General features: G+C 33.2%; 8 protein-coding genes and 2 pseudogenes across 10 annotated transcripts; 1 reads left to right on the plus strand and 9 right to left on the minus strand.

Annotated features, from left to right (window-relative positions):
• Positions 1-23,981: 23,981 nt before the first annotated feature.
• LOC120576884 (probable terpene synthase 2) lies at positions 23,982-27,381 on the minus strand. The gene is made up of 7 exons (XM_039827484.1): positions 27,228-27,381; positions 26,725-27,004; positions 25,972-26,344; positions 25,647-25,865; positions 25,410-25,548; positions 24,614-24,862; positions 23,982-24,517 (listed from the first exon to the last, which is right to left on the minus strand). Exons 1-7 carry the CDS (start codon positions 27,333-27,335, stop codon positions 24,224-24,226), a joined length of 1,662 nt encoding a protein of 553 aa, XP_039683418.1. The 5' UTR covers positions 27,336-27,381; the 3' UTR covers positions 23,982-24,223.
• Positions 27,382-32,453: 5,072 nt separating this feature from the next.
• Positions 32,454-35,891, minus strand: LOC120576874 (probable terpene synthase 2). Its single transcript, XM_039827469.1, has 7 exons — positions 35,722-35,891; positions 35,223-35,502; positions 34,470-34,842; positions 34,145-34,363; positions 33,908-34,046; positions 33,111-33,359; positions 32,454-33,014 (listed from the first exon to the last, which is right to left on the minus strand). Exons 1-7 carry the CDS (start codon positions 35,827-35,829, stop codon positions 32,721-32,723), a joined length of 1,662 nt encoding a protein of 553 aa, XP_039683403.1. The 5' UTR covers positions 35,830-35,891; the 3' UTR covers positions 32,454-32,720.
• Positions 35,892-40,659: 4,768 nt separating this feature from the next.
• LOC120576881 (probable terpene synthase 2) lies at positions 40,660-44,090 on the minus strand. Its single transcript, XM_039827475.1, has 7 exons — positions 43,930-44,090; positions 43,429-43,708; positions 42,676-43,048; positions 42,351-42,569; positions 42,114-42,252; positions 41,315-41,563; positions 40,660-41,218 (listed from the first exon to the last, which is right to left on the minus strand). The coding sequence occupies exons 1-7, from the start codon at positions 44,035-44,037 to the stop codon at positions 40,925-40,927; spliced, it is 1,662 nt and encodes a 553-aa protein (XP_039683409.1). The 5' UTR covers positions 44,038-44,090; the 3' UTR covers positions 40,660-40,924.
• A 5,074-nt stretch (positions 44,091-49,164) lies between these two features.
• LOC120576880 (probable terpene synthase 2) lies at positions 49,165-52,539 on the minus strand (annotated as a pseudogene). Its single transcript, XR_005642960.1, has 7 exons — positions 52,433-52,539; positions 51,935-52,214; positions 51,183-51,555; positions 50,858-51,076; positions 50,621-50,759; positions 49,824-50,072; positions 49,165-49,727 (listed from the first exon to the last, which is right to left on the minus strand). The product of XR_005642960.1 is annotated as a probable terpene synthase 2 (transcript).
• A 5,123-nt stretch (positions 52,540-57,662) lies between these two features.
• On the minus strand, positions 57,663-61,046 carry LOC120576877 (probable terpene synthase 2; annotated as a pseudogene). The gene is made up of 7 exons (XR_005642958.1): positions 60,940-61,046; positions 60,435-60,714; positions 59,682-60,054; positions 59,357-59,575; positions 59,120-59,258; positions 58,322-58,570; positions 57,663-58,225 (listed from the first exon to the last, which is right to left on the minus strand). The product of XR_005642958.1 is annotated as a probable terpene synthase 2 (transcript).
• Positions 61,047-66,171: 5,125 nt separating this feature from the next.
• LOC120576871 (probable terpene synthase 2) lies at positions 66,172-69,609 on the minus strand. The gene is made up of 7 exons (XM_039827466.1): positions 69,449-69,609; positions 68,944-69,223; positions 68,191-68,563; positions 67,866-68,084; positions 67,629-67,767; positions 66,831-67,079; positions 66,172-66,734 (listed from the first exon to the last, which is right to left on the minus strand). Exons 1-7 carry the CDS (start codon positions 69,554-69,556, stop codon positions 66,441-66,443), a joined length of 1,662 nt encoding a protein of 553 aa, XP_039683400.1. The 5' UTR covers positions 69,557-69,609; the 3' UTR covers positions 66,172-66,440.
• A 5,072-nt stretch (positions 69,610-74,681) lies between these two features.
• On the minus strand, positions 74,682-78,114 carry LOC120576878 (probable terpene synthase 2). The gene is made up of 7 exons (XM_039827471.1): positions 77,954-78,114; positions 77,447-77,726; positions 76,696-77,068; positions 76,371-76,589; positions 76,134-76,272; positions 75,339-75,587; positions 74,682-75,242 (listed from the first exon to the last, which is right to left on the minus strand). The coding sequence occupies exons 1-7, from the start codon at positions 78,059-78,061 to the stop codon at positions 74,949-74,951; spliced, it is 1,662 nt and encodes a 553-aa protein (XP_039683405.1). The 5' UTR covers positions 78,062-78,114; the 3' UTR covers positions 74,682-74,948.
• Positions 78,115-83,281: 5,167 nt separating this feature from the next.
• On the minus strand, positions 83,282-86,599 carry LOC25498399 (probable terpene synthase 2). The gene is given in 10 exon segments (XM_039827495.1): positions 83,282-83,643; positions 83,646-83,736; positions 83,833-84,081; positions 84,627-84,765; positions 84,863-85,013; positions 85,016-85,079; positions 85,182-85,558; positions 85,934-86,213; positions 86,440-86,471; positions 86,474-86,599. Coding segments are annotated over 10 exon segments (1,656 nt in total). The 5' UTR covers positions 86,547-86,599; the 3' UTR covers positions 83,282-83,443.
• A 5,066-nt stretch (positions 86,600-91,665) lies between these two features.
• LOC120576876 (probable terpene synthase 2) lies at positions 91,666-95,099 on the minus strand. The gene is made up of 7 exons (XM_039827470.1): positions 94,939-95,099; positions 94,433-94,712; positions 93,680-94,052; positions 93,355-93,573; positions 93,118-93,256; positions 92,322-92,570; positions 91,666-92,225 (listed from the first exon to the last, which is right to left on the minus strand). The coding sequence occupies exons 1-7, from the start codon at positions 95,044-95,046 to the stop codon at positions 91,932-91,934; spliced, it is 1,662 nt and encodes a 553-aa protein (XP_039683404.1). The 5' UTR covers positions 95,047-95,099; the 3' UTR covers positions 91,666-91,931.
• A 43,691-nt stretch (positions 95,100-138,790) lies between these two features.
• Positions 138,791-143,897, plus strand: LOC112416632 (uncharacterized). The gene is made up of 3 exons (XM_024770913.1): positions 138,791-139,583; positions 141,794-142,663; positions 142,771-143,897. The coding sequence occupies exons 1-3, from the start codon at positions 138,791-138,793 to the stop codon at positions 143,895-143,897; spliced, it is 2,790 nt and encodes a 929-aa protein (XP_024626681.1).
• Positions 143,898-144,179: the final 282 nt, after the last annotated feature.

The following is a 144,179-nucleotide window of genomic DNA, read 5'->3' on the forward strand; positions in this document are numbered from 1 at the left end:
GTGATTGACAGGTTACCAGTGGTGTGTGAATTTCCTGAAGTTTTTCCAGATGAGATTCCTGATGTGCCTCCAGAGAGAGAAGTTGAGTTTTCTATTGATCTTGTTCCTGGAACGAAGCCGGTCTCGATGGCACCTTATCGTATGTCTGCTTCTGAGTTATCTGAGTTGAAGAAACAGTTGGAAGACTTGCTTGAGAAGAAGTTTGTTAGACCAAGTGTTTCACCTTGGGGAGCGCCGGTTTTGTTAGTAAAGAAGAAAGATGGTAGTATGCGGTTGTGTATTGATTATCGACAGTTGAACAAGGTAACTATCAAGAATAGGTATCCACTTCCGAGAATTGATGATTTGATGGATCAGCTAGTGGGTGCACGTGTTTTTAGCAAGATTGATTTGAGGTCAGGATATCACCAGATTAAAGTAAAGGATGAAGATATGCAGAAGACAGCTTTCAGAACGCGTTATGGTCACTATGAATATAAAGTTATGCCTTTTGGTGTTACCAATGCACCCGGAGTGTTTATGGAATATATGAATCGCATCTTCCATGCATTTTTGGATCGGTTTGTGGTTGTGTTTATCGACGATATCTTGATTTACTCCAAGACTGAAGAAGAACATGCCGAGCATCTGAAGATTGTTTTGCAAGTGTTGAAAGAAAAGAAGCTTTATGCTAAATTGTCTAAGTGTGAATTCTGGTTGAAAGAAGTGAGTTTTCTAGGCCATGTTATTTCTGGTGATGGAATTGCAGTGGATCCGTCTAAAGTTGAAGCGGTATCACAGTGGGAGACTCCTAAGTCAGTTACTGAGATTAGAAGTTTCTTGGGTTTAGCTGGTTACTATAGAAGGTTTATTGAAGGGTTTTCTAAGTTAGCTCTTCCGCTAACGCAGTTGACTTGTAAAGGTAAAACTTTTGTGTGGGACGTCCAGTATGAGAAAAGTTTCGGTGAATTGAAGAAGCGTTTGACGACTGCTCCAGTGTTAATTTTGCCGAAGTCAGATGAACCTTTTGTGGTTTATTGTGATGCGTCCAAGTTGGGTTTAGGAGGTGTACTTATGCAAGAAGGTAAAGTGGTAGCTTATGCTTCAAGACAGTTGAGAATTCATGAGAAGAATTATCCTACGCATGATCTCGAGTTGGCGGCCGTAGTCTTTGTATTGAAGATATGGAGACATTACTTGTATGGTTCGAGATTTGAAGTGTTTAGTGATCACAAGAGTTTGAAGTATTTGTTCGATCAGAAGGAATTGAATATGAGACAGCGAAGATGGCTCGAATTGTTGAAGGATTATGACTTTGGTTTGAATTATCATCCAGGTAAAGCTAATGTTGTTGCAGATGCCTTGAGTAGGAAGACAATGCATATGTCCGCCATGATGGTCAGAGAGTTCGAATTGCTTGAACAGTTTAGAGATATGAGTTTGGTTTGCGAATGGTCACCTCAGAGTGTGAAACTGGGTATGCTGAAGATTGATAGTGAATTTCTGAAAAATATCAAGGAAGCACAGAAAGTTGATGTAAAGTTTGTGGACTTGTTGGTTGCTAGAGATCAGACTGAAGACAGTGATATTAAAATCGATGATCAAGGTGTGTTGAGATTCCGAGGAAGAATTTGTATCCCAGACAATGAAGAGATTAAGAAGATGATTCTTGAAGAGAGTCATAGAAGTAGCTTGAGTATTCATCCCGGAGCTACGAAGATGTATCATGATTTAAAGAAGATTTTCTGGTGGTCTGGTTTGAAACGAGATGTGGCACAGTTTGTGTATTCCTGTTTAGTTTGTCAGAAGTCGAAAGTTGAGCATCAGAAACCTGCTGGGATGATGGTACCTTTAGACGTGCCAGAACGGAAATGGGATAGTATATCGATGGATTTTGTGACGAGTTTGCCGAATACTCCGAGAGGGAACGACGCAATTTGGGTTATTGTTGATAGGTTGACGAAGTCAACTCATTTTCTACCCATTAATATTAGTTTTCCCGTTGCCCAGTTGGCAGAGATTTATATCAAGGAGATAGTGAAGTTGCATGGTGTTCCTTCGAGCATCGTGTCAGATAGAGATCCAAGATTTACTTCTAGATTTTGGAAAAGTTTGCAAGAGGCCTTGGGTTCGAAGTTGAGATTGAGTTCGGCGTATCATCCACAGACAGATGGTCAGTCGGAGAGGACAATTCAGTCGCTAGAGGATTTGTTGAGAATTTGTGTTCTTGAGCAAGGAGGAACTTGGGATAGTCATCTTCCGTTGATCGAGTTCACTTATAATAATAGTTATCATTCTAGTATTGGAATGACACCGTTCGAGGCTTTGTATGGTCGGAGATGCAGAACTCCGTTGTGTTGGTTTGAATCAGGAGAAAGAGCGGTCGTAGGACCAGAGATTGTTCAGCAAACTACTGAGAAAGTTCAGATGATCCAAGAGAAAATGAAGGCGTCGCAGAGTCGACAAAAGAGTTATCATGATAAGCATAGAAAAGATCTTGAATTTCAGGAAGGAGACCACGTGTTTTTGAGAGTCACTCCTATGACTGGTGTAGGACGTGCTTTGAAGTCAAAGAAGTTGACCCCGAAGTTCATTGGTCCGTATCAGATATTGGAAAGAGTTGGAACGGTGGCTTACCGAGTGGGTTTACCGCCGCATCTTGCGAATTTGCACAACGTTTTCCATGTGTCGCAACTTCGGAAGTATGTTCCGGATCCATCTCATGTAATCCAAAGTGACGATGTGCAAGTTAGAGACAACCTTACGGTAGAGACTTTACCGGTGAGGATTGATGATCGTAAAGTGAAGACGTTGAGAGGCAAGGAGATACCTCTCGTGAGAGTCGTTTGGACGGGAGCGACTAGTGAAAGCTTGACGTGGGAACTTGAGAGTAAGATGCTGGAGTCTTATCCAGAGTTGTTTGCTTAAGGTAAATTTTCGAGGACGAAAATCTTTAAAGTGGGGGAGAGTTGTGTTATCATGGTTTTTGGGTGCCAAGCCATTAATTGGACTTGAACCTTTTGACCGTTGATATTCTCTATTTTTTTTTGGGAAGGGCAAAATTGAGAAAAAAACCCTTAGATTCTAAGTTCGGGGGTCGTTTTCGCTACGGGAAGGTGTTAGGCACCCGGAGCGATTATGGTACTCCATAAGAGCCGCTCTCCTAAGTTTATTTCTACGCTTTAGTTTTATTGCTTATTTTTGTAAAAAGGAAGGTATGATTAGTGAAGAATGGGGGTGAGAAGAAGTAGAATTTGATTTTTTGTTTCGGCTTGGATGAGTTTTGACTCATTGCCTACGTACCGTTTTACGGGATCAAAACCGATCGTAGTTCATTCTCAAAAAAATGGTTTTTGTTTTTGTTGGTTGATTTTAAGTTTGAAAAGAGATTTTGAAGAATAGAGATGAGAGGCCTCAAGGGCATTAGATTTAGCAAAAAAAAGTGAGGTTTGATTAGTGATTAAAAAGAAAGTCTAAATGATTAAGATGAATTGAATTTTTCTTAAGAAAAAAGAAAGAAGAAAAATGAAGTGTTGACTTCATATTTATTATGAAAATTTTTGAAGTGAAGTTCAATTGTTTTTTTTTTTTTGAAAAAAGATGGATTTTCTCTAAGTGTTTAAAACCTAAATGCTTATTTAACAATACAATCCTATGCATACATCTAAAGTGAGTGTGTGCGTGTCGGTGCGCCATAGTGTCCATAGTCCATATTACAACATTGCCTAAATACATTCTATGGCCCCTTTGCCAAGCTACAAACCAAATGGTAAAATATTACATCACCGAATGAATTACAATTTGTAAAAAGGGAAAACTAAACTAACGGATACAATAGTGAAGATAATGAAGTGCTATGAAGTGATCAACATGAAAGGAAACGTTAGTAGCAAAATAGTAAAAAAGAATATGGCATGAAGCGATAGAAGAAAGTATGGCATAAGACGGTAAAGTGACGATGAAAATAAGCCGGAAACATGTGATGAATAATGCGCATGAAGCTAAAATAAGACCCAACACATCAAAACAGTGACATACACATAGCAAACAGTAGCAAAGTTCACATGGAATGGTATGCAAATCAAACATGACGAACACGAACATTATGCACATGAAGTAACGGGTAGAAATGCGAGAAAAATGACTTAAAGTGGTAAAAACCCTAACAAAACAACACATATGTTTTTACCAGTCTTTTCCAAGCGAAATACCACTAAAAATTATCAAGAAAGTAGTAAAAATTACGTGGTAATTTCCTCGGATTTCATGGTAAAAATTTGGAGCAAGCAGGGGTGCAGGAAGCACAGTGAAGTGGTGCAAGTAGCAGATAACACACAGAAACGTAAAGAAACAAAAGCCCAAACCAAAGCCCAATCACTAAGAGATCCGGATGCACAGGGAGCGTTGGATTGATCCAGGGAAGGAAACCCTAGATCCAACGCTCAGGATCGAAGGGATTGGACCGGTCTTGAACCGGTCCGGTTTAGTTGTCTATAAAAGGGAACTAGCACCGGTTTAATTCATTTTCACTCCCCTTTCTCTCTCTACACTCAGAGCTTCTCTCTCATCTCTCACCTCTCATCAGACTTCCTCACCGGAGTTGATGAAGCCACGGCGGAAACCTAGGTGGTTCGCCGGAAGCTTCATCTTCTCCGGTGAACCAGCGCCCAGAAACCAACCAAACTTGCACCAAATCCTTCGCCTCCTTCTTCTAAACACGAATCCGTAATCTGTTTTCATATTTGAAACGTGAATCAACGCAGATCTGATATTTTCTTTTACGGTTTCAGAAAGTTGAGTTTTCGTTTTTTTTTGATAAGATTCTATGGATTTGGCACAGATCTTCGTTGATTCACTTGGATTGATGTTTTTCGAAAGAGATGAAGTGAACAAAGGCTTTAAGCGATGTGGATCTAGAACTTTGACGCGACGTGAAACTGTTTTGAGGTTTTTTATCTTTTTTGAATTGAAACATTTTGATTCGTACAGATCCACATCACGTTGGTCTCGCCACTGTTCTTGATGAAGAAAAACTGAGAGGAAACGTTTTTTGTTTACGATGTAGATCTTATTGATTTCAGTTTCGGTTTCAAAGGTGTTTTTTGGTTTTCGAATTTTCTTAAACCAAAACGTTTTTTATCACTAAGTTCTACATCGTTTTCCAGTGATTGAACTTCTTTATGAGAAAAACGAGGTGTTTGAAGTTATACCTGAGGTTTTAATGGAGATTCTGGTTGATTTTCTTCAGAAAACCGTGATCTGCTTGCTGCGTTTTTGATGATTTTGTTATTGAGCTACTGAAAATAAATCAGTATTTTTGTACGTGAATCTTCATCTTCATCACCGGTTTAAACCTAGCTTCTTCCCTCTTCTTTCTCTTCACTGTTTCCTCGTGATCAGTGCTTGAGTTCGTCGCGTTTCAGTGATGAACTCGCACTTTGAATTGCGAGGAAATTGATTCTGTGATGATGATTCCGTGTTGAATCTCTGAGAACCAACGAGTAATCAAAGAAACTTTGTTGAATTCTGTTGAATTTGGTGTTTTTGTGTTGATTTGGTGGAAATCAATGGTGGATTGAGGTGGTTAGGGTTTCTGCCATTGATGAATCTTTGAAGCTTTTTGTTGATTCTGTTTTGATCTAACAGAAAAGAGAGAGAAAGTTGAATTCTGTTTTGGTGAGTTGGCGTGTGATCATTGCTTCTGATTCTGACTCAATGCTTTTATAGCTGACATGTGTGCATCTGAGCCAATGAGAACAGGACACCTGGATTTGGAGAAGAAAATGGCACGGCTTTGTAATTTTGGACTTTGAGGACCTCCCTGCAATTTTGTAAAATATGGGACTGGACTGCAATTTTAAAAACAAGACTAAAAAAAACAAAAAAAATGGACAGTTTGGACTTAAATGCAATTTTAACAAAATCAAGGGACTAAAGTGCAAAAAATAAAAATAAAATGAATTAAAATTTGTAATTTTGACCAAACGTAAAGCGAAACAATAAAATTGACAAAACGGACTAAAACGAACCAATGACCTAAATGAGGTACTTCAAAGTAACCTCCCTATGCCAAAATTTCGTGTGAAATGACCAAAATGCCCCTAGGGCTAAAATTGACCTAAACAGATTCAAATTGACTCGACACTGACTCAGACGCAAGTTTGAAATGAATTTTAACAAGGTTTACTGACGAAATGTTAAAAAACAATCTGAAAAAGACTCAGAGATAGTCACAAGGATGAAAATGGGTCCCACTGCAGGAAATGACCAAAATACCCTTCTGTATGACTTTTTTGCAAATTTTGAAATAAACTGTAGAAAAAGCAATGTAATGATTCAGAGACACTTTTGAATGACTTACAAGACAAGTAAAGACATTTCGAAAGGTTTTATGCAAGAAAAACATAGGTAAAATTGTGATTGAAAATACTGCGAGGCAGAGACAATTTGAACTGTGCAGTTGAAATTTGATAATTGACAAAGTTTGAAATGAAATTGGGCCCAGTATTTTTAGGTCCAAAAACAGGGTATAACAGCTGCCCCTATTTAAGTTTCTTTGTCTGGAGAGTCAAGAGACGGAGTCTTTGGCTTGACAGGACGAAGATACTTAAATATTAGCATTTGCACTGTGTTTGGACGTAAAAATACGCCTACCCATTTTCAAATAATATGCATGCCGTGCATCATTTGGATTATGAATGCAAGACCTCATGGGGATTGGAATTAACAAAATATGTCGTATCCATTGCGGGATTGGTAGACATTGACAAAGATAGTGAATAGCAGAGTAACGGGAAACTAGAAACAAGTTGGACAGGTACAAGCTGTTCTTGGATTCAAACTAGCCACTTGACCGGGAATGAAACAAACAGACAACTGCGAGTTGTTCTTATGGATTCGAACTGGTAACTTCACAGGGGATAGAGGTTACTGGACAAACATGAGTTGTTCTTACGGATTCGAACTGGTAACTCACTTGGGGATATTGGAAAGTGCGAGTTGTTCTTATGGATTCGAACTGGTGACCCGACTGGGAAAAAGAGAAAATTGGCAAGTACGAGTTGTTCTTACGGATTCGAACTGGTGACTCGACTGGAAAAAGAGAAAATTGACAAGTACGAGTTGTTCTTATGGATTCGAACTGGTGACTCGACTGAAAACATGTAAAATTGGCAGGTACGAGTTGTTCTTAAGGATTCGAACTGGTTACTCGACTGAAAGCAAGGCAAATAGACAGGTGCGAGCTTGTTCTTGGATGCGAACTGGTTACTCCACCGGACAGAAACAGATAGACAGGTACAAGCTGCTCTTGGATCGAGCTAGCCACTTGACCAAACGGAAACATATTGACAGGTACGAGCTGCTCTTGGATTGAGCTGGGCACTCGACCGATAACATAAGCAAATTGATAGGTACAAGCTGTTCTTGGACTTGAACTAGCCACTTGACCAAACAGAAACATATTCACTGGGGATTGGTTTGTTGGCAAAATGTAGATTGAGATTGACTTGACGTCGATTTGATTTGAAAGGTAGAAATTGACCGATATTATTGGCTCACAAGGTTTTGACAGAGAACCTGACATGAGTATTGAATTGAGACTGATGTTGACATTGGAAATGCAATATGCATGGATGATATAACAGATTCATTAATATGCATGGGTACGTAATATGCATGATTATACATGTATGAATGCTTGTAATGCATGATTGTTGGCATTTTGTAGGCACGACTTCACGGGGAAGACAAGACATCAGATCATTGGGCACGTAGTGGCTCGTGCTATATTACACATTCTTGGAAATCCTCTTTGGAGATGACGTCGTTGGGAGACGTATCGGAGCCAAGGCTGAGGGCAGGCAGGTATGCAACTTGCTGGAGATAGAATCTTGGAAGACTTTACTGGGGAAAACGCCGTTGTGCTGGGCATTTCAGTGCTGGGTACGTTGTAGACATTGCATCTGTGGTCAATGCTTTTTGCATGTTATTTTCTCAATTTCATTCATTCATTTTTTGCATCCCATTTTTGCCTGGATCGCCCTTTCGGGTTTTCGATCCACCGGGGAAATAAATTCTTTTCAATGCCCCATTTTTGCCTGAACTGCCCTTTCGGGTTGTCAATCCAGCGGGGTGCTCATTTTTGCCTAAGCCGCCCTTTCGGGTTTTCAACTTAGCGAGCCTATTCAATTTCATGCATTTTCATTCTGTTTTTTCATTCTTGCCATTGACCACAGACTATCCTGGAGGAGAACCTGCTTGTAACATATATTGAAATAGACACCAACACACACTCGCGCATGCATGTTTCATTTGAATGTACCCTGTTGCTCAGGTTTGCTTTTCAAAATAGACAAAAAGTTTTCAATTTTCAAAAATGTTTGTTTCAGGCATTGTCATTATCAAAATAGAAAGAAAATGTTTTGTATATAGCTTTGAAAGTAGAAGAAAAAAATAGAGTTTCAAACAAAAGCACAAGCTCAAATTGATGTATAAGAGTGGTGGTCAGCCGAAGGCATGACTCCACGGATTCACAAAGCTTGGAAAATGGTAATTTTATTGGTTGGTGGTACATTGAACACGGTAACCACTACAGTTCTTAGAAACTTTGAATTCGCAAGTACAGAAGCTTTTGATGAAGATAGGCATTAACAGCTGCAGATGCCCCAAGGGGGGCGGTGGTTGGCCAGATATAGTTACTTGCCTTTTGTTTCAATCTCATTTTTGCATGAACCGCCCTTCCGGGTTTTCGGCTCATCGAGACGCTCATTCTTGCCTGAGTTGCGTACAATCTCAGCGAGCTTTTCATATTTGTTTTTTTTTGTCCCTTATTTTTGCCTGGACCGCCCTTTCGGGTTTTCGATCCACCGGGAAGCGCATTTTTGCCTAGGCCGCCCTTTCGGGTTTTCGACCTACCACGCTGTTCTTTTCATATTTCTAGGCAAAGTATTTCTTGACTATATCGGCATTCACTGGATTTGGAAGTTCTACACCATCCATATGTGTAAGGATTAAAGCACCACCGGAGAAGGCCTTCTTGACAACATAAGGACCTTCATAATTAGGCGTCCACTTGCCCCTTGGGTCAGGTTGTTGGCTTATCCTCCTTTTCAATACAAGTTCCCCTACCTTGAATTCTCGAGGATGGACTTTCTTGTCAAAGGCAGTCTTCATTCTTGCTTGATATGACTGTCCACGAGCCATGGCATCCATACGTTTTTCCTCAATCAAATTCAACTGATCATACCGGCTTTGGCACCATTCAGCCTCGGATAACTTTGCTTCCATGATCACACGGAGAGATGGGATCTCCACTTCCAAAGGAAGAACTGCTTCCATACCATATACAAGAGAGAAAGGGGTTGCCCCGGTTGAACTGCGCACAGTAGTACGGTAGCCATGCAGAGCATAGGGTAACATCTCATGCCAGTCCTTGTAAGTGGTTACCATCTTCTGGACAATTCTCTTGATATTCTTGTTGGCGGCCTCAACTGCACCATTCATCTGAGGTCTATAAGGAGAAGAGTTATGATGCTCGATTTTGAATTCTTCACAAAGAGCTTGCACTACATTGTTATTCAGGTTGGTACCATTGTCGGTAATAATCTTGCTGGGAACACCATATCGACAGATGATGTTGTTCTTGATAAACTTAGCTACCACTTGCTTGGTCACATTGGTATAAGATGCTGCTTCAACCCATTTGGTAAAGTAGTCAATTGCCACTAAGATGAAACGATGACCATTTGAAGCTTTCGGTTCAATTCTTCCAATCATGTCGATGCCCCACATTGAGAACGGCCATGGGGATGACATAACATTGAGAGCGTGCGGAGGCACATGAATCTTATCAGCATAGATTTGACATTTGTGGCATTTTCTGGCATATTGGTAGCAATCATGCTCCATGGCCATCCAGTAGTAACCTGCTCGTAACAACTTCCTTGACATAGTATGCCCTGTAGCATGGGTCCCGAAGGTACCATCATGTACATCATGCATTAACTGCTCTGCTTCATGTTCATCAACACACCTTAACAATACCATGTCATAGTTCCTCTTGTACAGAATATCTCCATCTAACAGGAATCTACCGGCCAATCTTCTCAAGGTCCTCTTGTCTTGTTTGGAAGCACCTGGCGGATACTCACGGCTCAGCAAGAACTGCTTGATGTCATAGTACCAGGGTCTATAGTCAACCACATTTTCACCAGCCTGATCGATCACATCCCCAATAGCAAACACATGCGAAGGTCTTTCAAGGCGTTGCACTTTAATTATTGGCACATCATTCCAATGGTTTACTTGAAACATGGAGGATAGAGTAGCAAGAGCATCAGCCATTTGGTTCTCATCACGAGGAATATGGTGCAGCTCAACCTTTGTAAAATATGTCAGAAGACGTCTCGCATAATCACGATAAGGAATCAACTTAGCATGGTGGGTCTCCCATTCACCCTTTATCTGATTGATGACGAGCGCAGAATCTCCATAGATGTCGAGGTGTTTGATTCTCATGTCAATTGCTTCCTCGATCCCGAAGATACATGCTTCATACTCAGCCATATTGTTGGTACATTCGAACAAAATTCTGGCGGTAAAAGGAATGTGATGCCCCTGCGGGGATACAATGACTGCCCCAATTCCTTTACCATAAGCACTGACGGCACCATCAAAGACTAAACCCCACTTGCTATTGGGATCTGGACCTTCATCAATCAACGGTTCTTCGCAGTCTTTGGATTTCAAATACATGATTTCTTCATCGGGGAAGTCGAATTCAATTGGTTGGTAATCATCAAGAGGTTGGTAAGCAAGGTGATCGGCAAGAATGCTACCTTTGATTGCCTTTTGAGTTTTGAACACAATATCATATTCAGACAACAACATCTGCCAGCGTGCAATCTTCCCAGTAACGGCCGCTTTCTCAAAGATATACTTGATCGGGTCCATTCTGGATATCAACCAAGTTGTATGATTCACCAAATAATGACGCAGGCGTTTGGCGGCCCAAGCTAGAGCACAACAAGTCTTCTCAAGCATTGTATACCGAGTTTCACAGTCGGTGAACTTCTTGCTCAGATAGTAGATAGCATGTTCTTTCTTTCCAGTTTCATCTTGTTGACCAAGTACACATCCCATGGATTCATCAAACACTGACAAATACAAAATCAAAGGCCTTCCTTCCACGGGAGGGACAAGGATAGGTGGTTCCAGCAGGTAATTCTTGATGCTATCAAAAGCTTCCCGGCATTCATCGTTCCATACAATAGGCTGATTCTTGCTCAAGCAGTCGAGTGATCTCATATGGTATATCATCATCCTCTTCATCTTCGGCTTCATACACAGGGAATTCAAAATTTGGAGGAACCGTAGGATTACTGTGTTCAACGGGTTTATTATGGTTCAAACTGCATAGAATGGTTGAATGATTTTAGAAAATGGGTTTTTTTTTTTTCTTTTTATGCAGTTCTTTGAAATTGATAAGAAAAATAAAGATGTTTTGGTTTTTTCTGGTATTACCATTATTTCCAAGAAAAAAAAAATCACTAAAAAATAAAAGTCGTGAAAGAAACGACGATTTTTGTTAATAACGGCGATGCCGAAACAAACACGCCCTTCCAGAAATATCACTTTCGCTTCGGGCAGAGCGAGAGGATGGTTATTTTGAAAAACAAAACACTTAAGCAACAAGACACATTATTCGGAAACATGCATGATTGAATGAATGTTGATGGCATCACAATTTCTCGCAATGCCTCCTGGTATAACAAACATAGGCCTAGGACTACATCCAGTCGCCTCTTCAGTAATTGCATTGATAAACTCAGCACTGTAGAAGATTCATGTGGCATTGTACTTGTAAGGAATAGCCTTTGTAGAAGTGTAAGGTACTGGTCCGGACAGCCTTATCACTAGAGGCTCAACATTCTCTTTTGAAGGCACGCTCTTGACGGGCGGATCATGAAAGACTGGCACAATCACACAGACGTCGCTGACAGTCAAATGATTGTTGTTCATCAAGCTCTGGATGTCATTTTGAACAACGCAGCAACCCAAAGGATTACAGAATCATTCTTGGCAATTGGCATGATCATGGTTGAACAGAGAAGCTTTGCACAGCTTGATGTGTAGAGGTACCAGAGGAGTGGCAACATTGTGGACATCAAGTCTAGGAGCTTCCTCACACACTTCGATCACATTCACAGCGGCATGATTTGGTAACGGATTGTCGAGGACATGTGGAACATTATTCTCAAAAGTCAGCTTCCCTTGATCAATGGGTTTCTTCACGATATACTTCAAAGCATAACACCCCTCGACATCATGACCTAAGGCACCTTGATGAAAGTCACATTTGAGATCAGACCTGAACCTTGGAGGCAACGGATCAGGTGGTGGCTTGCCCTGTCTAGTTGTACAATGCCCTCTCTGGAGTAGAGTTGGAAGAAGTTCTGCATACAACATTGGTATAGGAGGAAAGGTTGGTCTAGCATATTGCTGCTGCTGCTGTTGTTGTTGTTGTTGAACCGGCAACTGTTGTTTCATCTGTTGGGCAATTGCATTGACGGGCACTTGAGGCTGGCCCGGTGACAAAGGGTACTGATGATAAAACGGCGGGAAGAACGGATGCTGAGAATGCGGCATATATGGGTATGACGGAGGCATTTGAGCTGCATTGATAGGAGCAACGGTAGCCATTGATTGACCGGCTCCAGCTGACACCATCCCCACTTCCGTTTCTTTCTTCTTGTGGTGTCCATTACCATATCTCTTCGATGCACTCACAGAGGATTCAGCTTTCTCAAACACAATGATTCCATCCCTGACGGCTTCCTCAAGACGGGTTCCCATAGTGACCATCTCCGAAAAGTTGTTCGGGGCAGCGATGATCATCCTCTCAACATAATCTTTCTTCAAGGTCTTTAAGAATGTCTGGGTCATTTCTTCTTCATCTAAAGCAGGAGTAATACGGGCAGCTGCCCCTCTCCACCTTTGCGCATATTCACGGAAACTTTCCTCCTTTTTCTGAGATAAGGACCTGAGAAACTCCCTATTCGGCTTCAATCGAGTGTTAAACCCGTAGTGGCTCCTGAAAGCGGTGGCTAGCTCATCAAAAGTATGGACATCGTCTTTGCTCAGACTAGTATACCACTCTGCAGCATCCTCCATCAGACTGTCTTGGAAGTAATGGATCATAAGGGAATCATTGTCCTTGTAATTGCCCATCTTCCGGACATATTTGACAATATGATTTTGAGGACAAGTCAGCCCGTTATACTTGTCGAACTCCGGGACTTTGAACTTTTTAGGAACATCTACCTTCGATACTAAGCAGAGATCCTGGGTTTTAATGGAGTCTCCATTTCCCCTGTTGGCCTTGGGATTGGGCCATTGTTGGTAGTACCAGAGGTCCCTGCCCCTGTATTAGTAGTATAGTACAGCGGAAGTCCGTAAGGATACCCGGATGGCATGATAGAGCGGGGATCAGTTGTTACGGTAGGAGTCACATTTGCAGCTGTAGAAACTACAGGGACTGGTTGTTCCTGAGCAGCCAACAGAGCAGTCATAGCATCATGAGCTTTGGCCAATTCCTCCCTTAAAGATGCCAATTCAGTACGAAGCTGCGTGTTCTCTTCTTCCATAGCCCTTTTCTTTCTTCTGTATTCTCTGGTTCGATCGGTTCTATCAGGTTCGTAAACTCTCTGAGCACGAGCCACTTTTCACACTGCGGCAGAGAAACCAGGAGCTAGTGAGCACTTGGAAGCCTTTGTGACCAATGCATGATGCATATGATGCATGATGTGCAAATGCAAATGCAAAAGACTTGTTTTTTCATCGAAGGATTTTTAAACAAATTAGAAATCTTGCAAATAAACAAAACTACATAGTATTCTCAACAGAGAGACTTTGAAATAAACACATGAAGCCCTCAAGCATAGGAAGTAGTCGGAAGATCATCGGACTCGGAATCTGAATCACAGTATCTGGCAAAGAAGTCTCGTCGTCTTCTGGCTCTCTTGGAATCCCTCATAAGCAGCTCGTCTTTCTCTTCCAATTCCTTCCGGGCCTTAGCTAGTTCTTTCTTCAACATTAGATTCTCATGAGTCTTCTGCTCATCTCTACCATCCAAAGTCATGATTAGATTCTCGGCTTGATTGTACCGAGCTTTCCACACTTGCTTCTCACGACTCTCCATAGCTAGATGCTCCTGATACATATCTTGAGTCGCGGGGAGTAGAGGTAGAGGCATAGATGGAGTAGACGAAGACACGTATCTCATAGCTGGATAAGGCATACCAATCTCCTCAGCTCGATCTATCACCCACTGAGTATAGGCCTCATGAGCAACACCGGATCTCACACCTAGATGCTTCACACTCTTCCTTCGAACCTTGGACCAAGCATCCATGAAAGCTTTCCTTTGTCCGGTAGGAGCATTCGTGTAGAAGAAGAACTCTGGAGATGTAGCAAGATTGATGGGCTTCGACTTCATAGGAAAACCAAACTGTCTCATAGCAAGCTCGGGGTTGTAGTTAATTCCTCCACGAGTACCAAGAAGAGGTACATTGAGAAAGTCTCCACAACCCATAATGATTTCCTTCACCTGAGCGGCCGGAGTGAGCCAGACGACCTCATTAGGAGTGAGGGCCATAATCCGCTGCGAGTAGGACCAGTTTTCCGAGTTGTCATGGAAGGAACTCGGAAGGTGCGAAATAAACCACCTATACAAAAGAAATATGCAGCAAAGAATATACCCACGGCCCTTGAGAGTCCTGTCATGAATGGCGTGGTAGGTATCCGCTAGCAAAGTAGGAACCGGGTTCTTGGAATGGAAGACCTCGATAGCATTCATGTCCACGAAGTTGTCGAGGTTCGGAAAGAGAAGGAGCCCGTAGATAAGCAAAGCAAGAATAGCCTCGAGTGTATCCTGACGAGTAGTACCAAGATTAGCCTGATCAAGAAGATACTTTGAAGTGAACCCCCGGATGTGAGACTTGGTAATAAGATGGTTGGAGACGTCGGAAGTCTTGAGGTAGAGATCCTTTGCAATAACCAGAGGAGTAAGAGCAGTCCCGGGACCGGTGAAAGGCGTCTTCTCGGCTATAGGTAAACCCACTAGATTGGAGTAAGCCTCGAGAGTAGGAACCAACTGGAAGTCCGGGAAAGTGAAGCAACGGAAGCTCGGATCATAAAACTGCACTAGAGTGTGCACTAGCTTCTCTTCCACATCGGTTCGGAGCAAAGTAAGCAATCCCCCATATCGGAGTCGGAACCCTGTTTGACTCTTGACCTTGAGTGCCAACTCTCTCAAACTAACCAAATCCACTTCCTTGAACTTGTAGCACTTAGTCTTCTTCATACCTGTGATTATTTACAAAAATTTCCATTTGTTTAAACCCTTCGATGAATGCATGAAAAATGTTTATGCATGAATGTATGTATGCATGATTGTGTTGTTTAGTTTACAAAGGACAAGGTGGGTTGAGATTCAAAGTAACGGATGGACACGGCGTCCGGTGAACTAAGGCTTTGGATAGTAGTAACCAAGGTTCTAACTCAGTTCCCAAACCGCAACCTCTCTCACATATATCATGGTAGTACAGGACGACACCCGTTCCATGATTATTTGTGAGAAGGTCTAGTTTGAGTGTAGTATCGCGTGACGACTAAAGTTTGAGACAACACTCAATTTAGCCACCGCACTACGTCCTAAAAAGGCTAGGATGGGTTTGGTAACTATGGTTCATAGCTTCGTCGAACAATTGAAAGTGAAGTGCCTAAGCATGACAACACACGCCGACAATATCACCTTCAAAATGCCTCAGCTATGTGAGATTGATCGCATAATCCAATACACGAGGCAACCCCCGGATCGAATTGTCGATTATATCTCTACCTAAACATAAGTTCACTCAGCCCGGGTTAGGACTTTTGATATTCTCACCCCACACGTTAAATGAAAGTAAACAAGTATTCACATATAAGTAATAAAACAAAGCGTAAATATAAACTAAAGAAAACTAGGCGTGACCCGCTAAAAAGAGTCCCCAGTGAAGTCGCCATTTCTGTTATCATGGTTTTTGGGTGCCAAGCCATTAATTGGACTTGAACCTTTTGACCGTTGATATTCTCTATTTTTTTTTGGGAAGGGCAAAATTGAGAAAAAAACCCTTAGATTCTAAGTTCGGGGGTCGTTTTCGCTACGGGAAGGTGTTAGGCACCCGGAGCGATTATGGTACTCCATAAGAGCCGCTCTCCTAAGTTTATTTCTACGCTTTAGTTTTATTGCTTATTTTTGTAAAAAGGAAGGTATGATTAGTGAAGAATGGGGGTGAGAAGAAGTAGAATTTGATTTTTTGTTTCGGCTTGGATGAGTTTTGACTCATTGCCTACGTACCGTTTTACGGGATCAAAACCGATCGTAGTTCATTCTCAAAAAAATGGTTTTTGTTTTTGTTGGTTGATTTTAAGTTTGAAAAGAGATTTTGAAGAATAGAGATGAGAGGCCTCAAGGGCATTAGATTTAGCAAAAAAAAGTGAGGTTTGATTAGTGATTAAAAAGAAAGTCTAAATGATTAAGATGAATTGAATTTTTCTTAAGAAAAAAGAAAGAAGAAAAATGAAGTGTTGACTTCATATTTATTATGAAAATTTTTGAAGTGAAGTTCAATTGTTTTTTTTTTTTTTGAAAAAAGATGGATTTTCTCTAAGTGTTTAAAACCTAAACGCTTATTTAACAATACAATCCTATGCATACATCTAAAGTGAGTGTGTGCGTGTCGGTGCGCCATAGTGTCCATAGTCCATATTACAACATTGCCTAAATACATTCTATGGCCCCTTTGCCAAGCTACAAACCAAATGGTAAAATATTACATCACCGAATGAATTACAATTTGTAAAAAGGGAAAACTAAACTAACGGATACAATAGTGAAGATAATGAAGTGCTATGAAGTGATCAACATGAAAGGAAACGTTAGTAGCAAAATAGTAAAAAAGAATATGGCATGAAGCGATAGAAGAAAGTATGGCATAAGACGGTAAAGTGACGATGAAAATAAGCCGGAAACATGTGATGAATAATGCGCATGAAGCTAAAATAAGACCCAACACATCAAAACAGTGACATACACATAGCAAACAGTAGCAAAGTTCACATGGAATGGTATGCAAATCAAACATGACGAACACGAACATTATGCACATGAAGTAACGGGTAGAAATGCGAGAAAAATGACTTAAAGTGGTAAAAACCCTAACAAAACAACACATATGTTTTTACCAGTCTTTTCCAAGCGAAATACCACTAAAAATTATCAAGAAAGTAGTAAAAATTACGTGGTAATTTCCTCGGATTTCATGGTAAAAATTTGGAGCAAGCAGGGGTGCAGGAAGCACAGTGAAGTGGTGCAAGTAGCAGATAACACACAGAAACGTAAAGAAACAAAAGCCCAAACCAAAGCCCAATCACTAAGAGATCCGGATGCACAGGGAGCGTTGGATTGATCCAGGGAAGGAAACCCTAGATCCAACGCTCAGGATCGAAGGGATTGGACCGGTCTTGAACCGGTCCGGTTTAGTTGTCTATAAAAGGGAACTAGCACCGGTTTAATTCATTTTCACTCCCCTTTCTCTCTCTACACTCAGAGCTTCTCTCTCATCTCTCACCTCTCATCAGACTTCCTCACCGGAGTTGATGAAGCCACGGCGGAAACCTAGGTGGTTCGCCGGAAGCTTCATCTTCTCCGGTGAACCAGCGCCCAGAAACCAACCAAACTTGCACCAAATCCTTCGCCTCCTTCTTCTAAACACGAATCCGTAATCTGTTTTCATATTTGAAACGTGAATCAACGCAGATCTGATATTTTCTTTTACGGTTTCAGAAAGTTGAGTTTTCGTTTTTTTTTTATAAGATTCTATGGATTTGGCACAGATCTTCGTTGATTCACTTGGATTGATGTTTTTCGAAAGAGATGAAGTGAACAAAGGCTTTAAGCGATGTGGATCTAGAACTTTGACGCGACGTGAAACTGTTTTGAGGTTTTTTATCTTTTTTGAATTGAAACATTTTGATTCGTACAGATCCACATCACGTTGGTCTCGCCACTGTTCTTGATGAAGAAAAACTGAGAGGAAACGTTTTTTGTTTACGATGTAGATCTTATTGATTTCAGTTTCGGTTTCAAAGGTGTTTTTTGGTTTTCGAATTTTCTTAAACCAAAACGTTTTTTATCACTAAGTTCTACATCGTTTTCCAGTGATTGAACTTCTTTATGAGAAAAACGAGGTGTTTGAAGTTATACCTGAGGTTTTAATGGAGATTCTGGTTGATTTTCTTCAGAAAACCGTGATCTGCTTGCTGCGTTTTTGATGATTTTGTTATTGAGCTACTGAAAATAAATCAGTATTTTTGTACGTGAATCTTCATCTTCATCACCGGTTTAAACCTAGCTTCTTCCCTCTTCTTTCTCTTCACTGTTTCCTCGTGATCAGTGCTTGAGTTCGTCGCGTTTCAGTGATGAACTCGCACTTTGAATTGCGAGGAAATTGATTCTGTGATGATGATTCCGTGTTGAATCTCTGAGAACCAACGAGTAATCAAAGAAACTTTGTTGAATTCTGTTGAATTTGGTGTTTTTGTGTTGATTTGGTGGAAATCAATGGTGGATTGAGGTGGTTAGGGTTTCTGCCATTGATGAATCTTTGAAGCTTTTTGTTGATTCTGTTTTGATCTAACAGAAAAGAGAGAGAAAGTTGAATTCTGTTTTGGTGAGTTGGCGTGTGATCATTGCTTCTGATTCTGACTCAATGCTTTTATAGCTGACATGTGTGCATCTGAGCCAATGAGAACAGGACACCTGGATTTGGAGAAGAAAATGGCACGGCTTTGTAATTTTGGACTTTGAGGACCTCCCTGCAATTTTGTAAAATATGGGACTGGACTGCAATTTTAAAAACAAGACTAAAAAAAACAAAAAAAATGGACAGTTTGGACTTAAATGCAATTTTAACAAAATCAAGGGACTAAAGTGCAAAAAATAAAAATAAAATGAATTAAAATTTGTAATTTTGACCAAACGTAAAGCGAAACAATAAAATTGACAAAACGGACTAAAACGAACCAATGACCTAAATGAGGTACTTCAAAGTAACCTCCCTATGCCAAAATTTCGTGGGAAATGACCAAAATGCCCCTAGGGCTAAAATTGACCTAAACAGATTCAAATTGACTCGACACTGACTCAGACGCAAGTTTGAAATGAATTTTAACAAGGTTTACTGACGAAATGTTAAAAAACAATCTGAAAAAGACTCAGAGATAGTCACAAGGATGAAAATGGGTCCCACTGCAGGAAATGACCAAAATATCCTTCTGTATGACTTTTTTGCAAATTTTGAAATAAACTGTAGAAAAAGCAATGTAATGATTCAGAGACACTTTTGAATGACTTACAAGACAAGTAAAGACATTTCGAAAGGTTTTATGCAAGAAAAACATAGGTAAAATTGTGATTGAAAATACTGCGAGGCAGAGACAATTTGAACTGTGCAGTTGAAATTTGATAATTGACAAAGTTTGAAATGAAATTGGGCCCAGTATTTTTAGGTCCAAAAACAGGGTATAACAAGTTGTAACGCCCACTTTCGTTTAATCGTTATTTAATCGAGTTTAGGCCATTATATTATAATTATATAGTATATGCATGACTTTGATATGTTTTGATGATTTGTGATGAATTTAGTGATTTGATTGATGACGTGATAAGTTATAAGTTTTGGAGGATTTGATTATGATATGAGATTTATTTTATTGTTAAATAGAATAAAGATTTGAAAATAATATAAAATATTTAGTTGAGGGCTGTTTTGTGTTTTAGATAGTTTTGGGGGAGAAAGTGAGATAAGATAAGTATTTTAAGAGGAGATATAAAAGAATAGACCTAGGTTTAGAAAAAAACACTTTGTAAGTGAAAACTTTTGGAAAAGGGAGAAAAAGCCAAGTCTAGAGGAACCAAGGTAGAGTGCTGCGATTTTCTTCATAAAAGGTAAGGGTGAGACTAATAATTCAATAATGTTATTTACTGTAATTCTGATGGTTAGTTGACAAAGTTAGGATTGATTTAGAGAAGTTTTGGAATTAGGTCAAAACCCTAAAAATTGATGATCAAACGGTAAAACTTGTTAGATTGATGAAAGAACCGTCCTTTAACCTTAGAATATGTTTAGGATGAATTCTGGAATCAAAACCACGCCTTGAACCATGTTGTGTGATGAATTTTTGAGAAAAACCCTAGTCTGCCCGTGCTTCTGTTCATCGCTCGCCACGCGAGCCCCTTCCCTTCGCCTCGCGAGTTGTTTGGTACAACTCGCCATGGCGAGCAACCCTTCCTCGCCTCGCGAGCTTAGGCAGAGTGCATGTCATATTTCGTGTTTCGACCTTTTTAGTTGAATCTTGTATGCCTTTGAGTACCTGAACATACCTAGTATTGATTAGGAATGAATGTAGGATCAGAGGGAACCCAGAACAACCTTAGTTTGGGAGTTGAGTGGTACTCGCCATGGCGAGTAAGTACTCTCGCCTCGCGAGTACAACCAGGATGAACTTGTTTATGAGTTTATGCGATCTGTGTCGCACTTGTTGATCAAGAGTGAACCCCTAACTGGTAATGAGACCTAGTGATGTCGCTTAATGTATACTGTAGAGTTGTTTAAGTTATATTAATATTAATTGAATATGAACTATTGTATTGTATATTCATGCAAGATAAGAAAATGTGATAATGATACAAATTATGTGCTTTGATATAATGATATCATCTTGTTATGTGACCTGTTTATGCTGCTTCCGTTATTTAACTAAGTGCATAATTACATGATGAAGTTTAGCTCCAAATTATTGGATGCATGTTGATAAGTTGATTACGATGTTTTGTTCATATGTGTCCATGCATAGCATATCGTTGAGCTTAGTCCTCACCACGAATATTAGGAGCTTTGTCCTCCGCACGTTTTATAGGAGCTTTGTCCTCCGCACGATTAAAGTATATTAATACTTATGATGACGATTGGTACCACATGCATATAAGGAGTCTAGGAGCATTGTCACATTGTCATGTTCATAATGCTATGTTGTTGATGACGATTGAATAAGTGAATACGTGATACTTGTTTATTGAATATGTGAATACGTGATACTTGTTATTTGAATATGCAAAGTTATCCAAGAATGATTATGATGTTAATGCTAATTATGATTCGAATTACTTTGATTAGCATTATTTTGTTATGAAATCTCACCCCTTCTGCTTGAAAATGTTGCCCTTCGTATGGGTAACTTGCAGGTGATCGTGCTTAGTGTGCAGTTGCTTCGTGAGTTGGCCTTGCCTTCACTGTGTCGTCTAGGTCGCTCTGATACGTAACGGGATGGGGTTATATGCTATAACATGCTTCATTCTTTTACGTGAACTGCTATGACAATTTCTGTTTTGTTTAACTCTTTTAAGATCTTTATTTGGGGCCTGCGTGCCAAACTGATTTATGGTTTACGAACTAATATTCCGCTGCTACGTCAAGATATTATGTGGGAGTTAAATTATTATTTAACTGTTTTTGGATTACGTTTTAGGTGATATCCCGTTTATGGTTTTTACTCTGATAAATGTTTAAGAAATTTGTATATTGGGAAAACGGGGTGTTACAAAAGACACATTGTAATGATTGCGATAAAATAATATCTTTAAAAACTACATTTTTCGTAAAGTCTCCATCTTCCGCTTCTATTTTCCCTTCTTTAATGAGAACTTTTGTTGAATTTTGAGAAACTCCTCTTGAAAAGGCTACATATAATTGACCATGGCTGAAAACATGCCGTGGAAAATAGATTCCGACATTGAAAATGGTCTGCCTTTGTGACTTATTTATGGTAATAGAAAAACTTAGTCTAATGGGAAACTGTTTTCTACTAAGCACAAAGGGAAGTCATGAACTCACATTTGTTTTTCATTTAATTCTGGACAAAAATGCTCTTTTTCCAGCATTGCTTCCTGTTAGGATTTCCGCATTCAACATATTCTTAAATAAACCACGACATAAAATCGCGTTCCATTACACAGGCCATATCTAGGGTCTATGTTTCGCAACAACATCAAAGGTGCACCTTTTTTTACCTTTAAAATATGTGATGGGAATCTTCCTTTAGCAGTTGAGTTTAAAAATTCATGTTGATATAAGTTATGAGTATTCCCTTCAACCTCGTTAAATGACAACAAATTATGTTATTCTCCTGGAAATTAATTGATAATTATGTCATTCAATTTTTGAACATCATCATTTGTAGGTGTAATTATGGCTCTTTCAACCATATATAAATTATGATATTACTCCTCGCCTATGAATCACATACATTCGTCATATTAGATGTGTCTGAACACGTGTTGCATCTGTATCCACTAATATAATTACCCTAAATTATATGATTCTTTCAAATTATCAACGTTATTGGCGTGTCAGTATCCGTGTTGTATCTGGTGTCGGTGTTCGTATCCATACTCTTAGCGGTCTTCTCTTTTTATGGTCTTTCAAATGGTGGCTTGAAAGTAACTAATAACAAAAGATGGTGGTTTGAAGCTTTCTAGTGTTTCTGTTTTTAGTTGCTGGTAAAATGAGTGTAATTATCGTCTAACAATTTTGAATATAGTTTAAATGGTTTTAACACTTTGATTTCACTATATTTTGTTGGATATTGGACGGGGGGCATGGGAGCAGTTTATCAATTGTATACATGCAACGTTTCGAATCACAAAGAAAACAACAATGCTTTTATTCCTTTAAACGGCAATGGGAAGAGCTTAACGGCAGGTGATGTTATTACTTATTTTCCTTTTATTTAATAATTAAAAAAAAAAAAACCACAGTTCTCTTTATATATAAAAAAAAGTCACGCTATCATAGTTTGCATAAACAATTATAAACCAGTAAAGTCAAATAATTCTTAAAATTAATCGTAAACAATTTGAATCATAATCGCTTATAAACCAGCAAAGTCAAATATATTATCCATAAAATTAATCGACTTTGATTAGTTTTAACATGAAAGAAAAAGAAAAAAAAACTAAAAAGGTTAATTCTGAATTCCAATGCAGGGGGTTGAGAAAAACTAAACAATATGGGAACGGACTATTAACTGTGAGAACCCAACTTATTAATATTTATTATAGTGCTAACAAAATTTTTTCTAAAATATTTTGAGTCCTATAATATTTTTTTAGAGGATTTAAAGTCCAATCTTCAACATTAATTTTTGCTCACGTTTGTTTCAATTGTTCAAAGGCTAAGGAAGAGTAAATTATATTATTAAAACAATAAATAATATGGAAATACTGTTTTTTGTGGAAGTAATAAAATAATATGGAAATATTATTTTTTATGGAAGGGATATGAAAATACTTGGCAATCTTTGTGGGTTGTATTGAGGCGAACAACACAGATGTATAACATAAAATCGACTGATAAAAAGGTAACTTGAGTTTTTGTTTTGTGCTAGTAATTTAGTTGATTTGTGGTTAACGGAGGTAAAAGAGAGTTAACGGGAACGATTAGTGATATGGATTAGTCATTTAGTTGTTATTTTATAATTGACTAACATTAAGAAGAATTCATAAGGAATTGTGTGTAAGTTTTCTTTTAAATTAAATTTATTCTTATATATTTGTTACATGTGTTATTTGTATTTAAAATTAAAATAAAAAATTAAGGGTATTTTTGAAAAGAAAAGTCCAACCCAAAAGGGTGCTGAAAGGGGTAGTTTTCTTTATATATAGTATAGATATATTTGTTACATGTATTATTTGTATTTAAAATTAAAATAAAAACTTAAGGGTATTTTTGGAAAGAAAAGTCAAACCGAAAAGCGTGCTGAAAGGGGTAGTTTTCTATAGATATAGTATAGATATATAGTATAGATAACACATTACCATACAACTCACCCGCACGACGCATGGATGTACGATCTAGTTTGTTTTTATTCATGAAAGTGAAATCCCACACACGAAATACAAAAATTGAATGCTTATTCAAAGTAGAAATATAAAGAACATTAAGAAAATCCACTTTATAATATCAAGGCGTGTCATATACTTGTTGGCAATTACTCCACTTTTGAACTTTAAGAAAATCCATGTGCCACTTGGATTTTTCAAACTTAATGTGAATCCAAACATCCACTAAAACCTCGGTGCTCAAATTGGAACAGGATCAACCAACACTTCTTTAATACATGTCTTCATTAGTCCGTCAGAATCCGTGTAGTTATCTTTGTTTTTGTAAATAACATCCATAAAACGCGAAAGATTAAGAACACGAGTCATAAAAGGCATCGGAACTTCGGTTGGCCTAAGACATTCTTCATTTATATCTTTCCAAACAATTGTCATTCTATTTTTGCATTCTTGAATAGCAGCTTCTCTCGACATATCAAATTGCTTCATATAACAATCTAACAATGAGCAAACATGTCCTCTTTTCTGTTCAAACTGTACAATAGAAAATAAATAATGCAAGTGGTCATTTCGAGTGAAAGAAAACAATAATATGTTAGTGAGTAGTTAATTTTGTTATTTTATAAATACCTCGCTGGAAACAATTTCATCCATTAGCCTGCAAAGAGTTGCAGCGGCGTTAACAATTCTTGGCTCATTTGATACCCAATTGAAGATCTCCTTTGTGGCTATGTCACCCATACCAATGTAAGAGGTTAATATCAGCAAAGGGTAAGCACCTGATTTTTTTGATATGCGCATGTACTCTTCTGTTGTTGGTATATGGTTTTCATTCAGCCATCTCGCCTCTGTCATAAATGCTTGCACTGACTTTTTGAACTGCCATCATTAACATACAAAAAAATTAAATACGAGGATACTCATGTGTCTTATGTTGACTAAAAGGTGTGTTTTTTTTTTTGTTGTCGTAGGGACTAGAAGCGAAAATTTTAATATTTGTAGGGACGTTTTACCTAACTAGTCCAAAAAAAAGTTAGCGGTTTTTTGGTCTATCCTTTTCTTATTTTAAAAATCAAGATATGATATAGAGACTAACTAATCTAAGGGGTCCCATCCAACAATTCACTTGTATGGATTTGCCCACCGAAATGGACATAGGGAAATTGAAAGTGGATAGTTGAAAGGAGCACACACCAAAAACTGAAACCAAAAACACTCAACCAACACAAATGGTTTTTTAGTTTATCCTTACCTAACTATAGCTAATTTTATAAAACAAATACATATTTATATTGTTTTACTTACTAAAGTGAACCACAAAGAAGTGAACAGTAGAAATTTTCAAAAAATAGTTAAAAGTACATAAAAAAAATTGTGGCCAATACTCAAGTACTAGTGGGTAATTAGAAAAAGCAGAAAGTCATACTTCAATTTTGTAGTAGTCAAGGGTATATATCCTTCCTTCTTTTCTCATTTCTTTCTCTATTTCTTCGTAAATTGTTAAGAATGATCTATAGATAGGTTTCATGTAGTCTGGAAGTTCGTCCAAGCTGCTAATATCCCACCTGAAAAAAATTATAGATGGAAAATGAACTACTTTTAATTAGCAACCGAAAAATAAATTTGATGAAAATATTAATCTGTATATGATATCTTATTCAACCTTTCAACTGCCTTGGTAAAAAGTTCCAGTTCATCAATTGTTCCATATGCATCGTATGTATCATCAATGATTGAAAGTAGGGTGATTACTTTAATCATCATTTTTCTTGCTTGAGAATATTGGGGTTCAAAAAATGCAGTCAAAACCCAAAAGCTACATTCCGCGATCCTATCTCTTGCATAAGGTAGTTTGGTAGAGAAGTCCAACTCCTTCCACCATCTTTAAAGATGAAAAACAATATAGTTATTACAAGGTTTAATATTTCCATGATATTCCTAATATTATCTTAATACAAAAGATTGGAGTGTGTAATCTAAGTACTTACTTGGAAATGTTTCCAAACTCTTTTTGATGTAGGGATTGGAGTAAATTGAAATCCAATTTTGCGAAAGTGAGTAGAACTTCATCACAGGTAGGATCTTTCTCATAGATAGAAATGTAGTGTCGTGCCTCTAGCCTTGGTATGTTTTTGTGGAGAGCCTGCTTTAAGGTATATTCGATTTGTGCAGCAAGTGAAGGGCTCGATTGAGAGGCAATGGACTCGAGGTGAGTTGAACTGAAATTTAATGCTTCTTCTAAAATGTCATCTTCATGAACCATCATATGTGATGCTTCATACAAGCTTAACATCCCCTCAACATCCGTGCTAAGATTTTCATTAAAGTTTCCTTGCTTGTCTTTAAATTTGTTGAACACATCTAGTATAATTATTAAAAACAACCATTTGAGTCAATGAAATAACAAAACAATACTAATAAAAAAAAATATGCAAGTAATATAAAATACGTATCAAATTTTGCCACTAAGCGTTACAGGAAACGCTAAGACCTGTATTAGACGCCACTGAAAATAAGAACCTTTCTTAGAGATTATAAAGAAAGTAACAAAAAAATTTCTCACCAAAACATTGAAACATTAAAATAAGAACTTTTTCTTTTGTAAGTACAATTTTTTTATGGACTAAGCGTTGTTCTAATTTTTTGAATTAATTATTGATGCAATGTAAGACAACAAAATAGTTAATTAAACAGAAATCAATATATAAATGCAAATAAAGTTGAGGCATGCATATATATACTTGGTGAAACGTGAAGTCCTTGTTGCCGGAACACCCTGAATAGCATGGCAAGAGAGCACATGCTGTCTTCAAGCGTTATTTCTCCATTTTCAACATAACTTTTGTGAATATGTTGCAAAACTTCATCAATCTCTTTTTCAAAATGATAACCAACACCCAAACGACATATTGAATCAATCAATTTGACTTTTGTCAAGGGCATCTCAGTCTTTGAGACAAGCATGTTTCTCACTTCATCTTTCAACGTATCAATTTGTGATGCAAGATTCTGATCAAGTTCCTGTGAGGTGTTTGAGAAAAAAAAATTAATTATTAACAAAATTCACTTGATTATAAATAAATTTAACAAAATTCACTTGAGTTTCTTAATTATATATATATATATATTGACATCCCAAAAGAAAATACTAGTAATAATCGTTGTTAACTACATAAATGAATGGAGAACATATAATATTAATATATAGAATAATAGAAAACAACTAGTGGCAATATATATGTACCATGGTTTCTGAAGCATACTGAAGGAAGAAACCCCCCCAAACGCTTGGGTGATAATCTGCAAGATTTCTTTGCTTGGCGTCATGATCAGAGTAAGCTACAGTAGACATCCCAATTAATTTAATTTATTTATACCTTTCCCTAATTCTTCAACTCTAATGTTTTGTTTTGTGAAAGAAGAAGGTGTCTATATAGATATTTATAGTAAACTTTAAAGAATTATACTAATTCCCATTGTACGCATGTTGAACTAAAACTTTTTTAATATATTCTCAAGTTCCTGCATGTGTTAAAAACCTTTAAAATATATTCTCAAGTTTCGGCATGTGTTAATTTGAGCATTTATTTTTGAACATTGTTGACCTAATTGCCTGTCTTATTTTAACTCTAGCTACTGGATCTAGATTTGTTTTTCTATATATTTATTTCATTAATTTGGCCTGTACATCATATACTATAAGTTTAATATTTATTTCAACCTCTAATTTTTAAGGCAAAGCTGTTGGTGTGCGCACGCAACAGTTGACATGCATATAGTATATGCATTCTAAGAAACGTGTGATAATTTGATTATCTTCATAATTATAAATAAATAAGTTCCCCTTTGTGCTTGTTATCTTTTCATCATATTCCTCTCAACAAAATAAAAAATATTCTTTTCAACTTTTCGTTTTTTTCTTATAAACTAAAGGATTAATTGTTTGAATTGACCATGCAAAATACGCAATGTTGAAAAATGACTCTGTAAAATAAAAAAGAGAGATTCTTTTATTTTTTTTACCTTCTAATATACGCGTGGTCCAAAAAAATGATCTAGAGAGATTGAATTTTTTCATGGTTTTTTTCGGATATCTTTAATTAGGATGTTAAAACATGGTTTTACACACAAAAGTTAGATTTTTCCGACTAGGGACAGATTTATCATGAAATTTTATTACCCATAATTATGAATTTCTTAAACAATTCATAATTAATTTGTATCTCATTTAAAAACTTCAAAATTTCATGGTGAAGGTTCTTATCATGTTCTAACCATGCCTACAGAATTATATAACGAAATTTGATCCGTGAATATACGCTTACTCGGAACAAAATTGCAATTTCGCACGTTTTTGTTGAAAAATAATAATCGATCGAAACATCTTTGAAAACCTACGAAATTTTGCGGATTCTTTTTTTGTATTTCTATAAATGTCTCTGCAAACAATCAGCTCAAAATTAGTTTTTAGGTTAGTGTTTTCAATTTTTTGTTTTTTGTGTTTTTGATGCTTTAAAAATTCATAATTAATTCAACCTTAGTTGAAAAATTATAAATTTTTGTGTAAAGTCATATTTTAATGTCCTAAACATGCTTGAAAATATTCAACCTCTAAGAAGATTTTTTGGACTTCAACTATATTACAAGGTCAAAAGCCTATACTTGATGCTTATTAGGCCAAAAACCACTATCGAATAGTGCCCCGATTAACATATGATTCAAAAGGTAGTGTATGATGTATCGTCAACAAAATACAAAACTATCTGTACGCCCACCAATGAGAAGCTTTAGATTCCTGATAATCTTTAATGTCTCCGACCATCATTACTCTACGATGGTTGATGGATATAAAAATTGCTGTACAAAACAGTTTTCTACCGACTCTTTAGGAGTTGTTCCATAAGTTCTATGGAAGGATCCTTAGACCACCACTCAAGTACGCAATTATTATCCTTTCAATACATCTCACTCTTGCTGTCTTACCTAAATAAGTGTCGCCGTGTTTGCAAGTGTCTCCCGAATTGCAAAGCCATGGTTGCTGCTCGACAAATGTCAACATTATGATCACTTCAGGTCATTAGTGAAAATTAAATTCTTAATAAGGATGAACGAAAAAATAGTCTGCACGAAACTTTAGCAACATACAAGGATATTTAATTTTAATAAAGAAACAAAGACTAGTCTTAAAGCAACCAAACAATGGCATTTTTTTTTAAAACATCAATTATTTATTAAAAATTATATATTTAATATTTATTAAATGTACAAATTCTAATATAAACTTACTATTTACAACTTCTTAAACATGTGAAATTTTACACATTATGCAAAAATCCTTAGTTTATTAATATTTTGTTGAGGGAAAGGTTTCAAATGAAAAAATACTTAATTTATTGATATTTTGTTGAGGAACAGTTTCACAATATCTATAATTAAATTTATTGCATATGTACATCCAACAAATAGAAATATTCATCCAATAATTTGTTAGTGTAGGCTTCCGGTGTGCGCATGCCGTAGTTTATCACATATGCACATTCTAAAAAACATATTCATATTCGAAATCCTTAAACAAATAAGTTTCCCTCTTAACATATTTGTGTTTGTTAAGTTGGTGCTGGGAAAACATGGAATGAATAATACATTTCATCGTTTAAATATTTGTCTTTTGTTTTATTAGGGATAACATGCATGTCTCATGTTATTTTTACGTATTCGTTACAATATCTGTCTTGCGTTTTTTCTTCTTCTTCATCAAAGACAAATATTTAATTTATTCACTAATTTTAACTGATTATTTAATGACAATCATTTTAACTAATTATTTTCCATTACTTACAACTAGAGGAAAGACGTGCACCATCGTGCCCGTTTATCCGCTCTTTCTACTGCAATAACGCATGTGATTATTTTATTATGATTGTTTGTATAGTTTTGATTAAAAATTTTAAATTTTTAAATATTATGAAAATTATTGATATATTGATTTATAAACAAAATATTGTCAAGGCATATAACAAAATTATTTTTGAACAAAACATATTTTAGTTTGCCTGCATATAAAATTAAGGTAAAATAATGATCATTTATTGTTTATTCTAATAGTAATTAGTAACATCATAACATAAGTGTGTTGTGTAAAAGAAACATCATAAATAAATGTATAAATGACATGTTATGTAAAAGACACATTGTAATGATTGCGATAAAATAATATCTTTAAAAACTACATTTTTCGTAAAGTCTCCATCTTCCGCTTCTATTTTCCCTTCTTTAATGAGAACTTTTGTTGAATTTTGAGAAACTCCTCTAGAAAAGGCTACATATAATTGACCATGGCTGAAAACATGCCGTGGAAAATAGATTCCGACATTGAAAATGGTCTGCCTTTGTGACTTATTTATGGTAATAGAAAAACTTAGTCTAATGGGAAACTGTTTTCTACTAAGTACAAAGGGAAGTCATGAACTCACATTTGTTTTTCATTTAATTCTGGACAAAAATGCTCTTTTTCCAGCATTGCTTCCTGTTAGGATTTCCACATTCAACATATTCGTAAATAAACCATGACATAAAATCGCGTTCCATTACACAGGCCATATCTAGGGTCTATGTTTCGCAACAACATCTAAGGTGCACCTTTTTTTACCTGTAAAATATGTGATGGGAATCTTCCTTTAGCAGTTGAGTTTAAAAATTCATGTTGATGTAAGTTATGAGTATTCCCTTCAACCTCGTTAAATGACAACAAATTATGTTATTCTCCTGGAAACTAATTGATAATTATGTCATTCAATTTTTGAACATCATCATTTGTAGGTGTAATTATGGCTCTTTCAACCATATATAAATTATGATATTACTCCTCGCCTATGAATCACATACATTCGTCATATTAGATGTGTCTGAACACGTGTTGCATCCGTATCCACTAATATAATTACCCTAAATTATATGATTCTTTCAAATTATCAACGTTATTGGTGTGTCAGTATCCGTGTTGTATCTGGTGTCGGTGTTCGTATCCATACTCTTAGCAGTCTTCTCTTTTTATGGTCTCTCAAATGGTGGCTTGAAAGTAACTAATAACAAAAGATGGTGGTTTGAAGCTTTCTAGTGTTTCTGTTTTTAGTTGCTGGTAACATGAGTGTAATTATCGTTTAACAATTTTGAATATAGTTTAAATGGTTTTAACACTTTGATTTCACTATATTTTGTTGGATATTGGACGGGGGGCATGGGCGCAGTTTATCAATTGTACACATGCAACGTTTCGAATCACAGAGAAAACAACAATGCTTTTATTCCTTTAAACGGCAGTGGGAAGAGCTTAACGGCAGGTGATGTTATTACTTATTTTCCTTTTATTTAAAATTAAAAAAAAAAACCACAGTTCTCTTTATATATAAAAAAAAGTCACGCTATCATAGTTTGCATAAACAATTATAAACCAGTAAAGTCAAATAATTCTTAAAATTAATCGTAAACAATTTGAATCATAATCGCTTATAAACCAGCAAAGTCAAATATATAATCCATAAAATTAATCGACTTTGATTAGTTTTAACATGAAAGAAAAAGAAAAAAAAACTAAAAAGTTTAATTCTGAATTCCAATGCAGGGGGTTAAGAAAAACTAAACAATACGGGAACGGACTATTAACTGTGAGAACCCTACTTATTAATATTTATTATAGTGCTAACAAAATTTTTTCTAAAATATTTTGAGTCCTATAATATTTTTTTAGAGGATTTAAAGTCCAATCTTCAACATTAATTTTTGCTCACGTTTGTTTCAATTGTTCAAAGGCTAAGGAAGAGTAAATTATATTATTAAAAAATAAATAATATGGAAATACTGTTTTTTGTGGAAGTAATAAAATAATATGGAAATATTATTTTTTTGGAAGGGATATGAAAATACTTGGCAATCTTTGTGGGTTGTATTGAGGCGAACAACACAGATGTACAACATAAAATCGCTGATAAAAAGGTAACTTGAGTTTTTGTTTTGTGCTAGTAATTTAGTTGATTTATGGTTAACGGAGGTAAAAGAGAGTTAACGGGAACGATTAGTGATATGGATTAGTAATTTAGTTGTTATTTTATAATTGACTAACATTAAGAAGAATTCATAAGGAATTGTGTGTAAGTTTTCTTTTAAATTAAATTTATTCTTATATATTTGTTACATGTGTTATTTGTATTTAAAATTAAAATAAAAAATTAAGGGTATTTTTGAAAAGAAAAGTCAACCCAAAAGGGTGCTGAAAGGGGTAGTTTTCTTTATATATAGTATAGATATATTTGTTACATGTATTATTTGTATTTAAAATTAAAATAAAAACTTAAGGGTATTTTTGGAAAGAAAAGTCAAACCCAAAAGCGTGCTGAAAGGGGTAGTTTTCTATAGATATAGTATAGATATATAGTATAGATAACACATTACCATACAACTCACCCGCACGACGCATGGATGTACGATCTAGTTTGTTTTTATTCATGAAAGTGAAATCCCACACACGAAATACAAAAATTGAATGCTTATTCAAAGTAGAAATATAAAGAACATAAAAAAAATAATAATAATTGATTTGAATTATTTTGAGCTTCATAATATCAAGGCGTGTCATATACTTGTTGGCAATTACTCCACTTTTGAACTTTAAGAAAATCCATGTGCCACTTGGATTTTTCAAACTTAATGTGAATCCAAACATCCACTAAAACCTCGGTGCTCAAATTGGAACAGGATCAACCAACACTTCTTTAATACATGTCTTCATTAGTCCGTCAGAATCCGTGTAGTTATCTTTGTTTTTGTAAATAACATCCATAAAACGCGAAAGATTAAGAACACGAGTCATAAAAGGCATCGGAACTTCGGTTGGCCTAAGACATTCTTCATTTATATCTTTCCAAACAATTGTCATTCTATTTTTGCATTCTTGAATAGCAGCTTCTCTCGACATATCAAATTGCTTCATATAACAATCTAACAATGAGCAAACATGTCCTCTTTTCTGTTCAAACTGTACAATAGAAAATAAATATTGCAAGTGGTCATTTCGAGTGAAAGAAAACAATAATATGTTAGTGAGTAGTTAATTTTGTTATTTTATAAATACCTCGCTGGAAACAATTTCATCCATTAGCCTGCAAAGAGTTGCAGCGGCGTTAACAATTCTTGGCTCATTTGATACCCAATTGAAGATCTCCTTTGTGGCTATGTCACCCATACCAATGTAAGAGGTTAATATCAGCAAAGGGTAAGCACCTGATTTTTTTGATATGCGCATGTACTCTTCTGTTGTTGGTATATGGTTTTCATTCAGCCATCTCGCCTCTGTCATAAATGCTTGCACTGACTTTTTGAACTGCCATCATTAACATACAAAAAAATTAAATATGAGGATACTCATGTGTCTTATGTTGACTAAAAGGTGTGTTTTTTTTTTTGTTGTCGTAGGGACTAGAAGCGAAAATTTTAATATTTGTAGGGACGTTTTACCTAACTAGTCCAAAAAAAAGTTAGCGGTTTTTTGGTCTATCCTTTTCTTATTTTAAAAATCAAGATATGATATAGAGACTAATTAATCTAAGGGGTCCCATCCAACAATTCACTTGTATGGATTTGCCCACCGAAATGGACATAGGGAAATTTGAAAGTGGATAGTTGAAAGGAGCACACACCAAAAACCGAAACCAAAAACACTCAACCAACACAAATGGTTTTTTAGTTTATCCTTACCTAACTATAGCTAATTTTATAAAACAAATACATATTTATATTGTTTTACTTACTGAACTGAACCACAAAGAAGTGAACAGTAGAAATTTTCAAAAAATAGTTAAAAGTACATAAAAAAAATTGTGGCCAATACTCAAGTACTAGTGGGTAATTAGAAAAAGCAGAAAGTCATACTTCAATTTTGTAGTAGTCAAGGGTATATATCCTTCCTTCTTTTCTCATTTCTTTCTCTATTTCTTCGTAAATTGTTAAGAATGATCTATAGATAGGTTTCATGTAGTCTGGAAGTTCGTCCAAGCTGCTAATATCCCACCTGAAAAAAATTATAGATGGAAAATGAACTACTTTTAATTAGCAACCGAAAAATAAATTTGATGAAAATATTAATCTGTATATGATATCTTATTCAACCTTTCAACTGCCTTGGTAAAAAGTTCCAGTTCATCAATTGTTCCATATGCATCATATGTATCATCAATGATTGAAAGTAGGGTGATTACTTTAATCATCATTTTTCTTGCTTGAGAATATTGGGGTTCAAAAAATGCAGTCAAAACCCAAAAGCTACATTCCGCGATCCTATCTCTTGCATAAGGTAGTTTGGTAGAGAAGTCCAACTCCTTCCACCATCTTTAAAGATGAAAAACAATATAGTTATTACAAGGTTTAATATTTCCATGATATTCCTAATATTATCTTAATACAAAAGATTGGAGTGTGTAATCTAAGTACTTACTTGGAAATGTTTCCAAACTCTTTTTGATGTAGGGATTGGAGTAAATTGAAATCCAATTTTGCGAAAGTGAGTAGAACTTCATCACAGGTAGGATCTTTCTCATAGATAGAAATGTAGTGTCGTGCCTCTAGCCTTGGTATGTTTTTGTGGAGAGCCTGCTTTAAGGTATATTCGATTTGTGCAGCAAGTGAAGGGCTCGATTGAGAGGCAATGGACTCGAGGTGAGTTGAAGTGAAATTTAATGCTTCTTCTAAAATGTCATCTTCATGAACCATCATATGTGATGCTTCATACAAGCTTAACATCCCCTCAACATCCGTGCTAAGATTTTCATTAAAGTTTCCTTGCTTGTCTTTAAATTTGTTGAACACATCTAGTATAATTATTAAAAACAACCATTTGAGTCAATGAAATAACAAAACAATACTAATAAAAAAAAATATGCAAGTAATATAAAATACGTATCAAATTTTGCCACTAAGCGTTGCAGGAAACGCTAAGACCTGTATTAGACGCCACTGAAAATAAGAACCTTTCTTAGAGATTATAAAGAAAGTAACAAAAAAATTTCTCACCAAAACATTGAAACATTAAAATAAGAACTTTTTCTTTTGTAAGTACAATTTTTTTATGGACTAAGCGTTGTTCTAATTTTTTGAATTAATTATTGATGCAATGTAAGACAACAAAATAGTTAATTAAACAGAAATCAATATATAAATGCAAATAAAGTTGAGGCATGCATATATATACTTGGTGAAACGTGAAGTCCTTGTTGCCTGAACACCCTAAATAGCATGGCAAGAGAGCACAGGTTGTCTTCAAGCGTTATTTCTCCATTTTCAACATAACTTTTGTGAATATGTTGCAAAACTTCATCAATCTCTTTTTCAAAATGATAACCAACACCCAAACGACATATTGAATCAATCAATTTGACTTTTGTCAAGGGCATCTCAGTCTTTGAGACAAGCATGTTTCTCACTTCATCTTTCAACGTATCAATTTGTGATGCAAGATTCTGATCAAGTTCCTGTGAGGTGTTTGAGAAAAAAAAATTAATTATTATCAAAATTCACTTGATTATAAATAAATTTAACAAAATTCACTTGAGTTTCTTAATTATATATATATATTGACATCCCAAAAGAAAATACTAGTAATAATCGTTGTTAACTACATAAATGAATGGAGAACATATAATATTAATATATAGAATAATAGAAAACAACTAGTGGCAATATATATGTACCATGGTTTCTGAAGCATACTGAAGGAAGAAACCCCCCCAAACGCTTGGGTGATAATCTGCAAGATTTCTTTGCTTGGCGTCATGATCAGAGTAAGCTACAGTAGACATCCCAATTACTTTAATTTATTTATACCTTTCCCTAATTCTTCAACTCTAATGTTTTGGTTTGTGAAAGAAGAAGGTGTCTATATAGATATTTATAGTAAACTTTAAAGAATTATACTAATTCCCATTGTACGCATGTTGAACTAAAACTTTTTTAATATATTCTCAAGTTCCTGCATGTGTTAAAAACCTTTAAAATATATTCTCAAGTTTCGGCATGTGTTAATTTGAGCATTTATTTTTGAACATTGTTGACCTAATTGCCTGTCTTATTTTAACTCTAGCTACTGGATCTAGATTTGTTTTTCTATATATTTATTTCATTAATTTGGCATGTACATCATATACATCCTCCGGTCACTAATATAAGCAAAAATTCACTTTTTAGATACATTCAATTAATGATGTATATGGTCTTTATTATATATCACATGCATCATTAATTGAATCTATCTAAAAAGTGAATTTTTGCTTATATTAGTGACCGGAGGGTGTATAAGTTTAATATTTATTTCAACCTCTAATTTTTAAGGCAAAGCTGTTGGTGTGCGCACGCAACAGTTGACATGCATATAGTATATGCATTCTAAGAAACGTGTGATAATTTGATTATCTTCATAATTATAAATAAATAAGTTCCCCTTTGTGCTTGTTATCTTTTCATCATATTCCTCTCAACAAAATAAAAAATATTCTTTTCAACTTTTCGTTTTTTTCTTATAAACTAAAGGATTAATTGTTTGAATTGACCATGCAAAATATGCAATGTTGAAAAATGACTCTGTAAAATAAAAAAGAGAGATTCTTTTATTTTTTTTACCTTCTAATATACGCGTGGTCCAAAAAAATGATCTAGAGAGATTGAATTTTTTCATGGTTTTTTTCGGATATCTTTAATTAGGATGTTAAAACATGGTTTTACACACAAAAGTTAGATTTTTCCGACTAGGGACAGATTTATCATGAAATTTTATTACCCAAAATTATGAATTTCTTAAACAATTCATAATTAATTTGTATCTCATTTAAAAACTTCAAAATTTCATTGTGAAGGTTCTTATCATATTCTAACCATGCCTACAGAATTATATAACGAAATTTGATCCGTGAGTATACGCTTACTCGGAACAAAAATTGCAATTTCGCACGTTTTTGTTGAAAAATAATAATCGATCGAAACATCTTTGAAAACCTACGAAATATTGCAGATTCTTTTTTTGTATTTCTATAAATGTCTCTGCAAACAATCAGCTCAAAATTAGTTTTTAGGTTAGTGTTTTCATTTTTTTGTTTTTTGTGTTTTTGATGCTTTAAAAATTCATAATTAATTCAACCTTAGTTGAAAAATTATAAATTTTTGTGTAAAGTCATATTTTAATGTCCTAAACATGCTTGAAAATATTCAACCTCTAAGAAGATTTTTTGGACTTCAACTATATTACAAGGTCAAAAGCCTATACTTGATGCTTATTAGGCCAAAAACCACTATCGAATAGTGCCCCGATTAACATATGATTCAAAAGGTAGTGTATGATGTATCGTCAACAAAATACAAAACTATCTGTACGCCCACCAATGAGAAGCTTTAGATTCCTGATAATCTTTAATGTCTCCGACCATCATTACTCTACGATGGTTGATGGATATAAAAATTGCTGTACAAAACAGTTTTCTACCGACTCTTTAGGAGTTGTTCCATAAGTTCTATGGAAGGATCCTTAGACCACCACTCAAGTACACAATTATTATCCTTTCAATACATCTCACTCTTGCTGTCTTACCTAAATAAGTGTCGCCGTGTTTGCAAGTGTCTCCCGAATTGCAAAGCCATGGTTGCTGCTCGACAAATGTCAACATTATGATCACTTCAGGTCATTAGTGAAAATTAAATTCTTAATAAGGATGAACGAAAAAATAGTCTGCACGAAACTTTAGCAACATACAAGGATATTTAATTTTAATAAAGAAACAAAGACTAGTCTTAAAGCAACCAAACAATGGCATTTTTTTTTAAACATCAATTATTTATTAAAAATTATATATTTAATATTTATTAAATGTACAAATTCTAATATAATCTTACTATTTACAACTTCTTAAACATGTGAAATTTTACACATTATGCAAAAATCCTTAGTTTATTAATATTTTGTTGAGGGAAAGGTTTCAAATGAAAAAATGCTTAATTTATTGATATTTTGTTGAGGAACAGTTTCACAATATCTATAATTAAATTTATTGCATATGTACATCCAACAAATAGAAATATTCATCCAATAATTTGTTAGTGTAGGCTTCCGGTGTGCGCATGCCGTAGTTTATCACATATGCACATTCTAAAAAACATATTCATATTCGAAATCCTTAAACAAATAAGTTTCCCTCTTAACATATTTGTGTTTGTTAAGTTGGTGCTGGGAAAACATGGAATGAATAATACATTTTATCGTTTAAATATATTGATTTATAAACAAAATATTGTCAAGGCATATAACAAAATTATTTTTGAACTCAACATATTTTAGTTTGCCTGCATATAAAATTAAGGTAAAATAATGATCATTTATTGTTTATTCTAATAGTAATTAGTAACATCATAACATAAGTGTGTTGTGTAAAAGAAACATCATAAATAAATGTATAAATGACATGTTATGTAAAAGACACATTGTAATGATTGCGATAAAATAATATCTTTAAAAACTACATTTTTCGTAAAGTCTCCATCTTCCGCTTCTATTTTCCCTTCTTTAATGAGAACTTTTGTTGAATTTTGAGAAACTCCTCTTGAAAAGGCTACATATAATTGACCATGGCTGAAAACATGCCGTGGAAAATAGATTCCGACATTGAAAATGGTCTGCCTTTGTGACTTAATTATGGTAATAGAAAAACTTAGTCTAATGGGAAACTGTTTTCTACTAAGCACAAAGGGAAGTCATGAACTCACATTTGTTTTTCATTTAATTCTGGACAAAAATGCTCTTTTTCCAGCATTGCTTCCTCTTAGGATTTCCACATTCAACATATTCTTAAATAAACCACGACATAAAATCGCGTTCCATTACACAGGCCATATCTAGGGTCTATGTTTCGCAACAACATCAAAGGTGCACCTTTTTTTACCTTTAAAATATGTGATGGGAATCTTCCTTTAGCAGTTGAGTTTAAAAATTCATGTTGATATAAGTTATGAGTATTCCCTTCAACCTCGTTAAATGACAACAAATTATGTTATTCTCCTGGAAACTAATTGATAATTATGTCATTTAATTTTTGAACATCATCATTTGTAGGTGTAATTATGGCTCTTTCAACCATATATAAATTATGATATTACTCCTCGCCTATGAATCACATACATTCGTCATATTAGATGTGTCTGAACACGTGTTGCATCCGTATCCACTAATATAATTACCCTAAATTATATGATTCTTTCAAATTATCAACGTTATTGGCGTGTCAGTATCCGTGTTGTATCTGGTGTCGGTGTTCGTATCCATACTCTTAGCGGTCTTCTCTTTTTATGGTCTCTCAAATGGTGGCTTGAAAGTAACTAATAACAAAAGATGGTGGTTTGAAGCTTTCTAGTGTTTCTGTTTTTAGTTGCAGGTAACATGAGTGTAATTATCGTTTAACAATTTTGAATATAGTTTAAATGGTTTTAACACTTTGATTTCACTATATTTGGTTGGATATTGGACGGGGGGCATGGGAGCAGTTTATCAATTGTACACATGCAACGTTTCGAATCACAAAGAAAACAACAATGCTTTTATTCCTTTAAACGGCAGTGGGAAGAGCTTAACGGCAGGTGATGTTATTACTTATTTTCCTTTTATTTAATAATTAAAAAAAAAACCACAGTTCTCTTTATATATAAAAAAAAAGTCACGCTATCATAGTTTGCATAAACAATTATAAACCAGTAAAGTCAAATAATTTTTAAAATTAATCGTAAACAATTTGAATCATAATCGCTTATAAACCAGCAAAGTCAAATATATAATCCATAAAATTAATCGACTTTGATTAGTTTTAACATGAAAGAAAAAGAAAAAAAAACTAAAAAGGTTAATTCTGAATTCCAATGCAGGGGGTTGAGAAAAACTAAACAATACGGGAACGGACTATTAACTGTGAGAACCCTACTTATTAATATTTATTATAGTGCTAACAAAAAATTTTCTAAAATATTTTGAGTCCTATAATATTTTTTTAGAGGATTTAAAGTCCAATCTTCAACATTAATTTTTGCTCACGTTTGTTTCAATTGTTCAAAGGCTAAGGAAGAGTAAATTATATTATTAAAATAATAAATAATATGGAAATTAATACTGTTTTTTGTGGAAGTAATAAAATAATATTTAAATATTATTTTTTGTGGATGGGATATGAAAATACTTGGCAATCTTTGTGGGTTGTATTGAGGCGAACAACACAGATGTACAACATAAAATCGGCTGATAAAAAGGTAACTTGAGTTTTTGATTTGTGCGAGTAATTTAGTTGATTTGTGGTTAACGGAGGTAAAAGAGAGTTAACGGGGACGATTAGTGACATGGATTAGTAATTTAGTTGTTATTTTATAATTGACTAACATTAAGAAGAATTCATAAGGAATTGTGTGTAAGTTTTCTTTTAAATTAAATTTATTCTTATATATTTGTTACATGTGTTATTTGTATTTAAAATAAAAATAAAAAATTAAGGGTATTTTTGAAAAGAAAAGTCAAACCCAAAAGCGTGCTGAAAGGGGTAGTTTTCTATATATATAGTATAGATATATAGTATAGATAACACATTACCATACAACTCACCCGCACGACGCATGGATGTACGATCTAGTTTGTTTTTATTCATGAAAGTGAAATCCCACACACGAAATACAAAAATTGAATGCTTATTCAAAGTAGAAATATAAAGAACATAAAAAAAAAAAAATATTGATTTGAATTATTTTGAGCTTCATAATATCAAGGCGTGTCATATACTTGTTGGCAATTACTCCACTTTTGAACTTTAAGAAAATCCATGTGCCACTTGGATTTTTCAAACTTAATGTGAATCCAAACATCCACTAAAACCTCGGTGCTCAAATTGGAACAGGATCAACCAACACTTCTTTAATACATGTCTTCATTAGTCCGTCAGAATCCGTGTAGTTATCTTTGTTTTTGTAAATAACATCCATAAAACGCGAAAGATTAAGAACACGAGTCATAAAAGGCATCGGAACTTCGGTTGGCCTAAGACATTCTTCATTTATATCTTTCCAAACAATTGTCATTCTATTTTTGCATTCTTGAATAGCAGCTTCTCTCGACATATCAAATTGCTTCATATAACAATCTAACAATGAGCAAACATGTCCTCTTTTCTGTTCAAACTGTACAATAGAAAATAAATAATGCAAGTGGTCATTTCGAGTGAAAGAAAACAATAATATGTTAGTGAGTAGTTAATTTTGTTATTTTATAAATACCTCGCTGGAAACAATTTCATCCATTAGCCTGCAAAGAGTTGCAGCGGCGTTAACAATTCTTGGCTCATTTGATACCCAATTGAAGATCTCCTTTGTGGCTATGTCACCCATACCAATGTAAGAGGTTAATATCAGCAAAGGGTAAGCACCTGATTTTTTTGATATGCGCATGTACTCTTCTGTTGTTGGTATATGGTTTTCATTCAGCCATCTCGCCTCTGTCATAAATGCTTGCACTGACTTTTTGAACTGCCATCATTAACATACAAAAAAATTAAATACGAGGATACTCATGTGTCTTATGTTGACTAAAAGGTGTTTTTTTTTTTTTTTGTTGTCGTAGGGACTAGAAACGAAAATTTTAATATTTGTAGGGACGTTTTACTTAACTAGTCCAAAAAAAAGTTAGCGGTTTTTTGGTCTATCCTTTTCTTATTTTAAAAATCAAGATATGATATAGAGACTAACTAATCTAAGGGGTCCCATCCAACAATTCACTTGTATGGATTTGCCCACCGAAATGGACATAGGGAAAATTGAAAGTGGATAGTTGAAAGGAGCACACACCAAAAACCGAAACCAAAAACACTCAACCAACACAAATGGTTTTTTAGTTTATCCTTACCTAACTATAGCTAATTTTATAAAACAAATACATATTTATATTGTTTTACTTACTAAAGTGAACCACAAAGAAGTGAACAGTAGAAATTTTCAAAAAATAGTTAAAAGTACATAAAAAAAATTGTGGCCAATACTCAAGTACTAGTGGGTAATTAGAAAAAGCAGAAAGTCATACTTCAATTTTGTAGTAGTCAAGGGTATATATCCTTCCTTCTTTTCTCATTTCTTTCTCTATTTCTTCATAAATTGTTAAGAATGATCTATAGATAGGTTTCATGTAGTCTGGAAGTTCGTCCAAGCTGCTAATATCCCACCTGAAAAAAATTATAGATGGAAAATGAACAACTTTTAATTAGCAACCGAAAAATAAATTTGATGAAAATATTAATCTGTATATGATATCTTATTCAACCTTTCAACTGCCTTGGTAAAAAGTTCCAGTTCATCAATTGTTCCATATGCATCGTATGTATCATCAATGATTGAAAGTAGGGTGATTACTTTAATCATCATTTTTCTTGCTTGAGAATATTGGGGTTCAAAAAATGCAGTCAAAACCCAAAAGCTACATTCCGCGATCCTATCTCTTGCATAAGGTAGTTTGGTAGAGAAGTCCAACTCCTTCCACCATCTTTAAAGATGAAAAACAATATAGTTATTACAAGGTTTAATATTTCCATGATATTCCTAATATTATCTTAATACAAAAGATTGGAGTGTGTAATCTAAGTACTTACTTGGAAATGTTTCCAAACTCTTTTTGATGTAGGGATTGGAGTAAATTGAAATCCAATTTTGCGAAAGTGAGTAGAACTTCATCACAGGTAGGATCTTTCTCATAGATAGAAATGTAGTGTCGTGCCTCTAGCCTTGGTATGTTTTTGTGGAGAGCCTGCTTTAAGGTATATTCGATTTGTGCAGCAAGTGAAGGGCTCGATTGAGAGGCAATGGACTCGAGGTGAGTTGAAGTGAAATTTAATGCTTCTTCTAAAATGTCATCTTCATGAACCATCATATGTGATGCTTCATACAAGCTTAACATCCCCTCAACATCCGTGCTAAGATTTTCATTAAAGTTTCCTTGCTTGTCTTTAAATTTGTTGAACACATCTAGTATAATTATTAAAAACAACCATTTGAGTCAATGAAATAACAAAACAATACTAATAAAAAAAAATATGCAAGTAATATAAAATACGTATCAAATTTTGCCACTAAGCGTTACAGGAAACGCTAAGACCTGTATTAGACGCCACTGAAAATAAGAACCTTTCTTAGAGATTATAAAGAAAGTAACAAAAAAATTTCTCACCAAAACATTGAAACATTAAAATAAGAACTTTTTCTTTTGTAAGTACAATTTTTTTATGGACTAAGCGTTGTTCTAATTTTTTGAATTAATTATTGATGCAATGTAAGACAACAAAATAGTTAATTAAACAGAAATCAATATATAAATGCAAATAAAGTTGAGGCATGCATATATATACTTGGTGAAACGTGAAGTCCTTGTTGCCTGAACACCCTAAATAGCATGGCAAGAGAGCACAGGCTGTCTTCAAGCGTTATTTCTCCATTTTCAACATAACTTTTGTGAATATGTTGCAAAACTTCATCAATCTCTTTTTCAAAATGATAACCAACACCCAAACGACATATTGAATCAATCAATTTGACTTTTGTCAAGGGCATCTCAGTCTTTGAGACAAGCATGTTTCTCACTTCATCTTTCAACGTATCAATTTGTGATGCAAGATTCTGATCAAGTTCCTGTGAGGTGTTTGAGAAAAAAAAATTAATTATTAACAAAATTCACTTGATTATAAATAAATTTAACAAAATTCACTTGAGTTTCTTAATTATATATATATATATTGACATCCCAAAAGAAAATACTAGTAATAATCGTTGTTAACTACATAAATGAATGGAGAACATATAATATTAATATATAGAATAATAGAAAACAACTAGTGGCAATATATATGTACCATGGTTTCTGAAGCATACTGAAGGAAGAAACCCCCCCAAACGCTTGGGTGATAATCTGCAAGATTTCTTTGCTTGGCGTCATGATCAGAGTAAGCTACAGTAGACATCCCAATTACTTTAATTTATTTATACCTTTCCCTAATTCTTCAACTCTAATGTTTTGGTTTGTGAAAGAAGAAGGTGTCTATATAGATATTTATAGTAAACTTTAAAGAATTATACTAATTCCCATTGTACGCATGTTGAACTAAAACTTTTTTAATATATTCTCAAGTTCCTGCATGTGTTAAAAACCTTTAAAATATATTCTCAAGTTTCGCATTGTGTTAATTTGAGCATTTATTTTTGAACATTGTTGACCTAATTGCCTGTCTTATTTTAACTCTAGCTACTGGATCTAGATTTGTTTTTCTATATATTTATTTCATTAATTTGGCCTGTACATCATATACTATAAGTTTAATATTTATTTCAACCTCTAATTTTTAAGGCAAAGCTGTTGGTGTGCGCACGCAACAGTTGACATGCATATAGTATATGCATTCTAAGAAACGTGTGATAATTTGATTATCTTCATAATTATAAATAAATAAGTTCCCCTTTGTGCTTGTTATCTTTTCATCATATTCCTCTCAACAAAATAAAAAATATTCTTTTCAACTTTTCGTTTTTTTCTTATAAACTAAAGGATTAATTGTTTGAATTGACCATGCAAAATACGCAATGTTGAAAAATGACTCTGTAAAATAAAAAAGAGAGATTCTTTTATTTTTTTTACCTTCTAATATACGCGTGGTCCAAAAAAATGATCTAGAGAGATTGAATTTTTTCATGGTTTTTTTCGGATATCTTTAATTAGGATGTTAAAACATGGTTTTACACACAAAAGTTAGATTTTTCCGACTAGGGACAGATTTATCATGAAATTTTATTACCCATAATTATGAATTTCTTAAACAATTCATAATTAATTTGTATCTCATTTAAAAACTTCAAAATTTCATGGTGAAGGTTCTTATCATGTTCTAACCATGCCTACAGAATTATATAACGAAATTTGATCCGTCAGTATATGCTTACTCGGAACAAAATTGCAATTTCGCACGTTTTTGTTGAAAAATAATAATCGATCGAAACATCTTTGAAAACCTACGAAATTTTGCAGATTCTTTTTTTGTATTTCTATAAATGTCTCTGCAAACAATCAGCTCAAAATTAGTTTTTAGGTTAGTGTTTTCATTTTTTTGTTTTTTGTGTTTTTGATGCTTTAAAAATTCATAATTAATTCAACCTTAGTTGAAAAATTATAAATTTTTGTGTAAAGTCATATTTTAATGTCCTAAACATGCTTGAAAATATTCAACCTCTAAGAAGATTTTTTGGACTTCAACTATATTACAAGGTCAAAAGCCTATACTTGATGCTTATTAGGCCAAAAACCACTATCGAATAGTGCCCCGATTAACATATGATTCAAAAGGTAGTGTATGATGTATCGTCAACAAAATACAAAACTATCTGTACGCCCACCAATGAGAAGCTTTAGATTCCTGATAATCTTTAATGTCTCCGACCATCATTACTCTACGATGGTTGATGGATATAAAAATTGTTGTACAAAACAGTTTTCTACCGACTCTTTAGGAGTTGTTCCATAAGTTCTATGGAAGGATCCTTAGACCACCACTCAAGTACACAATTATTATCCTTTCAATACATCTCACTCTTGCTATCTTACCTAAATAAGTGTCGCCGTGTTTGCAAGTGTCTCCCGAATTGCAAAGCCATGGTTGCTGCTCGACAAATGTCAACATTATGATCACTTCAGGTCATTAGTGAAAATTAAATTCTTAATGAGGATGAACGAAAAAATAGTCTGCACGAAACTTTAGCAACATACAAGGATATTTAATTTTAATAAAGAAACAAAGACTAGTCTTACAGCAACCAAACAATGGCATTTTTTTTTAAAACATCAATTATTTATTAAAAATTATATATTTAATATTTATTAAATGTACAAATTCTAATATAAACTTACTATTTACAACTTCTTAAACATGTGAAATTTTACACATTATGCAAAAATCCTTAGTTTATTAATATTTTGTTGAGGGAAAGGTTTCAAATGAAAAAATGCTTAATTTATTGATATTTTGTTGAGGAACAGTTTCACAATATCTATAATTAAATTTATTGCATATGTACATCCAACAAATAGAAATATTCATCCAATAATTTGTTAGTGTAGGCTTCCGGTGTGCGCATGCCGTAGTTTATCACATATGCACATTCTAAAAAACATATTCATATTCAAAATCCTTAAACAAATAAGTTTCCCTCTTAACATATTTGTGTTTGTTAAGTTGGTGCTGGGAAAACATGGAATGAATAATACATTTTATCGTTTAAATATTTGTCTTTTGTTTTATTAGGGATAACATGCATGTCTCATTTTATTTTTACGTATTCGTTACAATATCTGTCTTGCGTTTTTTCTTCTTCTTCATCAAAGACAAATATTTAATTTATTCACTAATTTTAACTGATTATTCAATGACAATCATTTTAACTGATTATTTTCCATTACTTACAACTAGAGGAAAGACGTGCACCATCGTGCCCGTTTATCCGCTCTTTCTACTGCAATAACGCATGTGATTATTTTATTATGATTGTTTGTATAGTTTTGATTAAAAATTTTAAATTTTTAAATATTATGAAAATTATTGATATATTGATTTATAAACAAAATATTGTCAAGGCATATAACAAAATTATTTTTGAACTCAACATATTTTAGTTTGCCTGCATATAAAATTAAGGTAAAATAATGATCATTTATTGTTTATTCTAATAGTAATTAGTAACATCATAACATAAGTGTGTTGTGTAAAAGAAACATCATAAATAAATGTATAAATGACATGTTATGTAAAAGACACATTGTAATGATTGCGATAAAATAATATCTTTAAAAACTACATTTTTCGTAAAGTCTCCATCTTCCGCTTCTATTTTCCCTTCTTTAATGAGAACTTTTGTTGAATTTTGAGAAACTCCTCTTGAAAAGGCTACATATAATTGACCATGGCTGAAAACATGCCGTGGAAAATAGATTCCGACATTGAAAATGGTCTGCCTTTGTGACTTATTTATGGTAATAGAAAAACTTAGTCTAATGGGAAACTGTTTTCTACTAAGCACAAAGGGAAGTCATGAACTCACATTTGTTTTTCATTTAATTCTGGACAAAAATGCTCTTTTTCCAGCATTGCTTCCTGTTAGGATTTCCATATTCAACATATTCTTAAATAAACCACGACATAAAATCGCGTTCCATTACACAGGTCATATCTAGGGTCTATGTTTCGCAACAACATCAAAGGTGCACCTTTTTTTACCTTTAAAATATGTGATGAGAATCTTCCTTTAGCAGTTGAGTTTAAAAATTCATGTTGATATAAGTTATGAGTATTCCCTTCAACCTCGTTAAATGACAACAAATTATGTTATTCTCCTGGAAACTAATTGATAATTATGTCATTCAATTTTTGAACATCATCATTTGTAGGTGTAATTATGGCTCTTTCAACCATATATAAATTATGATATTACTCCTCGCCTATGAATCACATACATTCGTCATATTAGATGTGTCTGAACACGTGTTGCATCCGTATCCACTAATATAATTACCCTAAATTATATGATTCTTTCAAATTATCAACGTTATTGGCGTGTCAGTATCCGTGTTGTATCTGGTGTCGGTGTTCGTATCCATACTCTTAGCGGTCTTCTCTTTTTATGGTCTCTCAAATGGTGGCTTGAAAGTAACTAATAACAAAAGATGGTGGTTTGAAGCTTTCTAGTGTTTCTGTTTTTAGTTGCAGGTAACATGAGTGTAATTATCGTTTAACAATTTTGAATATAGTTTAAATGGTTTTAACACTTTGATTTCACTATATTTGGTTGGATATTGGACGGGGGGCATGGGAGCAGTTTATCAATTGTACACATGCAACGTTTCGAATCACAAAGAAAACAACAATGCTTTTATTCCTTTAAACGGCAGTGGGAAGAGCTTAACGGCAGGTGATGTTATTACTTATTTTCCTTTTATTTAATAATTAAAAAAAAAACCACAGTTCTCTTTATATATAAAAAAAAAGTCACGCTATCATAGTTTGCATAAACAATTATAAACCAGTAAAGTCAAATAATTTTTAAAATTAATCGTAAACAATTTGAATCATAATCGCTTATAAACCAGCAAAGTCAAATATATAATCCATAAAATTAATCGACTTTGATTAGTTTTAACATGAAAGAAAAAGAAAAAAAAACTAAAAAGGTTAATTCTGAATTCCAATGCAGGGGGTTGAGAAAAACTAAACAATACGGGAACGGACTATTAACTGTGAGAACCCTACTTATTAATATTTATTATAGTGCTAACAAAAAATTTTCTAAAATATTTTGAGTCCTATAATATTTTTTTAGAGGATTTAAAGTCCAATCTTCAACATTAATTTTTGCTCACGTTTGTTTCAATTGTTCAAAGGCTAAGGAAGAGTAAATTATATTATTAAAATAATAAATAATATGGAAATTAATACTGTTTTTTGTGGAAGTAATAAAATAATATTTAAATATTATTTTTTGTGGATGGGATATGAAAATACTTGGCAATCTTTGTGGGTTGTATTGAGGCGAACAACACAGATGTACAACATAAAATCGGCTGATAAAAAGGTAACTTGAGTTTTTGTTTTGTGCTAGTAATTTAGTTGATTTGTGGTTAACGGAGGTAAAAGAGAGTTAACGGGGACGATTAGTGACATGGATTAGTAATTTAGTTGTTATTTTATAATTGACTAACATTAAGAAGAATTCATAAGGAATTGTGTGTAAGTTTTCTTTTAAATTAAATTTATTCTTATATATTTGTTACATGTGTTATTTGTATTTAAAATTAAAATAAAAAATTAAGGGTATTTTTGAAAAGAAAAGTCCAACCCAAAAGGGTGCTGAAAGGGGTAGTTTTCTTTATATATAGTATAGATATATTTGTTACATGTATTATTTGTATTTAAAATTAAAATAAAAACTTAAGGGTATTTTTGGAAAGAAAAGTCAAACCCAAAAGCGTGCTGAAAGGGGTAGTTTTCTATATATATAGTATAGATATATAGTATAGATAACACATTGCCATACAACTCACCCGCACGACGCATGGATGTACGATCTAGTTTGTTTTTATTCATGAAAGTGAAATCCCACACACGAAATACAAAAATTGAATGCTTATTCAAAGTAGAAATATAAAGAACATAAAAAAAAAAAAAAAAAAATTGATTTGAATTATTTTGAGCTTCATAATATCAAGGCGTGTCATATACTTGTTGGCAATTACTCCACTTTTGAACTTTAAGAAAATCCATGTGCCACTTGGATTTTTCAAACTTAATGTGAATCCAAACATCCACTAAAACCTCGGTGCTCAAATTGGAACAGGATCAACCAACACTTCTTTAATACATGTCTTCATTAGTCCGTCAGAATCCGTGTAGTTATCTTTGTTTTTGTAAATAACATCCATAAAACGCGAAAGATTAAGAACACGAGTCATAAAAGGCATCGGAACTTCGGTTGGCCTAAGACATTCTTCATTTATATCTTTCCAAACAATTGTCATTCTATTTTTGCATTCTTGAATAGCAGCTTCTCTCGACATATCAAATTGCTTCATATAACAATCTAACAATGAGCAAACATGTCCTCTTTTCTGTTCAAACTGTACAATAGAAAATAAATATTGCAAGTGGTCATTTCGAGTGAAAGAAAACAATAATATGTTAGTGAGTAGTTAATTTTGTTATTTTATAAATACCTCGCTGGAAACAATTTCATCCATTAGCCTGCAAAGAGTTGCAGCGGCGTTAACAATTCTTGGCTCATTTGATACCCAATTGAAGATCTCCTTTGTGGCTATGTCACCCATACCAATGTAAGAGGTTAATATCAGCAAAGGGTAAGCACCTGATTTTTTTGATATGCGCATGTACTCTTCTGTTGTTGGTATATGGTTTTCATTCAGCCATCTCGCCTCTGTCATAAATGCTTGCACTGACTTTTTGAACTGCCATCATTAACATACAAAAAAATTAAATACGAGGATACTCATGTGTCTTATGTTGATTAAAATGTGTGTTTTTTTTTTTGTTGTCGTAGGGACTAGAAACGAAAATTTTAATATTTGTAGGGACGTTTTACTTAACTAGTCCGAAAAAAAGTTAGCGGTTTTTTGGTCTATCCTTTTCTTATTTTAAAAATCAAGATATGATATAGAGACTAACTAATCTAAGGGGTCCCATCCAACAATTCACTTATATGGATTTGCCCACCGAAATAGACATAGGGAAAATTGAAAGTGGATAGTTGAAAGGAGCACACACCAAAAACCGAAACCAAAAACACTCAACCAACACAAATGGTTTTTTAGTTTATCCTTACCTAACTATAGCTAATTTTATAAAACAAATACATATTTATATTGTTTTACTTACTAAAGTGAACCACAAAGAAGTGAACAGTAGAAATTTTCAAAAAATAGTTAAAAGTACATAAAAAAAATTGTGGCCAATACTCAAGTACTAGTGGGTAATTAGAAAAAGCAGAAAGTCATACTTCAATTTTGTAGTAGTCAAGGGTATATATCCTTCCTTCTTTTCTCATTTCTTTCTCTATTTCTTCGTAAATTGTTAAGAATGATCTATAGATAGGTTTCATGTAGTCTGGAAGTTCGTCCAAGCTGCTAATATCCCACCTGAAAAAAATTATAGATGGAAAATGAACTACTTTTAATTAGCAACCGAAAAATAAATTTGATGAAAATATTAATCTGTATATGATATCTTATTCAACCTTTCAACTGCCTTGGTAAAAAGTTCCAGTTCATCAATTGTTCCATATGCATCATATGTATCATCAATGATTGAAAGTAGGGTGATTACTTTAATCATCATTTTTCTTGCTTGAGAATATTGGGGTTCAAAAAATGCAGTCAAAACCCAAAAGCTACATTCCGCGATCCTATCTCTTGCATAAGGTAGTTTGGTAGAGAAGTCCAACTCCTTCCACCATCTTTAAAGATGAAAAACAATATAGTTATTACAAGGTTTAATATTTCCATGATATTCCTAATATTATCTTAATACAAAAGATTGGAGTGTGTAATCTAAGTACTTACTTGGAAATGTTTCCAAACTCTTTTTGATGTAGGGATTGGAGTAAATTGAAATCCAATTTTGCGAAAGTGAGTAGAACTTCATCACAGGTAGGATCTTTCTCATAGATAGAAATGTAGTGTCGTGCCTCTAGCCTTGGTATGTTTTTGTGGAGAGCCTGCTTTAAGGTATATTCGATTTGTGCAGCAAGTGAAGGGCTCGATTGAGAGGCAATGGACTCGAGGTGAGTTGAAGTGAAATTTAATGCTTCTTCTAAAATGTCATCTTCATGAACCATCATATGTGATGCTTCATACAAGCTTAACATCCCCTCAACATCCGTGCTAAGATTTTCATTAAAGTTTCCTTGCTTGTCTTTAAATTTGTTGAACACATCTAGTATAATTATTAAAAACAACCATTTGAGTCAATGAAATAACAAAACAATACTAATAAAAAAAAATATGCAAGTAATATAAAATACGTATCAAATTTTGCCACTAAGCGTTACAGGAAACGCTAAGACCTGTATTAGACGCCACTGAAAATAAGAACCTTTCTTAAAGATTATAAAGAAAGTAACAAAAAAATTTCTCACCAAAACATTGAAACATTAAAATAAGAACTTTTTCTTTTGTAAGTACAATTTTTTATGGACTAAGCGTTGTTCTAATTTTTTGAATTAATTATTGATGCAATGTAAGACAACAAAATAGTTAATTAAACAGAAATCAATATATAAATGCAAATAAAGTTGAGGCATGCATATATATACTTGGTGAAACGTGAAGTCCTTGTTGCCTGAACACCCTAAATAGCATGGCAAGAGAGCACAGGCTGTCTTCAAGCGTTATTTCTCCATTTTCAACATAACTTTTGTGAATATGTTGCAAAACTTCATCAATCTCTTTTTCAAAATGATAACCAACACCCAAACGACATATTGAATCAATCAATTTGACTTTTGTCAAGGGCATCTCAGTCTTTGAGACAAGCATGTTTCTCACTTCATCTTTCAACGTATCAATTTGTGATGCAAGATTCTGATCAAGTTCCTGTGAGGTGTTTGAGAAAAAAAAATTAATTATTAACAAAATTCACTTGATTATAAATAAATTTAACAAAATTCACTTGAGTTTCTTAATTATATATATATATATATATTGACATCCCAAAAGAAAATACTATCGTTGTTAACTACATAAATGAATGGAGAACATATAATATTAATATATAGAATAATAGAAAACAACTAGTGGCAATATATATGTACCATGGTTTCTGAAGCATACTGAAGGAAGAAACCCCCCAAACGCTTGGGTGATAATCTGCAAGATTTCTTTGCTTGGCGTCATGATCAGAGTAAGCTACAGTAGACATCCCAATTACTTTAATTTATTTATACCTTTCCCTAATTCTTCAACTCTAATGTTTTGGTTTGTGAAAGAAGAAGGTGTCTATATAGATATTTATAGTAAACTTTAAAGAATTATACTAATTCCCATTGTACGCATGTTGAACTAAAACTTTTTTAATATATTCTCAAGTTCCTGCATGTGTTAAAAACCTTTAAAATATATTCTCAAGTTTCGGCATGTGTTAATTTGAGCATTTATTTTTGAACATTGTTGACCTAATTGCCTGTCTTATTTTAACTCTAGCTACTGGATCTAGATTTGTTTTTCTATATATTTATTTCATTAATTTGGCCTGTACATCATATACTATAAGTTTAATATTTATTTCAACCTCTAATTTTTAAGGCAAAGCTGTTGGTGTGCGCACGCAACAGTTGACATGCATATAGTATATGCATTCTAAGAAACGTGTGATAATTTGATTATCTTCATAATTATAAATAAATAAGTTCCCCTTTGTGCTTGTTATCTTTTCATCATATTCCTCTCAACAAAATAAAAAATATTCTTTTCAACTTTTCGTTTTTTTCTTATAAACTAAAGGATTAATTGTTTGAATTGACCATGCAAAATACGCAATGTTGAAAAATGACTCTGTAAAATAAAAAAGAGAGATTCTTTTATTTTTTTTACCTTCTAATATACGCGTGGTCCAAAAAAATGATCTAGAGAGATTGAATTTTTTCATGGTTTTTTTCGGATATCTTTAATTAGGATGTTAAAACATGGTTTTACACACAAAAGTTAGATTTTTCCGACTAGGGACAGATTTATCATGAAATTTTATTACCCATAATTATGAATTTCTTAAACAATTCATAATTAATTTGTATCTCATTTAAAAACTTCAAAATTTCATGGTGAAGGTTCTTATCATGTTCTAACCATGCCTACAGAATTATATAACGAAATTTGATCCGTCAGTATATGCTTACTCGGAACAAAATTGCAATTTCGCACGTTTTTGTTGAAAAATAATAATCGATCGAAACATCTTTGAAAACCTACGAAATTTTGCAGATTCTTTTTTTGTATTTCTATAAATGTCTCTGCAAACAATCAGCTCAAAATTAGTTTTTAGGTTAGTGTTTTCATTTTTTTGTTTTTTGTGTTTTTGATGCTTTAAAAATTCATAATTAATTCAACCTTAGTTGAAAAATTATAAATTTTTGTGTAAAGTCATATTTTAATGTCCTAAACATGCTTGAAAATATTCAACCTCTAAGAAGATTTTTTGGACTTCAACTATATTACAAGGTCAAAAGCCTATACTTGATGCTTATTAGGCCAAAAACCACTATCGAATAGTGCCCCGATTAACATATGATTCAAAAGGTAGTGTATGATGTATCGTCAACAAAATACAAAACTATCTGTACGCCCACCAATGAGAAGCTTTAGATTCCTGATAATCTTTAATGTCTCCGACCATCATTACTCTACGATGGTTGATGGATATAAAAATTGTTGTACAAAACAGTTTTCTACCGACTCTTTAGGAGTTGTTCCATAAGTTCTATGGAAGGATCCTTAGACCACCACTCAAGTACACAATTATTATCCTTTCAATACATCTCACTCTTGCTGTCTTACCTAAATAAGTGTCGCCGTGTTTGCAAGTGTCTCCCGAATTGCAAAGCCATGGTTGCTGCTCGACAAATGTCAACATTATGATCACTTCAGGTCATTAGTGAAAATTAAATTCTTAATGAGGATGAACGAAAAATAGTCTGCACGAAACTTTAGCAACATACAAGGATATTTAATTTTAATAAAGAAACAAAGACTAGTCTTACAGCAACCAAACAATGGCATTTTTTTTTAAAACATCAATTATTTATTAAAAATTATATATTTAATATTTATTAAATGTACAAATTCTAATATAAACTTACTATTTACAACTTCTTAAACATGTGAAATTTTACACATTATGCAAAAATCCTTAGTTTATTAATATTTTGTTGAGGGAAAGGTTTCAAATGAAAAAATGCTTAATTTATTGATATTTTGTTGAGGAACAGTTTCACAATATCTATAATTAAATTTATTGCATATGTACATCCAACAAATAGAAATATTCATCCAATAATTTGTTAGTGTAGGCTTCCGGTGTGCGCATGCCGTAGTTTATCACATATGCACATTCTAAAAAACATATTCATATTCAAAATCCTTAAACAAATAAGTTTCCCTCTTAACATATTTGTGTTTGTTAAGTTGGTGCTGGGAAAACATGGAATGAATAATACATTTTATCGTTTAAATATTTGTCTTTTGTTTTATTAGGGATAACATGCATGTCTCATGTTATTTTTACGTATTCGTTACAATATCTGTCTTGCGTTTTTTCTTCTTCTTCATCAAAGACAAATATTTAATTTATTCACTAATTTTAACTGATTATTCAATGACAATCATTTTAACTGATTATTTTCCATTACTTACAACTAGAGGAAAGACGTGCACCATCGTGCCCGTTTATCCGCTCTTTCTACTGCAATAACGCATGTGATTATTTTATTATGATTGTTTGTATAGTTTTGATTAAAAATTTTAAATTTTTAAATATTATGAAAATTATTGATATATTGATTTATAAACAAAATATTGTCAAGGCATATAACAAAATTATTTTTGAACTCAACATATTTTAGTTTGCCTGCATATAAAATTAAGGTAAAATAATGATCATTTATTGTTTATTCTAATAGTAATTAGTAACATCATAACATAAGTGTGTTGTGTAAAAGAAACATCATAAATAAATGTATAAATGACATGTTATGTAAAAGACACATTGTAATGATTGCGATAAAATAATATCTTTAAAAACTACATTTTTCGTAAAGTCTCCATCTTCCGCTTCTATTTTCCCTTCTTTAATGAGAACTTTTGTTGAATTTTGAGAAACTCCTCTTGAAAAGGCTACATATAATTGACCATGGCTGAAAACATGCCGTGGAAAATAGATTCCGACATTGAAAATGGTCTGCCTTTGTGACTTATTTATGGTAATAGAAAAACTTAGTCTAATGGGAAACTGTTTTCTACTAAGCACAAAGGGAAGTCATGAACTCACATTTGTTTTTCATTTAATTCTGGACAAAAATGCTCTTTTTCCAGCATTGCTTCCTGTTAGGATTTCCATATTCAACATATTCTTAAATAAACCACGACATAAAATCGCGTTCCATTACACAGGCCATATCTAGGGTCTATGTTTCGCAACAACATCAAAGGTGCACCTTTTTTTACCTTTAAAATATGTGATGAGAATCTTCCTTTAGCAGTTGAGTTTAAAAATTCATGTTGATATAAGTTATGAGTATTCCCTTCAACCTCGTTAAATGACAACAAATTATGTTATTCTCCTGGAAACTAATTGATAATTATGTCATTCAATTTTTGAACATCATCATTTGTAGGTGTAATTATGGCTCTTTCAACCATATATAAATTATGATATTACTCCTCGCCTATGAATCACATACATTCGTCATATTAGATGTGTCTGAACACGTGTTGCATCCGTATCCACTAATATAATTACCCTAAATTATATGATTCTTTCAAATTATCAACGTTATTGGCGTGTCAGTATCCGTGTTGTATCTGGTGTCGGTGTTCGTATCCATACTCTTAGCGGTCTTCTCTTTTTATGGTCTCTCAAATGGTGGCTTGAAAGTAACTAATAACAAAAGATGGTGGTTTGAAGCTTTCTAGTGTTTCTGTTTTTAGTTGCAGGTAACATGAGTGTAATTATCGTTTAACAATTTTGAATATAGTTTAAATGGTTTTAACACTTTGATTTCACTATATTTGGTTGGATATTGGACGGGGGGCATGGGAGCAGTTTATCAATTGTACACATGCAACGTTTCGAATCACAAAGAAAACAACAATGCTTTTATTCCTTTAAACGGCAGTGGGAAGAGCTTACGGCAGGTGATGTTATTACTTATTTTCCTTTTATTTAATAATTAAAAAAAAACCACAGTTCTCTTTATATATAAAAAAAAAGTCACGCTATCATAGTTTGCATAAACAATTATAAACCAGTAAAGTCAAATAATTTTTAAAATTAATCGTAAACAATTTGAATCATAATCGCTTATAAACCAGCAAAGTCAAATATATAATCCATAAAATTAATCGACTTTGATTAGTTTTAACATGAAAGAAAAAGAAAAAAAAACTAAAAAGGTTAATTCTGAATTCCAATGCAGGGGGTTGAGAAAACTAAACAATACGGGAACGGACTATTAACTGTGAGAACCCTACTTATTAATATTTATTATAGTGCTAACAAAAAATTTTCTAAAATATTTTGAGTCCTATAATATTTTTTTAGAGGATTTAAAGTCCAATCTTCAACATTAATTTTTGCTCACGTTTGTTTCAATTGTTCAAAGGCTAAGGAAGAGTAAATTATATTATTAAAATAATAAATAATATGGAAATTAATACTGTTTTTTGTGGAAGTAATAAAATAATATTTAAATATTATTTTTTGTGGATGGGATATGAAAATACTTGGCAATCTTTGTGGGTTGTATTGAGGCGAACAACACAGATGTACAACATAAAATCGGCTGATAAAAAGGTAACTTGAGTTTTTGTTTTGTGCTAGTAATTTAGTTGATTTGTGGTTAACGGAGGTAAAAGAGAGTTAACGGGGACGATTAGTGACATGGATTAGTAATTTAGTTGTTATTTTATAATTGACTAACATTAAGAAGAATTCATAAGGAATTGTGTGTAAGTTTTCTTTTAAATTAAATTTATTCTTATATATTTGTTACATGTGTTATTTGTATTTAAAATTAAAATAAAAAATTAAGGGTATTTTTGAAAAGAAAAGTCCAACCCAAAAGGGTGCTGAAAGGGGTAGTTTTCTTTATATATAGTATAGATATATTTGTTACATGTATTATTTGTATTTAAAATTAAAATAAAAACTTAAGGGTATTTTTGGAAAGAAAAGTCAAACCCAAAAGCGTGCTGAAAGGGGTAGTTTTCTATATATATAGTATAGATATATAGTATAGATAACACATTACCATACAACTCACCCGCACGACGCATGGATGTACGATCTAGTTTGTTTTTATTCATGAAAGTGAAATCCCACACACGAAATACAAAAATTGAATGCTTATTCAAAGTAGAAATATAAAGAACATAAAAAAAAAAAAAAAAAAATTGATTTGAATTATTTTGAGCTTCATAATATCAAGGCGTGTCATATACTTGTTGGCAATTACTCCACTTTTGAACTTTAAGAAAATCCATGTGCCACTTGGATTTTTCAAACTTAATGTGAATCCAAACATCCACTAAAACCTCGGTGCTCAAATTGGAACAGGATCAACCAACACTTCTTTAATACATGTCTTCATTAGTCCGTCAGAATCCGTGTAGTTATCTTTGTTTTTGTAAATAACATCCATAAAACGTGAAAGATTAAGAACACGAGTCATAAAAGGCATCGGAACTTCGGTTGGCCTAAGACATTCTTCATTTATATCTTTCCAAACAATTGTCATTCTATTTTTGCATTCTTGAATAGCAGCTTCTCTCGACATATCAAATTGCTTCATATAACAATCTAACAATGAGCAAACATGTCCTCTTTTCTGTTCAAACTGTACAATAGAAAATAAATAATGCAAGTGGTCATTTCGAGTGAAAGAAAACAATAATATGTTAGTGAGTAGTTAATTTTGTTATTTTATAAATACCTCGCTGGAAACAATTTCATCCATTAGCCTGCAAAGAGTTGCAGCGGCGTTAACAATTCTTGGCTCATTTGATACCCAATTGAAGATCTCCTTTGTGGCTATGTCACCCATACCAATGTAAGAGGTTAATATCAGCAAAGGGTAAGCACCTGATTTTTTTGATATGCGCATGTACTCTTCTGTTGTTGGTATATGGTTTTCATTCAGCCATCTCGCCTCTGTCATAAATGCTTGCACTGACTTTTTGAACTGCCATCATTAACATACAAAAAAATTAAATACGAGGATACTCATGTGTCTTATGTTGATTAAAATGTGTGTTTTTTTTTTTTGTTGTCGTAGGGACTAGAAACGAAAATTTTAATATTTGTAGGGACGTTTTACTTAACTAGTCCGAAAAAAAGTTAGCGGTTTTTTGGTCTATCCTTTTCTTATTTTAAAAATCAAGATATGATATAGAGACTAACTAATCTAAGGGGTCCCATCCAACAATTCACTTATATGGATTTGCCCACCGAAATAGACATAGGGAAAATTGAAAGTGGATAGTTGAAAGGAGCACACACCAAAAACCGAAACCAAAAACACTCAACCAACACAAATGGTTTTTTAGTTTATCCTTACCTAACTATAGCTAATTTTATAAAACAAATACATATTTATATTGTTTTACTTACTAAACTGAACCACAAAGAAGTGAACAGTAGAAATTTTCAAAAAATAGTTAAAAGTACATAAAAAAAATTGTGGCCAATACTCAAGTACTAGTGGGTAATTAGAAAAAGCAGAAAGTCATACTTCAATTTTGTAGTAGTCAAGGGTATATATCCTTCCTTCTTTTCTCATTTCTTTCTCTATTTCTTCGTAAATTGTTAAGAATGATCTATAGATAGGTTTCATGTAGTCTGGAAGTTCGTCCAAGCTGCTAATATCCCACCTGAAAAAAATTATAGATGGAAAATGAACTACTTTTAATTAGCAACCGAAAAATAAATTTGATGAAAATATTAATCTGTATATGATATCTTATTCAACCTTTCAACTGCCTTGGTAAAAAGTTCCAGTTCATCAATTGTTCCATATGCATCATATGTATCATCAATGATTGAAAGTAGGGTGATTACTTTAATCATCATTTTTCTTGCTTGAGAATATTGGGGTTCAAAAAATGCAGTCAAAACCCAAAAGCTACATTCCGCGATCCTATCTCTTGCATAAGGTAGTTTGGTAGAGAAGTCCAACTCCTTCCACCATCTTTAAAGATGAAAAACAATATAGTTATTACAAGGTTTAATATTTCCATGATATTCCTAATATTATCTTAATACAAAAGATTGGAGTGTGTAATCTAAGTACTTACTTGGAAATGTTTCCAAACTCTTTTTGATGTAGGGATTGGAGTAAATTGAAATCCAATTTTGCGAAAGTGAGTAGAACTTCATCACAGGTAGGATCTTTCTCATAGATAGAAATGTAGTGTCGTGCCTCTAGCCTTGGTATGTTTTTGTGGAGAGCCTGCTTTAAGGTATATTCGATTTGTGCAGCAAGTGAAGGGCTCGATTGAGAGGCAATGGACTCGAGGTGAGTTGAAGTGAAATTTAATGCTTCTTCTAAAATGTCATCTTCATGAACCATCATATGTGATGCTTCATACAAGCTTAACATCCCCTCAACATCCGTGCTAAGATTTTCATTAAAGTTTCCTTGCTTGTCTTTAAATTTGTTGAACACATCTAGTATAATTATTAAAAACAACCATTTGAGTCAATGAAATAACAAAACAATACTAATAAAAAAAAATATGCAAGTAATATAAAATACGTATCAAATTTTGCCACTAAGCGTTACAGGAAACGCTAAGACCTGTATTAGACGCCACTGAAAATAAGAACCTTTATTAAAGATTATAAAGAAAGTAACAAAAAAATTTCTCACCAAAACATTGAAACATTAAAATAAGAACTTTTTCTTTTGTAAGTACAATTTTTTTATGGACTAAGCGTTGTTCTAATTTTTTGAATTAATTATTGATGCAATGTAAGACAACAAAATAGTTAATTAAACAGAAATCAATATATAAATGCAAATAAAGTTGAGGCATGCATATATATACTTGGTGAAACGTGAAGTCCTTGTTGCCTGAACACCCTAAATAGCATGGCAAGAGAGCACAGGCTGTCTTCAAGCGTTATTTCTCCATTTTCAACATAACTTTTGTGAATATGTTGCAAAACTTCATCAATCTCTTTTTCAAAATGATAACCAACACCCAAACGACATATTGAATCAATCAATTTGACTTTTGTCAAGGGCATCTCAGTCTTTGAGACAAGCATGTTTCTCACTTCATCTTTCAACGTATCAATTTGTGATGCAAGATTCTGATCAAGTTCCTGTGAGGTGTTTGAGAAAAAAAAATTAATTATTAACAAAATTCACTTGATTATAAATAAATTTAACAAAATTCACTTGAGTTTCTTAATTATATATATATATATATATTGACATCCCAAAAGAAAATACTAGTAATAATCGTTGTTAACTACATAAATGAATGGAGAACATATAATATTAATATATAGAATAATAGAAAACAACTAGTGGCAATATATATGTACCATGGTTTCTGAAGCATACTGAAGGAAGAAACCCCCCAAACGCTTGGGTGATAATCTGCAAGATTTCTTTGCTTGGCGTCATGATCAGAGTAAGCTACAGTAGACATCCCAATTACTTTAATTTATTTATACCTTTCCCTAATTCTTCAACTCTAATGTTTTGGTTTGTGAAAGAAGAAGGTGTCTATATAGATATTTATAGTAAACTTTAAAGAATTATACTAATTCCCATTGTACGCATGTTGAACTAAAACTTTTTTAATATATTCTCAAGTTCCTGCATGTGTTAAAAACCTTTAAAATATATTCTCAAGTTTCGGCATGTGTTAATTTGAGCATTTATTTTTGAACATTGTTGACCTAATTGCCTGTCTTATTTTAACTCTAGCTACTGGATCTAGATTTGTTTTTCTATATATTTATTTCATTAATTTGGCCTGTACATCATATACTATAAGTTTAATATTTATTTCAACCTCTAATTTTTAAGGCAAAGCTGTTGGTGTGCGCACGCAACAGTTGACATGCATATAGTATATGCATTCTAAGAAACGTGTGATAATTTGATTATCTTCATAATTATAAATAAATAAGTTCCCCTTTGTGCTTGTTATCTTTTCATCATATTCCTCTCAACAAAATAAAAAATATTCTTTTCAACTTTTCGTTTTTTTCTTATAAACTAAAGGATTAATTGTTTGAATTGACCATGCAAAATACGCAATGTTGAAAAATGACTCTGTAAAATAAAAAAGAGAGATTCTTTTATTTTTTTTACCTTCTAATATACGCGTGGTCCAAAAAAATGATCTAGAGAGATTGAATTTTTTCATGGTTTTTTTCGGATATCTTTAATTAGGATGTTAAAACATGGTTTTACACACAAAAGTTAGATTTTTCCGACTAGGGACAGATTTATCATGAAATTTTATTACCCATAATTATGAATTTCTTAAACAATTCATAATTAATTTGTATCTCATTTAAAAACTTCAAAATTTCATGGTGAAGGTTCTTATCATGTTCTAACCATGCCTACAGAATTATATAACGAAATTTGATCCGTCAGTATATGCTTACTCGGAACAAAATTGCAATTTCGCACGTTTTTGTTGAAAAATAATAATCGATCGAAACATCTTTGAAAACCTACGAAATTTTGCAGATTCTTTTTTTGTATTTCTATAAATGTCTCTGCAAACAATCAGCTCAAAATTAGTTTTTAGGTTAGTGTTTTCATTTTTTTGTTTTTTGTGTTTTTGATGCTTTAAAAATTCATAATTAATTCAACCTTAGTTGAAAAATTATAAATTTTTGTGTAAAGTCATATTTTAATGTCCTAAACATGCTTGAAAATATTCAACCTCTAAGAAGATTTTTTGGACTTCAACTATATTACAAGGTCAAAAGCCTATACTTGATGCTTATTAGGCCAAAAACCACTATCGAATAGTGCCCCGATTAACATATGATTCAAAAGGTAGTGTATGATGTATCGTCAACAAAATACAAAACTATCTGTACGCCCACCAATGAGAAGCTTTAGATTCCTGATAATCTTTAATGTCTCCGACCATCATTACTCTACGATGGTTGATGGATATAAAAATTGTTGTACAAAACAGTTTTCTACCGACTCTTTAGGAGTTGTTCCATAAGTTCTATGGAAGGATCCTTAGACCACCACTCAAGTACACAATTATTATCCTTTCAATACATCTCACTCTTGCTGTCTTACCTAAATAAGTGTCGCCGTGTTTGCAAGTGTCTCCCGAATTGCAAAGCCATGGTTGCTGCTCGACAAATGTCAACATTATGATCACTTCAGGTCATTAGTGAAAATTAAATTCTTAATGAGGATGAACGAAAAAATAGTCTGCACGAAACTTTAGCAACATACAAGGATATTTAATTTTAATAAAGAAACAAAGACTAGTCTTAAAGCAACCAAACAATGGCATTTTTTTTTAAAACATCAATTATTTATTAAAATTATATATTTAATATTTATTAAATGTACAAATTCTAATATAAACTTACTATTTACAACTTCTTAAACATGTGAAATTTTACACATTATGCAAAAATCCTTAGTTTATTAATATTTTGTTGAGGGAAAGGTTTCAAATGAAAAAATGCTTAATTTATTGATATTTTGTTGAGGAACAGTTTCACAATATCTATAATTAAATTTATTGCATATGTACATCCAACAAATAGAAATATTCATCCAATAATTTGTTAGTGTAGGCTTCCGGTGTGCGCATGCCGTAGTTTATCACATATGCACATTCTAAAAAACATATTCATATTCAAAATCCTTAAACAAATAAGTTTCCCTCTTAACATATTTGTGTTTGTTAAGTTGGTGCTGGGAAAACATGGAATGAATAATACATTTTATCGTTTAAATATTTGTCTTTTGTTTTATTAGGGATAACATGCATGTCTCATGTTATTTTTACGTATTCGTTACAATATCTGTCTTGCGTTTTTTCTTCTTCTTCATCAAAGACAAATATTTAATTTATTCACTAATTTTAACTGATTATTCAATGACAATCATTTTAACTGATTATTTTCCATTACTTACAACTAGAGGAAAGACGTGCACCATCGTGCCCGTTTATCCGCTCTTTCTACTGCAATAACGCATGTGATTATTTTATTATGATTGTTTGTATAGTTTTGATTAAAAATTTTAAATTTTTAAATATTATGAAAATTATTGATATATTGATTTATAAACAAAATATTGTCAAGGCATATAACAAAATTATTTTTGAACTCAACATATTTTAGTTTGCCTGCATATAAAATTAAGGTAAAATAATGATCATTTATTGTTTATTCTAATAGTAATTAGTAACATCATAACATAAGTGTGTTGTGTAAAAGAAACATCATAAATAAATGTATAAATGACATGTTATGTAAAAGACACATTGTAATGATTGCGATAAAATAATATCTTTAAAAACTACATTTTTCGTAAAGTCTCCATCTTCCGCTTCTATTTTCCCTTCTTTAATGAGAACTTTTGTTGAATTTTGAGAAACTCCTCTTGAAAAGGCTACATATAATTGACCATGGCTGAAAACATGCCGTGGAAAATAGATTCCGACATTGAAAATGGTCTGCCTTTGTGACTTATTTATGGTAATAGAAAAACTTAGTCTAATGGGAAACTGTTTTCTACTAAGCACAAAGGGAAGTCATGAACTCACATTTGTTTTTCATTTAATTCTGGACAAAAATGCTCTTTTTCCAGCATTGCTTCCTGTTAGGATTTCCATATTCAACATATTCTTAAATAAACCACGACATAAAATCGCGTTCCATTACACAGGCCATATCTAGGGTCTATGTTTCGCAACAACATCAAAGGTGCACCTTTTTTTACCTTTAAAATATGTGATGAGAATCTTCCTTTAGCAGTTGAGTTTAAAAATTCATGTTGATATAAGTTATGAGTATTCCCTTCAACCTCGTTAAATGACAACAAATTATGTTATTCTCCTGGAAACTAATTGATAATTATGTCATTCAATTTTTGAACATCATCATTTGTAGGTGTAATTATGGCTCTTTCAACCATATATAAATTATGATATTACTCCTCGCCTATGAATCACATACATTCGTCATATTAGATGTGTCTGAACACGTGTTGCATCCGTATCCACTAATATAATTACCCTAAATTATATGATTCTTTCAAATTATCAACGTTATTGGCGTGTCAGTATCCGTGTTGTATCTGGTGTCGGTGTTCGTATCCATACTCTTAGCGGTCTTCTCTTTTTATGGTCTCTCAAATGGTGGCTTGAAAGTAACTAATAACAAAAGATGGTGGTTTGAAGCTTTCTAGTGTTTCTGTTTTTAGTTGCAGGTAACATGAGTGTAATTATCGTTTAACAATTTTGAATATAGTTTAAATGGTTTTAACACTTTGATTTCACTATATTTGGTTGGATATTGGACGGGGGCATGGGAGCAGTTTATCAATTGTACACATGCAACGTTTCGAATCACAAAGAAAACAACAATGCTTTTATTCCTTTAAACGGCAGTGGGAAGAGCTTAGCGGCAGGTGATGTTATTACTTATTTTCCTTTTATTTAATAATTAAAAAAAAACCACAGTTCTCTTTATATATAAAAAAAAAGTCACGCTATCATAGTTTGCATAAACAATTATAAACCAGTAAAGTCAAATAATTTTTAAAATTAATCGTAAACAATTTGAATCATAATCGCTTATAAACCAGCAAAGTCAAATATATAATCCATAAAATTAATCGACTTTGATTAGTTTTAACATGAAAGAAAAAGAAAAAAAAAACTAAAAAGGTTAATTCTGAATTCCAATGCAGGGGGTTGAGGAAAACTAAACAATACGGGAACGGACTATTAACTGTGAGAACCCTACTTATTAATATTTATTATAGTGCTAACAAAAAATTTTCTAAAATATTTTGAGTCCTATAATATTTTTTTAGAGGATTTAAAGTCCAATCTTCAACATTAATTTTTGCTCACGTTTGTTTCAATTGTTCAAAGGCTAAGGAAGAGTAAATTATATTATTAAAATAATAAATAATATGGAAATTAATACTGTTTTTTGTGGAAGTAATAAAATAATATTTAAATATTATTTTTTGTGGATGGGATATGAAAATACTTGGCAATCTTTGTGGGTTGTATTGAGGCGAACAACACAGATGTACAACATAAAATCGGCTGATAAAAAGGTAACTTGAGTTTTTGTTTTGTGCTAGTAATTTAGTTGATTTGTGGTTAACGGAGGTAAAAGAGAGTTAACGGGGACGATTAGTGACATGGATTAGTAATTTAGTTGTTATTTTATAATTGACTAACATTAAGAAGAATTCATAAGGAATTGTGTGTAAGTTTTCTTTTAAATTAAATTTATTCTTATATATTTGTTACATGTGTTATTTGTATTTAAAATTAAAATAAAAAATTAAGGGTATTTTTGAAAAGAAAAGTCCAACCCAAAAGGGTGCTGAAAGGGGTAGTTTTCTTTATATATAGTATAGATATATTTGTTACATGTATTATTTGTATTTAAAATTAAAATAAAAACTTAAGGGTATTTTTGGAAAGAAAAGTCAAACCCAAAAGCGTGCTGAAAGGGGTAGTTTTCTATATATATAGTATAGATATATAGTATAGATAACACATTGCCATACAACTCACCCGCACGACGCATGGATGTACGATCTAGTTTGTTTTTATTCATGAAAGTGAAATCCCACACACGAAATACAAAAATTGAATGCTTATTCAAAGTAGAAATATAAAGAACATAAAAAAAAAAAAAAAAAAATTGATTTGAATTATTTTGAGCTTCATAATATCAAGGCGTGTCATATACTTGTTGGCAATTACTCCACTTTTGAACTTTAAGAAAATCCATGTGCCACTTGGATTTTTCAAACTTAATGTGAATCCAAACATCCACTAAAACCTCGGTGCTCAAATTGGAACAGGATCAACCAACACTTCTTTAATACATGTCTTCATTAGTCCGTCAGAATCCGTGTAGTTATCTTTGTTTTTGTAAATAACATCCATAAAACGTGAAAGATTAAGAACACGAGTCATAAAAGGCATCGGAACTTCGGTTGGCCTAAGACATTCTTCATTTATATCTTTCCAAACAATTGTCATTCTATTTTTGCATTCTTGAATAGCAGCTTCTCTCGACATATCAAATTGCTTCATATAACAATCTAACAATGAGCAAACATGTCCTCTTTTCTGTTCAAACTGTACAATAGAAAATAAATAATGCAAGTGGTCATTTCGAGTGAAAGAAAACAATAATATGTTAGTGAGTAGTTAATTTTGTTATTTTATAAATACCTCGCTGGAAACAATTTCATCCATTAGCCTGCAAAGAGTTGCAGCGGCGTTAACAATTCTTGGCTCATTTGATACCCAATTGAAGATCTCCTTTGTGGCTATGTCACCCATACCAATGTAAGAGGTTAATATCAGCAAAGGGTAAGCACCTGATTTTTTTGATATGCGCATGTACTCTTCTGTTGTTGGTATATGGTTTTCATTCAGCCATCTCGCCTCTGTCATAAATGCTTGCACTGACTTTTTGAACTGCCATCATTAACATACAAAAAAATTAAATACGAGGATACTCATGTGTCTTATGTTGATTAAAATGTGTGTTTTTTTTTTTTGTTGTCGTAGGGACTAGAAACGAAAATTTTAATATTTGTAGGGACGTTTTACTTAACTAGTCCGAAAAAAAGTTAGCGGTTTTTTGGTCTATCCTTTTCTTATTTTAAAAATCAAGATATGATATAGAGACTAACTAATCTAAGGGGTCCCATCCAACAATTCACTTATATGGATTTGCCCACCGAAATAGACATAGGGAAAATTGAAAGTGGATAGTTGAAAGGAGCACACACCAAAAACCGAAACCAAAAACACTCAACCAACACAAATGGTTTTTTAGTTTATCCTTACCTAACTATAGCTAATTTTATAAAACAAATACATATTTATATTGTTTTACTTACTAAACTGAACCACAAAGAAGTGAACAGTAGAAATTTTCAAAAAATAGTTAAAAGTACATAAAAAAAATTGTGGCCAATACTCAAGTACTAGTGGGTAATTAGAAAAAGCAGAAAGTCATACTTCAATTTTGTAGTAGTCAAGGGTATATATCCTTCCTTCTTTTCTCATTTCTTTCTCTATTTCTTCGTAAATTGTTAAGAATGATCTATAGATAGGTTTCATGTAGTCTGGAAGTTCGTCCAAGCTGCTAATATCCCACCTGAAAAAAATTATAGATGGAAAATGAACTACTTTTAATTAGCAACCGAAAAATAAATTTGATGAAAATATTAATCTGTATATGATATCTTATTCAACCTTTCAACTGCCTTGGTAAAAAGTTCCAGTTCATCAATTGTTCCATATGCATCATATGTATCATCAATGATTGAAAGTAGGGTGATTACTTTAATCATCATTTTTCTTGCTTGAGAATATTGGGGTTCAAAAAATGCAGTCAAAACCCAAAAGCTACATTCCGCGATCCTATCTCTTGCATAAGGTAGTTTGGTAGAGAAGTCCAACTCCTTCCACCATCTTTAAAGATGAAAAACAATATAGTTATTACAAGGTTTAATATTTCCATGATATTCCTAATATTATCTTAATACAAAAGATTGGAGTGTGTAATCTAAGTACTTACTTGGAAATGTTTCCAAACTCTTTTTGATGTAGGGATTGGAGTAAATTGAAATCCAATTTTGCGAAAGTGAGTAGAACTTCATCACAGGTAGGATCTTTCTCATAGATAGAAATGTAGTGTCGTGCCTCTAGCCTTGGTATGTTTTTGTGGAGAGCCTGCTTTAAGGTATATTCGATTTGTGCAGCAAGTGAAGGGCTCGATTGAGAGGCAATGGACTCGAGGTGAGTTGAAGTGAAATTTAATGCTTCTTCTAAAATGTCATCTTCATGAACCATCATATGTGATGCTTCATACAAGCTTAACATCCCCTCAACATCCGTGCTAAGATTTTCATTAAAGTTTCCTTGCTTGTCTTTAAATTTGTTGAACACATCTAGTATAATTATTAAAAACAACCATTTGAGTCAATGAAATAACAAAACAATACTAATAAAAAAAAATATGCAAGTAATATAAAATACGTATCAAATTTTGCCACTAAGCGTTACAGGAAACGCTAAGACCTGTATTAGACGCCACTGAAAATAAGAACCTTTATTAAAGATTATAAAGAAAGTAACAAAAAAATTTCTCACCAAAACATTGAAACATTAAAATAAGAACTTTTTCTTTTGTAAGTACAATTTTTTTATGGACTAAGCGTTGTTCTAATTTTTTGAATTAATTATTGATGCAATGTAAGACAACAAAATAGTTAATTAAACAGAAATCAATATATAAATGCAAATAAAGTTGAGGCATGCATATATATACTTGGTGAAACGTGAAGTCCTTGTTGCCTGAACACCCTAAATAGCATGGCAAGAGAGCACAGGCTGTCTTCAAGCGTTATTTCTCCATTTTCAACATAACTTTTGTGAATATGTTGCAAAACTTCATCAATCTCTTTTTCAAAATGATAACCAACACCCAAACGACATATTGAATCAATCAATTTGACTTTTGTCAAGGGCATCTCAGTCTTTGAGACAAGCATGTTTCTCACTTCATCTTTCAACGTATCAATTTGTGATGCAAGATTCTGATCAAGTTCCTGTGAGGTGTTTGAGAAAAAAAAATTAATTATTAACAAAATTCACTTGATTATAAATAAATTTAACAAAATTCACTTGAGTTTCTTAATTATATATATATATATATATTGACATCCCAAAAGAAAATACTAGTAATAATCGTTGTTAACTACATAAATGAATGGAGAACATATAATATTAATATATAGAATAATAGAAAACAACTAGTGGCAATATATATGTACCATGGTTTCTGAAGCATACTGAAGGAAGAAACCCCCCCAAACGCTTGGGTGATAATCTGCAAGATTTCTTTGCTTGGCGTCATGATCAGAGTAAGCTACAGTAGACATCCCAATTACTTTAATTTATTTATACCTTTCCCTAATTCTTCAACTCTAATGTTTTGGTTTGTGAAAGAAGAAGGTGTCTATATAGATATTTATAGTAAACTTTAAAGAATTATACTAATTCCCATTGTACGCATGTTGAACTAAAACTTTTTTAATATATTCTCAAGTTCCTGCATGTGTTAAAAACCTTTAAAATATATTCTCAAGTTTCGGCATGTGTTAATTTGAGCATTTATTTTTGAACATTGTTGACCTAATTGCCTGTCTTATTTTAACTCTAGCTACTGGATCTAGATTTGTTTTTCTATATATTTATTTCATTAATTTGGCCTGTACATCATATACTATAAGTTTAATATTTATTTCAACCTCTAATTTTTAAGGCAAAGCTGTTGGTGTGCGCACGCAACAGTTGACATGCATATAGTATATGCATTCTAAGAAACGTGTGATAATTTGATTATCTTCATAATTATAAATAAATAAGTTCCCCTTTGTGCTTGTTATCTTTTCATCATATTCCTCTCAACAAAATAAAAAATATTCTTTTCAACTTTTCGTTTTTTTCTTATAAACTAAAGGATTAATTGTTTGAATTGACCATGCAAAATACGCAATGTTGAAAAATGACTCTGTAAAATAAAAAAGAGAGATTCTTTTATTTTTTTTACCTTCTAATATACGCGTGGTCCAAAAAAATGATCTAGAGAGATTGAATTTTTTCATGGTTTTTTTCGGATATCTTTAATTAGGATGTTAAAACATGGTTTTACACACAAAAGTTAGATTTTTCCGACTAGGGACAGATTTATCATGAAATTTTATTACCCATAATTATGAATTTCTTAAACAATTCATAATTAATTTGTATCTCATTTAAAAACTTCAAAATTTCATGGTGAAGGTTCTTATCATGTTCTAACCATGCCTACAGAATTATATAACGAAATTTGATCCGTCAGTATATGCTTACTCGGAACAAAATTGCAATTTCGCACGTTTTTGTTGAAAAATAATAATCGATCGAAACATCTTTGAAAACCTACGAAATTTTGCAGATTCTTTTTTTGTATTTCTATAAATGTCTCTGCAAACAATCAGCTCAAAATTAGTTTTTAGGTTAGTGTTTTCATTTTTTTGTTTTTTGTGTTTTTGATGCTTTAAAAATTCATAATTAATTCAACCTTAGTTGAAAAATTATAAATTTTTGTGTAAAGTCATATTTTAATGTCCTAAACATGCTTGAAAATATTCAACCTCTAAGAAGATTTTTTGGACTTCAACTATATTACAAGGTCAAAAGCCTATACTTGATGCTTATTAGGCCAAAAACCACTATCGAATAGTGCCCCGATTAACATATGATTCAAAAGGTAGTGTATGATGTATCGTCAACAAAATACAAAACTATCTGTACGCCCACCAATGAGAAGCTTTAGATTCCTGATAATCTTTAATGTCTCCGACCATCATTACTCTACGATGGTTGATGGATATAAAAATTGTTGTACAAAACAGTTTTCTACCGACTCTTTAGGAGTTGTTCCATAAGTTCTATGGAAGGATCCTTAGACCACCACTCAAGTACACAATTATTATCCTTTCAATACATCTCACTCTTGCTGTCTTACCTAAATAAGTGTCGCCGTGTTTGCAAGTGTCTCCCGAATTGCAAAGCCATGGTTGCTGCTCGACAAATGTCAACATTATGATCACTTCAGGTCATTAGTGAAAATTAAATTCTTAATGAGGATGAACGAAAAAATAGTCTGCACGAAACTTTAGCAACATACAAGGATATTTAATTTTAATAAAGAAACAAAGACTAGTCTTAAAGCAACCAAACAATGGCATTTTTTTTAAAACATCAATTATTTATTAAAAATTATATATTTAATATTTATTAAATGTACAAATTCTAATATAAACTTACTATTTACAACTTCTTAAACATGTGAAATTTTACACATTATGCAAAAATCCTTAGTTTATTAATATTTTGTTGAGGGAAAGGTTTCAAATGAAAAAATGCTTAATTTATTGATATTTTGTTGAGGAACAGTTTCACAATATCTATAATTAAATTTATTGCATATGTACATCCAACAAATAGAAATATTCATCCAATAATTTGTTAGTGTAGGCTTCCGGTGTGCGCATGCCGTAGTTTATCACATATGCACATTCTAAAAAACATATTCATATTCAAAATCCTTAAACAAATAAGTTTCCCTCTTAACATATTTGTGTTTGTTAAGTTGGTGCTGGGAAAACATGGAATGAATAATACATTTTATCGTTTAAATATTTGTCTTTTGTTTTATTAGGGATAACATGCATGTCTCATGTTATTTTTACGTATTCGTTACAATATCTGTCTTGCGTTTTTTCTTCTTCTTCATCAAAGACAAATATTTAATTTATTCACTAATTTTAACTGATTATTCAATGACAATCATTTTAACTGATTATTTTCCATTACTTACAACTAGAGGAAAGACGTGCACCATCGTGCCCGTTTATCCGCTCTTTCTACTGCAATAACGCATGTGATTATTTTATTATGATTGTTTGTATAGTTTTGATTAAAAATTTTAAATTTTTAAATATTATGAAAATTATTGATATATTGATTTATAAACAAAATATTGTCAAGGCATATAACAAAATTATTTTTGAACTCAACATATTTTAGTTTGCCTGCATATAAAATTAAGGTAAAATAATGATCATTTATTGTTTATTCTAATAGTAATTAGTAACATCATAACATAAGTGTGTTGTGTAAAAGAAACATCATAAATAAATGTATAAATGACATGTTATGTAAAAGACACATTGTAATGATTGCGATAAAATAATATCTTTAAAAACTACATTTTTCGTAAAGTCTCCATCTTCCGCTTCTATTTTCCCTTCTTTAATGAGAACTTTTGTTGAATTTTGAGAAACTCCTCTTGAAAAGGCTACATATAATTGACCATGGCTGAAAACATGCCGTGGAAAATAGATTCCGACATTGAAAATGGTCTGCCTTTGTGACTTATTTATGGTAATAGAAAAACTTAGTCTAATGGGAAACTGTTTTCTACTAAGCACAAAGGGAAGTCATGAACTCACATTTGTTTTTCATTTAATTCTGGACAAAAATGCTCTTTTTCCAGCATTGCTTCCTGTTAGGATTTCCATATTCAACATATTCTTAAATAAACCACGACATAAAATCGCGTTCCATTACACAGGCCATATCTAGGGTCTATGTTTCGCAACAACATCAAAGGTGCACCTTTTTTACCTTTAAAATATGTGATGAGAATCTTCCTTTAGCAGTTGAGTTTAAAAATTCATGTTGATATAAGTTATGAGTATTCCCTTCAACCTCGTTAAATGACAACAAATTATGTTATTCTCCTGGAAACTAATTGATAATTATGTCATTCAATTTTTGAACATCATCATTTGTAGGTGTAATTATGGCTCTTTCAACCATATATAAATTATGATATTACTCCTCGCCTATGAATCACATACATTCGTCATATTAGATGTGTCTGAACACGTGTTGCATCCGTATCCACTAATATAATTACCCTAAATTATATGATTCTTTCAAATTATCAACGTTATTGGCGTGTCAGTATCCGTGTTGTATCTGGTGTCGGTGTTCGTATCCATACTCTTAGCGGTCTTCTCTTTTTATGGTCTCTCAAATGGTGGCTTGAAAGTAACTAATAACAAAAGATGGTGGTTTGAAGCTTTCTAGTGTTTCTGTTTTTAGTTGCAGGTAACATGAGTGTAATTATCGTTTAACAATTTTGAATATAGTTTAAATGGTTTTAACACTTTGATTTCACTATATTTGGTTGGATATTGGACGGGGGGCATGGGAGCAGTTTATCAATTGTACACATGCAACGTTTCGAATCACAAAGAAAACAACAATGCTTTTATTCCTTTAAACGGCAGTGGGAAGAGCTTAGCGGCAGGTGATGTTATTACTTATTTTCCTTTTATTTAATAATTAAAAAAAAACCACAGTTCTCTTTATATATAAAAAAAAAGTCACGCTATCATAGTTTGCATAAACAATTATAAACCAGTAAAGTCAAATAATTTTTAAAATTAATCGTAAACAATTTGAATCATAATCGCTTATAAACCAGCAAAGTCAAATATATAATCCATAAAATTAATCGACTTTGATTAGTTTTAACATGAAAGAAAAAGAAAAAAAAAACTAAAAAGGTTAATTCTGAATTCCAATGCAGGGGGTTGAGGAAAACTAAACAATACGGGAACGGACTATTAACTGTGAGAACCCTACTTATTAATATTTATTATAGTGCTAACAAAAAATTTTCTAAAATATTTTGAGTCCTATAATATTTTTTTAGAGGATTTAAAGTCCAATCTTCAACATTAATTTTTGCTCACGTTTGTTTCAATTGTTCAAAGGCTAAGGAAGAGTAAATTATATTATTAAAATAATAAATAATATGGAAATTAATACTGTTTTTTGTGGAAGTAATAAAATAATATTTAAATATTATTTTTTGTGGATGGGATATGAAAATACTTGGCAATCTTTGTGGGTTGTATTGAGGCGAACAACACAGATGTACAACATAAAATCGGCTGATAAAAAGGTAACTTGAGTTTTTGTTTTGTGCTAGTAATTTAGTTGATTTGTGGTTAACGGAGGTAAAAGAGAGTTAACGGGGACGATTAGTGACATGGATTAGTAATTTAGTTGTTATTTTATAATTGACTAACATTAAGAAGAATTCATAAGGAATTGTGTGTAAGTTTTCTTTTAAATTAAATTTATTCTTATATATTTGTTACATGTGTTATTTGTATTTAAAATTAAAATAAAAAATTAAGGGTATTTTTGAAAAGAAAAGTCCAACCCAAAAGGGTGCTGAAAGGGGTAGTTTTCTTTATATATAGTATAGATATATTTGTTACATGTATTATTTGTATTTAAAATTAAAATAAAAACTTAAGGGTATTTTTGGAAAGAAAAGTCAAACCCAAAAGCGTGCTGAAAGGGGTAGTTTTCTATATATATAGTATAGATATATAGTATAGATAACACATTACCATACAACTCACCCGCACGACGCATGGATGTACGATCTAGTTTGTTTTTATTCATGAAAGTGAAATCCCACACACGAAATACAAAAATTGAATGCTTATTCAAAGTAGAAATATAAAGAACATAAAAAAAAAAAAAAAAATTGATTTGAATTATTTTGAGCTTCATAATATCAAGGCGTGTCATATACTTGTTGGCAATTACTCCACTTTTGAACTTTAAGAAAATCCATGTGCCACTTGGATTTTTCAAACTTAATGTGAATCCAAACATCCACTAAAACCTCGGTGCTCAAATTGGAACAGGATCAACCAACACTTCTTTAATACATGTCTTCATTAGTCCGTCAGAATCCGTGTAGTTATCTTTGTTTTTGTAAATAACATCCATAAAACGTGAAAGATTAAGAACACGAGTCATAAAAGGCATCGGAACTTCGGTTGGCCTAAGACATTCTTCATTTATATCTTTCCAAACAATTGTCATTCTATTTTTGCATTCTTGAATAGCAGCTTCTCTCGACATATCAAATTGCTTCATATAACAATCTAACAATGAGCAAACATGTCCTCTTTTCTGTTCAAACTGTACAATAGAAAATAAATAATGCAAGTGGTCATTTCGAGTGAAAGAAAACAATAATATGTTAGTGAGTAGTTAATTTTGTTATTTTATAAATACCTCGCTGGAAACAATTTCATCCATTAGCCTGCAAAGAGTTGCAGCGGCGTTAACAATTCTTGGCTCATTTGATACCCAATTGAAGATCTCCTTTGTGGCTATGTCACCCATACCAATGTAAGAGGTTAATATCAGCAAAGGGTAAGCACCTGATTTTTTTGATATGCGCATGTACTCTTCTGTTGTTGGTATATGGTTTTCATTCAGCCATCTCGCCTCTGTCATAAATGCTTGCACTGACTTTTTGAACTGCCATCATTAACATACAAAAAAATTAAATACGAGGATACTCATGTGTCTTATGTTGACTAAAAGGTGTGTTTTTTTTTTGTTGTCGTAGGGACTAGAAGCGAAAATTTTAATATTTGTAGGGACGTTTTACCTAACTAGTCAAAAAAAAGTTAGCGGTTTTTTGGTCTATCCTTTTCTTATTTTAAAAATCAAGATATGATATAGAGACTAACTAATCTAAGGGGTCCCATCCAACAATTCACTTATATGGATTTGCCCACCGAAATGGACATAGGGAAAATTGAAAGTGGATAGTTGAAAGGAGCACACACCAAAAACCGAAACCAAAAACACTCAACCAACACAAATGGTTTTTTAGTTTATCCTTACCTAACTATAGCTAATTTTATAAAACAAATACATATTTATATTGTTTTACTTACTAAACTGAACCACAAAGAAGTGAACAGTAGAAATTTTCAAAAAATAGTTAAAAGTACATAAAAAAAATTGTGGCCAATACTCAAGTACTAGTGGGTAATTAGAAAAAGCAGAAAGTCATACTTCAATTTTGTAGTAGTCAAGGGTATATATCCTTCCTTCTTTTCTCATTTCTTTCTCTATTTCTTCGTAAATTGTTAAGAATGATCTATAGATAGGTTTCATGTAGTCTGGAAGTTCGTCCAAGCTGCTAATATCCCACCTGAAAAAAATTATAGATGGAAAATGAACTACTTTTAATTAGCAACCGAAAAATAAATTTGATGAAAATATTAATCTGTATATGATATCTTATTCAACCTTTCAACTGCCTTGGTAAAAAGTTCCAGTTCATCAATTGTTCCATATGCATCATATGTATCATCAATGATTGAAAGTAGGGTGATTACTTTAATCATCATTTTTCTTGCTTGAGAATATTGGGGTTCAAAAAATGCAGTCAAAACCCAAAAGCTACATTCCGCGATCCTATCTCTTGCATAAGGTAGTTTGGTAGAGAAGTCCAACTCCTTCCACCATCTTTAAAGATGAAAAACAATATAGTTATTACAAGGTTTAATATTTCCATGATATTCCTAATATTATCTTAATACAAAAGATTGGAGTGTGTAATCTAAGTACTTACTTGGAAATGTTTCCAAACTCTTTTTGATGTAGGGATTGGAGTAAATTGAAATCCAATTTTGCGAAAGTGAGTAGAACTTCATCACAGGTAGGATCTTTCTCATAGATAGAAATGTAGTGTCGTGCCTCTAGCCTTGGTATGTTTTTGTGGAGAGCCTGCTTTAAGGTATATTCGATTTGTGCAGCAAGTGAAGGGCTCGATTGAGAGGCAATGGACTCGAGGTGAGTTGAAGTGAAATTTAATGCTTCTTCTAAAATGTCATCTTCATGAACCATCATATGTGATGCTTCATACAAGCTTAACATCCCCTCAACATCCGTGCTAAGATTTTCATTAAAGTTTCCTTGCTTGTCTTTAAATTTGTTGAACACATCTAGTATAATTATTAAAAACAACCATTTGAGTCAATGAAATAACAAAACAATACTAATAAAAAAAAATATGCAAGTAATAAAAATACGTATCAAATTTTGCCACTAAGCGTTACAGGAAACGCTAAGACCTGTATTAGACGCCACTGAAAATAAGAACCTTTCTTAAGATTATAAAGAAAGTAACAAAAAAATTTCTCACCAAAACATTGAAACATTAAAATAAGAACTTTTTCTTTTGTAAGTACAATTTTTTTATGGACTAAGCGTTGTTCTAATTTTTTGAATTAATTATTGATGCAATGTAAGACAACAAAATAGTTAATTAAACAGAAATCAATATATAAATGCAAATAAAGTTGAGGCATGCATATATATACTTGGTGAAACGTGAAGTCCTTGTTGCCTGAACACCCTAAATAGCATGGCAAGAGAGCACAGGCTGTCTTCAAGCGTTATTTCTCCATTTTCAACATAACTTTTGTGAATATGTTGCAAAACTTCATCAATCTCTTTTTCAAAATGATAACCAACACCCAAACGACATATTGAATCAATCAATTTGACTTTTGTCAAGGGCATCTCAGTCTTTGAGACAAGCATGTTTCTCACTTCATCTTTCAACGTATCAATTTGTGATGCAAGATTCTGATCAAGTTCCTGTGAGGTGTTTGAGAAAAAAAAATTAATTATTAACAAAATTCACTTGATTATAAATAAATTTAACAAAATTCACTTGAGTTTCTTAATTATATATATATATATATATATTGACATCCCAAAAGAAAATACTAGTAATAATCGTTGTTAACTACATAAATGAATGGAGAACATATAATATTAATATATAGAATAATAGAAAACAACTAGTGGCAATATATATGTACCATGGTTTCTGAAGCATACTGAAGGAAGAAACCCCCCCAAACGCTTGGGTGATAATCTGCAAGATTTCTTTGCTTGGCGTCATGATCAGAGTAAGCTACAGTAGACATCCCAATTACTTTAATTTATTTATACCTTTCCCTAATTCTTCAACTCTAATGTTTTGGTTTGTGAAAGAAGAAGGTGTCTATATAGATATTTATAGTAAACTTTAAAGAATTATACTAATTCCCATTGTACGCATGTTGAACTAAAACTTTTTTAATATATTCTCAAGTTCCTGCATGTGTTAAAAACCTTTAAAATATATTCTCAAGTTTCGGCATGTGTTAATTTGAGCATTTATTTTTGAACATTGTTGACCTAATTGCCTGTCTTATTTTAACTCTAGCTACTGGATCTAGATTTGTTTTTCTATATATTTATTTCATTAATTTGGCCTGTACATCATATACTATAAGTTTAATATTTATTTCAACCTCTAATTTTTAAGGCAAAGCTGTTGGTGTGCGCACGCAACAGTTGACATGCATATAGTATATGCATTCTAAGAAACGTGTGATAATTTGATTATCTTCATAATTATAAATAAATAAGTTCCCCTTTGTGCTTGTTATCTTTTCATCATATTCCTCTCAACAAAATAAAAAATATTCTTTTCAACTTTTCGTTTTTTTCTTATAAACTAAAGGATTAATTGTTTGAATTGACCATGCAAAATACGCAATGTTGAAAAATGACTCTGTAAAATAAAAAAGAGAGATTCTTTTATTTTTTTTACCTTCTAATATACGCGTGGTCCAAAAAAATGATCTAGAGAGATTGAATTTTTTCATGGTTTTTTTCGGATATCTTTAATTAGGATGTTAAAACATGGTTTTACACACAAAAGTTAGATTTTTCCGACTAGGGACAGATTTATCATGAAATTTTATTACCCATAATTATGAATTTCTTAAACAATTCATAATTAATTTGTATCTCATTTAAAAACTTCAAAATTTCATGGTGAAGGTTCTTATCATGTTCTAACCATGCCTACAGAATTATATAACGAAATTTGATCCGTCAGTATATGCTTACTCGGAACAAAATTGCAATTTCGCACGTTTTTGTTGAAAAATAATAATCGATCGAAACATCTTTGAAAACCTACGAAATTTTGCAGATTCTTTTTTTGTATTTCTATAAATGTCTCTGCAAACAATCAGCTCAAAATTAGTTTTTAGGTTAGTGTTTTCATTTTTTTGTTTTTTGTGTTTTTGATGCTTTAAAAATTCATAATTAATTCAACCTTAGTTGAAAAATTATAAATTTTTGTGTAAAGTCATATTTTAATGTCCTAAACATGCTTGAAAATATTCAACCTCTAAGAAGATTTTTTGGACTTCAACTATATTACAAGGTCAAAAGCCTATACTTGATGCTTATTAGGCCAAAAACCACTATCGAATAGTGCCCCGATTAACATATGATTCAAAAGGTAGTGTATGATGTATCGTCAACAAAATACAAAACTATCTGTACGCCCACCAATGAGAAGCTTTAGATTCCTGATAATCTTTAATGTCTCCGACCATCATTACTCTACGATGGTTGATGGATATAAAAATTGTTGTACAAAACAGTTTTCTACCGACTCTTTAGGAGTTGTTCCATAAGTTCTATGGAAGGATCCTTAGACCACCACTCAAGTACACAATTATTATCCTTTCAATACATCTCACTCTTGCTGTCTTACCTAAATAAGTGTCGCCGTGTTTGCAAGTGTCTCCCGAATTGCAAAGCCATGGTTGCTGCTCGACAAATGTCAACATTATGATCACTTCAGGTCATTAGTGAAAATTAAATTCTTAATGAGGATGAACGAAAAAATAGTCTGCACGAAACTTTAGCAACATACAAGGATATTTAATTTTAATAAAGAAACAAAGACTAGTCTTAAAGCAACCAAACAATGGCATTTTTTTTTAAAACATCAATTATTTATTAAAAATTATATATTTAATATTTATTAAATGTACAAATTCTAATATAAACTTACTATTTACAACTTCTTAAACATGTGAAATTTTACACATTATGCAAAAATCCTTAGTTTATTAATATTTTGTTGAGGGAAAGGTTTCAAATGAAAAAATGCTTAATTTATTGATATTTTGTTGAGGAACAGTTTCACAATATCTATAATTAAATTTATTGCATATGTACATCCAACAAATAGAAATATTCATCCAATAATTTGTTAGTGTAGGCTTCCGGTGTGCGCATGCCGTAGTTTATCACATATGCACATTCTAAAAAACATATTCATATTCAAAATCCTTAAACAAATAAGTTTCCCTCTTAACATATTTGTGTTTGTTAAGTTGGTGCTGGGAAAACATGGAATGAATAATACATTTTATCGTTTAAATATTTGTCTTTTGTTTTATTAGGGATAACATGCATGTCTCATGTTATTTTTACGTATTCGTTACAATATCTGTCTTGCGTTTTTTCTTCTTCTTCATCAAAGACAAATATTTAATTTATTCACTAATTTTAACTGATTATTCAATGACAATCATTTTAACTGATTATTTTCCATTACTTACAACTAGAGGAAAGACGTGCACCATCGTGCCCGTTTATCCGCTCTTTCTACTGCAATAACGCATGTGATTATTTTATTATGATTGTTTGTATAGTTTTGATTAAAAATTTTAAATTTTTAAATATTATGAAAATTATTGATATATTGATTTATAAACAAAATATTGTCAAGGCATATAACAAAATTATTTTTGAACTCAACATATTTTAGTTTGCCTGCATATAAAATTAAGGTAAAATAATGATCATTTATTGTTTATTCTAATAGTAATTAGTAACATCATAACATAAGTGTGTTGTGTAAAAGAAACATCATAAATAAATGTATAAATGACATGTTATGTAAAAGACACATTGTAATGATTGCGATAAAATAATATCTTTAAAAACTACATTTTTCGTAAAGTCTCCATCTTCCGCTTCTATTTTCCCTTCTTTAATGAGAACTTTTGTTGAATTTTGAGAAACTCCTCTTGAAAAGGCTACATATAATTGACCATGGCTGAAAACATGCCGTGGAAAATAGATTCCGACATTGAAAATGGTCTGCCTTTGTGACTTATTTATGGTAATAGAAAAACTTAGTCTAATGGGAAACTGTTTTCTACTAAGCACAAAGGGAAGTCATGAACTCACATTTGTTTTTCATTTAATTCTGGACAAAAATGCTCTTTTTCCAGCATTGCTTCCTGTTAGGATTTCCATATTCAACATATTCTTAAATAAACCACGACATAAAATCGCGTTCCATTACACAGGCCATATCTAGGGTCTATGTTTCGCAACAACATCAAAGGTGCACCTTTTTTTACCTTTAAAATATGTGATGAGAATCTTCCTTTAGCAGTTGAGTTTAAAAATTCATGTTGATATAAGTTATGAGTATTCCCTTCAACCTCGTTAAATGACAACAAATTATGTTATTCTCCTGGAAACTAATTGATAATTATGTCATTCAATTTTTGAACATCATCATTTGTAGGTGTAATTATGGCTCTTTCAACCATATATAAATTATGATATTACTCCTCGCCTATGAATCACATACATTCGTCATATTAGATGTGTCTGAACACGTGTTGCATCCGTATCCACTAATATAATTACCCTAAATTATATGATTCTTTCAAATTATCAACGTTATTGGCGTGTCAGTATCCGTGTTGTATCTGGTGTCGGTGTTCGTATCCATACTCTTAGCGGTCTTCTCTTTTTATGGTCTCTCAAATGGTGGCTTGAAAGTAACTAATAACAAAAGATGGTGGTTTGAAGCTTTCTAGTGTTTCTGTTTTTAGTTGCAGGTAACATGAGTGTAATTATCGTTTAACAATTTTGAATATAGTTTAAATGGTTTTAACACTTTGATTTCACTATATTTGTTGGATATTGGACGGGGGGCATGGGAGCAGTTTATCAATTGTACACATGCAATGTTTCGAATCACAAAGAAAACAACAATGCTTTTATTCCTTTAAACGGCAGTGGGAAGAGCTTAGCGGCAGGTGATGTTATTACTTATTTTCCTTTATTTAATAATTAAAAAAAAACCACAGTTCTCTTTATATATAAAAAAAAAGTCACGCTATCATAGTTTGCATAAACAATTATAAACCAGTAAAGTCAAATAATTTTTAAAATTAATCGTAAACAATTTGAATCATAATCGCTTATAAACCAGCAAAGTCAAATATATAATCCATAAATTAATCGACTTGATTAGTTTTAACATGAAAGAAAAAGAAAAAAAAAACTAAAAAGGTTAATTCTGAATTCCAATGCAGGGGTTGAGGAAAACTAAACAATACGGGAACGGACTATTAACTGTGAGAACCCTACTTATTAATATTTATTATAGTGCTAACAAAAAATTTTCTAAAATATTTTGAGTCCTATAATATTTTTTTAGAGGATTTAAAGTCCAATCTTCAACATTAATTTTGCTCACGTTTGTTTCAATTGTTCAAAGGCTAAGGAAGAGTAAATTATATTATTAAAATAATAAATAATATGGAAATTAATACTGTTTTTTGTGGAAGTAATAAAATAATATTTAAATATTATTTTTGTGGATGGGATATGAAAATACTTGGCAATCTTTGTGGGTTGTATTGAGGCGAACAACACAGATGTACAACATAAAATCGGCTGATAAAAAGGTAACTTGAGTTTTTGTTTTGTGCTAGTAATTTAGTTGATTTGTGGTTAACGGAGGTAAAAGAGAGTTAACGGGGACGATTAGTGACATGGATTAGTAATTTAGTTGTTATTTTATAATTGACTAACATTAAGAAGAATTCATAAGGAATGTGTGTAAGTTTTCTTTTAAATTAAATTTATTCTTATATATTTGTTACATGTGTTATTTGTATTTAAAATTAAAATAAAAAATTAAGGGTATTTTTGAAAAGAAAAGTCCAACCCAAAAGGGTGCTGAAAGGGGTAGTTTTCTTTATATATAGTATATATATATTGTTACATGTATTATTTGTATTTAAAATTAAAATAAAAACTTAAGGGTATTTTTGGAAAGAAAGTCAAACCCAAAAGCGTGCTGAAAGGGGTAGTTTCTATATATATAGTATAGATATATAGTATAGATAACACATTACCATACAACTCACCCGCACGACGCATGATGTACGATCTAGTTGTTTTTATTCATGAAAGTGAAATCCCACACACGAAATACAAAAATTGAATGCTTATTCAAAGTAGAAATATAAAGAACATAAAAAAAAAAAAAAAAAATTGATTTGAATTATTTTGAGCTTCATAATATCAAGGCGTGTCATATACTTGTTGGCAATTACTCCACTTTTGAACTTTAAGAAAATCCATGTGCCACTTGGATTTTTCAAACTTAATGTGAATCCAAACATCCACTAAAACCTCGGTGCTCAAATTGGAACAGGATCAACCAACACTTCTTTAATACATGTCTTCATTAGTCCGTCAGAATCCGTGTAGTTATCTTTGTTTTTGTAAATAACATCCATAAAACGTGAAAGATTAAGAACACGAGTCATAAAAGGCATCGGAACTTCGGTTGGCCTAAGACATTCTTCATTTATATCTTTCCAAACAATTGTCATTCTATTTTGCATTCTTGAATAGCAGCTTCTCTCGACATATCAAATTGCTTCATATAACAATCTAACAATGAGCAAACATGTCCTCTTTTCTGTTCAAACTGTACAATAGAAAATAAATAATGCAAGTGGTCATTTCGAGTGAAAGAAAACAATAATATGTTAGTGAGTAGTTAATTTTGTTATTTTATAAATACCTCGCTGGAAACAATTTCATCCATTAGCCTGCAAAGAGTTGCAGCGGCGTTAACAATTCTTGGCTCATTTGATACCCAATTGAAGATCTCCTTTGTGGCTATGTCACCCATACCAATGTAAGAGGTTAATATCAGCAAAGGGTAAGCACCTGATTTTTTTGATATGCGCATGTACTCTTCTGTTGTTGGTATATGGTTTTCATTCAGCCATCTCGCCTCTGTCATAAATGCTTGCACTGACTTTTTGAACTGCCATCATTAACATACAAAAAAATTAAATACGAGGATACTCATGTGTCTTATGTTGACTAAAAGGTGTGTTTTTTTTTTGTTGTCGTAGGGACTAGAAGCGAAAATTTTAATATTTGTAGGGACGTTTTACCTAACTAGTCTAAAAAAAAGTTAGCGGTTTTTTGGTCTATCCTTTTCTTATTTTAAAAATCAAGATATGATATAGAGACTAACTAATCTAAGGGGTCCCATCCAACAATTCACTTATATGGATTTGCCCACCGAAATGGACATAGGGAAAATTGAAAGTGGATAGTTGAAAGGAGCACACACCAAAAACCGAAACCAAAAACACTCAACCAACACAAATGGTTTTTTAGTTTATCCTTACCTAACTATAGCTAATTTTATAAAACAAATACATATTTATATGTTTTACTTACTAAACTGAACCACAAAGAAGTGAACAGTAGAAATTTTCAAAAAATAGTTAAAAGTACATAAAAAAAATTGTGGCCAATACTCAAGTACTAGTGGGTAATTAGAAAAGCAGAAAGTCATACTTCAATTTTGTAGTAGTCAAGGGTATATATCCTTCCTTCTTTTCTCATTTCTTTCTCTATTTCTTCGTAAATTGTTAAGAATGATCTATAGATAGGTTTCATGTAGTCTGGAAGTTCGTCCAAGCTGCTAATATCCCACCTGAAAAAATTATAGATGGAAAATGAACTACTTTTAATTAGCAACCGAAAAATAAATTTGATGAAAATATTAATCTGTATATGATATCTTATTCAACCTTTCAACTGCCTTGGTAAAAAGTTCCAGTTCATCAATTGTTCCATATGCATCATATGTATCATCAATGATTGAAAGTAGGGTGATTACTTTAATCATCATTTTTCTTGCTTGAGAATATTGGGGTTCAAAAAATGCAGTCAAAACCCAAAGCTACATTCCGCGATCCTATCTCTTGCATAAGGTAGTTTGGTAGAGAAGTCCAACTCCTTCCACATCTTTAAAGATGAAAAACAATATAGTTATTACAAGGTTTAATATTTCCATGATATTCCTAATATTATCTTAATACAAAAGATTGGAGTGTGTAATCTAAGTACTTACTTGGAAATGTTTCCAAACTCTTTTTGATGTAGGGATTGGAGTAAATTGAAATCCAATTTTGCGAAAGTGAGTAGAACTTCATCACAGGTAGGATCTTTCTCATAGATAGAAATGTAGTGTCGTGCCTCTAGCCTTGGTATGTTTTTGTGGAGAGCCTGCTTTAAGGTATATTCGATTTGTGCAGCAAGTGAAGGGCTCGATTGAGAGGCAATGGACTCGAGGTGAGTTGAAGTGAAATTTAATGCTTCTTCTAAAATGTCATCTTCATGAACCATCATATGTGATGCTTCATACAAGCTTAACATCCCCTCAACATCCGTGCTAAGATTTTCATTAAAGTTTCCTTGCTTGTCTTTAAATTTGTTGAACACATCTAGTATAATTATTAAAACAACCATTTGAGTCAATGAAATAACAAAACAATACTAATAAAAAAAAATATGCAAGTAATACAAAATACGTATCAATTTTGCCACTAAGCGTTACAGGAACGCTAAGACTGTATTAGACGCCACTGAAAATAAGAACCTTTCTTAGAGATTATAAGAAAGTAACAAAAAAATTTCTCACCAAAACATTGAAACATTAAAATAAGAACTTTTTCTTTTGTAAGTACAATTTTTTTATGGACTAAGCGTTGTTCTAATTTTTTGAATTAATTATTGATGCAATGTAAGACAACAAAATAGTTAATTAAACAGAAATCAATATATAAATGCAAATAAAGTTGAGGCATGCATATATATACTTGGTGAAACGTGAAGTCCTTGTTGCCTGAACACCCTAAATAGCATGGCAAGAGAGCACAGGCTGTCTTCAAGCGTTATTTCTCCATTTTCAACATAACTTTTGTGAATATGTTGCAAAACTTCATCAATCTCTTTTTCAAAATGATAACCAACACCCAAACGACATATTGAATCAATCAATTTGACTTTTGTCAAGGGCATCTCAGTCTTTGAGACAAGCATGTTTCTCACTTCATCTTTCAACGTATCAATTTGTGATGCAAGATTCTGATCAAGTTCCTGTGAGGTGTTTGAGAAAAAAAAATTAATTATTAACAAAATTCACTTGATTATAAATAATTTAACAAAATTCACTTGAGTTTCTTAATTATATATATATATATATATATTGACATCCCAAAAGAAAATACTAGTAATAATCGTTGTTAACTACATAAATGAATGGAGAACATATAATATTAATATATAGAATAATAGAAAACAACTAGTGGCAATATATATGTACCATGGTTTCTGAAGCATACTGAAGGAAGAAACCCCCCAAACGCTTGGGTGATAATCTGCAAGATTTCTTTGCTTGGCGTCATGATCAGAGTAAGCTACAGTAGACATCCCAATTACTTTAATTTATTTATACCTTTCCCTAATTCTTCAACTCTAATGTTTTGGTTTGTGAAAGAAGAAGGTGTCTATATAGATATTTATAGTAAACTTTAAAGAATTATACTAATTCCCATTGTACGCATGTTGAACTAAAACTTTTTAATATATTCTCAAGTTCCTGCATGTGTTAAAAACCTTTAAAATATATTCTCAAGTTTCGGCATGTGTTAATTTGAGCATTTATTTTTGAACATTGTTGACCTAATTGCCTGTCTTATTTTAACTCTAGCTACTGGATCTAGATTTGTTTTTCTATATATTTATTTCATTAATTTGGCCTGTACATCATATACTATAAGTTTAATATTTATTTCAACCTCTAATTTTTAAGGCAAAGCTGTTGGTGTGCGCACGCAACAGTTGACATGCATATAGTATATGCATTCTAAGAAACGTGTGATAATTTGATTATCTTCATAATTATAAATAAATAAGTTCCCCTTTGTGCTTGTTATCTTTTCATCATATTCCTCTCAACAAAATAAAAAATATTCTTTTCAACTTTTCGTTTTTTTCTTATAAACTAAAGGATTAATTGTTTGAATTGACCATGCAAAATACGCAATGTTGAAAAATGACTCTGTAAAATAAAAAAGAGAGATTCTTTTATTTTTTTTACCTTCTAATATACGCGTGGTCCAAAAAAATGATCTAGAGAGATTGAATTTTTTCATGGTTTTTTTCGGATATCTTTAATTAGGATGTTAAAACATGGTTTTACACACAAAAGTTAGATTTTTCCGACTAGGGACAGATTTATCATGAAATTTTATTACCCATAATTATGAATTTCTTAAACAATTCATAATTAATTTGTATCTCATTTAAAAACTTCAAATTTCATGGTGAAGGTTCTTATCATGTTCTAACCATGCCTACAGAATTATATAACGAAATTTGATCCGTCAGTATATGCTTACTCGGAACAAAATTGCAATTTCGCACGTTTTTGTTGAAAAATAATAATCGATCGAAACATCTTTGAAAACCTACGAAATTTTGCAGATTCTTTTTTTGTATTTCTATAAATGTCTCTGCAAACAATCAGCTCAAAATTAGTTTTTAGGTTAGTGTTTTCATTTTTTTGTTTTTTGTGTTTTTGATGCTTTAAAAATTCATAATTAATTCAACCTTAGTTGAAAAATTATAAATTTTTGTGTAAAGTCATATTTTAATGTCCTAAACATGCTTGAAAATATTCAACCTCTAAGAAGATTTTTTGGACTTCAACTATATTACAAGGTCAAAAGCCTATACTTGATGCTTATTAGGCCAAAAACCACTATCGAATAGTGCCCCGATTAACATATGATTCAAAAGGTAGTGTATGATGTATCGTCAACAAAATACAAAACTATCTGTACGCCCACCAATGAGAAGCTTTAGATTCCTGATAATCTTTAATGTCTCCGACCATCATTACTCTACGATGGTTGATGGATATAAAATTGTTGTACAAAACAGTTTTCTACCGACTCTTTAGGAGTTGTTCCATAAGTTCTATGGAAGGATCCTTAGACCACCACTCAAGTACACAATTATTATCCTTTCAATACATCTCACTCTTGCTGTCTTACCTAAATAAGTGTCGCCGTGTTTGCAAGTGTCTCCCGAATTGCAAAGCCATGGTTGCTGCTCGACAAATGTCAACATTATGATCACTTCAGGTCATTAGTGAAAATTAAATTCTTAATGAGGATGAACGAAAAAATAGTCTGCACGAAACTTTAGCAACATACAAGGATATTTAATTTTAATAAAGAAACAAAGACTAGTCTTAAAGCAACCAAACAATGGCATTTTTTTTTAAAACATCAATTATTTATTAAAAATTATATATTTAATATTTATTAAATGTACAAATTCTAATATAAACTTACTATTTACAACTTCTTAAACATGTGAAATTTTACACATTATGCAAAATCCTTAGTTTATTAATATTTTGTTGAGGGAAAGGTTTCAAATGAAAAAATGCTTAATTTATTGATATTTTGTTGAGGAACAGTTTCACAATATCTATAATTAAATTTATTGCATATGTACATCCAACAAATAGAAATATTCATCCAATAATTTGTTAGTGTAGGCTTCCGGTGTGCGCATGCCGTAGTTTATCACATATGCACATTCTAAAAAACATATTCATATTCAAAATCCTTAAACAAATAAGTTTCCCTCTTAACATATTTGTGTTTGTTAAGTTGGTGCTGGGAAAACATGGAATGAATAATACATTTTATCGTTTAAATATTTGTCTTTTGTTTTATTAGGGATAACATGCATGTCTCATGTTATTTTTACGTATTCGTTACAATATCTGTCTTGCGTTTTTTCTTCTTCTTCATCAAAGACAAATATTTAATTTATTCACTAATTTTAACTGATTATTCAATGACAATCATTTTAACTGATTATTTTCCATTACTTACAACTAGAGGAAAGACGTGCACCATCGTGCCCGTTTATCCGCTCTTTCTACTGCAATAACGCATGTGATTATTTTATTATGATTGTTTGTATAGTTTTGATTAAAAATTTTAAATTTTTAAATATTATGAAAATTATTGATATATTGATTTATAAACAAAATATTGTCAAGGCATATAACAAAATTATTTTTGAACTCAACATATTTTAGTTTGCCTGCATATAAAATTAAGGTAAAATAATGATCATTTATTGTTTATTCTAATAGTAATTAGTAACATCATAACATAAGTGTGTTGTGTAAAAGAAACATCATAAATAAATGTATAAATGACATGTTATGTAAAAGACACATTGTAATGATTGCGATAAAATAATATCTTTAAAAACTACATTTTTCGTAAAGTCTCCATCTTCCGCTTCTATTTTCCCTTCTTTAATGAGAACTTTTGTTGAATTTTGAGAAACTCCTCTTGAAAAGGCTACATATAATTGACCATGGCTGAAAACATGCCGTGGAAAATAGATTCCGACATTGAAAATGGTCTGCCTTTGTGACTTATTTATGGTAATAGAAAAACTTAGTCTAATGGGAAACTGTTTTCTACTAAGCACAAAGGGAAGTCATGAACTCACATTTGTTTTTCATTTAATTCTGGACAAAATGCTCTTTTTCCAGCATTGCTTCCTGTTAGGATTTCCATATTCAACATATTCTTAAATAAACCACGACATAAAATCGCGTTCCATTACACAGGCCATATCTAGGGTCTATGTTTCGCAACAACATCAAAGGTGCACCTTTTTTTACCTTTAAAATATGTGATGAGAATCTTCCTTTAGCAGTTGAGTTTAAAAATTCATGTTGATATAAGTTATGAGTATTCCCTTCAACCTCGTTAAATGACAACAAATTATGTTATTCTCCTGGAAACTAATTGATAATTATGTCATTCAATTTTTGAACATCATCATTTGTAGGTGTAATTATGGCTCTTTCAACCATATATAAATTATGATATTACTCCTCGCCTATGAATCACATACATTCGTCATATTAGATGTGTCTGAACACGTGTTGCATCCGTATCCACTAATATAATTACCCTAAATTATATGATTCTTTCAAATTATCAACGTTATTGGCGTGTCAGTATCCGTGTTGTATCTGGTGTCGGTGTTCGTATCCATACTCTTAGCGGTCTTCTCTTTTTATGGTCTCTCAAATGGTGGCTTGAAAGTAACTAATAACAAAAGATGGTGGTTTGAAGCTTTCTAGTGTTTCTGTTTTTAGTTGCAGGTAACATGAGTGTAATTATCGTTTAACAATTTTGAATATAGTTTAAATGGTTTTAACACTTTGATTTCACTATATTTGGTTGGATATTGGACGGGGGGCATGGGAGCAGTTTATCAATTGTACACATGCAACGTTTCGAATCACAAAGAAAACAACAATGCTTTTATTCCTTTAAACGGCAGTGGGAAGAGCTTAGCGGCAGGTGATGTTATTACTTATTTTCCTTTTATTTAATAATTAAAAAAAAACCACAGTTCTCTTTATATATAAAAAAAAGTCACGCTATCATAGTTTGCATAAACAATTATAAACCAGTAAAGTCAAATAATTTTTAAAATTAATCGTAAACAATTTGAATCATAATCGATTATAAACCAGCAAAGTCAAATATATAATCCATAAAATTAATCGACTTTGATTAGTTTTAACATGAAAGAAAAAGAAAAAAAAACTAAAAAGGTTAATTCTGAATTCCAATGCAGGGGGTTGAGAAAAACTAAACAATACGGGAACGGACTATTAACTGTGAGAACCCTACTTATTAATATTTATTATAGTGCTAACAAAAAATTTTCTAAAATATTTTGAGTCCTATAATATTTTTTTAGAGGATTTAAAGTCCAATCTTCAACATTAATTTTTGCTCACGTTTGTTTCAATTGTTCAAAGGCTAAGGAAGAGTAAATTATATTATTAAAATAATAAATAATATGGAAATTAATACTGTTTTTTGTGGAAGTAATAAAATAATATTTAAATATTATTTTTTGTGGATGGGATATGAAAATACTTGGCAATCTTTGTGGGTTGTATTGAGGCGAACAACACAGATGTACAACATAAAATCGGCTGATAAAAAGGTAACTTGAGTTTTTGTTTTGTGCTAGTAATTTAGTTGATTTGTGGTTAACGGAGGTAAAAGAGAGTTAACGGGGACGATTAGTGACATGGATTAGTAATTTAGTTGTTATTTTATAATTGACTAACATTAAGAAGAATTCATAAGGAATTGTGTGTAAGTTTTCTTTTAAATTAAATTTATTCTTATATATTTGTTACATGTGTTATTTGTATTTAAAATTAAAATAAAAATTAAGGGTATTTTTGAAAAGAAAAGTCCAACCCAAAAGGGTGCTGAAAGGGGTAGTTTTCTTTATATATAGTATATATATATTTGTTACATGTATTATTTGTATTTAAAATTAAAATAAAAACTTAAGGGTATTTTTGGAAAGAAAAGTCAAACCCAAAAGCGTGCTGAAAGGGGTAGTTTTCTATATATATAGTATAGATATATAGTATAGATAACACATTACCATACAACTCACCCGCACGACGCATGGATGTACGATCTAGTTTGTTTTTATTCATGAAAGTGAAATCCCACACACGAAATACAAAAATTGAATGCTTATTCAAAGTAGAAATATAAAGAACATAAAAAAAAAAAAAAAATTGATTTGAATTATTTTGAGCTTCATAATATCAAGGCGTGTCATATACTTGTTGGCAATTACTCCACTTTTGAACTTTAAGAAAATCCATGTGCCACTTGGATTTTTCAAACTTAATGTGAATCCAAACATCCACTAAAACCTCGGTGCTCAAATTGGAACAGGATCAACCAACACTTCTTTAATACATGTCTTCATTAGTCCGTCAGAATCCGTGTAGTTATCTTTGTTTTTGTAAATAACATCCATAAAACGTGAAAGATTAAGAACACGAGTCATAAAAGGCATCGGAACTTCGGTTGGCCTAAGACATTCTTCATTTATATCTTTCCAAACAATTGTCATTCTATTTTTGCATTCTTGAATAGCAGCTTCTCTCGACATATCAAATTGCTTCATATAACAATCTAACAATGAGCAAACATGTCCTCTTTTCTGTTCAAACTGTACAATAGAAAATAAATAATGCAAGTGGTCATTTCGAGTGAAAGAAAACAATAATATGTTAGTGAGTAGTTAATTTTGTTATTTTATAAATACCTCGCTGGAAACAATTTCATCCATTAGCCTGCAAAGAGTTGCAGCGGCGTTAACAATTCTTGGCTCATTTGATACCCAATTGAAGATCTCCTTTGTGGCTATGTCACCCATACCAATGTAAGAGGTTAATATCAGCAAAGGGTAAGCACCTGATTTTTTTGATATGCGCATGTACTCTTCTGTTGTTGGTATATGGTTTTCATTCAGCCATCTCGCCTCTGTCATAAATGCTTGCACTGACTTTTTGAACTGCCATCATTAACATACAAAAAAATTAAATACGAGGATACTCATGTGTCTTATGTTGACTAAAAGGTGTGTTTTTTTTTTTGTTGTCGTAGGGACTAGAAGCGAAAACTTTAATATTTGTAGGGACGTTTTACCTAACTAGTCTAAAAAAAAGTTAGCGGTTTTTTGGTCTATCCTTTTCTTATTTTAAAAATCAAGATATGATATAGAGACTAACTAATCTAAGGGGTCCCATCCAACAATTCACTTATATGGATTTGCCCACCGAAATGGACATAGGGAAAATTGAAAGTGGATAGTTGAAAGGAGCACACACCAAAAACCGAAACCAAAAACACTCAACCAACACAAATGGTTTTTTAGTCTATCCTTACCTAACTATAGCTAATTTTATAAAACAAATACATATTTATATTGTTTTACTTACTAAACTGAACCACAAAGAAGTGAACAGTAGAAATTTTCAAAAAATAGTTAAAAGTACATAAAAAAATTGTGGCCAATACTCAAGTACTAGTGGGTAATTAGAAAAAGCAGAAAGTCATACTTCAATTTTGTAGTAGTCAAGGGTATATATCCTTCCTTCTTTTCTCATTTCTTTCTCTATTTCTTCGTAAATTGTTAAGAATGATCTATAGATAGGTTTCATGTAGTCTGGAAGTTCGTCCAAGCTGCTAATATCCCACCTGAAAAAAATTATAGATGGAAAATGAACTACTTTTAATTAGCAACCGAAAAATAAATTTGATGAAAATATTAATCTGTATATGATATCTTATTCAACCTTTCAACTGCCTTGGTAAAAAGTTCCAGTTCATCAATTGTTCCATATGCATCATATGTATCATCAATGATTGAAAGTAGGGTGATTACTTTAATCATCATTTTTCTTGCTTGAGAATATTGGGGTTCAAAAAATGCAGTCAAAACCCAAAAGCTACATTCCGCGATCCTATCTCTTGCATAAGGTAGTTTGGTAGAGAAGTCCAACTCCTTCCACCATCTTTAAAGATGAAAAACAATATAGTTATTACAAGGTTTAATATTTCCATGATATTCCTAATATTATCTTAATACAAAAGATTGGAGTGTGTAATCTAAGTACTTACTTGGAAATGTTTCCAAACTCTTTTTGATGTAGGGATTGGAGTAAATTGAAATCCAATTTTGCGAAAGTGAGTAGAACTTCATCACAGGTAGGATCTTTCTCATAGATAGAAATGTAGTGTCGTGCCTCTAGCCTTGGTATGTTTTTGTGGAGAGCCTGCTTTAAGGTATATTCGATTTGTGCAGCAAGTGAAGGGCTCGATTGAGAGGCAATGGACTCGAGGTGAGTTGAAGTGAAATTTAATGCTTCTTCTAAAATGTCATCTTCATGAACCATCATATGTGATGCTTCATACAAGCTTAACATCCCCTCAACATCCGTGCTAAGATTTTCATTAAAGTTTCCTTGCTTGTCTTTAAATTTGTTGAACACATCTAGTATAATTATTAAAAACAACCATTTGAGTCAATGAAATAACAAAACAATACTAATAAAAAAAAATATGCAAGTAATACAAAATACGTATCAAATTTTGCCACTAAGCGTTACAGGAAACGCTAAGACCTGTATTAGACGCCACTGAAAATAAGAACCTTTCTTAGAGATTATAAAGAAAGTAACAAAAAAATTTCTCACCAAAACATTGAAACATTAAAATAAGAACTTTTTCTTTTGTAAGTACAATTTTTTTATGGACTAAGCGTTGTTCTAATTTTTTGAATTAATTATTGATGCAATGTAAGACAACAAAATAGTTAATTAAACAGAAATCAATATATAAATGCAAATAAAGTTGAGGCATGCATATATATACTTGGTGAAACGTGAAGTCCTTGTTGCCTGAACACCCTAAATAGCATGGCAAGAGAGCACAGGCTGTCTTCAAGCGTTATTTCTCCATTTTCAACATAACTTTTGTGAATATGTTGCAAAACTTCATCAATCTCTTTTTCAAAATGATAACCAACACCCAAACGACATATTGAATCAATCAATTTGACTTTTGTCAAGGGCATCTCAGTCTTTGAGACAAGCATGTTTCTCACTTCATCTTTCAACGTATCAATTTGTGATGCAAGATTCTGATCAAGTTCCTGTGAGGTGTTTGAGAAAAAAAATTAATTATTAACAAAATTCACTTGATTATAAATAAATTTAACAAAATTCACTTGAGTTTCTTAATTATATATATATATATATATATTGACATCCCAAAAGAAAATACTAGTAATAATCGTTGTTAACTACATAAATGAATGGAGAACATATAATATTAATATATAGAATAATAGAAAACAACTAGTGGCAATATATATGTACCATGGTTTCTGAAGCATACTGAAGGAAGAAACCCCCCCAAACGCTTGGGTGATAATCTGCAAGATTTCTTTGCTTGGCGTCATGATCAGAGTAAGCTACAGTAGACATCCCAATTACTTTAATTTATTTATACCTTTCCCTAATTCTTCAACTCTAATGTTTTGGTTTGTGAAAGAAGAAGGTGTCTATATAGATATTTATAGTAAACTTTAAAGAATTATACTAATTCCCATTGTACGCATGTTGAACTAAAACTTTTTTAATATATTCTCAAGTTCCTGCATGTGTTAAAAACCTTTAAAATATATTCTCAAGTTTCGGCATGTGTTAATTTGAGCATTTATTTTTGAACATTGTTGACCTAATTGCCTGTCTTATTTTAACTCTAGCTACTGGATCTAGATTTGTTTTTTTATATATTTATTTCATTAATTTGGCATGTACATCATATATAAGTTTAATATTTATTTCAACCTCTAATTTTTAAGGCAAAGCTGTTGGTGTGCGCACGCAACAGTTGACATGCATATAGTATATGCATTCTAAGAAACGTGTGATAATTTGATTATCTTCATAATTATAAATAAATAAGTTCCCCTTTGTGCTTGTTATCTTTTCATCATATTCCTCTCAACAAAATAAAAAATATTCTTTTCAACTTTTCGTTTTCTTCTTATAAACTAAAGGATTAATTGTTTGAATTGACCATGCAAAATACGCAATGTTGAAAAATGACTCTGTAAAATAAAAAAAGAGAGATTCTTTTATTTTTTTTACCTTCTAATATACGCGTGGTCCAAAAAATGATCTAGAGAGATTGAATTTTTTCATGGTTTTTTCCGGATATCTTTAATTAGGATGTTAAAACATGGTTTTATACACAACAGTTAGATTTTTCCGACTAGGGACAGATTTATCATGAAATTTTATCACCCATAATTATGAATTTCTTAAACAATTCATAAGTATCTCATTTAAAAACTTCAAAATTTCATGGTGAAGGTTCTTATCATGTTCTAACCATGCCTACAGAATTATATAACGAAATTTGATCCGTGAGTATACGCTTACTCGGAACAAAATTGCAATTTCGCACGTTTTTGTTGAAAAATAATAATCAATCGAAACATCTTTGAAAACCTACGAAATTTTGCAGATCCTTTTTTTGTATTTCTATAAATGTCTCTGCAAACAATCAGCTCAAAATTAGTTTTTAGGTTAGTGTTTTCATTTTTTTGTTTTTTGTGTTTTTGACGCTTTAAAAATTCATAATTAATTCAACCTTAGTTGAAAAATTATAAATTTTTGTGTAAAGTCATATTTTAATGTCCTAAACATGCTTGAAAATATTCAACCTCTAAGAAGATTTTTTGGACTTCAACTATATTACAAGGTCAAAAGCCTATACTTGATGCTTATTAGGCCAAAAACCACTATCGAATAGTGCCCCGATTAACATATGATTCAAAAGGTAGTGTATGATGTATCGTCAACAAAATACAAAACTATATATACGCCCACCAATGAGAAGCTTTAGATTCTTGATAATCTTTAATGTCTCCGACCATCATTACTCTACGATGGTTGATGGATATAAAAATTGCAGTACAAAACAGTTTTCTACCGACTCTTTAGGAGTTGTTCCATAAGTTCTATGGAAGGATCCTTAGACCACCACTCAAGTACACAATTATTATCCTTTCAATACATATCACTCTTGCTGTCTTACCTAAATAAGTGTCCCCGTGTTTGCAAGTGTCTCCCGAATTGCAAAGCCATGGTTGCTGATCGACAAATGTCAACATTATGATCACTTTAGGTCATTAGTGAAAATTAAATTCTTAATAAGGATGAACGAAAAAATAGTCTGCACGAAACTTTAGCAACATACAAGGATATTTAATTTTAATAAAGAAACAAAGACTAGTCTTAAAGCAACCAAACAATGGCATTTTTTTTTTTAAAACATCAATTATTTATTAAAAATTATATATTTAATATTTATTAAATGTACAAATTCTAATATAAACTTACTATTTACAACTTCTTAAACATGTGAAATTTTACACATTATGCAAAAATCCTTAGTTTATTAATATTTTGTTGAGGGAAAGGTTTCAAATGAAAAAATGCTTAGTTTATTGATATTTTATTGAGGAACAGTTTCACAATATCTATAATTAAATTTATTGCATATGTACATCCAAAAAATAGAAATATTCATCCAATAATTTGTTAGTGTAGGCTTCCGGTGTGCGCATGCCGTAGTTTATCACATATGCATGTTCTAAAAAACATATTCATATTCGAAATCCTTAAACAAATAAGTTTCCCTCTTAACATATTTGTGTTTGTTAAGTTGGTGCTGGGAAAACATGGAATGAATAATACATTTTATCGTTTAAATATTTGTCTTAGTTTTTTTAGGGATAACATGCATGTCTCATGTTATTTTTTCTTATTCATTACAATATTTGTCTTGCGTTTTTTCTTCATCTTCATCAAAGACAAATATTTAATTTATTCACTAATTTTAACCGATTATTCAATGACAATCTTTTTAACTGATTATTTTCCATTACTTACAACTAGAGGAAAGACGTGCACCATCGTGCCCGTTTATCCGCTCTTTCTACTCCAATAACGCATGTGATTATTATATTTTGATTGTTTGTATAGTTTTGATTAAAAATTTTAAATTTTTAAATATTATGAAAATTATTGATATATTGATTTATAAACAAAATATTGTCAAGGCATATAACAAAATTATTTTTGAACTCAACATATTTTAGTTTGCCTGCATATAAAATTAAGGTAAAATAATGATCAAATATTGTTTATTCTAATAGTCATTAGTAACATCATAACATAAGTGTGTTGTGTAAAAGAAACATAATAAATAAATGTATAAATGACATGTTATGTAAAAGACACATTGTAATGATTGCGATAAAATAATATCTTTAAAAACTACATTTTTCGTAAAGTCTCCATCTTCCCCTTCTATTTTCCCTTCTTTAATGAGAACTTTTGTTGAATTTTGAGAAACTCCTCTTGAAAAGGCTACATATAACTGACCATGGCTGAAAACATGCCGTGGAAAATAGATTCCGACATTGAAAATGGTCTGCCCTTGTGACTTATTTATGGTAATAGAAAAACTTAGTCTAATGGGAAACTGTTTTCTACTAAGCACAAAGGGAAGTCATGAACTCGCATTTGTTTTTCATTTAATTCTGGACAAAAATGCTCTTTTTCCAGCATTGCTTCCTGTTAGGATTTCCACATTCAATATATTCTTAAATAAACCACAACATAAAATCGCGTTCCATTACACAGGCCATATCTAGGGTCTATGTTTCGCAACAACATCAAAGGTGCACCTTTTTTTACCTTTAAAATATGTGATGGGAATCTTCCTTTAGCCGTTGAGTTTAAAAATTCATGTTGATATAAGTTATGAGTATTCCCTTCAACCTCCTTAAATGACAACAAATTATGTTATTCTCCTGGAAACTAATTGATAATTATGTCATTCAATTTTTGAACATCATCATTTGTAGGTGTAATTATGGCTCTTTCAACCATATATAAATTATGATATTACTCCTCGCCTATGAATCACATACATTCCTCATATTAGATGTGTCTGAACACGTGTTGCATCCGTGTCCACTAATATAATTACCCTAAATTATATGATTTTATCAAATTAGCAACGTTATTGACATGTCAGTATCCGTGTTGTATCTGGTGTCGGTGTTCGTATCCATACTCTTAGCGGTCTTCTCTTTTTATGGTCTCTCAAATGGTGGCTTGAAAGTAACTAATAACAAAAGACGGTGGTTTGAAGCTTGCTAGTGTTTCTGTTTTTAGTTGCAGGTAACATGAGTATGATTATCGTTTAACAATTTTGAATTGTTTAAATGGTTTTAACACTTTGATTTCACTATATTTTGTTGGATATTGGACGGGGGGCATGGGAGCAGTTTATCAATTGTATAAATGTAGAACATTTGTAATCACAAAGAAAAAAGTAATGCTTTTATTCCTTTAAACGGCAGTGGAAGGAGCTTAATGGCAGGTGATTTATTACTTATTTTCCCTTTATTTAATAATTAAAAAAAAAACCACAGTTCTCTTTATTAAAAAAAATCATCAACTCTCATGGTTTTAAGCCTAATCTCGATTCATGAATTCATCATAATCATTATCTAAGGTCTAAGGACAGTTTCTACATCTTTTTAACAAGTTTCCACCGTTTAATCATCAATTCTATCAATTTGACCTAATTTCCGATTCTTCTTAAACTCATCCTAATTCATGTTAAATGTAACCATTGATTCACATACTTAATAGAATTGCAAAGTTAGTCTCACCCTTACCTTAAAGAATGAAATCGCAGCTTTCCTAGGTCTTCTACCTTCTCTTGGTTTTTTCTCCCTTTTCTACAAAACTGATCGTACGTACGTTATGTTTTTTCTAAACTAGGTCTCTCATATTTATAAAAATCCTTAACCTACTTATTTTTCTCTTAAATCCCAAATCTTAATATTCTATTCTAATATATATATATATATACACACACACACACATAAAATATTTCTATAACAAATAACAAATATATATCTATAACATATATATATTTCCACACTAAATAACATATATTTCTACAACAAATCATATATATATATATATATATATATATATATATATATATTATACTAATAAATATCAATATATAACATAACAAAATACCACTCATCAAAATAAATCATATAAATCATACAAATCATATAAGTATATTCTAAACTCATTTAAAATAATCAAATAATTAAAGAGGGCGTTACATCAACTATATTACAAGGTCAAAAGCCTATACTTGATGCTTATTAGGCCAAAAACCATTATCGAATAGTGCCCCGATTAACATATGATTCAAAAGGTAGTGTATGATGTATCGTCAACAAAATACAAAACTATCTACACGCCCACCAATGAGAAGCTTTAGATTCCTGATAATCTTTAATGTCTCTGACCATCATTACTCTACGATGGTTGATGGATACAAAAATTGCTGTACAAAACAGTTTTCCAAAGACTCTTTAGGAGTTGTTCCATAAGTTCTATGGAAGGATCCTTAGACCACCACTCAAGTACACAATTATTATCCTTTCAATACATCTCACTCTTGCTGTCTTACCTAAATAAGTGTTGTCGTGTTTGCAAGTGTCTCCCAAATTGCATAGCCATGGTTGCTGCTCGACAAATCTCAACATTATGATCACTTCAGGTCATTAGTGAAAATTAAATTCTTAATAAGGATGAACGAAAAAATAGTCTGCACGAAACTTTAGCAACAGACAAGGATATTTAATTTTAATAAAGAAACAAAGACTAGTCTTTAACGTTTTTTAAAGAATCTTATTAGTTTTGCATGTTTTAAAGAATATTATTAGTTTTTTTAAAGCATCAATTATTTATTAAAAGTTATATATTTAATATTTATTAAATGTACAAATTCTAATATAAACTTACTATTTTCAACTTCTTAAACATGTGAAATTTTACACATTATGCAAAAATCCTTAGTTTATTAATATTTTGTTGAGGGCAAGGTTTCAAATGGAAAAATGCTTAGTTTATTGATATTTTGTTGAGGAACAGTTTCACAATATTTATAATTAAATTTATTGCATATGTACATCCAACAAATAGAAATATTCATTCGATAATTTGTTAATGTAGGCTTCCGGTGTGCGCATGCCGTAGTTTATCACATATGCACATTCTAAAAAACATATTCATATTCGAAATCCTTAAACAAATAAGTTTCCCTGTTAACATATTTGTGTTTGTTAAGTTGGTGCTGGGAAAACATGGAATGAATAATACATTTTATCGTTTAAATATTTGTCTTGCGTTTTTTTAGGGATAACATGCATGTCTCATGTTATTTTTACGTATTCGTTACAATATCTGTCTTGCGTTTTTTCTTCATCTTCATCAAAGACATATATTTAATTTATACATAAATTTTAACTATTTTTTTTTTTTTGATAAGGCCAGAGCCGAATGACATCAAGAAAAAGAATAGGCGATAGCTCACCTATACTCTAATCTTGTGTCACATGTTCATATATATTATTAATAAAAAAAGGAAAAAGTACAGGAAAAAAACCTAGGGGGACATAGACCTAACCCTGTAAAAAAAGATGTGCAAGCCAACCCAAACGGGCATTCAAACATGTTAAGAACATACACTCGATTCAACCCTAGTTAAGACTAACAAACGATGTTTGTGAGCACCAACTGGGTCTATAAGTTGGCGAATGAACCTGTTGTCAACACAGAAAGGATCACGCGCCATCAGCTCGCTGCACCATCAGCAAAATTCTTGAGAGTGGAGAGCGGATTCGACCGCCAACACGGTATTTAACAAATCCACATCACCAACCATTTGTTGTGATAATCAACAACAAATTCATAGCCATTTGTGACCTAAAAGTCCAAGTTCCATCACTACGGATCGAACCAGATTCCATAACGAGTACAACCACCAAAAACATTGTTGTTGTGTCTGTCAATGAACCATACCGAGAAAACTGCAGACCTCAACAGGTCTGGAAGAATCAGAATTCAATAGGTAGAGCATCAACACAACGACGAGTCCGGCGGCAAGAATACCAAAATGAATCGCACCTGATAAGGAAAACAGTGGGACGACCGCCGCCACAGACGACGACAATTGACCCATTTCATAACGGCAAACAACAACCCACATCTAAACCAGAAGGTCGTTGTCAAACACAATCAGAATGATGGTGGCACAAGAAACTCATTCCGGCGATAACGTCGATCTCAAATCCCCCCATCTAGCCATCGACAGACAGGGAGAGGGACGTTGGTGGTGCGGAGGGTGAAGCTTGTCGCACCACCATCCATTAATACTACATCGGAGCAGATCGGTTTTGGATTTCGAGGGAGTAGGCGCGGCGGCGGTGGAAAAGGGTTGTGATCAGAGAGAAGACGAAAAAACTCTTAACTAACTATTCAATGACAATCATTTTAACTGATTATTTTCCATTACATAAAACTAGCGGAAAGACGGGCACGATCGTGCCCGTCTATCCGCTCTTTCTACTGCGCTAACGCATGTGATTATTTTATTATGATTGTTTGTATAGTTTTGATTAAAAATTTTAAATTTTTAAATATTATGAAAATTATTTATATATTGATTTATAAACAAAATATTGTCAAGGCATATAACAAAATTATTTTTGAACTCAACATATTTTAGTTTGCCTGCATATAAAATTAAGGTAAAATAATGATCATTTATTGTTTATTCTAATAGTATATCAAATTCCCTCTATCCGCAGTATGTGTGCCTTGGCTTCAGAATCTTCAGTTCATCTTTTTCTGGAATGTAACTTTGCTCAACAAATTTGGAATTGGCTGCGATCCATTCTGAATATCAACTTCAACCTTACCTCTTTTTTCGATCCTCTGAAAGCTATTGATAGAAATTGGTCCCCTCAATGCAAGGTGGTCATTCTAGCGGCCATTATCAGTTGTTACAACACCATTTGGTTCTGCAGAAACCAAAAAAGATATCAAGACAAGATCATCAACATTAGAACCGCAAAGAATTTGATTATATCTAGCACGAACATGGCTGGTAATCTTACTACTCTTTCGTCACGAGCCTCCATGTCTGAATTTGTCATTCTTAAAGTTAAACCTCCAAAACCTCAAATCATCAAAGAAGTAATTTGCCCCCCCCCCCCCCCCCCCCCCCATTGCAAACTAGGTGAAGTGTAACTCAGATGGTGCATCTATAGGTTGTCTTGGAGCTGCGGCCTATGGAGGAGTTTTTAGAAACTCCAATTCAGACTTTCTAGGAGCTTTTGCAGTTAATCTTGAATCTCTAACGCTTTATGCTCAGAACTTATAGGTGCTATGTTGGTCATTGAGATAGCTCACAGGATGAATTGGTGGTATCTTTGGTTAGAAACTGATTCAATGTTAGTTTCCTCGGCTTTCAAGTCTTCCAAAGTGGTCCCTTGGCATTTACATAACAGATGGACCAATTGTATTCATCTCATCTCTTCCATGCATTTCTTTGTCACTCATATTTATAGGGAAGGAAACAAATGTGCTAACATACTTGCAAACATTGGTCTACCTACTGCTTCTCATGTTTGGTTTTCTCAACCTCCTGATAATATTAGGGAAGACTTAGTGACTAATAAGCTAGGTTTACCTAACTTTAGAATTGCTTAACCTTGAGGGTTTTGGTTTTTTGTCCCCCCCTCTTTCTTGTTTTGTAACTTTCCTTTTTCTATATATATATTTTGGGGTTGCAGCCGCTGTAATCTCCTTTGCTTAAAAAAAAATAAAAATTCTAATAGTAATTAGTAATATCATAACATAAGTGTGTTGTGTAAAAGAAACATGATAAATAAATGTATAACTGACATGTTATGTAAAAAACACATTGTAATGATTGCGATAAAATATTATCTTTAAAAACTACATTTTTCGTAAAGTCTCCATCTTCCCCTTCTATTTTCCCTTCTTTAATGAGAACTTTTGTTGAATTTTGAGAAACTCTTCTTGAAAAGGCTACATATAATTGACCATGGCTGAAAACATGCCGTGGAAAATAGATTCCGACATTGAAAATGGTCTGCCTTTGTGACTTATTTATGGTAATAGAAAAACTTAGTCTAATGGGAAACTGTTTTCTACTAAGCACAAAGGGAAGTCATGAACTCACATTTGTTTTTCATTTAATTCTGGACAAAAATGCTCTTTTTCCAGCATTGCTTCCTGTTAGGATTTCCACATTCAACATATTCTTAAATAAACCACGACATAAAATCGCGTTCCATTACACAGGCCATATCTAGGGTCTATGTTTCGCAACAACATCAAAGGTGCACCTTTTTTACCTTTAAAATATGTGATGGGAATCTTCCTTTAGCAGTTGAGTTTAAAAATTCATGTTGATATAAGTTATGAGTATTCCCTTCAACCTCGTTAAATGACAACAAATTATGTTATTCTCCTAGAAACTAATTAATAATTATGTCATTCAATTTTTGAACATCATCATTTGTAGGTGTAATTATGGCTCTTTCAACCATATATAAATTATGATATTACTCCTCGCCTATGAATCACATACATTCCTCATATTAGATGTGTCTGAACACGTGTTGCATCCGCGTCCACTAATATAATTACCCTAAATTATATGATTTTATCAAATTAGCAACGTTATTGGCGTGTCAGTATCCGTGTTGTATCTGGTGTCGGTGTTCGTATCCATACTCTTAGCGGTCTTCTCTTTTTATGGTCTCTCAAATGGTGGCTTGAAATTAACTAATAACAAAAGATGGTGGTTTGAAGCTTTCTAGTGTTTCTGTTTTTAGTTGCTGGTAACATGAGTATGATTATCGTTTAACAATTTTGAATTGTTTAAATGGTTTTAACTCTTTGATTTCACTATATTTTGTTGGATATTGGACGGGGGGCACGAGAGCAGTTTATCAATTGTATAAATGTAGAACATTTGTAATCACAAAGAAAAAAGCAATGCTTTTATTCCTTTAAACAGGAGTGGAAGGAGCTTAACGGCAGGTGATTTATTACTTATTTTCCCTTTATTTAATAATTAAAAAAAAACACAATTCTCTTTATATATAAAAAAAAGTCACGCTACCATAGTTTGTATAAGCAATTATAAACCAGCAAAGTCAAATAATTCTTAAAATTAATCGTAAACAATTTGAATCATAATCGCTTATAAACCAGCAAAGTCAAATATATAATCTATAAAATTAATCGACTTTGATTAGTTGTAACATGAAAGAAAAAAAAAAAAACTAAAGAGGTTAATTCTGATGCAGAGGGGTTGAGAGAGGTTGAGAAAAACTAAACAATACGGGAACGGACTATTAACTGGGAGAACCTTACTTATTAATATTTATTTTAGTGCTAACAAAACATTTTCTAAAATATTTTGAGTCCTAATATTTGTTCGCTGAATGTGGACTTGTGTTTTGAATAAATGTTTTGGTATTGCAGGATGGCCTTGATGATGATTCCTTTGAGAATTATAAAAGTGGCTTAATGGGAAAGCTGTTGGAGAAAGATCCATCACTCACATATGAAAGCAATAGACTGTGGAATCAGATTGTTGATAAAAGGTGCTTTACATAATTTTTATTCTAGGGATATATATTTCTGTTGAACTTCTCTGTTATTGTTGATAAAATATCATAATAACCAGCAATTATTCCTATATTGCTCCTACATGGCTCGGCTGGTTGATATCCTCTATATTTTGTTATGTATTATGATTTCTAAATCCGTCCTACTACGTTGGGGGAGTATCTTTGTGCTTTTGGAAAAAGTTGTTTAGAGCTTAAAGAACGACATATAAGCACTTATGAAAGTGTGCTTGACTTTGACTTAACAAAAATAATTGATTTGTTGCCGGATAGCGCATAGCGGGATAGCGGGATAGCGCATAGCGCTATGACCGCTATTTCATAAAAACAAAAACAACAAAAATAAGGAAACAGAGAGAGCAGAATAGAGTTTTATATGAACAAAATAGAGGATTGTTTGTACAAACTACAAACAGAAACAGAGAGAGTAGAATGGAGTTTGGAATCCATAATAACAAAGAAAACTAGAACAAAAAAGTAACAGGACAACAGAGTTTTGAGATTGTTAAACAAAAAAATAACAGGATAACAGAGCAAACGCGACAAAGTAGAGGAAGAAATGCATTATGTTTCTCACAAAAGAGCCTCAAAAACCATAGCTTTCACAAGCTTACATTAAGGCAAACCCAAAACCTATGGAAATATATGAGTCTACCCAAGTTCACACAAATGATTATATAAGCTAGTTAACTTGATTTTGGTATCTACAATCATACTGCTGAAATATAACATGAAAGGAAAACCCAATACTATGTGTGGATAATTTAGGAATGTTATGATTTTACTGGTATATTTCAGCTCCCCTACAGTATATGCACTTGTCCCTTTTATAAACAAAGTTCTAAGGACTTTGTGTTTGATGCTGAATATTGAGGAACACATGCTAAAATAAAAACAAAGTTCTAAGGTCTTTGTCTTTGTGAACTCCAGTGTCAAAAATATTTATCAATTGCAATTTGCAAAACACATGTCGAAATCTCCGCATTGAGTACCTTAGAAATATTTAAGTTAGGAAAGTATACTATATTGTCATCATTTCGTACTCGCCTTTGCATCAATTTTGCCAATATTGTCTTCTTTTTTTTCTTCCTAATCATTGTCTTATTCATCTGCCTTTTTAGAACTTGCTAATCATTGCCTTTCTTCTTTCCAGCCAACAAATTTAGAATCAGCAAGAGATGGTAGACATTCATCTAAGTCTAGCTATCGTATTGAGGATCATGGAGCAACGTCACGAAGGGATGCCTAGATATTTGCATGGAGTTTTGCCTAGATATTTGCATGGAGTTTTAATTCTGATACAATTGTTTTGAACGTCTAGCCACTAGGATGTACTTTATCTATTGTTTAGATATTTTTAGTTATATATTTATGTATTTTAAGTATTTTTTAATATATTTATTTAAATTGTCAACAAAAATTGCCCCATTAATTATTTTTTTATTTTTTTAAAAAAACTAAACATTTGCGACTGTTGTGAAGGGTCGCAACTGCCCCATTCAATTTTTTTTAAAAAAAAACTAAACATTTGCGACTGTTGTGAGGGGTCGCAACTCCGTTTAATTTAGATTATATCTAATTTGCGACTGTCAGGAACTGTCACAATAACATCTGCGACGGTTGGAGCGACTGTTCTTTGAAGGGTCGCAAATGACTGTTGCAACCCCAACATCCGCGTCTGTTGGGGAACCGTCGCAAATGTATATTTGCGACCCTTCTAACAGTCGCAATCAGCAATTTTAAAGGTCGCAAAACACATTTTTTCTTGTAGTGAAAGTCCAATCATTAACATTATTTTTTGCTCACGTTTATTACTAATATTTTTTTTAGAGGATTTAAAGTCTAATCTTTAACATTATATTTTGTTCATGTTTGTTACTAATCTTTTTATCATAAGATTTAAAGTCCAATCTTTAACATTACTTTTTGCTCACGTTTGTTCCTAATATTTTTTTAAAGGATTTAAAGTCCAATCTTTAACATTATTTTTTGCTCATGCTTGTTACTAATTTTTTTTAGAGGATTTAAAGTCCAATTATTAACACTATTTTTTGCTCACGTTTGTTACTAATCTTTTTTTTAGATGATTTAAAGTCCAATCTTCAATATTATTTTTTGCTCACGTTTGTTACAATTGATCAAAGGCTAAGGAAGAGTAACTTATATTAATAAAACAATAAAATAATATGGAAATACTGTTTTTTGTGGAAGTAATAAAATAATATGGAAATATTGTTTTTTGTGGAAGGGACAATGAAAGTAGTATTAATGCCTTTTGCCAGTTTCCCGTTGCGATGAAACTTAGTAACGAACCTCATAATGTCATCTTTCAGCTCAATCCAAAACTCTTTAATGAAGCCAAAATTAACCCCATCTGGAACCGGACTTTTAAAACTATCGCAATCCCATACAGCGTCCTTAACTTCGTCCACCGAGAACGGCTTGACCAGACCCCCTCCCTCAGCCAAAGATAAAATGTGGAACTGGAGGTTTGACACGCTTGGACACACCACATGTTACGATTGAAACTGGCTCGCAAAATGGGTGAAAACAACATGTCTGACAGGATCAACACCCTCAATCATCACACCAACAACCAGAATAGAACATATAGTATTATGATGGCGCCTAGAGGACATAACAGAATGGAAAAACTTAGAGTTCACATCACCTTCACGCAACCACTGATTCCTCGACTGCTGCTAACAAATACTATTATTGAGCTTGGATAAAGAATGAATATCTACTGACACTCCATGCAACTCAACACATTCAGCCTCTCATAACTCCTCAACCTCCCCTTTACTATCTAGCATAGCCATCCGATCTTTCAGAAAAGAAATTTTCACAGATAAATTTTGCGTATGAGATGTATGCCACTCTTTCAGAGCCATTTTAATCAACTTGAACTTTTCTTTTAACACATAACCGCCCCAACCTTCCACTTGCAACGATTTCCATTTCTCTATAACAAACTACTTGTACCCAGGCGTGTCTGACCAGCATTTTAAGAACCGCAAAGGCCTCGGCCCCCAATTCTCCTTATCAACAGATAAAATCAACGGACAATGATCTGACAAACCTCTAAGTTGCGCAACCTGAATGCAATTGGGCCAAACTAAACACCACTCTTTCGAAATAAAAAACCGATCAATTCTACTCATCGATCTTCCGTCCCCTTTGAACCAAGTAAAATTACTCCCACACAACGGTAGATCAATCAAACCATTTTCTTCTATGAATTGGTTAAAACACAATTATTCCGCCACACCACCAGAGACTGTCACCGACTTTCTTTCCTCTCTACACCAAACTGCATTAAAGTCACCACAAACACACACATTCTTACCCCTCAAAACCTGAAGACGAGTCGATAAAGCATCCCATAACAACTGTCGAGCACCTCCATCACAAGGAGCATACACGTTGAACAAGTGGAATTCTTCATTTGATTTTATGAACCGACCATGAATGCTCAAAACATGATCAAAACTGCTTGTCTACCACACCTCTACCTCCGACACATCCCAAACAGTCAACAATCCCCCCGACGGCCCTTGAGAAGGACGAAAAGAAAACACTACCGCCTGTTTGTCCCACACCGACGAACACACCCTATCATCACACATTTGAAGCTTTGTTTCTTACAGATACATAATCAACGGATTCTTATCCTTCACCAAAGATCGAACCTCCTTTCTTCTCTCATGACCACCCAACCTGTAACGCCCACTTTCGTTTAATCGTTTATTTAATCAAGTTTAGGCAATTATATGATAATTATATAGTATATGCATGATTTTGGTATGTTTTGATGATTTGATCGATGACGTGTTAAGTTATGAGTATTGAAGGATTTGATTATGATATGAGATTTATTTTATTGTTAAATAAAATAAAGATTTGAAAATAATATAAAATATTTAGTTGAGGGCTGTTTTGATATTTTAGATAGTTTTGGGGGAGGAAGTGAGATAAGATAAGTAATTAGGAAAAGATATAAATAGGAGAAGACCTAATATTTTAGAAACTCATTGTACGTGAAAACTTTTGGAAGAAGGGAGAAAAGCCAAGTCTAGAGGAATCAAGGTAGAGTGCTGCGATTTTCTTAATTCAAGGTAAGGGTGAGACTAGTAATTCAATAGCATTGATTGTTGTAATTCTGATGATTAATTGACAAAGTTAGGATTGATTTAGAAAAGTTTTGGAATTAGGTTAAAACCCTAAAAATTGATGATCAAACGGTAAAACTTGTTTAGATTGATGTAGAAACCGTCCTTTAACCTTAGAATATGTTTAGGATGAATTCTGGAATCAAAATTAGGCTTTGAACCATGTTGTGTGATGGATTTTTGAGAAAAACCCTAGTCTGCCCGTGCTTCTGTTCATCGCTCGCCACGGCGAGTGATGATCCTCGCCTCGCGAGTGATGAACTTCATCGCTCGCCACGCGAGCTCCTTTCCTTCGCCTCGCGAGTTGTTTGGTGCAACTCACCATGGCGAGCAACCTTCCTCGCCTCGCGAGCTCAGGCAGAGAGCATGTCATGTTTCGTGTTTCGACCTTTTTAGTTGAACCTTGTATACCCTTGAGTACCTGAACATACCTAGTATTGATTAGGAATGAATGTAGGATCAGAGGGAACCCAGAACAAGCTTAGTTTGGGAGTTGAGTGGTGCTCGCCATGGCGAGTAAGAACTCTCGCCTCGCGAGTACAACCAGATTGTAGTTTCCTGAGTGTCTGTGCGATCTGTGTCGCACTTGTTGATCAAGAGTGAACCCCTAACTGGTAATGAGACCTAGTGATGACGTTTAATGCAGCCTGTAGAGTTGTTTAAGTTATATTAATATTAATTGGATAAGAACTATTGTATTGTATATTCATGCAAAATGAGAAGATGTGATAATAATGCAATTTATGTGCTATTGATATAATGATATCATCTTGATATGTGACTTGTTTATGCTGCTTCCGTTGTTTAACTAAGTGCATAAGTATATGATGAATTTTAGCTCCAAATTATTGGATGCATGTTGATAAGTCGATTACGTTGTTTTGTTCATATGTGTCCATGCATAGCATATCATTGAGCTTTGTCCTCACCACGAAAATTAGGAGCTTTGTCCTCCGCACGTTTTATAGGAGCTTTGTCCTCCGCACGATTAAAGTATATTAATACTTATGATGACGATTGGTACCACATGCATATAAGGAGTCTAGGAGCATTGTCACATTGTCATGATTAAGATGCCTTGTTGATAATGAATGAATATGTGATTATGTGATAAGTGTTATTTGATTATGTTTCGTTGTTCATAATGAATTGGATATATGATTACGTGATAACTGTTTAGCATTTATGCAAAGTTAATAATGGAATGTTTATGATGTTAATTATGATTCGCAATTACATTGATTAATGTTATTTTATTATGAAATCTCACCCCTTCTGCTTGAAAATGTTGCCCTTCGTATGGGTAACTTGCAGGTGATCGTGCTTAGTGTGCAGTTGCTTCGTGAGTTGGCCTTGCCTTCACTGTGTCGTCTAGGTCGCTCTGATACGTAACGGGATGGGGTTATATGCTATAACATGCTTCATTCTTTTACGTGAACTGCTTATGTTTTGATAAACTCTTTTGAGATACTTATTGGGCCTGCGTGCCAAAATCGTTTTACGAATTATGATTATGATTTTCCGCTGCTATGTTAAAGATAATTTGTGAAGGTTAAATCATTATTTAACTGTTTTGGATTACGTTTCTATGTGATATCCCGTTTATGGTTTTTACTCTGATAATTGTTTAAGAAATTTGTATATTGGGAAAACGGGGTGTTACAATTGGTATCAGAGCAGGTCGATCCGTCCGGTCAATTAGAGAGTCGTGTCGAGTCTTAGTAATATTTATATTACTATCTTATGTTGTTGTTGCTACTTTTGTAGAATATCAGAAATGGCTGGGAGGAATGATGCTGCGTTAGCTGCTGCTCTTCAAGCTGTTGCCCAAGCTGTGGGACAACAACCTAACGTGAATGCTGGTGCAAATGCTGAAGCTAGGATGTTGGAGACGTTCATGAAGAAGAACCCTCCGACTTTCAAAGGACGTTATGACCCTGATGGAGCCCAGACGTGGCTTAAGGAGATTGAGAGGATTTTCCGAGTTATGCAGTGCACTGAAGATCAGAAGGTGCGGTTTGGTACTCATCAGCTGGCCGAGGAAGCTGATGACTGGTGGGTTGCTATTCTGCCTACCCTCGAGCAGGAAGGAGCTGTGGTGACTTGGGCTGTTTTCAGGAGAGAGTTCCTGAGAAGATACTTTCCGGAAGATGTTCGCGGGAAGAAAGAGATCGAATTCCTTGAGCTGAAGCAAGGAAATATGTCCGTGACAGAGTATGCTGCCAAGTTCGTGGAACTGTCTAAGTTCTATCCGCACTATACTGCAGAGAATGCTGAGTTCTCGAGATGCATCAAGTTCGAGAACGGTTTGAGGCCCGACATTAAGAGGGCGATTGGATACCAACAGCTGAGAGTTTTTCAGGACTTGGTTAATAGCTGCAGGATCTATGAAGAGGATACGAAGGCTCACTACAAGGTAGTGAATGAGAGGAAGGGTAAGGGACAGCAGAGTCGTCCTAAGCCGTACAGTGCCCCTGCTGATAAAGGGAAGCAGAAGATGGTCGATGTCAGGCGGCCTAAGAAGAAGGATGCTGCAGAGATTGTGTGTTTCAATTGTGGAGAGAGAGGCCACAAAAGCAACGTCTGCCCTGAGGAAATCAAGAAGTGTGTCCGGTGTGGCAAGAAAGGTCATGTTGTAGCTGATTGCAATCGTACAGACATTGTTTGCTTTAATTGCAACGGAGAGGGTCACATTAGTTCACAGTGTACTCAGCCTAAGAGGGCGCCGACTACTGGTAGGGTCTTTGCTTTGACTGGGACTCAGACAGAGAATGAGGATCGTTTGATCAGAGGTACTTGCTATATTAATAATACTCCTTTAGTTGCTATTATTGATACTGGTGCTACGCATTGTTTTATTGCTTTCGATTGTGTTTCTGCTTTGGGTCTTGTTTTGTCTGATATGAATGGAGAGATGGTTGTCGAAACTCCAGCTAAGGGTTCGGTGACTACTTCTCTCGTATGTTTGAAATGTCCTTTGTCTATGTTTGGTCGTGATTTTGAAATGGATTTAGTTTGTCTACCTTTGAGTGGTATGGATGTGATTTTGGGTATGAACTGGTTAGAGTACAACCACGTTCTTATTAATTGTTTTAGCAAGTCAGTACATTTCTCTTCCGTCGAAGAGGAAAGTGGTGCAGAGTTTTTATCTACTAAGCAGCTGAAGCAACTGGAACGCGACGGTATCTTGATGTTTTCGTTGATGGCTACTTTATCTATTGAGAATCAAGCAGTGATTGACAGGTTACCGGTGGTGTGTGAATTTCCTGAAGTTTTTCCAGATGAGATTCCTGATGTGCCTCCAGAGAGAGAAGTTGAGTTTTCTATTGATCTTGTTCCTGGAACGAAGCCGGTCTCGATGGCACCTTATCGTATGTCTGCTTCTGAGTTATCTGAGTTGAAGAAACAGTTGGAAGACTTGCTTGAGAAGAAGTTTGTTAGACCAAGTGTTTCACCTTGGGGAGCGCCGGTTTTGCTAGTAAAGAAGAAAGATGGTAGTATGCGGTTGTGTATTGATTATCGGCAGTTGAACAAGGTAACTATCAAGAATAGGTATCCACTTCCGAGAATTGATGATTTGATGGATCAGCTAGTGGGTGCACGAGTTTTCAGCAAGATTGATTTGAGATCAGGCTATCACCAGATTAAAGTAAAAGACGAAGATATGCAGAAGACGGCTTTCAGAACGCGTTATGGTCACTATGAATATAAAGTTATGCCTTTCGGTGTGACCAATGCACCTGGAGTGTTTATGGAGTATATGAATCGCATCTTCCATGCATTTTTGGATCGGTTTGTGGTTGTGTTTATCGACGATATTTTGATCTACTCCAAGACTGAAGAAGAACATGCTGAGCATCTGAAGATTGATAGTGAATTTCTGAAAAGTATCAAGGAAGCACAGAAAGTTGATGTAAAGTTTGTGGACTTGTTGGTTGCTAGAGATCAGACGGAAGACAGTGATTTTAAAATCGATGATCAAGGTGTGTTGAGATTCCGAGGAAGAATTTGTATCCCAGACAATGAAGAGATTAAGAAGATGATTCTTGAAGAGAGTCATAGAAGTAGCTTGAGTATTCACCCGGGAGCTACGAAGATGTATCACGATTTAAAGAAGATTTTCTGGTGGTCTGGTTTGAAACGAGATGTGGCACAGTTTGTGTATTCCTGTTTAGTTTGTCAGAAGTCGAAAGTCGAGCATCAGAAACCCGCTGGGATGATGGTACCTTTAGACGTGCCAGAATGGAAATGGGATAGTATATCCATGGATTTTGTGACGAGTTTGCCAAATACTCCTAGAGGGAACGACGCAATTTGGGTTATTGTTGATAGGTTGACGAAGTCAGCTCATTTCCTACCTATTAATATTAGTTTCCCTGTTGCCCAGTTGGCAGAGATTTATATCAAGGAGATTGTGAAGTTGCATGGTGTTCCTTCGAGCATTGTATCAGATAGAGATCCAAGATTTACTTCTAGATTTTGGAAAAGTTTGCAAGAGGCCTTGGGTTCGAAGTTGAGATTGAGTTCGGCGTATCATCCACAGACAGATGGTCAGTCGGAGAGAACAATTCAGTCGCTAGAGGATTTGTTGAGAATTTGTGTTCTTGAGCAAGGAGGAACTTGGGATAGTCATCTTCCGTTGATCGAGTTCACTTATAATAATAGTTATCATTCTAGTATTGGAATGGCACCGTTCGAGGCTTTGTATGGTCGGAGATGCAGAACTCCGTTGTGTTGGTTTGAATCAGGAGAAAGAGTGGTCTTAGGACCAGAGATTGTTCAGCAAACTACTGAGAAAGTTCAGATGATCCAAGAGAAAATGAAGGCGTCGCAGAGTCGACAAAAGAGTTATCATGATAAGCGTAGAAAAGATCTTGAATTCCAAGAAGGAGACCACGTGTTTTTGAGAGTCACTCCTATGACTGGTGTAGGACGTGCTTTGAAGTCAAAGAAGTTGACCCCGAAGTTCATTGGTCCGTATCAGATATTGGAAAGAGTTGGAACGGTGGCTTACCGAGTGGGTTTACCGCCGCATCTTTCGAATTTGCACAACGTTTTCCATGTGTCGCAACTTCGAAAGTATGTTCCGGATCCATCTCATGTAATCCAAAGCGACGATGTACAAATTAGAGACAACCTTACGGTAGAGACTTTGCCGTTGAGGATTGATGATCGTAAAGTGAAGACGTTGAGAGGCAAGGAGATACCTCTCGTGAGAGTCGTTTGGTCGGGAGCGACTGGTGAAAGCTTGACGTGGGAGCTTGAGAGTAAGATGCTGGAGTCTTATCCAGAGTTGTTTGCTTGAGGTAAATTTTCGAGGACGAAAATCCTTTAAGTGGGGGAGAGTTGTAACGCCCACTTTCGTTTAATCGTTTATTTAATCAAGTTTAGGCAATTATATGATAATTATATAGTATATGCATGATTTTGGTATGTTTTGATGATTTGATCGATGACGTGTTAAGTTATGAGTATTGAAGGATTTGATTATGATATGAGATTTATTTTATTGTTAAATAAAATAAAGATTTGAAAATAATATAAAATATTTAGTTGAGGGCTGTTTTGATATTTTAGATAGTTTTGGGGGAGGAAGTGAGATAAGATAAGTAATTAGGAAAAGATATAAATAGGAGAAGACCTAATATTTTAGAAACTCATTGTACGTGAAAACTTTTGGAAGAAGGGAGAAAAGCCAAGTCTAGAGGAATCAAGGTAGAGTGCTGCGATTTTCTTAATTCAAGGTAAGGGTGAGACTAGTAATTCAATAGCATTGATTGTTGTAATTCTGATGATTAATTGACAAAGTTAGGATTGATTTAGAAAAGTTTTGGAATTAGGTTAAAACCCTAAAAATTGATGATCAAACGGTAAAACTTGTTTAGATTGATGTAGAAACCGTCCTTTAACCTTAGAATATGTTTAGGATGAATTCTGGAATCAAAATTAGGCTTTGAACCATGTTGTGTGATGGATTTTTGAGAAAAACCCTAGTCTGCCCGTGCTTCTGTTCATCGCTCGCCACGGCGAGTGATGATCCTCGCCTCGCGAGTGATGAACTTCATCGCTCGCCACGCGAGCCCCTTTCCTTCGCCTCACGAGTTGTTTGGTGCAACTCGCCATGGCGAGCAACCTTCCTCGCCTCGCGAGCTCAGGCAGAGAGCATGTCATGTTTCGTGTTTCGACCTTTTTAGTTGAACCTTGTATACCCTTGAGTACCTGAACATACCTAGTATTGATTAGGAATGAATGTAGGATCAGAGGGAACCCAGAACAAGCTTAGTTTGGGAGTTGAGTGGTGCTCGCCATGGCGAGTAAGAACTCTCGCCTCGCGAGTACAACCAGATTGTAGTTTCCTAAGTGTCTGTGCGATCTGTGTCGCACTTGTTGATCAAGAGTGAACCCCTAACTGGTAATGAGACCTAGTGATGACGTTTAATGCAGCCTGTAGAGTTGTTTAAGTTATATTAATATTAATTGGATAAGAACTATTGTATTGTATATTCATGCAAAATGAGAAGATGTGATAATAATGCAATTTATGTGCTATTGATATAATGATATCATCTTGATATGTGACTTGTTTATGCTGCTTCCGTTGTTTAACTAAGTGCATAAGTATATGATGAATTTTAGCTCCAAATTATTGGATGCATGTTGATAAGTCGATTACGTTGTTTTGTTCATATGTGTCCATGCATAGCATATCATTGAGCTTTGTCCTCACCACGAAAATTAGGAGCTTTGTCCTCCGCACGTTTTATAGGAGCTTTGTCCTCCGCACGATTAAAGTATATTAATACTTATGATGACGATTGGTACCACATGCATATAAGGAGTCTAGGAGCATTGTCACATTGTCATGATTAAGATGCCTTGTTGATAATGAATGAATATGTGATTATGTGATAAGTGTTATTTGATTATGTTTCGTTGTTCATAATGAATTGGATATATGATTACGTGATAACTGTTTAGCATTTATGCAAAGTTAATAATGGAATGTTTATGATGTTAATTATGATTCGCAATTACATTGATTAATGTTATTTTATTATGAAATCTCACCCCTTCTGCTTGAAAATGTTGCCCTTCGTATGGGTAACTTGCAGGTGATCGTGCTTAGTGTGCAGTTGCTTCGTGAGTTGGCCTTGCCTTCACTGTGTCGTCTAGGTCGCTCTGATACGTAACGGGATGGGGTTATATGCTATAACATGCTTCATTCTTTTACGTGAACTGCTTATGTTTTGATAAACTCTTTTGAGATACTTATTGGGCCTGCGTGCCAAAATCGTTTTACGAATTATGATTATGATTTTCCGCTGCTATGTTAAAGATAATTTGTGAAGGTTAAATCATTATTTAACTGTTTTGGATTACGTTTCTATGTGATATCCCGTTTATGGTTTTTACTCTGATAATTGTTTAAGAAATTTGTATATTGGGAAAACGGGGTGTTACACAACCCCCTAACATTCCAAGATAACAACTTCATCTCCCACACCTTCCCCACCACCACCACCCAATCCTACACGGTGCCCTCAGCCTCCCCTCACAACTCACCATCAACAACAACTAACACCTTTTTCTTCTTCTTCCCCTTCCCCTTCCTCACTAACACCCCAAACATGTTGTTAATACCACTAAGACACACACCAATATCTTCACCTAAACTCTTCACATCCTTCCTGGCCACCTTCTCACTCCCATGCATGACAACCTGATGACAGTACGTCAACACTAGTTTTTTAGTCATATTTGTGTCCTTTTTGTAATGTTTTGAGAGTCAAATGCATGTATACATGGTTAAATCAGCTTAAGATTCATAAAAGAGAAGTTTTGCACAAATTGGAGAATAATGCAAGAATTTAGCTACTGGATGTTGAAAAAATCTTACCACGATGGACCTGAATCGTGACACGTTTGAAGCGTGGAATTTACCTGAAGATGCTGGAAAAATCGTGGCACGATGGATGTTTAACGTGCCATGATGGTTGAGTAAATTTACTGCCACGTAGGATTAATGAGGAACTCGTGCCACGATGGTCTCAAAACGTGGCACGATGGTGGGCTTTATGAAACCCTAATTTTGTGTCTATAAAAGCCAGAAGAAACCAGAGATTAGGTGTGCGATTTTGGAGACCTAAAGAGAGCATAAACGACACCAGGAGGCTGAAGAACACGCAATGGATTTCACCCAACTCAAAGTTGGTTTTGATTTATGTATGTTCTATTATTTCCATGCATTTGATTGTTTAGTTTGGTTGAGTAAATTTACTGCCACGTAGGATTAATGAGCAAATCGTGCCACGATGGTCTCGAAACGTGGCACGATGGTGGGTTTTATGAAACCCTAATTTTGTGTCTATAAAAGCCAGAAGGGACCAGAGATTAGGTGTGCGATTTTGGAGACCTAAACAGAGCATGGACGACACTAGGAAGCTGAAGAACACGCAATGGATTTCACCCAACTTATAGTTGGTTTTGATTTATGTATGTTCTATTATTTTTATGCATTTGATTGTTTAGTTTGGTTGAGTAAATTTACTGCCACGTAGGATTAATGAGCAACTCGTGCCACGATGGTCTCAAAACGTGGCACGATGGTGGGCTTTATGAAACCTTAATTTTGTGTCTATAAAAGCCAGAAGCGACCAGAGATTAGGTGTGCGATTTTGGAGACCTAAATAGAGCATAGACGACACTAGGAAGCTGAAGAATACGCAATAGATTTCACCCAACTCGTAGTTGGTTTTGATTTATGTATGTTCTATTATTTCTATGCATTTGATTGTTTAGTTTGATTGAGTAAATTTACTGCCACATAGGATTAATGAGCAAATCGTGCCACGATGGTCTCAAAACGTGGCACGATGGTGGGTTTTATGAAACCCTAATTTTGTGTCTATAAAAGCCAGAAGCGACCAGAGATTAGGTGTGCGATTTCGAAGACCTAAACCGAGCATAGACGACACCAGGAAGCTGAAGAACACGCAATGGATTTCACCCAACTTATAGTTGGTTTTGATTTGTGTATGTTCTATTATTTCTATGCATTTGATTGTTTAGTTTGGTTTAGTAAATTTACTGCCACATAGGATTAATGAGCAAATCGTGCCATGATGGTCTCGAAACGTGGCACGATGGTGGGCTTTATGAAACCCTAATTTTTTTTCTATGAAAGCCAGAAGCGACCAGAGATTAGGTGTGCGATTTTGGAGACCTAAACAGAGCAGAGACGATACCAGGAAGCTAAAGAACACGCAATGGATTTCACCCAACTCATAATTGGTTTTGATTTAAGTATGTTCTATTATTTCTATGCATTTGATTGTTTAGTTATGAGTAGCTAAACTCTTAGATTGATGAAGCCATGAGATGAATCTTTATGATCTGTGAGCATGTAATTTGTTAAGAACTCTCTTTGACATAAATGAAAACCTATTCTTTCAATCACATAAATTGATCTTAGGAACTGAATGACTACTAACCCTAGCTTTTAATCCTGAAATAGTAATTCTGTTTAATTCAACATAAGAACCTGAAGGGATAAAACCGCAAGTGTACGGTTCTATCGAAGTAGTAAAAGAAGAGTATCGTTCCGACAGGGAGTTGTTTAATTCAATTAACTTTTGTTGGTGATTAGAAGAGAATCAAGATGTAAAGTTGGGGTTTTCAAATGGTTGAAAGATAATATAATAAAGAGAGCCTTGCGATTATTGGTTCATCTAACTGACAAGTCCTTCGTAAACCAAACTATTAAAATTATACCCTTATGTTAGACCTAACTTCTAAAGACAATTTCTCTTTTGTTCCTCCAGCAACCAAGCCTATTTCGCTGACTTGATTACTATTAGATTTTGGTTCTAGGTTGCAACCAAGCCTATTTCGCTGACTTGATCACAATTAGAATCCTTTAAGTTCGAAACTATATGTCTCAAAGATTGTAAAGACTATTTCACTGCCTTTACAATCTTTGTCTAAATTCACTTGTTCGAATATCCAAGCTTCTGGTGTTTTGGCTGTTTTGGCATGGCAAGGTCTGGCCCAACCGTGCCAGTGGGAGCACGGGCCGTGCCAAGGTTCTGGAGTCCGGGGCTTCAAAAAATTTCGTTTTCTTGAATCATTCTTGGACAATTACCTACAAAATAACCTAAAACAACAAAAAACAAACAAAACAAAGCAGTTAAATGCGTGGGTTGCCTCCCAGGAAGCGCTCCTTTATAGTCATTAGCTTGACGTTAAGAAAGTGTCCTTAGAAAGGATCAAAGAGATCATATTGTGTAGATGACGCGAAAAAGCATTCTTTCACATCATGATCTTTAATCATGCAACAAGAATAAAGAGCGGGACCTTTCATAAGATTCTCCAACTCAAATCCTACCATTTCATCACTCACTTGAAAAACAATCCTACCATTCTTAACATCAACTATAGCACCCGCAGTAGCGAGAAACTATATGTCCCAAAACTCTCTAAAATCTTAAAACAACCCCTAAACTCAATAATTATTTTATTTTCAAATCTTATTTTATTAAACAATAAAATAAGTCGCAACTCCTCATAAATCACATAAAAATCATCTCAATCATATAAACCTCTTAAATCACACATATATCATATAAATATAATATAAACTCATCTTAATAAATTCTAGACTCAATTAAATAATTAAATAATTAAATAATTCAAAGAGGGCGTTACACATAAAGTCTCAACCAAGCCCCCCCTTTGAAACGGCACAACATTCTTTTCCCATCTCACAATATTGACGAAAAAATGAACAAAGAATTCCTTCGCATCATTCAAAATAGTGGTTATGCTAACCTCAGAAGTACTACGGATGAATACTTTGTCTACACCTAACGGAATGATGTCGATACCAACCATGCCTGCATCCGCAATTCTATCTTGAACAACAGGAATACTCTCACCATTAATCACGGTAGTAGTAACACCATTACGAGCCCACTGAAGATCGTCGACATTTGACCGATACTTACAGACCAAATTTTGGATTGAAGGTTGCCCTCCGATATTTAAAAGAGTACCATCACGTTTAGCAGGCTCACCCTTCCCACTACCTCCGACTTTCTCCATACGAGGCCCCTTAGCCAACCGCACTGTAACGTCCCCAACCTGCACATCCTACACCAGTAGCCCTCTAACAATAGAGTGAGTGAAAAAAAAATACGAATTTGTTAGAGAAAGAGATAATAACTAAAATTTATTTGTTATGAGACAAAGATAACATATTAAATTTATCGGAAAGAGAAAGTGTGTGAAAAAAAAAGATTTTATTGGTGGATTAAAATGAATGTAAAATAGGAAGGAAAAAAAAAATACTACAGTGACACATACTTATTAGACGGTTGTCTACTTTATGTGTGTGTGTTTGTGTAATATTTCGAAGGAATATATTCTTGATTGACAAGTTTTGGCAAGTTTCCTTTATGTTTCGTACATAATTTTTGAGTCGTCCCCGACAATTCGGAGATCCGTTTAATCTATAAAAAAATTTATTTATTAATAATTGAAAGAAATTCAACATCAATTATAGTAAATACAACTAAACTGCAAACAACACTTATAGTTAAATATAAGAGCAATGTTTCAAACATAACTTTTACCTATTGGCAATGCATAATTGTCCGCAAAATTATTGTCTTCCCGACTTTTACCTACAGAAAAATTATATTTAGTGTCGAATTTTGCCGTAGGTACAAGTTTATTTTATTCTTTTTTCAAATTTTGAACCTTGTGTCAAGAGCCTTGTTGCACTTTCAAAAAGCCCCTATATTTTTTTATTTTTTTTAGTTTATAATTTAAAATGACGTGTCAAGTAAGGATATTATTTGATGCTAGTGTATATGAGTTTCCTTAGTCTAATATAAAAATTAACCTTTTTAATTAAGGAGCTATTTTACTCTATGGGTTGATAACCTCCAATTATATTCCGTGCGTTACACGTCACAAAGGAAAATAGTTTTAACTCTTGATGCTTTGTCATGATATGTATAACTTGAATTGAATAGAGCCTGAAGTGAATAATTGGTTAAAACTGATAAAATTGTGTTTCTTTTTAGTTTTTCATTAAGAAAATTTTCAAAAGATTTAATTTCCTCTCTAAAATGTCAATTAACATTTCAATATCAAAGTAATTTATATCTTGTTGTATAAATTGCTACAAGGAGTACAGTGAAGGAAGTTTATAAGAAGGAAGTTATGTATCTTACAGTTTATAAGAAACAAGTATATTATCTAGGTACGCTCCAAGACTATAAACATAAAACATTAAGTATCATAACAAAATCATAATTAGGCAACAAGTTTAATTAATAAGAACAGATTAAGAAAACTTGCAGAATTGAAAGCATTTAAGTAACGATCATTGCTGAAAATACCCAAGTTCTACATAAAACTAAATGAGATTTGAGAACAGAGATATACTAAAAGAAAAACTGAACATGAAAATGCTTCTTTTATTTCAAATTATTGTATTGATACAAATTGAGAACATAGAGATACTCAAGAATTATTCTAAACAGAAGAATAATGTTGCTTTTCTCTCTCTAGTAATTTCTTTGATACAAAGAAAACATGTTGCTTTGATCATTAAATATCTTGCTCAAACTATGATCCTTCCCACTATCACATGATTTCTGGTACACAATCTTCTTCCTCTTATGAATCTTGTTGAGTCTTCTATCCTCAAGTGCCCATTCCTCTTTCAAAGACATCCACTTGTTCTCAAAAATATCACTAAGCCTCATAGCAATTTTGTGAACAACGTCCCTTTGAGGATAAAGCCATCCATGATAGAACACAAACCTCATATCCTCAGCAAACTCATCCGGTGTTGAATAAAATTTCAGCTTTGCTTCGATATCTTTTAATCCAATTGCCTTCAATTTATCGGACATCTTCAATGACTTGTTCTTCAAACACTTGAGATCAAGAGGGTTTTTCAAAGCCCACCCATCTTTTCCGGTTATCATTCTGTTCACTATCGCCCAACATTGCAGCCTTTTGTAACGCTCCATTGGGGTTTTCTTCTCTTTATTCATCATCAACTCCTCACCACCTCCATTCTTCTTTAAGCCATCTTTGACAGAAGAAGGTGTACTTGTATCATTACCCAAATTCTCGTTCTTCTTGCAGCCAACATCATCCTTTGATTCTATTGGAAAAACCTTTAAGTTTTCTTTTCCGAAAGATTTTTTAGAGTGCAAACAATCGGCGGGAGAAACAGTTGTTGTGTTGGAATGTTCTTTTTTGTTGTTCCGGTTGGTATCAACAACGTTGTTCCTCTTATGCTGAGACAAAGTTATTGTTGAATCAAGCCAATAGCCAGTGACAATTGGCTTTGCATGACCTTCCACCTTTCTCCTCTTGCAAGCTGATCCTTGAGAATGATCATCCATGGAATCATCAATGAGTGAACTAGCATGCTTTTTAGGATAAGAAATCTTTATAATAAAACGTTTACGAGGTTCAGTAGTAATCAATGAAAAACTCATGAGTTTGTGATTAGGGTAACGGAAGTTATAGGAAAGTTGAAATAGGGTGTTTTCTGCTCACTTTGAATTAGGTTTAGGTTATGGGAGTGTGTTGTGTGTTTTTATAGAGCAAATAATAAAATCGGATCAAATCTTTAAAAGCAAATCTTTTATTTTATGGGTTCAAAACTAAATCTTTTGAATAAATCGTATAACTAACTAATATATTATCTTTATCTCATAACAAACAATTTTTTGATATTCTCCTTTTCTCCAACAAATTCCTATATTTTTGTATGTCTCTCTTGTAACAAACAATTGTCAACAATCTAAATATTATACAAATCTTTCTAATATAATAATTATCAATATTGATGTTGAAGATAACATCAATATTCATGGAACATTAATATAGATAGAAAACTTTATTTTCATATTTAAAGATAACAAAAAATAAACTTTCAGGGGTCTTATCTTACATCTTACATACAACATAATTAGGAAGAACAATGATAATCAAACTCTTCCACGTACTATTAGAAAATCGTACTTAGCAAAACATTATAATTATCCTTGGTTAAACTTATAATCTTCTTAACTTTATGGACTCAATAACCGTCTTAAAAATTAAAAAACTAATTTATTCATATTTTGTTTCCTCTTGGAAGCTCTTAGTGTTTAATTTTGTGGACTTAATAATCGTCTCAATATTGCTTCCTCCTTGGACGCTCCTAGTGCTTGCCTTTCTCTTGAAACGCTTCGTTCTGAATGAGGAATTATAAATGAGAGGTATTTATATGGAGAGTTTTCACCTAAATTTGGGCTTATTAAAACTGGGCTTTTTCAACTAAAAAGTAGCAAAACGCAGTTTTGGCCCGATTTTCCCATGCTCGGGGAGCATGCAGGGATCCCAAGTGCATTTTCTGCATGTTAGGGGTGTATGGCTCATGCTCGGGGCGCATGTACCTTGTTCAGTATGTTCGGATGCCTCACCCTTGCTTAGGGATCCCCAATGTGTTTTCCTGTGCACAAATGTTTGTTTCTTCGTCCTTTTGGGTGTTTGCTTCCACATAGGATGTCTTCGGACTAGGGAACAAAATTCTAACATTTGTAATGTCTTCTGAGGCCTTTTAAATCTTCATTCATGATATTCCGAAAAAAAATATTCACAAGTCTTCAAATGTCTTGTTTAGGCAATTTGCATGATTTCTTCGTGAATTAGATGTAAACACCCTAGAATTGCTATGTTTCGGGAAAATTAGAATTACTGGACATAAATACATAAAACATTACAAATGACTCAATATCATAGGCAATTGCTCAAAAACTCCTTTATTATGGATATAAAACCTACTAAAAATGACTGAAAAACATGCTTACAATAATGTAAGTTGACATGTCATCATATTCCAAAACAGAAGAAAACAAATATATGTACTATTTTTATTTCCTTTTGTTATTCAGTATAATTCTCTACCGCAAGCTCTTCTTAAATCCCTTGTGAGTTGTTTTATCCGTGGTGCAAATTCAAGTACCTTGCTATTCAACTCCAACATCAATAAACCAAGAAAGCTGTTCGTAAAAGCAAGAGAAGAGAAGTAGTTGTGTTCCACTTCCAAATTTGAGTGATTTCTCATCTAACGAATAGATTGGAGACATGGAATGCATAACATTATGAGACTATGTAATACCCCGTTTTCCCAATATAAAATTTTCTAAACAATTATCAGAGTAAACACCAAATAACGGGATATCACATTTGAAACATAATCCAAAATCAGTTAAATAACAATTTAACTTCAACAAATATCTCAAACTTTGCAGCGGAAATTAATTCGAAAATCAATAAATCGTTTTGGCACTTAGGCCCCATCAAAATATCTCAATCAAATAATCAACATCATAATATATCATAAATGATTCACTTAAAGGAAATGAAGCTTGCATAACATAGACCCCATCCTGTTACGTATCAGAGCAATCTAGACGACTCAGTGAGGCAAGGCCACTCACGACAGCAAACTGCACACTAAGCACGATCACCTGCAAGTTACTCATACGAAGATCAACATTTTCAAGCAGAAGGGGTGAGATTTCATAACACAATAATATTAATCAATATAATTCAAAATCATAATTAACAACATAATCAATCTGAAGCATCATTGCATCTTCAATAAACAATTATCAAGTAATCACATCATTTCAATCATCATCAATAACAAAACATCTTTTGACTCGACAAATGCGACAATGCAAATCTAAACCTCTTTATGCATGTGGTACCAATCAGGGCATGAGCCCCCAACAATCATAGTATTAATATACTATTAAGGCATCGTGGTGAGGACAAAGCTCAATTCGTGGTGAGGAAAAAGCTCCAGGGCATGAGCCCCCAACAAGTATGCTAATGCATGGACTCAATGAATCTAAAACAATCTTAATCAACATCTCAATATGCATCCAATAATTTGGAGCTCAACAACATCTATTCATCTTATAATGACTCATGCAACTTAGTTAAATAACAGCAGCAGCATAATCAGATCACAACAGCATTATAATTTCATAACAACAATTCATTTTCAACAACATCAAGTTTATTCAAGAATAATTCAAGTAATGCATTTAATCGTTAATTCACATTACAAACAACTTAACAGTTCTTAACAACTTCACAGGTCTCAGTTAACATCTTAAATAGGTTTCATTACTACCTAATGTCCATTCCTAACCAATTCATTCAACTCAGGTCACGACATTATCAAAAGCACTCAGTTCTGGAAATGCTCGCGAGGCGAGAGCATCTCCTCGCCATGGCGAGTACTTGCCAGATTTCCAACTAAGGTTGTTCCAGGTTCAATCTGTTGGAATAAGCCCAAATAGCCAATCTATGTTGAATGGGTTTGGCTTTGTATCATGATATTGTTATAAATATATATTGTGAATATATAATAATAAGGCATTTCTTTATTGATTTTGTTTTGTTTCAAAATAATAAAGTCCCTAGAATAGTTAGTCCGTTTAATGGAACATTAAGTATAACTTAATTGTGAGACCCCGTTAAACATAAGGAAACTATTCTCAAAGTATCCGTAGTCAAGCTTTGATGAGAAGTGGGATATCATTAAAGCATAGAGACTATTATGTAGGTAGACTGATGATCACATCTCACAGATCATGGATAAAGAGTTATCAAGTCTTCACATAGATATAAATATTAGGAGTAATATTTATATTGGATTGATCCGCCATGAGAATACTACATAGTAAAAGTTATGAAAAGTGTCATAAGATATTCTCATAGTGATAGTGGTGTATTCCACCCTTCGACCTGAAACCACTATGTACCCTAGATGTTGGAGTTGAGTGCTTTGTCACCATTCAAACGTTGTCCGTAACAGGATGACTATAAAGTTGGTTGATGGGTACTCCATGAATCATGCTGAGGGACATGAGTGACCTAGATGGAATTTGCCCCTCCTACATAACAGGAGAAATGTCTACGGGCCCAATATTGAACTAGACAAGGATGACACGGTCTATGCCTTGTGTTCAATATAGACATGAGGGCAAAAGGGTAATTATACACATGATCATTATCACAGAAAGGTTTCGTCAGATCACATGACATTCTCGTCACTTGGGTAGCAGTGATGTGTTGCTAGATACCGCTCACTGTTTATAATATTAAATATGTGATTTAATATTATTGCCAACGTTACGGGAACCTATAGGGTCACACACAAAGGACAGATAGATGAGAGAAATAAATAAGTAAGACTTATTTATAAAATAATAAGTGAGACTTATTATTAATTAAGTAAATAAATATGACTTTATTGTTTAACTTACGAAAAATAGAGAAACGCGGTCCACCGTAAGGTACGGTGTATTTAAGTGTTGTCTTGTTGTCCACACAAGTGATTCTATAAATAGAACCCTTGTGTTGAAACATGACTAACTTTTTGTGAGTGCTTAACCTAATTCACAAAAGTTGTGAAACCCTAGCCGCCGCTCTCTAAACCTTGTTCTCTCTGAATCTCCGTTGGAATTGGCTAGCACCGGTCATCGGAGAAGTTCTGTTCGTGTGGACTGAGTAGAGGCATCGCTGCTTTGCTTTGCTCGTGATCAGAAATATTTCTTCTACAAAGGTTCTGCTCGTCAAGAGGTAAACACATGAATCTTAAAGTGTTTAAGTTTCTATTTGATTTGTGATTAATGATTTAATCAAGATCCGTTTCAATGGGATTTCTTCCGCAAAGAGGATTAAAATTTTGAAAAAACCCCTCTTAAAATCCCTTCAGTGGTATCAGAGCTTCTGGTTTTGATTAAATCATTAAGTTCGAATCTTATTAGCATATATAATGATGATTATATGATTGTGTTTTAAAACGAAGTTGTTACAAATCTGCGTTTTGTTTTGAATTCCGTTTGATGTCGGTTTAATTAAATCACGTTGTTCCGATTTGTATGACTTTGTTAATCGATGCTAATACAAGAAAACATGCTTTTGATATATATATGTGATATATTTATTAAAGAGAATTTGTTTTGCAAATTCTTACGGCATATACTCAAGAGATATCATGACATTATTTTGAATTTTAAATTCAAGTTATTTTCCTTTTGAATTTGATTCAAGAGGATAATTTGGAATGCAAATATGATAACAATATTTTATTATTTAAATAATAAGAATTAATTAAAAAAATTGATTGATCAAGATCATATATGTGATATATGATTCTGATACGACATCAATATATGTGATATATTGATGATGTCATTCGTTCAATATGTTTTATGAAATTGATTGTGAATTTGTAGACAACTCGTGAGATTGAGCTTCGATATCCGAATATCTGATTCTGGTGAAGCATCAAAGATCCGGTTGTCCATACTGAACAAACAATTGTTAAAACTATTGATGTTTGATTGTCGTATTAGGGTACCTAACTATACAAGAGTTGTATTATTATGGTTGATCAATTGTTTTCAAGAATATTGTTGTGAGACTTTGAACAATTCGTGAGATTGAGCTTCGATATCCGAATCTGGTGAAGCATCAAAGATCCGATTGTTCATGCTAAACAAACAATTCTTGAAATTGTTTATTTTTAATTAATTTATTCAATTTGTGAAAGGTAGTAAATTTAAAAGATCGTGATTTTGAAAGGGTTTCAATATCAGATATGATTTTTTGAATTTGGTAATTAAAGATTTTCATATCTTTAGTTTAATTTATTTCAAGTTTAAAACGATCATGATTTTGAAAGAGTTTCAATATTAGATATGATTTTTGAATTTGATAATAAAATATTGGCTTAGTTATAGTACCATAATTTGTTTTTGAAACAAATTGGTCGCCCAAATAAAGCATATTTAATTATAATAATTATTGAGTGTCAATATTACTATAATTAAGTAAATAAAAATTCTACCTTTTGGATTGTCTTTCAAAAGTAGTTTGAAAAGGTAATAAACGATCATAATTTGTTTCTAATTTAAAAGGATCATGATTTTGAAAAAGTTTCAATATCATATATGATCTTTTGGATTTGATCCTAATATTTGCATATTTTAATTTTATTTATGACCCGATTGATTTTGAAAATAGTTTCAAAAGGAATATATATACATATATATGAATCAATTTTATATGACGTATATCTCGGTCAAAATATTATTTCCAAATTTTGACTAATTCTAAAATTGTTTAAATAATTATAAATAGTTATTATTATTTATTTCATGGTATATGGTTATGACCTTAGTTTTCGGCGTTTGTTCATTTATTTAAATATGACCTGCGTGTCATGATTTATTTTATTTAAATACGACCTGCGTGTCGTGATTTGCTTTTATTTATTTTATTTAAATGTTAAATAATGTAAATGCTCAAGTTGAAGAGAAGACAACGCCAAAAGATGATTTCGATGGAGAAACTTTTGAAGCTTGCTCGTGGGTCAAAGAATTGTAATAAAGTAGTTTATTTAATTCTTACGCGTTAGGAGGTCATAACCATACTACCTAGTTAATTATTTTATGTATGTGATGCATTAAATGTGTGTTTAGATTAGTGCATGTATATTTTAAATATTTTATATATACTTCCTATCTATGAACATGAATGTCATGTATAATATTAGATGTGTGTATAAGATACACATGTCAGTGAGATCAACTTAATTAAAATCCTTCAAATAGAATATGAAGTAAATTATTTTCAAAGTATAACACACTTCAAGACTAATATCGAAATGTGTAGGTTTCGCCTCCGCGAGGTGCACTTTCTATACTAGTAAGTTGTGGTGCGGTAATTCTATTTACCGACTGTTATTTTGGATCTAACTTAACTATATTATTTTAATAAGATTAAAATATATATATATTTACTTCAAAAGAATATTAAGTTAATTGTTTTCCAAAGGATGACACCCTTCAAGACTAATATCGAAATGTGTAGGATTCGCCTCCGCGAGGTGCACTTTCTATACTAGTAAGTTGCGGTGCGGTAATTCCATTTACCCGACTGTTATTCTTTGGGTCCAACTTAACTAAATTATTTTAATATGATTAAAATAAATTTAGAAGCAATGTTTGGGAACATCTATATGATAGATTAGAGTAAAGAGTTATTCACTCAAATGATTTGAAAGTTGTATGAGATACAATTGGAAGGAGTTCCTACCTAAATAACTAAGTTTTGAGTACAGCCCCCGTTGACTTAAAGCAAGGTGAAATATGGAGTTCAATCCACTAGAAAATCTTCCAATAAGATTTTCCGATTCAAATGTTGAAGGTCATTTGTTTTGAGTAAAATAGTGGGAGCATATTTAATTAAAGACCTAATTAATTATGTTCTTAAATTATGATACATTTATTTTATTTATTTTCTGTATTTAGAATTTCTTTAGCATATGCATTTTATTATACTGTTAAATGTTCTTATGAAGAACAAAATCTTCAAGAAAGAGTTTCTTAATTGGTATTAAGAATTGTTCTTAAGAATGAGAAAAACTGTTAATGTTATGAAAGAGTCAAAATAGAAGTAAGACTTCTTATTTACCCATATAGTTATAGAAAGTTAAATTTCTACTTCTGCATCATAAGTATATGATACTTGATGGTTAATCTCATATTTGTTGAAATATAGAGTTTTAAAGAAGCGGGACATTAACTATAAGCGAAGTCCACTTACGTCTAGAATGAGACAAATTGTTTCATTGACATAGGAGCTATTGCTTGGACTTAAATTTAACTCAATGTGGAACAAAATAATTGTTATTAAATTCCATATAAAATAGAAGCATTAAATCATAAATCTTGTATTGACAAGAGAATGATTGTATAGTTGAATAAAAAGACAGATGTTGTTCGATTATCCAAATAATGTTTTCTATACAAGTGTGCTAATGAAGTAATGGTATTGAGTTCCATGATCTTGATAAGCTGGTCTATAACTTATGAAAAAGGATCAAATGAGATTAGAACCTTTTGTATATCATTGGCATCCCTGTTTAGTACAAACAAGTGTGATTCACATTTCCAAAATCCATGGATATGGACTATTGGACTCATTTGATTTTATATCATTTGAAGGATGTGAGTCCCACCTTTCAAAATAGATTAGTATACCGGTCACCAACAAAGGTGAAAGGACACATAATTTATTTGAGTTTATATACATATGAGATGTATATGGAGAACTAAACATATTTGCTAGATATTGTTTCTATTACTTCATCTAACATTACTAAATCATTTAGTAGATAAGAAAAGTGTATTTGACACGATTCATGAAAACTTTGAAATTGTTCAAAGATTTCAACAATGAAGTAAAAGGAATAAGTTTGAAAAGCATAAAGACTATACGAGTAAGTTGTGATGGTAAATGCTTGATTAATGAGTATAATGATTATTTATATCGTTTCATTTTTGACATGACTCGATCTAAAATAGTTTGATTATAACTCAAAGACTCTTGAAATTAATTAAATTACAATTATTCTTCACCCACAACAAGTTCTAATTGAGTAATCATAAATGCACCATATTAGATATGGAGGTAAGAGTACCTATTTTTGACTTTATGATAATTTGAGGTTATATGGTTTATTAGATAAACTAAACTTCAAATTAAATGAATGTATACTTGTGGAGGTTCCCTTAGGAAACTAAAGGATACTATTTCTACATCTTCTTCCTTGACAAAAGTTGTTTGTCGCTAGTACTGGAGTATTCTTTTTCAAAGGAGTATAACTTTGCAAGAGCTAGTGGGAGTGATGTAGAACTTGAATTAAGTCAAGTACCACAAAATACATGTTTCTCTAAGAATGGAACATGAACTGATTCAACAAAGGGTTGTTGGTAAATCGGTAGTTCGAGTAGCACATGATCTAGACGAGTCTGATATGTCATAACACTAGGATGAGAAACATGATTTTGTCATGACTCAACAAGGTGATATGATGCTCATGGAAGATGAGCACCTGACTTACTAGAAGGTCGCAAATGACCTGATTTTTGAGAAGTGGCTAGTTGCCATGGGATCTTATAAAGAATCCATGTACACAAACCATATATGGATATTGGTTATATCATCCAAATGAGTATGACTCATAAGATGAATGTGAGTTTTCTTGTAGAAAACTAACATGGATGGTATTATGAATACCTTTAAGATGTGATTGATTGTAGAAGGTTTCATGCAAATCATGATGAAAATCATGACGAAACTATTACATCATCGTAATGCTTAAATCTAACGATCTCAATTGTCATTGTTGTATAATATGAATTCTAGGAGATGGATAACGATGTTGCATTCTTTAATTAGAATGACCTTATATATGTATTTGACATATATGCAGGGTTTCGTTAATCCAAAGGATACTAGAAAGGTAAATGTATTACAAAATTCATTTATTAGAGAAATCTTCTCGAAGTTAAATTGTTTATTTTATTAATGAAGTTTTATGAAAACTTTGATTAATAAAGAAATCTTGTGCGCATAAGGAGATTAGTGGGAGCATTGAAATTGGTTTGGTGGAGTATGTGGATGACATACTAGTCACCAAAATAATTTATCTACACATGTAAGACATGGTTAGAAAATTATTTTCAATATGTACCAAAATTGATTTTAGTGTTCGACACTAGAATACCTTCAAGAATATCCTTGGATGTCTTAAAGGACTATGGATTGTTTCTTAAACACGGATGAAAGAAACATTGTAAATAAGTTACAATGATGTTGACTTTCATATCGATGTACAGTATATCCAGATCGTAATTTGGAATAAATGTTATGCTAGGATATAACCTATGAAATTTGTAAAAGTACAAGCTTCAGATAGTTGTTGTTTCTATTACAGATGTCAAATATATATGATTTGGATTGTTTAGCTCATAATTGAGTGAAAACATGTGTTTCTTGCGTTGCGGATTCCATTGATCTCGTCTGAGGTAAAATTGGTTTAAATCTTGCGAGCAATGAAAACTTGATCTCACCAATGATCCAAATGTATACTTTGACACTTCAATTTCTTTTCGATAGAAGATCGAAAGTGGAAATTGAAAGAAGTATAACCTACCAACATAGGAAAGAGTTCCTTATCTGCTAGTATAGTATCTTGTCAAGAGTGTGCTTGATGCTAACACTTGACCAATAGATATTGAGTTAATATTTGATTGGCTTTTAGTGCTAGTGGGAGATTGTTGGAATAAGCCCAAATAGCCAATCTATGTTGAATGGGTTTGGCTTTGTATCATGATATTGTTATAAATATATATTGTGAATATATAATAATAAGGCATTTCTTTATTGATTTTGTTTTGTTTCAAAATAATAAAGTCCCTAGAATAGTTAGTCCGTTTAATGGAACATTAAGTATAACTTAATTGTGAGACCCCGTTAAACATAAGGAAACTATTCTCAAAGTATCCGTAGTCAAGCTTTGATGAGAAGTGGGATATCATTAAAGCATAGAGACTATTATGTAGGTAGACTGATGATCACATCTCACAGATCATGGATAAAGAGTTATCAAGTCTTCACATAGATATAAATATTAGGAGTAATATTTATATTGGATTGATCCGCCATGAGAATACTACATAGTAAAAGTTATGAAAAGTGTCATAAGATATTCTCATAGTGATAGTGGTGTATTCCACCCTTCGACCTGAAACCACTATGTACCCTAGATGTTGGAGTTGAGTGCTTTGTCACCATTCAAACGTTGTCCGTAACAGGATGACTATAAAGTTGGTTGATGGGTACTCCATGAATCATGCTGAGGGACATGAGTGACCTAGATGGAATTTGCCCCTCCTACATAACAGGAGAAATGTCTACGGGCCCAATATTGAACTAGACAAGGATGACACGGTCTATGCCTTGTGTTCAATATAGACATGAGGGCAAAAGGGTAATTATACACATGATCATTATCACAGAAAGGTTTCGTCAGATCACATGACATTCTCGTCACTTGGGTAGCAGTGATGTGTTGCTAGATACCGCTCACTGTTTATAATATTAAATATGTGATTTAATATTATTGCCAACGTTACGGGAACCTATAGGGTCACACACAAAGGACAGATAGATGAGAGAAATAAATAATTAAGACTTATTTATAAAATAATAAGTGAGACTTATTATTAATTAAGTAAATAAATATGACTTTATTGTTTAACTTACGAAAAATAGAGAAACGCGGTCCACCGTAAGGTACGGTGTATTTAAGTGTTGTCTTGTTGTCCACACAAGTGATTCTATAAATAGAACCCTTGTGTTGAAACATGACTAACTTTTTGTGAGTGCTTAACCTAATTCACAAAAGTTGTGAAACCCTAGCCGCCGCTCTCTAAACCTTGTTCTCTCTGAATCTCCGTTGGAATTGGCTAGCACCGGTCATCGGAGAAGTTCTGTTCGTGTGGACTGAGTAGAGGCATCGCTGCTTTGCTTTGCTCGTGATCAGAAATATTTCTTCTACAAAGGTTCTGCTCGTCAAGAGGTAAACACATGAATCTTAAAGTGTTTAAGTTTCTATTTGATTTGTGATTAATGATTTAATCAAGATCCGTTTCAATGGGATTTCTTCCGCAAAGAGGATTAAAATTTTGAAAAAACCCCTCTTAAAATCCCTTCACAATCTTGTTCTAAATCATCCTCTAATCTTTAGTAAACATCTAAAGGTACTCAAAAGCATCTAAGGTTCAACTCAAAAGTCCAAAATATGAAAATCATCATGCTCTTTGGTCATGCTCGCTATGGCGAGTAGGGTTGCTTGATGTGGCGAGCTACGACTTGTAACTCGCGAGGTGAGGGGTATTGGCTCGCGTGGCGAGCGATGAACTTCATCCCTCGCGAGGCGAGGATCATCGTTCGCCAGGGCGAGCGATGAATGTTGGCTCGGGCAGAATGCAGTTTTCTTCAAAAATTCATCTAAACTCATGGTTTAAAGCCTAATTTCGGTTCCAGAATTCATCCTAAACATATTCTAAGGTCAAGGGACGTTTTCTATAACAATCTAATCAATTTCTACCGTTTGATCATCAATTTTAGGGATTTGACCTAGTTTTTGATTTCTCCAATTCAATCCTAATTCTTGCTAACTAATCATCAGAATTATAAGAATTAACATTACTGAATTATTAGTCTCACCCTTACCTTGTTAGATGAAATTCGCAGCTCTCCTCTTGGTCTTCTCCCTTCTATGGCTTTTTCCTCCTTTTCCAAAGTTTTGATCGTACGTACAAAGTGTTTTTTCTAAAACTAGGTTTTCTCTTTTATATCTCTTCCTAATATCTTATCTTATCTCACTTTCTCCACCAAAACTCTCTAAAATCTCAAAACAGCCCTCAACTAAATATTTTATATTATTTTCAAATCTTATTTTATTTAACAATAAAATAAGTCTCATAATCTCATCAAATCATCAAAACACATCAAAATCGTCCAAATCATCTAAATCGTCATAAATCAACAAAATTCACACATATATTATATAAATATAATATAATCGTCTAAACTCGATTAAATAATTAATTAAACGAAAGTGGGCGTTAAAGATTACGGGAGAATCGACAACATTGATGAAGTCTCTCAAGGGTTCCAACCGGTGAATCCAGTCCTCTTTGACTTCAAACATTCACTTCTCTCCATTCTAAGGGAGAACCAATTCTTAGGTAGGAAATTTGAAGATTGTAATGCTCATCTAACACACTTTCTAGAAGCTTGCGGCACCATCAACCCAATAGGAGTTTCATAGTCCGACAAAAGGCTCCGCTTGTTTGTCTACTGTCTAAGTGGACGAGCGAAGGATTGGCTCAACACACGTTCAAGTAGCACCATAGATAATTGGATATTCTAATATTTTTTCAAGTTTCTGATTCCCTTTATTTCTATACCAGCGAAAAGATTGGCACTCACGTGCTCATCTTTCCGCTCTTTTTATTACGCTAACGTTTCAAAATTATTAACCGTGTTTTTCTTATGAAATTTTGATTTGGATTAAAACTAAAAATATAAATGTTTGTTGCTTTCAAGTTATAACAAATAACCTTTAACATTATTTTATGCTCACGTTTGTTACTAATCTTTTTTTTGAAGATTTAAAGTCCAATCTTTAACCTTATTTTTGCTCATAACATTAATTTTTGTTCACGTTTTTACATTTGTTTTAATATTTAAATTTATTCTTATCTATTTGTAACATGTGTGATTTGTATTGAAAATTAAGGGTATTTTTTCAATATCAAAGTAATTTGTTTCTTTTTGTATAAATTGCTACAAGTAGTACAATGAAGGAAGTTATGTATCTTAAAGTTTATAAGAAACCACTATATTATCTAGGTACGCTCTAGGACTATAACATAAAACATTAAGTATGATAATGGTAAGTGTTTCAAAAAAAAAAAGTATGATAATGGTAAAAATCATAACAAAATCATAATTAGGCAACAAGTTTAATTAATGAGAACAAATTAAGATTACTTGCAGAATTAAAACTGAACATGAAAATGCTTCTTTTATTTCAAGTAATTTCGTTGATACAAATAATAGAGAACAATAATGTTGCTTTTCTCTCTCTAGTAATTTCTTTGATACAAAGAAAACATGTTGCTTTGATCATTAAGTATCTTGCTCAAACTATGATCCTTCCCACTATCACATGATTTCTGGTACACAATCTTCTTCCTCTTATGAATCTTGTTGAGTCTTCTATCCTCAAGTGCCCATTCCTCTTTCAAAGACTTCCACTTGTTCTCAAAAATATCACTAAGCCTCATAGCAATTTTGTGAACAACATCCCTTTGAGGATAAAGCCATCCATGATAGAACACAAACCTCATATCCTCAGCAAACTCATCCGGTTTTGAATAAAATTTCAGCTTTGCTTCGATATCTTTTAATCCAATTGCCTTCAATTTATCGGACGTCTTCGATGACTTGTTCTTCAAAAACTTGAGATCAAGAGGGTTTTTCAAAGCCCATCCATCTTTTCCGGTTATCATTCTGTTCACTATCGCCCAACATTGCAGCCTTTTGTAACGCTCCATTGGGGTTTTCTTCTCTTTATTCATCATCAACTCCTCACCACCTCCATTCTTCTTTAAGCCATCTTTGACAGAAGAAGGTGTACTTGTATCATTACCCAAATTCTCGTTCTTCTTCTTGCAGCCAACATCATCCTTTGATTCTATTGGAGAAACAGTTGTTGTGTTGGAATGTTCTTTTTTGTTGTTCCGGTTGGTATCAACAACGTTGTTCTTCTTATGTTGAGACAAAGATATTGTTGAATCAAGCCAATAGCCAGTGACGATTGGCTTTGCATGATCTTCCATCTTTCTCCTCTTGCTAGCTGATCCTTGAGAGTGATCATCCATACAATCATCAATGAGTGAACTAGCATGCTTTTTAGGATAAGAAATCTTTATAATAAGACGTTTACGAGGTTCACTGGTGGTAATCAATGAAGAACTCATGATTGTGCTTATAGCAAAGTTGAAATCTGATGCTTCTTTGAATTAGGTTTAGGTTTATGGCAAAGTGTTGGGTTTGTTTTATATATAAGATGATCGGATCAAATCTTTAAAACTAAATCTTTTGAATAAATCATTTGAGTAACAAACTAATATGATATATACAAGTTATTTTATTCCCAAATCTATTATAATATATGAAACTCAATAACTACCAAAAGTACAATCTTCGGTTATTCTAATTATTTGACACGTCATCATATTAAGATTTCCCTATTATTTCTCAAACTGATAATTAAAACAAACTACAACAAACAAATTTTCTCATGATAACTTACTTTTCACTTCTAAATATCTAGAGTCGGTCCTTCAAAAAAACTCTAACTTATGATCTCTTATCTTACATCTCACGAACAACATAATTAGGAAGAACAATGATAATCAAACTATTTCTACTACTATTAGAAAACTGTACTCTAGTAAATCTTTATAATTATCCTTAGTTAAACTTATAATCTTCTTAGTTAAATTATGTTGTTAATTTTATGATTGATGGGAGGGTGTATCCTATTCGCTTTATTGAAGATTTGGAGTTTGGTTTTGCTGAAGACGCTTGTTTAGCGGAATATGATGAAGATAGTAATTCCCATTGTTCAAACCCGGCTTGTATGCAAGAGGAGGAACCTTTAGTTGATGCCCTTGTTCATCAGATGCAAGAGGATTGGGTGAAACATTATGTTGATGTTAAGGAGGTGGATGAATCTGATATTTTTAAGCCTATGCATAGTAAAGTGGAGCACGAAGATGTTAAGGAGAATTCGAGCTCTACAACAGCTAAGCCTATTGCCGTGTCTGCTATTGAGATTGGAGTTGATGGGAAGAGTAAAGTGGCTAAGAATACTCGTCCAACAAAAAGGTTTAAGGTGGTGCCATCTCTGATTGGTTTGAAAAAAATTGCAAGATTATCAGGAAATGACAGAATAGCTTTGATTAGGTCTTTGAAAAAGTCTAAAAACTCTAAAAAAACTGTTGGCGAAGGGCAAGTCTTCTAAATCCTCATCCTCTACTTCGTCTTGTAAGAAGATTGGGGTGTCGTTGTCGGCTGGATCCGAAAATTCTTCTAACTCTAAAGACTGGGAGAATTGGATGGTACTTCATGGTGATGCTAAGGGAATGGAGGATGATATTGCAGATGTGGGTGAATCTATTGGTATTCGGTGCAGGAATAGTTTTCAGATCCTTTCTAGAAAGGGTGGGACGGCTGGCGGTGGGGAGGTGAGGGAGAAGGTGGTGAGGGTGGTTTAGGGTGTGTGGGTGCCGTGTGGTGTGGTGTGGGGAGTTGGTGGTGGCAATGAAGATCTTATCTGTTAATATTCGAGGTTTGGGGGCGGCAGAGAAGAAGAGGGAGGTTAGGAGACTGGTGTTAGAGAGGAAGCCAACGGTGTTGTGTATTCAAGAATCTAAGTTGGAGGTGGTGAGTGAGGTCTTATGTCGTTCGTTGTGGGGATCTGGTCCGATGGCTTTTTCTTTTAAACCTTCAGTTGGTGCGTCTGGTGGTATTATTACAGTGTGGGACTCTAGTGTGTTGGATGTTTGGGTGACGGTGAATATTGTTAATTGTTTGATTGTTAAAGGGAGGTTCTTAAAAAATAGTGAATTGTTTTGTTTGGCTAATACCTATGCCCCTTGTGACAATAGGGGGCGGCAAGATTTGTGGGATGTGTTATCTAATTTGATTCAGGTACATGATGAAGCTGCTTGGTGTATTCTTGGTGATTTTAATGTCGTTCGGTCTAGTGAAGAAAGAAGAGGGCGAGCGGATAATTCTTCTTATGGTGATTATGCTCCTTTTAATCAGTTCATTGACGGTAATTTTCTTATTGATTTACCTCTGTGAGGTCGTAATTTTACCTGGTATCGTGGAGATGGTGTGTCCATGAGCCGTCTTGATCGTTTCCTATTATCGGAAGCATGGGTGTCTATGTTTCCTAATTGTATTCAAATGGCTCTCTCCAGAAGTTTGTCGGATCATTGTCCTCTTCTTTTAACTATTGATGATGATAATTGGGGGCCTAAACCTCTTAGAATGTTGCAATGTTGGTCGGATATTCCAGGTTATGGTGATTTTGTTAAAGAAAAATGGCACTCGATTCAGGTGCAAGGTTGGAGGGGTTTTATTCTGAAAGAAAAATTAAAAGAGTTAAAACACTGCTTGCGGAGTTGGCATTTGAATCATACTCTTAACATTGATAGTAAAATTCAGGAAGCTCAGGATCGTATGGCTGTGTTGGACGCTCTTGGTGAGAATAATTCCTTGGGTGACCAGGAGGTAGCCGAAATCCACATGCTCTCGGCTGACATTCTGGCTTATTCGAAACTCCAAACAAGTATGCAGTGGCAGAAGTCTAGGGTTAACTGGTTAAAAGCAGGTGACGCTAACTCTAAATTTTTTCATGGTATTATGGCTTCCCGTAAGAGGGTGAATTCTATTATTTCTGTGTTGGTTGATGGAGTTAGTATTGAGGGTGTGGAACCTGTGCGGCAAACTGTCTTTCAACATTTTCAAAATCACTTCAAGCGAAACACACAGGTGCGGCCAGACATTGGCGGACTGGTGTTTAAGTCTTTATCAGGTACGGAAGGGGCTGATCTTGTTAAACCCTTTTTGATGGAGGAGATTAAGGCAGCGGTGTGGGATTGTGATAGTTTCAAAAGCCCTGGACCGGATGGTATTCACTTGGGATTTTTTAAAGAATTTTGGGAGATATTGAAGGTCGACTTGCTGAATTTTTTTGCAGAGTTCTATTGTAACGCCCACTTTCGTTTAATCGTTTATTTAATCGAGTTTAGGTGATTATATTATAATTATATAATATATGCATGATTTTGATATGTTTTGATGATTTGCGATGATTTGATCGATGACGTGATAAGCTATGAGTTTTGGAAGATTTGATAAGGATATGAGAATTTTTTTATTGTTAAATAAAATAAAGATTTGAAAATAATATAAAATATTTAGTTGAGGGCTGTTTTGATATTTTAGATAGTTTTAGGGGAGAAAGTGAGATAAGATAAGTAAATAAGAAAAGATATAAATAGGGAAGACCTAATTTTTAGAAAAACTGATTGTACGTGAAAACTTTTGGAAAAAAGGGAGAAAAAGCTTAGAGAGGAGCAAGAGACCAAGAGGGCTGCGATTCTTCTGCAAATTTAAGGTAAGGGTGAGACTAATAACTCAGTAATATTAGTTGTTGTAATTCTGATGATTAATTAGCAAGAATTAGGATTAATTGGAGAAAACGAAAACTAGGTCAAAACCTTAGAATTGATGATCAAACGGTGAGAATTGGTTTAATTGATGTAGAAAGTGTTCCTAGACCTTAGATAATGTTTAGGACGAACTTTGGAATCAAAAACAAGCTTAGAACCATGTGGATCGACGGATTTTTGTGATTTTAGGAAACCTGGCCGTAGCGACATTCATCGCTCGCCACAGCGAGCTATGAATCTCGCCTCGCGAGTGATGAACTTCATCGCTCGCCTCGCGAGCCCTTTCCTTTCGCCTCGCGAGCGTTTCTGGCATCGCTCGCCACGGCGAACAACCCTTCCTCGCCTCGCGAGCTTAGGTAGAGAGCATGTCATATTTTGTGTTTCGACCTTTTTAGTTGGACCTTGGATGCCTTAGAGTGCCTGAACATACCTAGTATTGATTAGGAATGAATGTAGGATCAGATTGAACTCAGAACAACACTAGTTTGGAAGATGAGTGGTACTCGCCATGGCGAGTAAGAACTCTCGCCTCGCGAGCACAACCAGAATTTAGATGCTTGAGTGTTTGTGCGATCTGTGTCGCACGTGTTGATCAAGAGTGAACCCCTAATTGATAATGAAACCTAGTGATGACGTTTAATGCGATCTGTAAAGCCTTTAAGACATGTTGTCGTTAATTGAGCATGATTAATGTATTGTACAATCATGTAAGATATGAAAGTTAATTATGATGCAAATGATTTGCTGTTGATATAATGATATCATCTTGTTATGTGACTTGTTTATGCTGCTTCCGTTATTTAACTAAGTGCATATGGTATATGATGAAGTTTAGCTCCAAATTATTGGATGCATGTTGATATGTTGATTACGGTGTTTTGTTGTTAAGAGTCCATGCATAGCATATCATTGAGCTTAGTCCTCACCACGTTTATTAGGAGCTTTGTCCTCCGCACGTTTTATAGGAGCTTTGTCCTCCGCACGATTAAAGTATATTAATACTTATGATGACGATTGGTACCACATGCATATAAGGAGTCTAAGAGCATTGTCACATTGTCATGATTAAGATGTCTTGTTGATAATGATTGAATATGTGATTACGTGATAAGTGTTTATCAATTATGTTATGTTGTTCATGATAATTGGATATATGATTACGCGATAACTGTTTAACAATTATTCAATGTTGTTAAAGAAATGATTATGATGTTAATTTATGATTCGCAATTACATTGATTAATGTTATTTTGTTATTAAATCTCACCCCTTCTGCTTGAAAATGTTGCCCTTCGTATGGGTAACTTGCAGGTGATCGTGCTTAGTGTGCAGTTGCCGTCGTGAGTGGCCTTGCCTTCTCTGTGTCGTCTAGGTCGCTCTGATACGTAACGGGATGGGGTTATATGCTATAACATGCTTCATTCTTTTACGTGAACTGCTATGATAATTTCTGTTTTGATTAACTCTTTTGAGATACTTTGTTGGGGCCTGCGTGCCAAACTGATTTATGATTTCTGAACTAATATTCCGCTGCTATGTTAAGATATTATGTGAAAGTTAAATTATTATTTAACTGTTTTTGGATTACGTTTCTATGTGATATCCCGTTTATGGTTTTTACTCTGATAAATGTTTAAGAAATTTGTATATATGTATATTGCCAAAGTTTTGGCGAATAGATTGAGAAGGGTGGTGGGAAATGTGGTGTCTGGTTCTCAGTCCGCTTTTATAAAGGGTAGACAAATTCTTGATGGGATTTTGATTGCTAATGAGTTAGTTGATGATGCGAAGTGTCAAAAGAAAGACTTACTTATGTTTAAGGTGGATTTTGAGAAAGCCTATGATTCAGTCGATTGGGGTTATCTAGAGGAGGTTATGGTCAAAATGAATTTTCCAAGGGTGTGGCGAGTTTGGATAATGGAATGTGTTACAACGGCAACCGCTTCCGTGCTAGTTAATGGGTGCCCGACGGATGAGTTTCATTTCGAGAGAGGTCTCCGGCAAGGGGATCCTCTTTCCCCATTTTTGTTTTTGTTAGCAGCAGAAGGCCTTCATGTTATGATGTCAACGGTGGTTACAAATAATATTTTTACTCCATACAGTGTGGGGGCGCAGGTTTCTGTGTCGGTGTCCCATCTTCAGTTTGCTGACGACACGTTACTGATTGGTGTTAAGTCGTGGGCTAATGTTCGGGCCATGAAGGCAGTGTTGTTGTTATTTGAAGCCGTTTCAGGGTTGAAAGTTAATTTTCACAAAAGCATGCTATTTGGAGTAAATGTTAATGATTCTTGGCTTCATGAGGCGGCGGTGGTAATGCATTGTAAACATGGTCGGCTCCCTTTTCTCTATTTAGGGCTGCCCATTGGTGGAGATCCGAGGAAAATTCAGTTTTGGTACCCGTTGGTGGAAAGGATACGTAGTCGGTTATCAGGGTGGAAATATAAAAATTTATCTTTGGGTGGTCGGCTGGTCTTGCTTAAGTCTGTTCTGTCGTCTATTCCGGTTTATTACCTTTCTTTCTTCAAAGCTCCCTCAGGTATTATTTCTTCTCTTGACTCTATTTTTATTAATTTTTTTGGGGTGGTGGTGAGGATTTTAGGAAACTCTCTTGGATTAAATGGGATAATATTTGTTTGAAAAAAGAGAATGGAGGTTTGGGGGTGAAAAGGTTGAAGGAGTTCAATATTTCTTTGTTGGGGAAATGGGTGTGGAGGGTGTTGGAGGATAGGGAGAGTTTGTGGAATGTCGTGTTACGCGCGAAGTACGGAGAGGTTGGAGGGAGGGTGTGGTTTTGTGAGGGAGTCGGGTCGATATGGTGGCGTCATTTAAACCATATTCGATCAGGTGTGGGGTTGGTGGATGCTACTTGGTTGTTGGATAATATTGTTAGGAAGGTTGGAGATGGGTGTACAACCACGTTTTGGGAGGATCCTTGGTTGCTTGATGTTCCGTTAGCAGTGTCTTTTTCTAGACTTTTTGGGTTGTCGGAATTTCGAGAGGTTACGGTGAGGGAGATGTTTTTGTTAGGGTGGGGGGTTGATGGGGGAGCGTGGAGGTGGAGGAGGCGTTTATTTGCTTGGGAGGAAGAGTTGGTGGGGGAGTGTGTTGTGAGATTGGCTAACTTTGTTTTGCAGGATGATTTGACTGATAGGTGGGTGTGGAGACTCCATTCGTCTCAAACCTACACGGTGCATTCAGCCTATGCTTATTTAACGGCGGTGGACTTCAATATCACTGCAGAGTTTACTCAATTTTTATGGCTTAAACCAGTCCCATTGAAGGTTAATATTTTTGTATGGCGTCTTTTTCTGAATAGACTTGCAACAAAGGATAATCTGCGCAAGAGAAACGTTCTTGAGGTTTCTAATGTGGCTTGTGCGGCTTTGTGTGGTAAGGAGGAGGAAAGAGACCATTTGTTTTTCCAATGTGATCATTATGGCCGGTTATGGCTTTTGATATCGAATTGGTTTGGTATTGTTACTGTGTTTCATGGCACTTTATTTTCACATACTCATCAGTTTTGTGCACTTGGAGGGTTCTCCAAGAAGTCTACGTCAGCTTTTACTATTATTTGGATTTCGGTCTTATTCGTTATTTGGAAAGATCGAAATAGGAGGATTTTTCAGAACCAACATGAACATCTCGAAGCTCTTTCTGAAAGGGTTAAACTTCGGACTTATTGGTGGTTGAAAGCAAATTTCATCATGTTTAATTTTGAATATTCCTTTTGGAGACAAAACCCTTTACATTGTTTACAGACTGTCTTGTAATGTCTGTTTGATTTTTGATTTATGGCTCTTTTTGGCCTTGATGTATCGTCATTTTGCAGATTTACCACTTTCAAGCCTAACTAATTCTTCTATCATTATTTTGCAGATTTATCACTTTCAAGTCTAACTAATTTCCAATATTTAGAATAAAAAATCAATTTTTTAACAAAAGGAGGACTTTGGTTGAAAATTTACAAATTTATTGAAGTAAGGAATAAACAAACGAATGAACCTTTAACAGTGAAGTATAAACGAAATGTAAAAATAGTCATTAAATACGGT

This window comes from Medicago truncatula, chromosome 7, assembly GCF_003473485.1.
Source record: "Medicago truncatula cultivar Jemalong A17 chromosome 7, MtrunA17r5.0-ANR, whole genome shotgun sequence".
In the NCBI taxonomy this organism is placed as follows: Eukaryota; Viridiplantae; Streptophyta; class Magnoliopsida; order Fabales; family Fabaceae; genus Medicago; species Medicago truncatula.

Bases quoted from the DNA above. Each gene is read 5' to 3' on its own strand.
- LOC120576884 (XM_039827484.1), bottom strand. From the start codon at position 27,335: ATGTCTACTGTAGCTTACTCTGATCATGACGCCAAGCAAAGAAATCTT. The intron at 26,345-26,724 runs GTATATATATGC...TAATTATACTAG, and splicing joins AGGACTTCACGTTTCACCAA to ATGTGTTCAACAAATTTAAA. The intron at 25,866-25,971 runs GTAAGTACTTAG...TCATCTTTAAAG, and splicing joins GAGTTTGGAAACATTTCCAA to ATGGTGGAAGGAGTTGGACT.
- LOC120576874 (XM_039827469.1), bottom strand. From the start codon at position 35,829: ATGTCTACTGTAGCTTACTCTGATCATGACGCCAAGCAAAGAAATCTT. The intron at 35,503-35,721 runs GTACATATATAT...AACACCTCACAG, and splicing joins AGTATGCTTCAGAAACCATG to GAACTTGATCAGAATCTTGC. The intron at 33,015-33,110 runs GTATTTATAAAA...TCTATTGTACAG, and splicing joins ATGAAATTGTTTCCAGCGAG to TTTGAACAGAAAAGAGGACA.
- LOC120576881 (XM_039827475.1), bottom strand. From the start codon at position 44,037: ATGTCTACTGTAGCTTACTCTGATCATGACGCCAAGCAAAGAAATCTT. The intron at 43,709-43,929 runs GTACATATATAT...AACACCTCACAG, and splicing joins AGTATGCTTCAGAAACCATG to GAACTTGATCAGAATCTTGC. The intron at 41,564-42,113 runs GTATGACTTTCT...TAATGATGGCAG, and splicing joins TTGACTACTACAAAATTGAA to TTCAAAAAGTCAGTGCAAGC.
- LOC120576871 (XM_039827466.1), bottom strand. From the start codon at position 69,556: ATGTCTACTGTAGCTTACTCTGATCATGACGCCAAGCAAAGAAATCTT. The intron at 68,085-68,190 runs GTAAGTACTTAG...TCATCTTTAAAG, and splicing joins GAGTTTGGAAACATTTCCAA to ATGGTGGAAGGAGTTGGACT. The intron at 66,735-66,830 runs GTATTTATAAAA...TCTATTGTACAG, and splicing joins ATGAAATTGTTTCCAGCGAG to TTTGAACAGAAAAGAGGACA.
- LOC120576878 (XM_039827471.1), bottom strand. From the start codon at position 78,061: ATGTCTACTGTAGCTTACTCTGATCATGACGCCAAGCAAAGAAATCTT. The intron at 77,069-77,446 runs GTATATATATGC...TAATTATACTAG, and splicing joins AGGACTTCACGTTTCACCAA to ATGTGTTCAACAAATTTAAA. The intron at 75,243-75,338 runs GTATTTATAAAA...TCTATTGTACAG, and splicing joins ATGAAATTGTTTCCAGCGAG to TTTGAACAGAAAAGAGGACA.
- LOC120576876 (XM_039827470.1), bottom strand. From the start codon at position 95,046: ATGTCTACTGTAGCTTACTCTGATCATGACGCCAAGCAAAGAAATCTT. The intron at 92,571-93,117 runs GTATGACTTTCT...TAATGATGGCAG, and splicing joins TTGACTACTACAAAATTGAA to TTCAAAAAGTCAGTGCAAGC. The intron at 92,226-92,321 runs GTATTTATAAAA...TCTATTGTACAG, and splicing joins ATGAAATTGTTTCCAGCGAG to TTTGAACAGAAAAGAGGACA.
- LOC112416632 (XM_024770913.1), top strand. From the start codon at position 138,791: ATGAGCCGTCTTGATCGTTTCCTATTATCGGAAGCATGGGTGTCTATG. The intron at 139,584-141,793 runs GTATTCACTTGG...ATATTGCCAAAG, and splicing joins CAAAAGCCCTGGACCGGATG to TTTTGGCGAATAGATTGAGA. The intron at 142,664-142,770 runs GTATTATTTCTT...GTTTGAAAAAAG, and splicing joins TTTCTTCAAAGCTCCCTCAG to AGAATGGAGGTTTGGGGGTG.